Raw genomic sequence first — 120,585 nt, 5'->3', positions numbered from 1 at the left:
TGTGTGTTGCCAACAACAGAGGCGCCCCGATCCGCACCTCGTTACAGCCGCTAACGTCTGGACCGACTGCGGGGACATTGAGTGCCTCCAGCCCCTAGGCAAACGACTTCGGCACCGTGGAAAAATTAGTCCTTATTAGCAGCTACACATTTAAATCAATGGGATTTCTTTAGACTTCGATGGTAAGGCTTGACCTTGCATTAATAAAATGTAAAGAAGAGACAGTCAAATTTCTTGTACTAGTTTCTAATGCCATTGTACCAGAAAGCAACTTGTTCGGCAAGAACTTGAAATAAACGGCTTTCAGTGTTATTCAGCAAAGGTATCGGAATCTGTCCCTAAGGGAGAAAGAGTGAATTTTGTGTGTATGTTTGTTTGTTTGGGGAGGGGGTTAAGTGAAAGTTAATATATTTTTTTTATATATATCTTTTGAAAAGCATTTGTTTGTTTCTTCGAGTGCTGAAGCTTTCAAGATTAGCTGAAAACTGCCTACGTTTAAATGAGAAATTACAAAAATGCAGATTTTCTGCAATTTCCTCCTCCAGCATTGTTTTTCTCTGTACAGTGCAAATAAAGGTTGCTTTTTTTACATAACTATGGGAGATTTCTAAATAATAAAATGTGTTGTTTGTGCTGCATTTTCCTAACATTTCTTGTTATTTGACATAGAAACAAGAACTAATATATAAGGAATTTGTATACAAATATATAAGGAAGTTGCATACATAACAATTTTTTAACTATTGATATTAATATAGATCTTGTATGAATGAATCTCCAAGGTAGAATTGCTAAATAATAGTGGAATAATAAAATATTTTTCATGCCCTAACATAATGTTTGTATACAAACATGCACACAGTTCACATGATCAGCTTCCCAAAATTATACTAGAAAGGACATTCCCAAGGTTGTGAAATCAAGCTCAAACACTACTTTTTCCCAATATAGCATGAAGTCAGCTCAACTCTGCATGTGTTATTATAAGATCACTCCCTATTTTTTCCTCAGCACTTTTTTTTCTCAGTACATAGAGGCAGTGTTCACTTCTTTTATTATTCTGTGTCTTAACCCGATCTTATTTAGTCCTATTCAAATTGTGGTTAAGAAAGAATTAAGAACCTGATAGCTTTTTTATCGACACTCCATGCTGCACTGTCTGTATAATTCACTAATTACAAGTATTTTCTTTCTGCTCTTCTTGAGTGTGTATTCGTTTATTTGCACAGGGCATTATCTTCACTTTCTAAACTGAGAAAGGTGAAAATTCGTTAATACTGAGTGTCCAATTTAAGATAAATAGGGTCTGTTACTGTTCCATTTTTTTGTTTCTTTCAGCCTCCCACACACCAAGTATTCTCTGGTGCTGTCTCTGTGCTAAAAAAACACTGTCGCTTGATCTGAGTTTTGCCTGAGAGCTCAGCACATTTGTAAAGCAGCCCCCGGAGGCACAAACCCAGCTATAAGAAACTGAGGAACATGATATCAGTCCCAGTTGTGAAATATTTAGCTTTGAGTGACCTGTCCCTCTGAAACAATCTAATATTCCAGGATTGCTTTCAATAACCTGGACCAAGAGATACTCCTTTCTTTTACTGGCTCGTTCACTTTCCATCTTCCATATGCCACAGCAGGTAAATGAGATCTAGGGGCTCGACTTTAACCTTGACGGTATTTTTCTAAGCTGGGGATGCCTGTGTGCTATTCATGTATTAGGTATGGAAGTACCTAGATGAGATAAAATGGCTGAACCTCACAGGAGCTCCTGTGTTTACAAAGCCAAATTCTGCCCTCTATTATCCATCTCACATCTGTGCCAAAACAAATGGAGCGTAAAATGTCAGAACTCAGCTATAAAGCTCACTTGTTTGTTTGCTTGTGGTATCTCAGTATCATCACCCTTGCAAGGCTTGTACGAACTTCAGGCTTTACAGTCCAGCGATGGAGAGAGAAACCCAAGTCATTGCCTGTGCTGCTCTGCTGGCCATTCGATTGGTAAAAACCCCATTGGGAGAGCAGCAGGTCCTTATTAAATGTGAACTGTGACCAGATTTGGAAGAGGAAATCAGCACATTGTCCCACTCAGCCCCCTGTGGTACGGGACAGGAGGTATGGGAACTTGAGGCTGCATTAGGAAGCAGCACAGGCTGTTGAGAGCAGAGAGGCAGAGCACCAAGGGTGCTGCCCTGTGTCCGGATCCCTGTGAGGAGGATGGTGGATGGACAGAGCTCAGCTGGGGGTACCTCTGCCCCTTCCCCAGCAGGATGAAGCACTGTCCTTTTTTTCCAGCCCCGTGAAGCTGCCTTAAGGGCTGATGTTTTGTGGATCCCTTCTGCCAATACACCTATTGTACCCGATGCCCTTGCCTGCTGCACATCCTTCCACGGATGTCCATTTCATTGTCATGGTGCAAGTGAAGACTGCTGGAGGATGGGCTGACTGTAAAGAGCCTCTAGTCCTGGGGCAGAGGCTGGATCTGGATTCCTTTCACCCCCTGGTGACCAAACCCTTTGACAAGGCTCTGCCATGCCCTACCCAAGCTCTCTTTCCTTTCAGTTAGGTTAGATTAAGGAGGAAACACAGACCCAAGGTGGCCAGCGTGGGAAACAAAACCAGAAAGTGATGATGTCTGGTGAGCTGCCCGCACACGGCGATCACAGGACAGGCCACGCTGCAACTGAGATAAGTGGTGCCTCACTTTTTCCACTGGGGAGGAAACATCTTCATCCCAGCCACCCCTCACCGACGGGGCTATGGGTTGGGGTGTGGGGTGGCTGCTCCCGGGAGGGGGCCCCCCTGTCCGCCTGTCCGTCTGCGCAGCCTGTCCGTGCTCCTTGCCTTGCCTTGGGAAGCCGGAGCGGGCTGTGCGGTGGCTCAGGGAGCTTAGCACGGGTTAAACCGCACTGCACAACCCCCGGGAGGAGGGCAGGGAGGCTTCGCCGAGGCCGGGCTGGGTCGAGCCGAGCCGAGCTGAGCCCTCTGGCGTCTGTCCCCGGTGCTGAAGGCCGGCGGCCCGGGGCCCGCAGCTCAGCCCTGCCGGCAGCTCGCTCGGAGAGCCGCCGAGCCCCGTGCCCGAGGGGCTGCTCCGTGCCCGACAGTGCCCGACAGTGCCCGACAGTGCCCGACAGTGCTGCCACCACCCCTCCTGCTGCCGCAGCCCTCGGGCTAAAGCTGCCCCAGACCCGGCGGGATGCTCCAGCCAGTGTCAAGGACACTCCGTGCAGAGGAGGAGATCTCTGTAGGGGCTTTCCGCGTGCTACACCGTGACCCCAAAAGCCCACAAACCACTCTCAGACGGCCACGCTTTGTACAAAAGGTTTATTGCTGCGTACCCAGCCCCTTGGAAGCTCCGGGGGGGGGGGGGAGCGTGGCTGCCCGGCGGCTGGACGCCGGCCCGGAGGCTCGAGGATGCCGGTCCCGACTTCAGCTTCTCCTTCTCCTCCAGAAACCTGGAAAAAAAGGGGCGGAGAGCTGTGGGGGTGCCCCAGCGCCTGCCCCGGTCCCCTGGGCTGTGGCAGGCGGGGAAGAGCCGAGGGGCAGCGCCGGGGCCGAGCCGGGACCTACGGGCTTTGTAGTGGTTGCATCCCAGCCCCGTCTGAGCGCCGATCCTCTCCATCCTCGTCCCAAAGCAGCCGGAGAAATGCCTCCGTCGGGAGGAGGAGAGGAGGCTCCTCCAGCGGCCCTGCCCCTCCGCCGGCTCGGTTGGGCTGGGGGCCGGGAGAGGGGTCCCCGGCAGGTCCCACTCGGGGCCGCCGTCCTCGGCTCCAGCCTCCGGCTCCTCGTCCAGAGCCAGTTCCCCTTCCTCGTCCCGCAGCTGCCCCAGCGCCTCCAGGAGGTCCTGGGGGGGAAGGAGAAGGAGGGAAGGAGCCGTGGCAGAGGGACGGGGAGCCCCGCTCGTGCTCCCCGGTCCCCGGCCCGCCCCGGTCCCGGTCCCGGTACCTGCAGGGAGCGCAGCTCCGCGCCGTGCTCGCCGCCGGCTGCCGGAGCCCCGGCCCAGGGCAGGACAAGCAGCAGCAGCCAGGCCCTGCAGCACACAGCCGGCAGCTGCATCCTATCCTATCCTATCCTATCCTATCCTATCCTATCCTATCCTATCCTATCCTATCCTATCCTATCCTATCCTATCCTATCCTTATCCTTATCCTTATCCTTATCCTTATCCTTATCCTTATCCTATCCCACCCTACCCTACCCCAGCTCGCCCCGTGTTTTTGCTTTGCCTACGGATGCCTCCCCTTATATCCCCGCTCTCTGCCCGCAGGGAGCTCAGCTGCCTCCTGCCAGATCCCCGCAGGAGCCGGAGCCCTGTCCCCCGGCTCCGATAAGGGAACTGGTTACAACTGGCCCCGCAGGTGACCCTCCGGGAGAGGGGGGTTCCCTGGGTGCAGCACCTCCTCCAGAGGGAGAGAACAGCCCCGAGACATCTCTTCCCCTCCTGCAGCACTCATTTTTCCGGTGATTTCCTTCCCCCCCCCCCCCCCTCACCTCTCCATCACCGGTAGGTAGGAGGTGATGCAGTGGAAACACCTTGTGCTTTCTGCCGGTTTGCTCTGCCTGACATCTGCAGACACACAGGAGCCGTGAGCTGGCCCAAGCAGGGTGTTGTTTTCCCCTCCAAGAGGTGAGGGATGCATCATTTCTCCTCCGTGGGAGAAAGAAGAGGGGGGAGCTGTCTGTAGCAGTTCCCAACAGTTTTTTTCTTCTCTGTGTAAATATTTTTGTGCTCTGTGAATAGACCGAGGTCTGAGGCTGGCTCTTAAATTTTCCTTCCTTGCAAGTTCATGTGGTGATGCTCATTGCCTTCCTCTGGCATTTCCCCCAAAGCCACCCCTCTGTAGCTGAGCCACTAAATTTTTGGTGGCTTAAGTCTGCCTTGAGCAATGCTACAGCTGATCACTTTGCTGGACACGTTCCTAGCTCTCCAGCCATGCCTTGGCTGTAGCAGTCAATCAGTCACCAGCCTCTCCCCATACTCCACCATTTTACCCGTAAATGCTGGTGCGTTCTGTCCCTTCACAGATGGGGTTGGAGTGAGAAATCCCTATGGAAAAAGTGCTCCTTCCAGAAAGGTCGGTGACTTCACCCAAAGATAGATTTTTTAGGACTTTGGATTTAAGCTCCCCAGACAAAAGCGTTGCAATTACCAATTTGGCAACTGTAACAGACGGCCACTTTGTATGAAATTTTCTCTTATTTTGCCTCAGAGCTTTGCAAGCACTTTCTTATTAACTTTCAGCATCTCTCCTGTGTAAGTGGCAAATTTCAAATATAAATGAGTACAATTTCTACTGGTCCTGGGGTGCAAATCAAGATGACCCTGTTAGATCCTTAGAGAATTCAGTGAGCAGAGCAGCACACAGGGTCCTTTCAATCACCGCCTGGATGACATTCGAGCAATTGCAGTAAGTCTCTGCTTTCTGCACCCCTTGTTGGCTTAGGCAGACACTCATAAATCTCCCTGGTTTCAGTAGATATCCAGTGATTTCTGCTTGGGCTTTTAGCTCAGAGTCTGTCTTTAAGCTCAACAAAGCCAAAGCAAACCTTGCCTCTGACTTTAGAGAGTTTTGAACCAACCTTTTGTGGACTTTTACTGCCATGTGTTGCACAAGGAGCAACATATATTAAGTTTCTACATCTTCCTTCCCCTTTTGTGTGTGTGTGTGTGTCTTTCTGTTCCACAAACTTCCTTACAGCCGGCATAATTCATCTTAAATTGGAAGCAAACCAGCAACATCAGATGGTTATGGGACCATGATCTCTGCATCCAGCAGTCTTAACAGCTGGCAACTTATTTTTTTTTAAGGCATCACAGCAAAGAAGAATTCAAAGAAGAATCTGGCAGAGAGAAATGAAGCACTTATTTTGAAAGTATGGTGCCCAAATGAAGGAAGGAGCTGTTATGTTGATACAGAATGAGAGCAGATAACTAAGGTGAGGGCGTGGAACATCCTCCATTTTGCATAGGACAGGCAGGAGTAAGAAGGGGTAAAGCAGTGAGAGTGTACGTGACCAAGACAATTCAGCCCTCTGATGATAAACTAGACCAAATCTTGATTGCTGCCTAGCATCATTTATAAATAGATACACAAAAGGAGACACTTTTGGGAAAGATATCCGTGTGTTTCTTTCTGTGTGGCAGTCACTTCACTGTAGGATTTTCTCTTCAACTACTTCTGTAACCCCAGCTGGTAAATTCATGCTTAGCAGAGATGGAAATCACACAGCTAGAGGTGAGCTTCCCCTGTCTGACTGGCATGCTAACTTCAAAGCTTAGCCCTGATTATTTAAATGCTAATAAGACTAAGCAAATTACCTAAAGTACAAACACACCTGGCTTTGGTCCTAGGGATCTAATTAGGGAGCCTTTTATGTGAAATAAATTGTTCTTAGTTTCTGAAAAGTGGCTTTTTATAATATTCACAGAAAATGCCAGGTGAGAGAATGGCACATTACAAGTTCAGCCTCTGTGGGATTGGAGCTCTTGTCGGTCTCATCTTCTGTAGGACTCTGTTCATGAGTGGGCAGCTCAGTCTTCAACCTCTTCTGATCTCTGTTATTTTATTTGAAAATATTTGCAGTGCAGTGTAGCTGAGTTTAGAAACAGGATGAGGATGTTCAGGAAACAGACCCAGCAGCACTCACCCTTTATTAGGTTTTTAGTGTATTCAGTGTTGAAATTCCAACATCAAGAAGCTTTCATGCTTATGAGAATACACCTGCTCCTAGGGTTACTGAGGGGGAGATCTCACACCCAGCATTGTTAGGAAGAAGGCAGAAACCTTCCCATTGTCAAGGCAGCACAGAGTACAACAAGTGAATTACGTGGCCTATTCCACTGTTTGAGAGCTTGTGCTCAGAGGTGCCTGTGTAAGTGATGAGGCTATTCCTTGCCTGCAAGGGACTGTTTAGTGTGTTTTCACTGTTGCTGCTGATTTGTTATCAAATTTAGCTTAAATACACTAAGTAGCAATCAGCAGAAGACCTCACAAAGACTGATAACTAGAGAGGCTTCAGGATATGCTGTTGGATTTTCTGCTTAGGACTTGTGGCTCTGTCACATTGTTGATAACCTCGTGAATACTGGTCTGAGGAGGTAAAGATTCTGAAGGCTGAAATAGCCATAGACAGGTAGAATTAATGTTAATTTCTATATATGCAAGAGACTGAAAGGAGAAAAGCTTGCAAGAAAATATAGAGAAGAGCTGTTGGTAGCTTGGGAAAGGGGAGACCCTCCATTAACAAATGATTCTGTGCTTTCTTGTCTCTGGTAGTCAGCTCTTAAGTGTTGAATTCTACTTATGAGCTTGTACTATTGGTGTCCTTAATAGAGCAAGTCTGTGGCTAGAAGTGAAAGCTGTATATTGAAACACGAGCAAAGAAGCAAACTTTCCTAGTTTGGCTCTGAGTAGTACTCCAGCAGGTCCTGGATTGCCCTCGGTCCATGGGAATTGCAGTTGGAAGGAGCAGAACCAAAGCATAGAGTCTGAATGATTTGGACAAGTAGAAAGAGTTCTGGATGTTCTGTGTGAGCAGGTTTTCTTAATGAGAGCTGAACTGCCAAAAAATCATAACACATACAGCTAGGGGATTGTTGATAAGCTTGCTTTATGTATATGCTTGCGCTCCGTGTTTTTATCCAGGGGTCCTATTAGGACTAGGCTTATTACTAGAATATTTTCTTCCAGGAGCATCTGTCTTGTGGACAAGAAAATGGGAGGAGTACAGCTGTGTAGCCCATCTGTCTGGAAGTATACAGCTGTGCCTTCATTTGTGATTGTTGGTGTAGACATTCATGTGAGCAGCCTTATAGATTTCCATGGAGCTGTTTGCGGGGTTCAAGCTCTCACCAACACCAGGATAGCACAGTCATGATCTTGGCAGAGCAGCTTTCATACAGAATTCCTTTTTCTCAGGATGTTTGCCATGTATCTGTTCTCCAACTTGTTCATTGTTTGATTCAGTGAATACTTGGCTTGCTTTAAAAAAAAAAAAAAAAAGAGCAGATCAGATGTGTTTTTTATATAATCTTGACTTTGCAAATCATTTTTTTCTAACAGAAAAGTAATATTTGGATCTATCTGTGGAAGAGTAGGGTACCTTTGAACTTTTGTCTAAGGTTAGCATTTTTTAGGGAAAAGATGAGAGATACTAGTAAGAAACACATTTGTTTTCATAAAAATGTCTCATTCCTCTGTCAATCACAGATCCAAATGCAGAGTAAACTCTTTATAATGATGTCTGTTAATACAGCTAACCTTTTAGTTCACATTTAGTTCATTTGGTCAAAGACTTGGTGCTTTGTGTCCTGGATTCTGATTATTCTCTTGTGAAGAATGTTATACATATGTTTAGATAGTTATATCTTAACCTGAGTATAAAGGGCTTGTTTGGTTGTGTTTTGTTGCTGCTGTTTCTTTGCTTTTTAAAAAAAAAGCTGTTAAAAATACATTTTTACCAGAAAGCAGCTTTCAAAATATTTCTGACTTCTAGTGTATTGTGTTTAACTGCAAGCAGCAACACTGCTTCACTTTCAAAAATGATATGTGAAAGGGAATCACAACAAAAAACTGAAGCAAATCCACCCAGTTATGGGAAAGAGTTTATTATCCATGACATAATGGAACTTGTTCATTTATACATTTAGTACATAAGCAAAACAAATGTTTTGGTACTTAAATTTCAGATAGATGTTCACAAATCATTATTCTGGTACAAATACATGGCACAGCGATGGTGTATTGTATTCTCTCTCCCCTAAGAAACTCAAGGGAGAGGTGGAGTACAACTTGTTCAGTATATCATCTGTAGATGGATTGGTGGAGCCAGTGAGAATAAGGGCTGAATATATCACTCAGTGCCAACACGTCCTTTGAACCTTCAAAGACAGTCCTGTCAAGAAAGAGGAATAAGTAAAAGAAAGAGAAGTGAATGGGATTTCACACATGGAAATTAACTGATTTCTTACTGTTCTAGGGACAGGTTCATCTCCAATGTTCTGTTCAGAGGAGTTTCCTTGGATTGACACAAAAATCCCTAAGGAGCTGGTGAAAACCTCTCTGATTTGGTTTCTGTGGCGAGATGAAATGCATACATCTGACTTGGAGAAAGGAGTGAAAAGCAAGTAAAGCAAAGACATGGCTTTCACAGGTTCTAAGTGTGCATCTGAATTCTGAAGAGGGTGAAATTAGTAAACAGTGTTTGCAATAGGAGGGCAAAAGTTACTCTAAGGCACCCTTTCCTGAATTAAATCAGGTCTTCTACATATTTATGGAAGTTATAATCAAACATGCAGGCCATCAGCCTCTGGCTTTCTCTTACCATAGTAAGCAGTTAGCATCCCAGTCCACTCAGTGACCCAATTCTGTCCAGCTTGACACCAAAACAGCTCCTGGATAGGCCCTTTTTGCTTCTGTCTTGGTATGGCTGGGGTAAACCTAGGAGCTCACCAAGGAACCTCCGGACAGCACCGTCCCCAATGGAGGTGCCCCCGGGCTGGTCCCTGGTGTTTCGGGTCCACTGGAACTCAGCATCTTGCTGATCAAAGGCATCTGTTGAGATCCTGTCATCTTGTTCATGGTCCCTTTCTTCTGAAACCAGGGGACGGTCCAATTCCTCATCTAACAATTTGGACAGACTCTGAGAGGAGAGGGAAAAAAAAAAAAGGAAAGGTAGAGGGAGGAGAGGTGAAAATAGAGGGGTTTTGAGATCCTTCTTACTATTTTTGCATAGGTCATGCTTGGTGATAAGTTTGGAGAAACTTTTTTTGGTCTTGTATCAAAAGATGAAAGTACTGAAGTGATTTCTGAAGCCAGGGCTGGTCATTTTTAGCTGCTTCTGACCCACTAAGCTTCTCTGAGCTAACGCTATACTCTCACAAAATGCTATAAGGCTCTCTATATGCTGTTAATGTACTCTGTTAGTTCTGAGCTGACAAACTGCTGGTTAAGTCTTTCCTGGAGCTGGGAGTCTGAGGTGTGGGATGAACTGTGAAAGGCAATGAAAGAGGCTTGACCAAGAGTGAATATATTTATAAAAAAAAAAAAAAAAAAAAAGGTTTGGATACCTTGGAATGATATGAGTAGACAAAAGACATGCTGAAATTGGTGCTAGAAGGATTCTATGTGTTTTTTACAGGTTGGGAGGTTACTCCATATTTGGGAACACCAGATCACTAGTCAGATAGCTGAAATGTGTTTGTTTGTTTTCTTCAATGACTTGGAATTCCTACACACAAATACACCCCTGTGCACACTTTCTTCCTAATGCTCTTCCTCTGGGGCTGCATTGCTGCACTGCAGAGCCAAGGAGGCAGTCTTCCTCTTAGTCACACAGGCCCAATCCATTAATTCAATTTTCATTTTAAAGTAGGGCTTTGAAGGAAGACTGTGCAGTTGACTGCTCTAGAGCTATAGTTGGGAGTTCTTCAAGGCAAATTTCTTCCACTTGAGAAATCTGTTTTTTCACTCAGTCATATAATGACCCTAAATTTGCAATCCCCAAACTGACCCCACAGAAAAGTAAATTAATTAATTTCAATTCCATTAATTGGTCAGAAGTTTAAATCCATTAATTGATTACTTCAGTTTCCCTCCACTTAATAACTCTGTTTGCCCAACTCCTGCTTGTTTGCTCAATTCCTGCTGTCATGACCTCTTTGAATGTCTCCTACTGCCTTAGCTGGGGTTGGAAGAAAAATAGCTAATCTGAAGTGCCTAAATCCTAATAACATCAGTTTCTTTCAGTTCTATTGAGCAGCCAGTCACTTACCTGTAAGCTGGAAATAGTCTTGGTCTTTGCCTGGTTCTGACTGACAATAAGCAGCAGGAGGAATCCAGGGCAAAAAAGAAGTTTCAGGTTCATCTTTGTGTTTTGCTGTCTCTGTTTCCTCCTCCCCTTGAGTCACTCCACTTCAGTGCTGCTCTGTGTCTCCAGCCACCAGCTTTTATATCTTACTCCAACCCCTCCCAAGTCTACCTTTTGAGTTCCAGCCAGTGCAAGGATTGGTTTGAGGTTCTGATCTGTTTTCATCCTCCCAAGAGGAGGAGGAGGGAGGAAATAGGTTTTTTTTTGTTTTTTTGTTTTTTTTTCTGGCATGGAATAAAAGGAGCATTTTACACTTAGGCAATGCAGTATCATTCTCTTGCTGTGAAGCTGAAGGTCTCTGCAGCCTGTGATCTTCCTGCCACTAATGTATGTCAGTTTGCTCAGCTCAGTGCTCCTTGTGTTGATCACTAAACCTTTCCTTTGTCTCCAGGAAAAAAAAAAAAAATCCTTTCTGAGTCAGTACTTCTCTTACAATTATATTTGCTACTTATTCACCTGATTCCTTTGTCACTGTGAAGTATGAAATCAGAGGGACAGGGGTCTCAACATATGTTATTTAGGAACTAAATATTATTACCTAATATGGTAATATGGCATTAGTAACTCATGAGAGAAAAGTGTAATTTGGAGAAGGGAAATCCAAGTCCTAAAAATATGACAAGTGGTGTTACAGTGTAAAATCTTACTGGCCTGAGTGACAGGGAGCATGGCTGAAACCAGGCTGACATGCATAGAAAGATCCTCCGTGGCTTAAGGTGAGGTAGGAAGCAGTCTTCTCCCCTGGATACAGCTTAAATCATTTCCTCTGTGCTTTCTTTTTCTTAGGCAATTCATAATAAATCTGAAATTAGTCTGACAGGAAGCACAGCTCAAACATCTTTCTTACCATGTGTACAGTTACATTAAAAAGCTGTGTTTAGTGTATTCTCTCATTTTTATTCTTATTTTACTCTCTGTGTGTGTGTGTGAAGTGAACTGATGCACCAGCTTCACGTAAATGGATTTTGTGAAGTGTTAGGGGGAGCAGAAGAAATAGGATCAGTTCTTAGCCAGGGCCTCAAGGGTATTTAAATCATTGCTGTTGGCCAGACCTCTCTCTAGTGTAGAGGACCTGGTAGATGTGTGGGTGCCCTGATGAAGATATATGTAGCTAATTGATCCTCCAAACACCATCTCTTCTGATGAGCTTTTTACTAGGTTCCAAATCAAGAAATGACTATGGGCAATGGGGAAGAGCAGCAATGACATTTGTTATATGTTTTCTGGGTGCTAGAAATTTGGCCCCCACTGAAAAATGAGAATGTTCATGAGTACACAGCAATACATCTTGGTCTTTTACTGCATTTTTCCACACATGTGGTGCAGAAAGTTAAAGGCCATTAGTCTGGATCTGTATGGAGGAAATGGAAATGAAGGACCATCTGGCACTTTTCATCATATCTTTGAGGTTAAGATTCTTGTTGGTACTGAAATCTTGGAAAAAATAATTCTGTGATGTGCCAGCAGGTTTAACATTTTCAGCCTTTTTTCATCTGCAGATTACTTGAAGATGTAATAGTTACATGTCTCTAGAAGTAGGTATTCTAAGGAGACAACTTATAAACATTCCTCTATCACAGAAAAAGAGGCCTGATGTTATTACATTGTTGGGATTTTTTTGTTGTTAATGTTGATTAAAACCACATTTGATCTGAATCTTATTAGAAAATGAAATCATAGCACAACTTCATCAGTGGCACATGAGCATTCCTCCTGGAGAAAGTAACTTCTCATTTCAGAGGACTGAGGTATGTACTTTGCAGTGTAACAGGATATTAAGAGAAGGTCAGAGCAGTTTCAGGCTCTCCTTTCTTTAAAAATCATAAGGTTGTTTTGTTCATTTGATGGCTTGTTACAAGTCTCCATATATGTGGATAATTAATCTCCTTGGTCAACTTCTTCAAACTTTTTTTCCTGCTTGAGCTCAGAACTTGTAAGTGTTTTATGAGGCTCCTGAATGGTCTCTCTGCTAACTGTTGGAAGCTAGCACTTGCTAGCTCCACTAGCACAGTGGTGTCCTTATCCATTACCATGAAGGTAAAAATAATAGAATAACTAAGGTTGGAAAGGATTTCTGGAGGTCTTTGCTCCAAACCTGTACTAAAAGCAGAGCCAACTTGGATCAAATTGCTCAGTGCCTTGTCAAGATGAGTTTTGAAAGCCTTCAAGAAAAGAGATTCCTACAACCTCTTTGGGCTCTGTTTCAGCATTTGTCCGGCCTTGTGAACAAAATTATTTCCCAATATCTAGTTGGAATTTCCCTTGTGCAACTTGTCATTGCCTCTCATCCTAATGCTGGTCCATAAAGAGAACAAAAGGAATGTTCCATCTCTCAAATCAATGCTACTCAGTGTGACTGCATTTCACTGTGCTGCGTTACCTAGAGAAGGAAGATATCTTCAATCCATCTCGTCTGCAGCTGCCTTCAAATCAGACTTATTGCAATGGGCAGAAGTAGTTAGAAATAGAAAGCCATCCAGCAAAAATCTCTCCTTTACTGTCTGGGTCTCTTCAGGGTTCTGATTAGCATCAGAAGTCAGTGTCTGAATGTTCACAGCAATTTCAATAATTACCATTGGGATGGTGGAATTAAAAGGATTTTCAAAAATAAACATTCTATAAGAAAGGAGAAACTCCTGAGAGCAGCAGAAATTATTTAGGGGGGCAGGAAATAATAGCTTTGTGACCATTTCTGATGTAACTAAGTGTTCATTTGCTTGACAAGTCCTCCGTATAGGGTAGAAGGAGGTATGAAGAAGGCAGGTTGGCATGTGTTACTCATCTCCAATGGCATTTTTTTTCCTAGTTTACTGAGATGCTTCTGCTGCACCAGCAGAGATCTTATTAAAAAGAACAGGGTTAGGGCACACTGTTCCTATTAGGGATGTTTCTGCCCCATCTCTGCAGGCTGCTATGAGAAAGCCGGGTCCTAAATTTGATAGCATGTGGCATGCTTAGATAGTGTCATTAGAGCACTGGCACGGTAACTCATTATCCTCCTCTTTCCTAGCTCAGTGACCCCTTTCAGTCTCCCCATCCTTCTCAATTGCTCAGGCCAACATTTCCTGGCTTGCTGCAGCTAGCTTGAAAGGGCAGTGACGTGTTTGTAGTGCTTTCGTCAAAAGGGGATCACCAAATTCTTCATGGAAAATGGCACAACAGGGCCCCTCATTATAAGACATTAACATTTAGCTGTGGTATCCAAGCAATTCCCTGGTTGTTCCCTTCCTTTGCCCTGTCCTGAGTCTTTTAGTATCTGAGCTCGGCTGGTAATTACCCAGCCGCAGGTGCTCTGCTTGCTCTTCTGGCACTTTATTGCCTTCAGCTTAGATTTTGTGTTGACAGCAAGGCCCTGTTGCAGGAGGGGGTGTGGGGGGATCCGCAGCCATAGCTCTCCTCACAGAAAAGGCAGTGGGCACAGAAACTACTGAGCTCACTTAGCTGGTGCAAAGCTGAATGTGTCCCCTGGATCTGTATTAGCATAATCCAGAGCAGAATTTGGTCCCTTATCTGAAGGATGGCTAGGACTGTGTAGTGGAAGGAGCTCTGATTTCCCAATATTTGTGATAGTCTGCCTGTGGGGAATAACCCGAACCTGAACTTCCCTGGTGGGCAGGTCATCCTACAGCGGCCTACTGCATGCTTTTCCTCTCTCTGCTAATGGCCTGGTGGGGCACCTTGGCAGAGTTAAAGCCTGGACTAGTTGGACTCTGGCTTCAACCCATTCTTTTACCTCCGTTTGCCCTGTTCCTTCGCTGATCCAGCCAATGCTGCTGTTGCAGCCTTGAGGGCTCTCCTCAGGAACTCTCACGTGAGGGATGTCAGCACAGAGGCATCAGGCAGACAGAACTCCTCAGCCTGCTCTGCAAGTTGTTGCAGGTCCTGAACTCACCAATCCTACAGCAAGGGTGTTATGTTAGCAAATTGGCAGAGCAGACTCGTGTGTGACCAGGCTGGAAAATAGAGAGGGGATTTTTTTGTCTCTACATCTGTCTGAGAGGACACCTGGACAGAAAGCTGGTGGTATTGCCTCCAGTTTCACTCAGGTAGGGCAACTTCTCTCAAAAATGACTACCCAATGTTTCACCTTAGAAGAGTAAGAAAGGGGAGAATATTAATTCATCATAGGGAATAAAAATGACAGTATCCAAATATTGATGTTGAAGAACATCTCTGCATTAATATACTACCTTTCTGCCCAACAGCACTTTCTGAGGGACTGAAAAAGCCAGTAGGAGGGATTCTGTGCTGTCACTGCTCTTCTCTGGGGTCCCAGGAATGCATTTTGCCATTGCCTGATCTGACCTGCTCTCATTAATGCTCACTGATCTCCTTGATGAGGTGAGGCAGGGATATTTTCCTCTGTAACCCTCTGGGACAAGAAGGGGCCTGGGCCCCTTGAGGATAAGGAGGGCAACAGTCTGGCATTTCGCAGCAGGTCATAGGTGGTTCTGCAGCATTGGGTTTTGATGGCAAAATTTTAATATTAGGTTTGTCAGGCACATTTATCACATTCAGCTGATGCTAATGAAGCCTAGCAGGGAAAGAACAGTGAGGGAGGGGATGATATAGCTGCAGACTGTACTCAGTGTTAGTCAAATGGCTGTCTGTGCTGTGCTCACTGCTGCTTGCTGGGAGAGAAGGTGGGCCCAATTCTGATCTCTGTGACAGCAGGAGTGGAAACAAAGCAGCCACATGAGACTTCTGTATCTGGCCTGTTGCTGCCAAGATCCAATTCTGATTCCTCTCATTATCTGCCAGTGTTGGTGCTTGGATGACATTAGAGAGAGAAGTGCAACATCCAGTGATTCATTGCTGGGTGTTCCTGGCCCCCTTTCAATGATTCATCTCTCGAAGGAGCCTTTTCTTCGTGCATAAGGGCATTCTTAGGTTCAATGGTCATGCTGTGTGGCTTGGTGCTAAAGATCCCTGATTCTGCTCAGTGCTAGTGTTGCTGATGGTTATAACAATTTATCTGTAAACTCTTTTGACATCTAGAAGCCAGCTGCTTTTTCCAATGTACTTCAAACACACAGAGTCGTCGTCCCCCCCCCCCCGCTGGTGCAGCACTATTCAGCAGATGGAATCCTTAGTTCTCAAAGGAAAAAGTGGAGAAGGAATGGATTCGGTTGTAGATGTAAATAACAGTAGTAGAGCAGTGTAAAGTGGGTGAAGCGTGAAAATGGCTGGAGACCAAGTATGATAATCCCAGAAGTCTGTTATAGGCTGTAATACTGGAGAAGTTTCTCAGATTAATCATGTCAGGATGACAGGAAGAAGGGAGGGGTTTTGTATTAGATAAATGTGAGAAGTTAGAAGGGGTTGAAGGTTAAGCAAACATTGTAGGAACAGCTGAAACAAACCTTCCAGGTTTTGGAGACACTGGTAAAATCAAAAACAATTCGGAAATGAGCTGAGGTTATTGGAGCAATGGCACAAGGTTGGTGTGTGGTGAGCGGCAGACACATAGAGAAGTATTCATGTTCCATAAGTCCTCATCCCAAACTGTTACTTTAGGCTTAGCTTCATCTCCAGGGAGATGAACAGAATCTTACTGCATAGTTGTTTTGGAAAGGTGGGGATGACTACACAGGCAAGTTGTAAGTATTCACACTGCTTTCCTCCTCTTTGTTAGATACCTCTGGTATTTAAACTGAGATCTAATTGGTATATATATTATTCCTTACTGTGGGGAGATGGCACGTTGAATGGGAGCTACGTGAGATCTCTGTTGGTAAAATTCTTTGTGTGGCAAAGCATGCAGCTAAAACACAGCTGGAAGAAGAAAGGCTACTACATTAATCCCCAGTTCATGAGCTCTGACAGGAGGAAGAGAGGGAACCATTCCTGAACAGCATGGGCATTACATATCCCCAGTTATTTTGAGCACAGAGGGAGATTTCCCCAGCAAAACTGGGAGACCAGTCTGGTGAGATCCCACCTAACCTCCTTACTTTGGGTTGGCTGTTTCCGTCATTACTGAGGTGTGTGGTGACCTCTTCTGGTGAATGCCTCAAAGTTCGGTTAGAATAAGTTCAGGTTTAAAAAACTCAAACGAAACACACACAAACAAACCAAGCAAACAAATCCACCCCAGAAGATTAGAAACTTGAGAAGTTTGGATAAAATGACCACTTCAGCCTGATTCATGAACAAACTACAGACAGTACCAGAAGAGGATGAGTGGCTCTATCACAAGCTTTAGCCTCTAGTAACTATGTAAGAATGTGTGAGTGGTTCAGTCTAGGGAAGGCACGTGGTATGTGTATGATATATGAATGAGTATAAATGATGTATTAAAGTCCGTGTGGACAGCAGACTGTCAGGTGTTTTGGTGGGTGGCCAAGTGTAGATCCACCACTAGATACGCTGGTCTGGACTCATCATGGATTTTGCAGAATATCTCTTTCTGTAAGAAGAGGTGGCATTGAGAAGGACGTTTCTGAAGTCCTTTTGGCTGGGGTAACATTTTCCAGGTTTTTCTCTGCAACCTTGTGCATCCTGGAATATCTCTGGGCAGTGTCAACAGTGCCCATTGATTTAGAAGGCTTGCTAGCCAAGAAGCCAAATAAAGGGACAAGAGTTCACACTATCCCATTGTGCTATTTATTGCTGCGTGCCATTTGTCACTATTGAGCAAGCAGAATGAGAAGCCATTTCTAGAAATGGCTAAGCAGCTACAGGAATGAAATGGCACCTGTCCTAAAAGTTGCCTGGGTTGTTTACTTCCCCTTTCCCTTTCCTGAATGACTGGTGATGAACCCAAGAGTAACTAATTAAAAATGTTGCTGTTCCATAAAGCCACTCCTCCACTAATGGTCTGTAGAAGTTGTTCAGCCTGTAAGAGAGTGGCACAGTGCATAACGTGAATTTTGCATTCCCAGGGCAGGATCCCAGTTCCCTACTAGTTTTGACACATCTAAGACCTGTGGACTTTCCTTGATTGGAGACAGGTAAAAGGAGACAGCTGGATAGGTTTGGTCCTGCTCTTTGAGAAAAGGGAGGAATAACTAGGGAAACTGTCCACATTTCTGTTTATCAGAGAACTCGTGTATGCATTATTCTTCCTTCTGTTTCATTTACAGTCCTCTTCACCAATGCTTCTCAACAGTTCAGGCACAACTGGATACGTACATGTGCCAGTGCTTGCTCACTAAGATTAGAAAGCAAGTGCTTCATGTCACAGTGTGGCAGCAATTAGTTGTGCTAGCAAGACTGTCCTGGAGGTCCACAGTGGAGCGGGAAGAGAGCTCCTTGCTGCTTTGAGTGGGTGAGCAACAGTGAGAGGAATGCAGCTTCATGCAGCTCTTAGCTAAGCTACTCTTTATTAGTAACTCACTGTAGCTATGGTGATTCTTATCGCCCACTGTTCTTGATTTGACAACCCTTCTTTGTTTTCCCAGAAAATACTCAGTGTTCGCCAAGCCTCTGGAAATAGCTACATCCTTATGTGGTGGAGGACGGTGTGGCCACAGGCCAGAGGGGCAGGATATTTTAGCTGTTCCTTGTCAGCGCAGTGAGATGGGCGAGCACCATTTCAAAAACTAACACTTCTAAAGCCATGATAAGGTGCTCAGGCTACAGGGCTGGAGCCTGTGTTCATGCTTGAGATAAACTCCACTGTCAGCGCCACATTCACACCTCCCCTGTCACATTAGGCACCCCATGGTCCTGCCTTTCCCACTAGTCAGTTGCTACAAAGCCGCAGCAGGGGGGTATCAGGCCCTGTGACTTCGTCTGCAGAGTCCCCAGGGCTACATTGCTCCCTGTGTCTTTGTTGTGACATTGAGGTGGCTAAAGGAAATAATGTGCGTTGGAATAGATTTGTTACTTCTTCACCTTTCTTCTTCTTCCTTGAACCTTCATTGGACCCAGACACTCTCCTTTGGGAGCTACTATCTAGCCTTTACTGTTTTGACAAAAAAAGAGATGTGCAGACTAGCTCTATGTCAGGACTGCTTCCTCATGTGAATAGAAACATGAAATGTGCTGCCTGAAATGACAGGGATGGGGAGAAGGCAGCAACTTTTTAAATCCCACTGTTAAGCCTGTCTGTGGATACCGAGGAAAGTAATAATTTCACTCCAAGTTACTTATAATCCCTCTTTGTAAAAAAAAATAATATTTTGAGTCTAGTGTTTAATGGCTATGGATCAGACAGTTATTCAGGGATTAGAGGATTTCATGTAATTAATTTACAGAATCAAATGACACTTGTGTAATGCAGCTGAATGCTATTAGAAAGCTCAAAACATTTGCAACTGTGCCAATATGTGAAATCATTCTATTCAGGACTATTTGGGTTCAAGGGTTTCCTCCTACGTACATGGTGTCAGCTTCAGTTCACAAGAGTCCTTCTTGTAAAGAAAAGTAGTGTCACAACCACACTTCCAAAGGGCTTGTATGGATGAGGTTTTATTGCCAAACTGAGGAGGCAGAACTTAAGTCCTCTGTTCACTAAGTGATCAGACAGTTAAGGTTACTTCTTAAACTTATATAACTGTCAACCAGATTGAGAATTCATGATGCTGGACCCTGCTGATCAATTGGACAGATACAGCTTCAGTTTTCTCTCTGTATAGGTGTTTCAGTCCAGACTTTAAAGGACTTTCAACTTTTATGGGGCTAAATTCTTTATCCTTATAGATGATAAAGCTCAATTGTTGGACTAGAGAGGACTGCTGATTGTGCTAGAAAGCTACAGAAGATGCTGTACCCACTTTCCTGTTAGTGATTTGTCTCCATGTGCTATTAAAAAAGGGCCCTAGGTGACATTTGTAAGTCTGAGCTTTAACACCCTGGTTAGGGTACTCCAGTGCTTTTAGTGCTTCAGTGCTTTCTGAAACACAGGAGAACTCATCAAAGGGTCTTCAGCTGAGCACTGAAAACCCATCTTTGAAGAATATGCCCTCCTGAGAGCCCTTCTTAATGGCAGGGGGTCATGTCCCTAATAGCAGATATATCAGTTTATTGTATTTATTTGCATTTAATTACATCCACGTTATGAAAACTTGTGAACAGTTGTCTATGCTGTAAACCCTCAACTGTGTTAAATTAAAACCAGCATAAATACAGCTCCTCATTGCACAGCTGATAGATGCCACAAATCCAGCAAACCAGAGTTAGAAAACGTTCTTAGCTTCCCTCCCCACTGGAGATTCTTCACATAACCTCTGCATTGTTTGACCAAGAGGATTCATTTTACCATGTCACCTCCCTGAGGATAACAGCACATTTTCTGCTGAGTGTTGAAGTGTGAAGACCATTGTAAGCGATGACATCATATCTCAGGCCAGAGCAGATCAGGAAATGACCAAGAAGGCCTGAAATATTGGCCCTGGGAAGAATGAATGGAGGAGAGAAGGGATATGACACAACAGCATTCTTTAGCCTAGATAGGTCAGATGCACCTGACAAGTGTAATGAGACCAGGAGATCTTTGACACTTTAACACATGATATTTTTGTGCACAGAGATGTTTATGAGAGGTAGAGGTGAACTAGGGTGCAAATTCAGTAGCTGACATGCTATTAAATCATAGCTGCCCTTAGACAATAAAGAGTAAAGGGGAGACAGGCCTGAACTGCCTAATTGCTTCAAATCTAAACTTCCTTCAACAATATGAGGCTTTTAAAAAAAAAATCTTGGTCCCAGTCTTCCCACAACAAAAACATTAATTCCCTCCAGACACAACAAAACCACCAATGAGGATTGGTACGTGTAGTAAGGGATATGGCTGATTTGGGGGCTGAGAGGAGAGGAAGATAGTAATGGGACAAAGTGAGCTATGCTTGCTAGAAAATTTAATGGTATCTGCTATCTGCAAAAAGAAATCATTATAAGCATTGGTTCATAAACTAAATAGTTTCAACTATTTTTGAACTGATGTAAACCAGAAGAGGATTTGATGGTTTAAAAAAAAAAAAAAAAAAAAAAAAGTAAGGCAAACTGTTTTTTAAGGTCTTGCTTCATGTGTTACAAAGCTGAGGGCTTGTTTTGGTCCAAGGTTCCAACAGCCGTGGGGCTTAACACTGAAGTCAGAGTGAAGATGAATCTTCAGGCAGGACCATGTCAGTCTCATATTGCCCATAGCACAGGAGGCCTTCATTAAAGTCCAAACAGACCTGACTTAGAGACAGAACTTTTGTTGCCTTGGTGCTGGTATTGTAAATAATCTGTTCTTCAAATGGCTAGAGCGCATTTCTGTGTTGTTCTTTCTCCTTGTTTCCTAGTGTCAGGTTTTGAGAGGACAATTTGGTTGCCCAAGACTTCACTGCTTTTGAGTCTTTTATTCTATAATTTTATGGGACATGGGATTAGCCAGTAATTAAAGTATTGCTTTGTGAATTGGAAATGTGCATCTCTTCTGTGATCTTGTCCATGGTCTAAGCAACTGTTTTTTCAGTGTACCCCCTGCATGATGTGTATGATCCTCCCCTGTCTTACACAGGTGTTTTGAAACTAGGTTGTTGTCTGTGCAGCTTTGCAGGCATGGAGCCAGGAGAGAATAAGAGCTTTTGCAGATGCTCGGTAATTGCCTGATGACCAGAAAACTTCTACTGGAGGAGAGGGGCTACATTTAAAACTTCTATACCTCCTAACTGTAACACCGCACGGCTTTCCAGAGCTATTTTTTGCACATCCCTAATCATTATACTACTGTACTTTAAACCTCAAAACAGATCCCTACTTGTACAGGTCTGAGAGCTTGATTTGGTACCCCTTAACTTAGCTTCAAAGCAAGTACCTTCATTGAGACAACAAAATGTCCTGTCCTTCCAGGCTGAGATTCTCGGCCCAGTGCCCGCTGACTTGTTCCCTGATGATCCTGCCAGCTCGAGGCTGCTCAGCACAAGTGTTGGGGAGGCATGTGTGGAAGGCAGAAAGCTCAGAAAGCAGGAATTCCTGGAGCAGCAAGAGGAGGGGAGCATGACAGGAAGAAGGGGCTGCTATTTCACTGAAGGGCCCATCACGAATAGTGCAAGAATAACAGTTCTCTGTCACGGCTCCAGATTCCCTTATCCGGGAGCGTCAAGCGGCGGGGCCTGTCGACACCTCTGCCTCGCGCCCTGCTCTGCACTCAGCCGCCTGCAGATACAGAGTGGCTTGAACAAGTTCCAGTGCTCGCTCTTGGAGCTTCCCAAGACCCCTGGTTGCAGCAGGGCCCAGCGCCATCGGGCAGCCAGGTGACATCACTGCCAACAGCCATGGAGGCGCTTCCTGTGTCACATTCCTCACTGAAGAGCCTCTTGCCAAATCCTTGTCGTTCTGCACGGTCTTTTTAGGAACAGATGGGCTAATTTTAACCTGACCGCCACAAACACCTTCCTGAAATAGAGTCTGACTCTCTCCTGTCTCATGCATGTTCCTGAGAGTTTAAAAACAAATCCCTAGTCTTTAGGGTCCACAGCTAAGGCCTCTGTCAGCCTAAATTTGGCAGTAGGAATTACTGAGCAGTGCACTGGGGAAACTGCTGTCAGTGTCAGGCCCGTACTGAGCTGTATGGAATGTTCCAGCAAGGCAGAAGCTCAGGTGCTGGCATATCACAAAGTCATGTGGTCCAATATGAAGTTGTTCTGTATTTCAAGGACTTTGCAATAGAAAGAAAACTTCTTAGCTAGCTGCAGCCAGGTATGACATCTACAAGTGTAGTGAATGGACTTAGTATCCTCTGTGGTCTGCCTTGGACAATTGCTCTAATCATCATCCTTTCTTTCTGGGGCATGACTACATAAGCACTGCCCTGGGAGTTAATAATCCTGCTTCTGGTCCTGTAGCAAAGTCAGTTCATACCTGTCTGTGCTCTACTTGAAGGATGTATGTAGCACTGACCTGCTCTGAGAACAGCAAATGAAAGGCACTTAGAGAAGAATTAGAATCACTCAGATGAGGACAAGGAGCACAAACTCCACAAAATCACCAGGGTTTTTATGCTCCTGCCTTTTGCTGTTTCCATGAGCTTGAATCTGCAGGCTCTTGTGTTGAAGGATCAATGCAAGCCTGAGCTGCTGTTTCTAATTAGCAGAGTAAAAAGCCGTGTTGTTAAAGAGCTTTCTCTGGATAGGAAAGGAAAAAAAGGTTTTCAGGCAGCTGTTGCTTTTATATCACTCTTTGGAGTGACCCCCCCATCCCTTATGTTCCTTTAGACCTGCTAATGAAGCAATTCCTTGTACCTGCAGGTCAGTTGATCAGCTAATGGACTCCCCACAGCCTCTGATGCAGCATGTCCTGGAGGGTAAAGAGGAAAAGGCAAAAGGCCCTTGGAGATCCAACTGGGTCCTGGGCTGGCTTTGCCCATGGGGCTCTTCCTGAGCAGTACTGAAAGCAAGCACATGAAACAGAAAGAACAAAAGCACTGGAGGTTGTTACCTGGTATTTGCCAGGGTCCCTGGGTATATGGCTTAGCCTCCACAGGATGGGAGACTATTAGCCAGCCGAGCTGCCCAGCTTGCCATCATTCAGCTGAGACCTAAAAATACTGGTGTCTCACATAAGGTGAGCGCAAAGTGGCTGGAGTTGTTGAGTACTCTAAAGGCCAAACCCTTGGCACCAGGCTGCAGCTGGGCATTAATGGATGAGAACAAAAGTGACAAGAGGATTTCATTTGCTGACTGTGCCCCTAGGAGGTGGGAGTATGCCAGCATGTTAATGGAAGGACAGAAGGGACTTGAGGGACAGGACTTCTGCATTCTGGGTGAATGTAACTGAAACACCCCAACTATTGTACAGCCTAAAATAGCTTTTGCTCTGTTTTTCTAGTAGTATCATATAGGATTTTGGAAATGTCACTGGCAAGAATTTGGTCAAACTGATTAATTTACATAAATTGTTTTTGTTTCCAATTTCCCACCCCTCTCTCACTTTGACACATTTCTTCAATAGCAAACTTCTTAACACCCCAAAAAGAAGTTCAGAGCCCAAAGGTTAAGTAGCTTACAGGAGGTCACTGACCAAGCTGTTAGTGAAGTCAGCCTTGATTTTTTTTTTTTTTTTTTGCTTCCACTTCTGAGTCTGGGCTATAATAGACACCATCCTGACTGTTCTGGAAGTTGTAAAAGTAGGAAACAGTCACCACCAAAGCAGGCTTGGGAGTCAGGACTTGCTGCTTTACTAGAAGCCAGCAAGTACTCCAGGGTATATGCTCTTTTCTATCTCATCATATTCATTCGTCTCCCTTTTTACCTGCTCTCCAGTTTCAAGTGCATGTTTCCTTTTAATGCTTGTCTTAAAAGGCCTGTTTTGCCCTTCTTACTTCTCTGACCTTCTCCATCTCAAGAGAAAAATGCTGTGGCAGGTCAACAACATTCCCTTCTTCTCCTTTCACTGCTTTCAGAAGCTTTCCTTGTGACAAAGTTTGTGGTGCTCGAGTAGTCTGGCCTCTTAATGTCCCCAAAAGGATGCCTTAAGGACTGTGAATGCAGCATACATCAGGTAGGTCTGTAATGACATCTGGCGTTCAATCTATGAAAATGCTGATTATTGCCTCTCCCTGTTCTGGTGTTGTGAAAATCCAGATGTCAGCAGGCTGGCTGAAGGGGGAAGCAGAGATTCTTGTTTCTAGATGTTCTAGGAGGACCACAACAGCTTCTTATTCATACTCTGCATCTCATGTAACTTGGCAGGATGGCTAAAATAATCCGTTTGATCTTTATGGGAACGAGGTGTAGCCTGTGAGTGGTACTGGAGGAAAGTTATAGATAAACTGGCTTCATATAGCTGGCTGAAAGAGGGGAAACATAACCCCCATTTTCAAAAAGGGAAAAAAGGAAGACAAAGGGAACTACAGGCCAGTCAGTCTCGCCTCTGTGTCTGGCAAGATGATGGAGCAGATCCTCCTGGAAATTATGCTAAGGTGCATGGACATTAAGGAGGTGACTGGTGACAGCCAACACAGCTTCACTAAGGGCAGATCGTGCCATACAAATCTGGTGGCCTTCTATGATGGGGTTACAGAATTGCTGAATAGGAGAAGAGCTACTGATGTCATCTACCTGGACTTGTGCAAGGGATTTGACACTGTCCCCTCTTATATCCTTATCCCAAAATTGGAGAGACATGGATTTGACAGAAGGGCCACTCAGTGGGGAAGGAATTGGCTGGATGGTGACGCTCAGAGAGCTGCGGTCAATGGCTCAATGTCCAGGTGGAGATCAGTGACGAGTGGTGTTCCTCAGGGGTCAGTACTGGGACCAACACTGATTCAGGCTTCTCAGTCCAGAAAATGTTTCATCTTACCAATAGTGAGTCTCAGAGGTAAGCCAGCCAACCTTCCAAAATCTTTGGAAACCAAGGCACCATATCAAAGCATCAACAATATGCATATAAAGTAGCTCATCACTTCCCACTTCACCTCTGGAGGGGGATTGTTCAGCGTTGAACCAAAGCATGTTTCATTAATAACACTAATTGCCGTCTATCATCAAGAACACAGGGCCATTTTCTGCTATTTTCTAAATTAAAAATCCACACAGAAGCCTCTGAAGAGATGAAGATCAGAACAGGCTCAATTTTCCATGCAAATAATTTGCTTCTGATCTTGACCCAGAATTTTCATAACAATTGGAGCCAGTGTGGGGCTCCTGTGGCTCCGAGCTGCCCTGCGGTACCCAGCTGTCCCTCTCCTTCTCTTCTGGTGGGGTTCCTTTCATGCCTGCTTGGGAGGGCATATGTGCACCTGAGGCATTTTCCTTCGCTGACTTTGACGTTCATCTCTGTTCCCAGTCCCCATTTTATCCGTATTTGATCCCACTTGCTGAGTGCTGACAGGAAGCAGATGAAAGGATTCAAGTCTTTCAGTATCCATACTGGCCATCAACCTAGATAAGGTATTATAGTCTTTCTTATTAGCCAAGTGAGTGTCCAGATGAGCCCAGAGATGCCCAGACCAGCTTCCTCTGAAGCTCGTAAAACTACTTATATTTTAGGGAGTGAAAAAAAAAAAATAATGTAGCTTTGCAAGCTTGGCTTCCTTTTAAATACATACCTTTATTTTTGTTGCCTTTTGCAACCCTTAAGCACTGCCTTGCCCTCCACCAGGAAAGGTTTAATCTGCCAACATCTTTCTCTTAACACGGTAGTGCCCTACACAAGCCTGTCAGCTGGGAGAGGAGACAGGCCAAACCCTCTCCCGCACACTTCTGCTTCTGTTCCCTTCAGAATGATTCCCTCACTCGGGAAGCAAAGCAGGTGGATAACAGGATAGGGTTAATTATAACAAATACATGCAGCCCACTAAAAATTCAATTTAACTCTGTGTGGAGTTTACTGATTGTACTGATCAGGAAGTAATTCAATTTTCTTTGATTTTTCTGAGTCAAGTCATACATAGAAGAGGAATTTACTATGCACTGCTCATCACTGGAGAGGCATCTTTTCCTCCAAGAAGAAAAGCAAACTACAATTTGATAGGAGAAATAGCTTCTCCTATTGTCTTCCATACAGCCAGACTGCATCTTTGTCTCACCATTAAGTCCTCTGGTGACTGGGTAAGGGAAAAAATACTCCCTTATCCACGGATATTCCTCTGTAATAAAGAAGAGCTGGAAAAATAGAATGCCTCCGAGATGTAATAGAAGTTATTTAATATTGTTCTCACCTCTTTTGTTCTCTGAAGCAATCATCAAAAAGAGTAATTTACTGTCCTCTTCTCCATCAGGTTAATAGTACTCCCTCTTCTTCTACCTGCAGTTACACATGCCTTACAAGCGGTAGCTTACAAGAGAGATGTACAAGCCAGCTTGAAATAAGCTGGTTCAGGTTCTGGAAGTGTCCTCGCTATGTCTGAACTTTGATGGTTAGATTCTGTGACACCTACAAATACAAATCTGGAATAGCTGTACTGGAATGAAAGGAGTCACATTGCTTTTTGATGTTTTATCTACCATTTCTGCTCCTGTGCTTTTGAAGGCAATATCTTGCTATATTTCTACTGGTATCTTAGATTCTTAAGTAAACAATCTAGTTAAAAATGTGAATTATAGCTAAGAACAAAAGATAATATTTAAAACAAACTTGTCTGCCTGGGGCAGTTGATTTCCCCAGCATAAGTCATTTCTTACCCTGTCATGTCTCAGCTACAAAGCCTGGGAGAAAATCTTTTTTTCCTGTTGCTTTAATACTGTCGTCTCCAAGCTGTGTCCTTTGTTCTACCCTGGCACCTTTGCCACCTTCCCCCAAGATAGGAGAGCTCAATGAAGCAACATTCGCCTGTAGGTTCTGGTTGGAGTTTTGGTGAAAGCCGTTCCTCTGCTTCCAGCTTGTGCCATGGGTGGCACTCTCAGGGGTCCAGGCTGGTCTGGAACTCCCTTGAGGGTGACTGTCAGGGCTCTGCTCATCCCAGGACATTACAGGGCTGTGGTTGGACAGTACTGCTCCCACAGTGCCTGTACTAAGCTATAACAGAGAGAAACACATATTAGAGCTTGTATTTGCACACAGCAGATCCCTCTACTTACAGGACAAAGATGCAAGTTCTACGTATCTCAGCCATTAGTGAACGCTCAGCGTTCACCTCCTTACTTGTTGGACAGATCCACGGCTACTTTCCATCTTCTTTTTCTTGGAAATTGCTGGATTCCAGTGACACACCAGGCTGTCATTTTGGACACTATAGTTCTTGTTACCAAGAAGCCAGTAGGTTTTCATTTTCCCTTTGCCCTAGGACAAGAATAAGGAGAGAGCAGGGAGTGGCTTTTTTTGTGGGATGTGAGGCAGAGCAGAGAATCACTATGCCTGGGGCTCCTATTTGTACTGCATTGTACTGCATCTGTCTCCTGCTATCATGAGAGGCTGCTGCTTAGGAAAAGGACTGCAATTTGTATGCAGTTTGGGTGCTGGTAGTTCTTCCAGTGCAGAAAAAGGCCTTGCTGGTCACTGGTGATATTTCTAAGGGTTTAAAATCAGCCTTGTATCTATGTGTCTTTGTAACTGAATCCCAATGCTTTCACCCATATTCATGTGGTTCCATACAGGGGCAGGCACGCCAGCTGTATTTCAAATGACACAATACCATTTTTGCTTTGGTTAGGAGAAGTAACTTATAGCCATTTCCAGCTGAATTAGCAAGAGAACCTTGGTGCCATGGCTAAAAACCAGCTTGCAACACAGAGAAGAGCAATGGCCAAATCCATCCCGTTCTTTTAAACTCCTTTACTTTTGGGAAGTTACAGAAAAAAAAAAAAAACAGTTACCTTGACATCAATTTCTCCTCTCAGTTCAATTTCATATGCGTCATCTGTGAGAAGGGCATTGTACGTAGCAGAACTGATGTGGATCTTCTGTGCTAGGATTCAGAACAGAGCATTAGAAGGGAAGGATTCCCCTGTTTCTGGAGAGCACACACTACTCCTCCTACATTACCAGCCCAGCGTTTCTACTTCCTCTTTGGAAAATGTCAGGTTGAGGAAGAAGTACAAAGGGGGTGAAGATGCCCTAAATGGAGGATGACTGTTTTGTCTCCAGGACACTGCATGCAGATGTCGGTTAACAGAACCACTGACATGACTACACAGTGCTGTGTGGGGTATCTGTACAACAGCACAGTACACGTATGTGGTATTGGTAGCAAAGGTAGCCCAAAAAGCTGGTCCAAGAAAAATATGCTGTTCTCTTCTGTGTAGCCACAGTGTTTCTACCTAATGTCTTTGTTATTCAAGTCCTTAAAATGAAACTCAGCTTGCCTGACACTATTCAGCTTTTGTTGCCTTTTTACACTCTTTCTTATTTCCAAACTTCCAAGAAATAGCAAAAGAGAGAGAACTTTTTTTGCCACATGAATGCACAAGAGTTTCTCTTGCTTGTTTGATCAGTATATATACAGGATAGTGGGAGCTGCGGGTCACACATATGCTTCTTTAGATCCATGGGAATTGGTTCTCTAGCCTGGCATATTCTACAGACGTATTCCATGCTCCTCCTCCTGTATGAACCTTATTTCACAATTGCCCGTGGCCAGTGCAAAGGGGTGTTAGGGGGTTTCCTTTCACTGCGGTGCCTAAGAGACACAGAGTGCAGGTGGGAGCCTGGCTGGTGCATGAGAAATGTGTGGAGTGTGCCCAAGTCACTTACGCAAGCTGGTGGACTCCATGCGGGAGGCTGTGTTTACCGTGTCCCCAAACAGGCAATAGCGAGGCATTTTGTACCCCACAACTCCAGCTACACAGGGTCCTGAGAAAACATAAGGCGTAGAGATCCTAATAAGAAACAAGTGGAAAAAGTGCAGGGAGATGCCAAATGTAGACACCTTTGCTAGGCAAATTCTGGATCCTCAAAGAGCAATGGGAATTGGGAATTCTCCCTGCACCTAGCACCAGCTGCACACTATTTACTTAAGGACAGAAGGGATCATTTGATTAGCTGTAGATAATTGGCCCTGATGGCAGGGGAAGGTGCACTTTGCCACTGCTGAACTCTGCAACAGCTCTTTCCACACTAATGCAAGCAAAAATCATTTTGCCCAACTATTACTGCTGGAACCCGGAGATACTCATCTTGGGGTCCTGTAGGGAGTCAATGGCTACTACAGAAATGTATTTTTTTCTTCTCACATAATTAGTTTTTTTCAAGCCCCCACCTCAGCCCATGTACCTGTGTGTATCCCAGCCCGCAGCTGCAGCCTGCCAGTTGGCATATGAGGGATCACGACTTGACGAACTGCTGCCACCAGATCCAGAGACATTTTGGCAATCTCATCAGCGTGTTTAGTGCCATTCCTCTCTGGCAGGCCACTCACCACCATGTAGGCATCACCAATGGTTTCCACCTGGAGAGAAGGGACACCTGTCACCAAGTGGAAGGCACTAAGCTTTTCTTTCAAAATGAAATCAGAATAAAATGCATCTCAGCTGCCCAGCCCTTGCTAAGCTGTGATGTGGGCCCTGGGTGATGGGGGATCTTGGATTTCATGGCTTCTGGACAGCTGTATTTAACATTCACCAGGGAAAACAGTAAGTAGGATTTCAGCTACTTCTAGGTTCCTTGCCTGCAAGTTTGTACTCACCTTGTAAACATCGTAAGACTCAATCCTGCTGTCAAAGCAGACATAGAGATTGTTGAGCATCTCAACAACTTGCAAGGGGGTGCAGGAGGCAGCAATGCTTGTGAACCCCACGATGTCTGAGAAAAAGATAGTCACCTGTCACAGGGAGAAGGAAAGTGTGAAGTTAACATCTCCAGGCAGTAGAGACAGAGTCTCTGATGAGCTTCGGGATTTGTGAAATTCTGGGAAGAGCCTAAAGCACAGGCTGCATATAGAACCAGTTTTGCAAAACTGGATAGATACAAACCTAAATTAGCAAGCTCTGGCTCTGAATTGTTTCCATTACTTTGCTGCATAAAATATGTTTATTTCCTAGGTTTATCATATGCACTTCTTTGAATACTTTGCATGAGATGGGAGACTGAAAGTCAAATGCTTTGCACCTTGTAAGCAGTCATCAACAGACTTCTTACAGTAGAAGTAGAGCCTGATTTTTCTTTTAAAGTAATTTGAACTGTGCTGATCAAGACTGGGTATCTGAACAGACTGAGAAATTAAAACTCAATTGCTACCTGATTTCTTGTTGAATCAGGAAATATTCACTGGATTTTATTTCTCTTCAAATGATGTTTATCTTTGTCATGATCAAATAATTTACAGATAAATTTATTATGTATATATTTTTAATCAAGCTTATAAAACAAAGTACAATAGAAACCATAATTGAATTGAGGAAGGAAAATGTGCGATAGTTGGCAAAAAAAATAAGCGTTTCTTCTTTGTGCTGCCTGAACTGTGTGTTTAAACTAAAATTGTTCTTTGATTTGTCATTGGTAATACCAATTAATTTAGAAAAGCAACCTTTTCACTCCCTGCGTTGGCTTAGCTACTTTCAATGTCATAACTATTGTGAATTATAATTAACTGTGCAACTGCATGTCACTGTTTTAATAACGACATCTACAAATTAAATGCAAATAGTTATTGTATTTCAGAGCTGAAAGTAGCAGTGTCCAGGTGGAAAAGAGTGAAGAGAATTGCAATGGTTGTAGCATCAGGATTTTGGCTGGGGGCTATGTCGAGCATTGGTGACTGCAGGCGTGCTGTGTACACATGGTCTAATGATGCTGGCTGGCTCTCATGAGTAGTCTCTGAAACCCAAGTAAGACAACTTGCAAGTATAAGCCTTTGATATCTCAGCTATCACAGAATCACAGAACTGTAGGGGTTGGAAGGGACCTCGAAAGATCATCGGGTCCAACCCCTATATCGCACAGCTAATTCACACAGCTCTTTCAAAACCCCGTAGTGAATATTAGGATTTACATTCACTTTCAACTGTGGGTACGAAAGCAGGATCCTCAAAACAGAGGCAAGGTGAGTGCTCTTTTTAACAAATATTCTTCTACCCGAGGCAATTGCATCCTTTCCATTTGGTAACATACAGACTCTGGATTTACCTGATCATAGTTTTCTGCCTCAACTTTTTGCCTTTTCCTTAACTGCTTGGCCACAGATTTTGGCAGCATCTGGTGCAAGAGGTCCTCAGCTAGCTGCCTCTCCCGTTTCAAGTCCTGTGTCTTTTCCTTGAGGTTCCTGGTGTAATTGTGTATCCATTCGATCATTTGCTTGAAGGATATAAGGATTATGGGGTAAACAAGGCAGGCTATCGCTAGCAGACTGATCTTAAGGCTCATTGTGAACAGGATTTCTTTAGATTTCTTGACGAGCTTTTCCTGTCCCTTCTGCAGCAGGCAGCTCTGCATGTAATGAAGTCCATTTAACAAGTCTTCAGCAGAGACAAATTCGTCTAAGCGCAGGAATGGAATGGAAAAAGAGATCCCTTCGTAGTGAGTGAAATGAGATGAGAGATTGACGTTATCCATCCAGCACTTACATACATTCTCTGAAGAGAAAATAGCATAGTTCAGAATGGTGGAAAGTTGATGCCAGGTGGTTTGAAAACCTGTAGATACTGGCATTAAGTGAGCTTTAAGCAGGGCTTCTCTTATTAGAAGGATGAGTTTAAAAGCTACTATGTCTGCCCAGTCAGGATTGTTTCTCATAGCTTTGAGGTTTTCATGGGGACTACTAAAAAGCTCCAGCAGTTCAGAGATCACTCTGGATAGCACCTGGGTAGCCTCAGTATCACCTGTGCTATTGATTTTTTGTCTCATGTCAGTGATGTAAAACCTACAGATGGAGATTTTCTCCTTCTTGCATTGACAATTCTCACAGTACAGTTCTGCTTCGCTTGCCTTACAGAGGGAGTTTAAATTCTCCAGGAGCTGATCAGCATGAAATGGGGTGTTCCTCTTACTTGCTTCTGGGACCAGCCAACCGTGCCTTTCTTCCTGCAGGAGAGAGATGAAGCGAACAGCCCAAAGGTTTTCACAAGAGGCAAGTTCCTGAATGGCCTTTCCCGTGTCTCTCCATATTTCCAAGTTGTTGCTCAAATCAAAAGAAATGGCTCCGAGAAGGCTGCAGAGGGAGATCATGCATGCTGTCAAAATCCTTTGAACTGTTTTTCTACCACCAGCATTGGAGGAGTGAGAACATCTTAAAAAAAAAAAAAAAAAAAGAGTGAGAAAGAAAATAAAAGAAAATGGGTGGGATGGGGGTGGTGGTGAAGTCTGATCACTGAGGTATTTCTTGAAGCTCCTGAAAATATAGCTGGAGCAGGAAGTGATATTTAACAATGTGCATGCATCCTGAAACAAAGTACCGAAGTACCAGGGAGTTACCTGAAATTTATAGAAAGACATCTTTTGTTCTATTTTTCCATCTGACATTTTGTTTTAAAAGAAAAGGTGTAGTAAAGAGACAGTTCTCACGACAGTCTCAGAGCTGCAAAAACACAGGAATTAAATCAATTTTACTGCAAGTATTAAGACTGATGAAATAATTTGCCACAGGTTTTATTCCCTGTGTAACTTCTATGCAGACCATAAAAAATGGGCTCATGGTTTCAATAATCATGAATTGTAATTGTTGATGTTTTTTAATCAAAGGAGATACCAAAACTTGTAGAATTTGTTCTTAATAGGAATTTCCAGAAGATTAGTTTGTGCTGATATTTTAAAATTAAGCTTAGATATTTCCACTATGTTGTCTAAATATTTCAAAAGAAAAATTAATCAAATTTCAGTTTTGTTTTATTTTTTACAGAGGCATACGTATACCCAATTATCACTATTTGTGCTTCATGATTACCTTTTCTCCTTCTCTTTCATTCTGCACCTAACTGATATCCATCCTCTGCACAGCTAAGTAACCTCTAACGGTTTCAATTTTCAGGTCTATTATTCACTTATAATCTTTCATTAATCATAATCGTGAAAACAACTGATGTTATGATGAAGCTGGTGACTCCTGAGTACCCATGCAACCCTTTTTTCTCACTGAAAAGAACAAACCAAGAAACTGGGTTTCTGATCAATCTTCTTTTTATTTTCTTTTTCTCTTTCTCTGCATAGTAGTGGTGACTGAGGGTAGCCCTCCATATTTTCTCTTATCTATATTCAGTACAATTTATCCTGAATAAAACATAAATGTGTTTAATAATCCAAAGGTAAGAAAAACCAAATGTCTGATTGAAAGAAACCGCGAGCCTGGAAGAGTTTGTCTCTGGACTCAGATGCATTTCTAGCCTCAGAATCAACTTCCAATCTTTTCCTTATTCTTTCCACTGCTAACCTTTGATTCACTCACCCTCCTTTTATAATTGATAAAATCGATATAATTGATTTATACTTCTGAATCTGCCTAAAAATGTGCTGGGAGGCAGAAGAAAAGCAACAAAATCTGCCTTGTTTTTACACTGTCTAACTTTTATTGTGATCAGAGAAAGATAAAGAGGGGCTTTAATTTTGTCCCAGGTTAAAATGTGATTCTGCTTGCGCTTTGAAAAAACAAAAACAAAACTCATTTGTGTCCAACTGAATGTTGGCTGACAGCAAAAATTCAGAGGTCTTCACCTGGCATCTGAATTAATTGAAAAAGAGCAATGTGGACACAAGGGAGAGGGGTCTGCAGTGATGCTGCTGGGGCAGCTGCCAGCACTTGCTGCTGCATTTTAACATTCCTGTTGCTAAACCCCAAGATCCCAGGGTGTTAAAAACCTCTTTAAAAGCAGGCACTTTGCAGCACTCCCACACTCACCTGCATTGACCTGCTTGCGGCCGTGCTGCCTTCCTGCTGGGCATTGCCACTGCTTGTCCTGGTGAGTCCTGCTTGCAGGCTTGATGGTCCTGTCTCCTGCCTGCCCGCCTCCTCCTGCCCTGCTAGTTCCTTGCTTTCTCACCGCTCTACCCCTAGAGTTCACCCCATGGCTTTCTACTCTTCCTGGTGCCCATCTTCTTCACAGCAGGCTGGCATCTTCCCCCAGATGAGCATCAAGCTCTAGCCCAAGGCAGGGGAAAAGCTTTAAAAGGCCTCCAGCATTATCGCTAAAAACAGGCTCTGGTCTTGACAATACACAAGAAGAATTGACAGGGACACGTGTCTTTCTTTCATGTTGCAAAAATAGTGTTTATTACAGAGTTAAAAGAGTAATTTCCCAGCTATTTGTGATCAAAGGTGCCATGATTACGTCTTTATTCAAACTGTTCTCCTTCTTGGCACCGATCTGATGTGTCATCCAGTTCTCTGGCTTAGTTGCTTGCCATAACCTACAAAAATGTAAAACAAAGCAAAAATCAGATCACAATTTGTGAATTTGTGAATAGTGTATGTTGCTTCCAGGATGCAGGATTTGAACAACTGAAACAAGATTTTTGCTCCTCATTCACTCTTTAAATTAAGGTCTATAGTATATTAAAAAATTGTTGCTCCAGACTTGAGTAGCATGGTCTACCTTCTAGGGTGCAATTGTTACAATCATTATTATTCATAATACAAATGTAAGTAATCACTTCTGAAGTCACAACAATAAATCATTTACTAACTATAAATACATCTGTAGTCTAAAGGCAAAATGAATTCCTAAACATAGAGAATTGTTTAAAAGTGAAAATAATTTGGATAACTAATTTCAAAGAGGTTTATGTATTTTTGCTCAGGGAATTGCTTTTGTGTTGGTGAGGGCTTGCCTACAGAGACAGGATACTTGTATGTAAAGTATCATTTGAATTAAAATTGAAACAGTTCCCTGAGTAGGTGACAGAAACGTCAATCAGAGATTACTTGAATAATTTTTCTGGTGCTTTTACTCTAGAAGACACATCTTTTTAAAACATCTTTTTCTCCCCCCAAGGTCCTCCAATAATGACCTTAGCAATAGCTAAGAGTCTGTATTCCCCTGTAGAAATGCATAGAACCTTACTTGCTTGATCCAGCTGTTGTAAGCAGAGACCCGAGTGAAGACAGAAGGTTTCCGATAATAGTTGCAGCCAAGAGAAGAGCCAAAGCTGACAATACCGTGCACTTCCCATTTGCCATTAGCACCTCGACAGTTCAGTGGGCCACCAGAGTCCCCCTGAGAGGAAGGGGGATAATAGTTAATTGTAGTCATAGTGTGAGTAGTTCTTCCTTGTGTTTTAAGCTTTCCTTCCCATCAGGCCTGTTTGTGTCTAAAACCAGCCCCAAAGAATGACATTCTCTGGACTCACATTACAGCTGGAGGTGATTCCATCCCCACCAGCGCAAACCATGCTGGTTTTCACTGTGCTTCCCCACCAGGAAGGGCTGGAACAAGTTGCATAAGACACCACCAGCAAAAGACCTTGCTGCAGTTCATCTGGAAGAGCTCCGTTTGCTGTGAGGGGATAGAAACAAAGGAGTCACGATACCATGGCACTGAAGGAAGAACAAAAGTGCATCGTTAAGTTTCTCTCAGGATATGGACACTATTCCTCCAGGTAAAAACTCCATATGAGCTGTATAATCCATTCCTTATATGCATTCTTTCACCAAAAAAAATGCTGTAATTTACTAATGAGTTAAAAATACCTCTTTGATAGATAAATACAGGGCTGTTCTTTGGAAGTTTGCAATTTACTTCTCTTTCTAGGAATTGCCTCTTGAGTCGAGCTGACACTTCTGCTGAAGTCTCTGAGATTTTTCTTTATGTTCTTTCTGCTCATTTATTTGCCTTTTCAGTTATTCAGCAAGGCATATTAGGATTAGCAAAATCACGCTATTAATGTTTATTAGAGTAGTTTCTGAAAGCCGAGTATAGGGCCCTCTAGTGCATTACTACCTCAATTACAAGCAAAATAAATGCAGGGAAAAATCAGTGTGTGAGTGAAGTGGGGCCTGATCAACTTGGTGTCAAGGGGATGTTGAGCACCACTAACCCACCTTTTTCCAGTCAATTCCAAAGGAGATGGCAGTACAGAAAGATTTTGTTTCAGTTTTGCAAATCTCCAAGTACTTACTCTGCAGTCTTCCCCATCCTGTCACATAGCAGGCGGTGTTGGATGACAGGATGTTTCCTGCAGCAGGGAGGCAGGCCAGCTGAATTTGATCACTCAGGGTGACGTGTTTAGTGAGTTTGATCAAAGCAATGTCGTACCTGTGGTCATATGCACATATATGAGAATGGGGAAGGCAAGGGGTGAAGAGGATTACAAATAGTTAAGACATAGCAGCACAAATACGTAGCTGTTGTTCAACACTTCACCTATTTAAAAGAGATGCGAGGAGGCCACTGTGTGAACAGTTAAGATTCCTCCATCCTTAAAGTGGTAGGGAAATCCATACACTGGAAGACTTCCCTACAAAACTGTCCACGTTGCTGCTTGGCAGTTTTCTGAACTTTTATAGTTCTCTTCACCAAAAACAGACACATGTGTGAGGACTAACTCCAAGCACTCAGAAAGTGAGGCAGTTGCTTTGCTAATGCACTCATCCTGCAGGAATGCATAGGAGTCCTTCATCAACAAATGTATTAATTCCATTTATCAATATTTCTCTGTGTTTATGCTATTCATATGAGAACTTCAAAGTGTTTAAATTGATTGATCAATTCATTCCCTTTCACTGTATGAAAGAAATTATTGCATAGAACAACAGTATCTCAGCTAAATGTAAACATGCACAATGGCAGCCAAAAACTCAATTAGTCAATAATCAATTAATACTGCCAGTTCTTTCTCTTCTCTTGAGGGGGAATGGTACATAGTAGAGTCTCAGCTCTCCTCTATGAGAAAACATTTAGAAATACCATTGTAAGATGTAACAGGAGATTCTGAACATCCATTTGGCTGCTACAGCTCAGGGTAGGTGGGATTCAGTCAACTTGATTTTTGTCTTCCATCTAGTATGCGAAAAAATACTTTCCAGCAACTTACCCATTTGCAACATTGTATGAATTCCATTTCTCATGGACAACAAATTTTTGTGGAAAAGCTGTGACAGATCCTTTTTCCTCTTCTGCTAAGTTATATTTTCCAAGAAGTACCCGATATTGCAAGCTAGAACTGGACAAGAAAGGGACTAACAGTTATGCAGTTACCAGCTTGCTGCTTAGTCATCTGCATCTTAGCCACCTGAGATATCAGTAAGGTTATTATCAGTAAGACTGTTAAGACTGATTATCTTAAGACTGTAGTCTCACATCACACACATGATTTGGCTGGAGCTGAGCCAATGTCTGACTTATTTACTAAGGACAAGGCATTGTATGACGGGCTTAATACTCATTTAATCTCCAAGCCATCCTGTCGACTCCTGCTTTAGGATTCATTATCAAATGAATATGCTTCCAATTTTCACAGGATACAGATGGTATTCCCAATGTAATAAACAATTTGGACTGCCTTTTTGACAAAATGATAGTATTTGTTCATAAGCATCTTCACTGGTAAACAGCTGCAGGACACACATAATATACAAAATTAATGATAATAACATGCAGCCAGTCCTTATTTCATACGATGATGTTTTCTACAACCTAGTGTTACAATAACCAACATGTAATGTATTCGTTATTATATGTATTCAAGGACATATACTACCAAACCACAATGGAGTTGGCTCCATGGAGACAATTTTGATGATGAAGGGGCATATTTGTATCTGATCATTTATTTGTTTTACTCTCCCATAGTATGAAGAGCATTCTGAAAACAACTGGGAAATTCAAACCATTTGTGGTTACTTTTTCAGGGAGTGGATTGAGTCATTTCTCTGTAGCTCTCACTGCCATGTATATAGTAGAAATAGGCAACATAGCTGAATTTTAATAGCAACTTGAAAATGTAATGATTCTTTAGGTATCTACAGGAAATTAGGGATATATAATTCAGGTCATTGTATGAGATTTTTTCTTCCCCTCTACTTTTATTTTAAGAAAATTAAAAAATGTGCTCCTTCTTGTGGCCTATTAGTTATAATAAAGGATATTAAACTTGAAGTTCTTAATTGGGAAAGGAAGAACTGCCCTTAATACTATTTTGCTTCATCTGTCTCTGGTCATGCGCTACTTCTGAGTACAGACTAACTCAATGATTTACCTGATGCAGTGTGCAGCTGTCAATACCCAGTTGGTTGCAATGAGGGTTCCTCCACAAGTATGATACCATTTGCCGCTTGATTGATATTGAAGGGAGACCTAGGATCAACATATCAAGTAAGGTTTCAGTTTTTGCTTGCTCATTTTTTCTTGTTGCACTTTCTTCCTGCACCCATAACACAATTTACCAGTTGAAAATGGTGAGAGTTTTTAAACTACCATCCCTATCATCCAAAAATTTGATTTTTATAATGTGTTGTTTGTTTGTTTGTTTTGATTTGTTTTGTTTTTCCAAAGCCCTCACTAAGTCTGGTCCAAATAGAGCATTTTATTTGCTTCAAAAAACTATTTGTTAACCATGTACAACTACGTTCCAATAGGTATTGCACTTTCCACTGAATTTTAGTCTTCTTGCTTAAATATGGCAGAGTGCCCTAGCCTAACACAAGAACATGAAAGCCTTTCTAACCAGCAAGAGGTGGCACATTCAGAGCTTTCTTAAATAGACTGGAAATTCTGAGGTTGATTAGAAGGTAATATTCAAAACCTAAGACATGACAGATAAGATGCAATGATCAAATGAAACAAAAGACCTGGCTTTGTTCAGCCATGTTGTGTGAGGGCATCACAGCTCTAATTGTTCCAGGGAAGCACAAAATGACTAACCTGCCAGGGCCAGCTGTACGGTATTGCATTTTCCCCTCCAACAACTCTACTCACAGCAGGTGCGTAGGCAGGTACCCCACAGCCAAGGGCTAGAAGACATACAAAATAGGATGTGTGATTTATAAGTAGAAAGTTTAAAAAACAAAATCTGTAAGAGAGGTTGTTTTTGTTTTTAATAACTGTGTTTGCACAGAACATTGCATGGCACAAATATAGGCTATAATTTGTTATGATACTGGTCAAGATACAGCCATCAGTCAAAACTGACCAATGTTATATAAAGTCTGTGTTTTCTGACAGTAACCAAATCATGTTGGCTTAATCAAATTCTTGAGAGTCAATTGAGATGCAGCTCCTAACAAATGCAAAGCAATTTGATGTGAATTAACTGTATTTCAGTGTATTCAAGCTATGTAAATTAGCTTTTAATTTGTTGTCGTATGAGAGCAGTAATCCTAACTGAGTTCCTGCAATATGAAAAGAACAGCGTAGTGTAATACACAATAAATGTTTGTTCATTGTCTTTTGTATTATAAAACAAGGAGTTCCGTTTGAGGAGCAGGAGTTGCAAAAGCTTCCTGCTGAAGTAAGATGTATAATACTTGGCTAGACACTATGAAAATTCTTTTGCTTAATGTAACAAAAAAGAGAACCCCCTTCCCTTTTCTCCTTCTGCATCTCAGTTGCCTCTTTTGTTCAAAGACACTGCTGCAAAGTTCATGTAACCATCTCCTGATAAGTTGCTAAACTAGTGTATCAACATCCTGCATTCCTGTCTCACGCTGGGCCAACATGACCAAATAAAAAAAGAAGTTGAACCACAACGCTGAGGAAGACTACGGCCTTCATCTTCATGACCACCAGAGGGACAGAGACGACCCCCTAGCAACAGTGCGCGCAGTCGCAGAATATACCAGGATGTGCTGCGTAATCCCGGAATTACCAAGATATAAAAAGGGACCCTGGAGGGGGTGAGGTGCGCGCCGTTGGCGGAGCCGAGACTCCCTGGCCGCCCAGCGCTGTTTTGCTTGCTGTTGCTTACTCAATAAATTCCTTTCTATTATTAATGCAATGCTCTCTGAAAATTAATTAAGGGGGCAACTTATAACACGTAGCACCTAGTTGCTGTTTTCAGAAAACCTTTTAATTAAAACCTATACTACTTTGTTGCAGAATGTCTAGTATCCCGTCTCATCCCCCCACCAAGAAAGGGAAAGTTGCTATTAGATTTTAATTCATTATTCCCTTAGAACTAATACTGAAATTGAGTACAGACCTGCAGCTGCCAGAGTCAACACGGCAAAGAGAATTCCAAGCATGATGCAAGTTGGCTTTATGCTGCAGGCTTTGCTTTGCAAGCTATTTTATACATTACCATTTATCTCTAGCATATGACTTAAAATGCAGTGTTATGCTGATACTAATGGAAAACTTGTGTAACTGTGGGATAATTTTTTATATGCACAAATGCTTAAGAAAAAATCAAACAAAAGAAAAAACATGAACCATGTTTAGATGGACCTTGAATCCAGGCTAAACATACAACTTTGGTTTAAAAAAAACTTCAGCTAAATGGCATGTAATCTGTAGCAGCTGTTTGCTTTCCCATTGCCTTGAAATTTCATCACAAAGGTGTTTCTAGAAGGAAAATGTTAAATGAATTATTCTAACTCTTGATGCAATAACACTATCTGACATTTCAGGCAGTGATATATTCAGACACGTCAGTGGGGTTGTATTGAACGATCTCCTGAGGCCCCTTCCGGGCTTAATTATTGTATGATTATGTGATTACTTGAAATTTTATTTTATTCTGATTTATTTATTTTTTTTGGTGACTGAATAGCAACTACCACATTGTACTAACTGGAAAACCTGTGTTTTCTTTTCTAGTCCAAGTTGCATGTGTTTTAGCGTGTCATACTTCTTCAATGAAACAAACTGTAAGCACTTTGGAGGGGAAACTAGAGGGCACTGGGGACCATAGGAAGTCTCTAGAGTGCCCTGGAAAGGTTCTAATGGGTGCTAGACCACACTGGAGAGCTCTGAAAGGTCTTACAAGGGCCCTGGAAGTCCTCTAGTGTGCACTGGGAGGCCTCTAGCTCTCTCTAGGGTGCACTGGTGAGCACTGGGAGGTTTCTAGGGTGTACTTGGAGATACCTAGGGCACCAAAGATTTTACTGGGTGGCCCTGGGAGGCCTCTAGAGAGCTCTGGAAGGCTTCTAGGGGATGTGAGAGCACTGCAAGGTCTACAAAGGGTATTAGAATGCACTGGGGTGCCCTGGGCACCTTCCAGGAAATACTATACTACTACACTGGGAGGCCCTTGCAGATTCTAGTGTACACTTGAAAGCCTCTAATGCTCACTAGAGTGCAACTGGGAGCCCTGGAATTCCTCATGGGCATCCTAGAACTACATGTGGGGACTGGGAGGCCTTTGGGAAGTGGTAGAGTTCACTGGGAGGCCTCAGAAGGTATCCAGGGGCCACTGGAGTGCACTGGGAGGCTTGGGAGGCCTCTAGGGGGCCCTAGAGCATATCAGGGGGCACAGTGGGATGGCTGTAGATTACCCTAGAGAGCACTAAAGAGGCCTTCAGGGGGTGCTAGAGTATGCTACAAGACCTTGCAAGGCCTCCAAAAGGCCCTAGAGTGCTGGAGGGCCACAGGATGCCTCAAGGTTGCACTGGGGGGCTGCCAAGGCATCCTAGAGGACACTGGGGGTAACTGGGAGGCTTTCAGAGGGAGCTAAAGTGTCCTGAGGAGCCCTGATAGATATGCAGAAGCTCTAGGGCAGACTGGAGGGCCACTGGAGGCCTCTTGTGTGAACTGGGAGGCATTGATGGAACCCTAGAGGACAGTGGAGAGCCCTGCCAGGCCTTTAGGTGGCTCTAAACACATTGGGTGTCCCTAGGAGACTTCTAGCATGCTGTAGAGTATACTAGAGAGCACTGGGTAACGTCTAGGGTGCACTAGGAGACCTCTAGGGTGCCATAGAATGCACTGGGAGGGCTGGAATGCCTCTAGAGTGCCCTTGGAATCTTCTATGGAACTCCAGAGCACACTGACACACTGTAGAGCCCGACAAGTGCTCCAGGAGGCTCTAGAGCACACAAGGGTGGGGTGGAGGGAGTGGGGGTGCCTACAGCTTTCCAGGGGGCACTAGATAAAAAGGGATAGGACCTGCAAACCTCTAGGGTGCATAATAAAGCCTCTAGTGGTCTCTGGAGTGCAATGGAGAGCCCTTCGGGGTCTCCAGGGGATCTCAGTGCACACCCAGGGGCACTGGGAGGATTTCAGGGGGAGTTTGAGTACACTGGGGGGCTGTTGTAGACCTGCAAAGGCTCTAGAGCAGGCTGGAGGGCCATGGGAGGCCTGTAGTCTGCACTGGGAGCCTCCAAGGGGGTGCTAGAGCTCACTGGAGAGCCCTGTTTCTCCAGGGGGTGTTAGAGCATACTGGAGAGACCTACAAGGCTTCCAGAGGGACTTAGGGCACAACAGCAGAGACCTGGCTGTGATCCAGAGGGTTCTAGACTGCACTGGGAGTCCCTTGTAGGGTCTAGGGAGCACTGGGAGGCCTGTACTGTTCTCTAGAGTGCCAGGAGGGGCTGAGATTCCTATACGGCATCCTAGAGCAAACTGGGAGGCTTTTGGGAAGTGATAGAAGGCACTGGAAGGCCCTGGGAGGCCTCCAGGGGACACTAGAGTGTACTGCAGGGCCACAACAAGCCTCGAGGCTGCACTGGAAAGCCTCTAGGACATCCTGAAGGACACTAGGGACCACTGTGAGGCTTTCAGGGATAGCTAGAGCACATTGGGAGGCCCTGGTAGAGAAGCTCAGGCTTTTGAGTGGACTGGAAATTCATGAGGCGTTTAGTGAGCACTGGAAAGCCAATACAGCACCCTAGTGGACCCTGGAGAGCCTTGCAAGGCATCTAGCTGGCACTAGAGCACACTGTCGGGCCCTGAGAGGACTTGAGCGTGCCCTAGAGCATGCTAGAGAGCCCTGTGAGGCCTCCAGAGGGCAGTAGATTACAGTAAGTGTCCCTGGGATGCCTCTTAGGGTGCAGCAAGAGGCCCCTAGGGCACCTGAGAATGCACTGGAGGGCCCTGGGAGCCCTTTAGGGAGCACTGGGAGGCCTCTAGGTCTCTCTAGTGTGCTCTGTGTAGAGCCCCCTCCCTGGGCCCTCCATTGTATTCTCGGGTGCCCTAGGAGCCTCCTATTGCACCCCTGAGGCCTCCCAGAGACCCTTACTGTAATCTGCTGCCACCTGGAGGCCTCTCAGGGGTATCTAGGGCACACCAGGAAGGTATTACAAGGAACACAAAGAACCATCAGTCCATGATGACAGAGAAACACACCGGTGCATGGTAAGCCAGACATCATTTCTTTCCTATTTTCCTTTAACTGATAGATCGGTAGCACTTCCCTGGAAGAGGACAAGGATTCCATAGCATCACAAATGAGCATTTTCATATCCCCAATCAGCATGTTGACCTATGTTAGAATGCCATGTGAACTTGTCAATGAAAAGAGGGTAAACCACCTATTTTCACCAAAAGGACAAACTAGTAAGAGGAAGCATTTAGAGGAGCTGCCACAAAAGAAATACTTACTGTGTTGTAAATTCATTACCGGACTTTTGAGATCTATGACTTGACATCAACATTTATCACTCTTTCTTCCTTCTACAAGGAGAATTTTCCATTATCTGTCACAGTTACAACCAGCTACCCTTCACCTGAAAATATGTTACTGGTTAAAAACCAAACATCTCTATCCCATAAGCCTGTGTAAAGGGCAAACTTATTGGAAGAGAAACAAATACTTAATGTCAGTTCAATAACCACAGTTGGATTTTTTTCCTCTACATATAGACAAAACTAAAGGTTTCCAAAAAGCTGAAATGAACCTATTATTTAATGTTAATGTTAACAAACAGCAAAATGCATGATTTTCATAACTTCCATTCAGCAGTAGGTACTGATTTGGATGAAAGTTGCCTGGAGCACATATGGGGAAGGCAGAAATATACATGTATAATGCTTTGCTGTTTTGTCTGCCTCTCAGGAATGTATTATCCTACCCAAACAATAGTGCTTGAGAAAGCTGCATTCTGAATTTCAATGGAATCAACCAAACTCTGTTCTGGCATCTTGTATTTATTATGTGACAAAAATAAAAATCAGGATTGACAAGCATAGAAATGAGATTCTAAAAAAAAAAATAAAAAAATCAGGAATTAGTTGGTTATCTTCGTAACATCTGAACTTACCCATGAAACAATGTACTGTGCTTTCCAGTTTTAATTTCCATGTGGCTTTCTGTATCCTATATTTTCACTCTTTTCACTGAATACTAATTAAAAAGTATGAATTTTGGATGTTCAGTCGCTATCTCAATTTTCCTGTTTTGTGGGTATGGTCTTAAACATGGAGTTGTGTTAAGTAGTTTAAGCATTTCTGCAATCATTTCTTAAGTAACCTGCTATCTTACATATTAGAGAGAAAGGAAAACCCCATCTTGTCTTTCTGTTCCTTTTCGTCATTGTAAAGGTATTCCAAAACAGTTGTTTTATTACATGGTAGGGAGGTTAATAAGAATGATAGTAGTTTTAATGTAAAACCCCCTCAAACCTTTTTTGTTGTGGTTGTTCCATTACTGCTTTATGTAACAACTGCTTATCCATCTTTTGCAGGCCTAGTCTAAATAGGTTGAAGTATCTTTCTTGGACTCAGTGGACATCATACTGTTGGCAGCAGTACATCAGAAACCTCATCCTCCAGCTGATACCGTATGGCTTTGAAACAGCTCCCTAGAAGCTCTTATCTCCATGTCAGTTATTTCACAGAAATTCAGCAGTTACTGGGACTTCAGGAAGAGAGAGCCCAGGAACTTCTGGTATATTCTGTTAAAGCAAAATAGCTAATGTATGTGTTAAATATATACTTGATATACAATTACTTACGTACGCTGTTGCTTCACTTCTTTTAATCTGTTCCCTTGTAGGGTAGTAAACATGCTAGACCAATTAGTAATTGGAACAGTCTGCACACAACTAACAGATATAAAAATCTACTTTTCTGAGGGAGGTTTTTCATCTGAGACTAGACGGTAACCTATTTAAAAATCTGAAGTTAAATCCTGCCCCAGCTTTTCACTGGGAGCACCATATGTGCTATATCCGTTTCTCACTGGATGGCCATTAAGTCTGTTGCTTGGTTTTCTCTGGGTCTATTTTTGTGTGTTCTTAAAAGTTAAACTTGGCCTGCATGCTTCAAGATGTAACCATGTTACCTTCCAGCTTCTGACTTCAAAAATGTTTCCTGCTTAGCCATGTTTATATATTGGTTTTTACGCTGTACTTTTTTTTATATCCAAACACTTCTGTAGCTGACATTGGACAGAGGTGTTAACATAAGGCTCTGCTTGTTCTTACTGGGCTGAAAGAAAGGAAAAGAGATAACAAATCAAAACACAAACAAAAAACACACTTTAGTGATCAGGTAGACTAAAATGTATTTATTTAGAAACAACAGCTTTGGTATTTGAAAACCAAACAACCTTTAAATCACTAGAAAGTGAGATGTCTCCCCCCATAGCCAAAACAAATCAATGCACAAAGTCTCAATATGCTCAGAATAGGAAACCTGCAAATTAGCATTTCCAAGTGTAAGTCCAGAAAACAATTTCCTTAAACTGATTTTGCACTCTACAATCATAAAGGCTGAAAAATGTTACCTGCACTTAGATATCTACAGTTCAATTGACTGACTTGTTACTGAACTGGAGGCAAAATTATTAACATTCTCCCCCAACCCCCCCAAGCAATAAATTAAAAAACGTATACCAGAAAGGAAGTTACACTGAAGTTTTCTAGTTAAGTTAACTCTCTGATGGGAATCATCATTCTTTATTTTCCTGTGGGATTAAAAAAAAAATCAAAATATCAAAGGATTCGGTATATCTTCAAGTATTTTCACCAAATGGATTACTCTTAGGGAACACAACAGCTTACAAGGAAAAAGAAACATCTGTTATACAAGCTTCTGGGATAAACTCTTGAATAACCACATGTTCCAAGTTTCAGATTCCTTTCTTAACAAGGCACAAAAGGATTGTTGCTTTCAAAAAGTCCTTGTTCTCAGCTGCAAAATTGTCAGATGTGTTGTGCAAATGGAGGCTGAAAGCAGGACTAAGTTCACTCAGACACTGGGATATTCCCATTCAATTAATAAAACAAGGTGCTATTTCAACACCATTAATCTTGCTTACTGCTGTGGAGATTTTGAGCTTCAGCTGGCTTCCACTTCATCCCTGGTTTTGAAATTGAATTCTGCAACATCTTCATTTTAATTAAAACCAGGCAGCAGAATTGCTTGCTGTACACTGCAAGGCTTTTTGCAATTCCAAGAAGGAAGAGTAAAGAGTTAAGTCAGCCCTGGCATGCAGCTATGAAGTTTCTTACCATTTCAGAAAATAATGTCAGGGATGGTTACCTGTAGTCATGGTTAACAAGTTATTTTGTAAAAGGCAGAAGGCAAAACTTGTAAATGACAAAGGCAACCAGACAGCAGTGAAAAAAAGGACAAAATTTTATAATTTCAAGGGAACATTTCAGGATGCAGCTGTACACACAGTAATTCAAATTACTTCCTTACCACTTCCTTTTGCACTAAGGTTTCATCATCATAGACTTGCAACTTCAGTTGCCTTTGATATACATCTTTTCTACCTCTTCCTAGGTTAGTTTGTCTACCCACAAGCACCTTCGATCTCATTCTTTCAATGGATAACAGGTATTCAGACCTGCTGGGATCAGGCCTGGTTTGCGGTGCTCAACATTACAAAGCCAGTGAGCTGACAGGAAAATGGCCAGCTCATCCTAGACACCACTTAAGCACTGACTGTCACCCAGCACTTTTTGCCCAGCCTTAGGCAAAATTTTATTTGCTTTTTTGATTTGGATAAACAGAGCATTCCAAACCCTGAACTTTTCCTCTGACAGCTCTATTTAACTGTCTTAAAAAAAAAAAGCCAGAGTTAGCTGTCCAACCCTAAAGAAAGATCCCTCTGAACAAGATTGCCTGCTCACATTAACAAATCTAGTCTTGTTCTTCATTTCTGCTCTGTATCAACGCATGACCAGAAAGGACCAGTACTGAGAGCAGAAACTGCTTGTCTAGTGTCTGTTCTGTACTAAGTTTTTACTAGCAACCAAGTTTTCTAGGCTCCTCAAAACAAGCACTTTAAATCTTTTGCACCAAAGTGAGAGATGCGTGAAGTCAGAACCTCCAACTCGCAGTAAATGCACTCAGTGCTTTTCTCAAAGCCACACTAGCCACACTTTCCCAAAATGATGTTGGTGATGTGGCATGATGGAGGATTACAGTGTCTGCATAAACATTAACCAGTAGTCCCAACAGGTTTTTTATTCAGCACCGTGACCTAAGAACACTAGTTTGCATTTGTGTTCTCACGTGTCAGGACACACATTCAAACCAGGCAGACAATTGTGCACATCTCCCACACAGCAGTAAAAGAGATGCGTAGCAGTGCTCTCAAAAGCACTCCCATACAGCTTAAGAAACATTCTCGAGGGACACAGCTGCAACTGTTTGCTTAAACACAGGCTATGTCCTACACCAGTGTGTGGAAAAATGACAGAAAAGTTGCATCTGCCTTAATCTGCAGCCTTATGAATGTTTAAGGACTGACAATTAATTTATCTTTTTTAATATTTGTGAGCCCTACCGCTCCAATCCCTGCCCTAACCCTACTTCTTGCAAGAAGAGGTCACAGATCACTTGTTCTAAGAGAGACTGAAAAGCCTCGCAGAGAGAACCTCCCTAGGCACAGTTGACAAGAATAGACTGGTGACATTCAGAAGAGAGCAGCCAGAAGTAGCAGCCTTACACCTTACTCCTGAAGAGCGGCTTGGCTCCTGGCCCACAATATTCATTGTAGATGAGCTTGAACAGAAACAGGTGAAACAGTGTGATCAAGGAGGCCACGCTGAACCAGAACAGGAAGGGTAAGCCCGGGTATTGCTTGGCCATGTGTTCCTCATGAGCCAGAATAGCTTTTAGATGGAGTGTGTGTCTCAGGTCCTGCAAATGGACCAAATCTGTCGATATATAAAGCAGTGGTGTGATGGGTTGAGTCACCATGACAGGGAACGTATGACCTCGTGCCTCTGAGGTCAACTCCACCGGCTCATTCATACAGCCTGCCTCACACGCATAGAGTCTAACTGGCTTGTCTTGGAATTTCACAGACACATGCAAGAAAGGCTTTCCTTCAGCATCCAGCAGAACAGCGAGGTTAATCAGATCCTTGTTGTAATGGATCCCACGTAAGGAATAGCTGTTATGAAGTACATCTGGGTCAGCCTGAAACTGAAGATGGTTTTCAGTGAACTGCAGACCTCCAAAACTCAGCACCATGCCCTGCATAAGTCCATGGACCCCAGCTGCCACGAGACCCTTACATCCCCGTTTCTGGAGAGTTAGCTTCCACAGATCCGAGAGCTGCAGGATCTGGGGGACACTGGTCAGCTTTGCCGGCCACAGGTTCTCTGCGTGCATGGTCGCATGGCCACTGAAGCAATGGTCAGCATAGTTCAAGCTGGCTTCCATTTTTTCTCTGTCCTCACTGCTAATGACTGGATCTAGCAGAGGAGCTGGCATGCTGGACAGCATATAGTAGAGGGTCATGTTAACAGTCTCACTCGATGGTGTATGTGAATCTGTGATCTTTCTCATTTCAATGCCTGTAATAAATGACAACAACCAAGAGTCAGAGGACCACACATGAATGACATTAACTAGGAGAAATAAAGTTCAAATGTGCATGCTACATGATGTTGTTCAATATACAGATGTTCTTTATTAACATCAAAGAAAACTTCAGTGAAATGCACCCTTGTATTTTTTTGGCTGCTCTTTCTGCTTTGAGACTGAAAGCAAAGCTCACACTGAAGGCAAAGCTACTTTGATATATCTACAGATGCCCTGCAGAGCTGTTACCATGACTCTGCAAGAATTGTCTGTCAAAGGACCATCTATTTTTTTTTTTATTAGCTGTAAAATACAAAGCCCTACATCACTTGGGCAGCTACTCTTTTATGCAGGGCCATGAAAACTTTATCTCAAGAAAAAGCATCCCTGAAGTATCAGCAGGACAATCCCCAACTTCCATGGAGGAGTTTAAAGACAGTCCTTTATCCTGTAACTGGAGGCCAGCTCTATTCCCAACTTAGAGCTGGCTTGCTGGGCATGAAAGCCAGTGCATCCAGAACTGTGATTAGAAATGTCCTTCTATCATTTTATTTATTCAGTAAGGATGACTCTGCTTTTTAAGTACTCTATGTTCCAAAGTTGGAACACTGTTTTCTTATCCCACAGCATCTCTTCTGGCTCCTGAAAGAAACCTGTCAAAAAGAGTGGGGCCTCTAGCAACCTTACAGGAACCAGGTCACTGAGCTTTATGCTCTCACCCACTGTAATTGTTTGGAAGTCAAGCATCGCTTTCCTTACCTGAAATGAACAGGTCTGACCAGGTCTGCTGATGCTCCTGGAAAAGATCTTCCACCCCCATCTGCATCACCTCCAGCATCTCTTTCTTGGCCGACTCCCTCAACTTGCTGAAGGTCTCCTCCAGCCTGGAGACGTCGATGGGCTCCGAGGTGTACACCACAGAGAACACAGTTTCATCAAAGTGAGATTTGGGTGCCACCTGCACCCGGCTCACAAGCTTCTTGGCGGCCACCACCATGAGAACCACCTTGGAGCTCCCGGCCAGCAGCAGGCGACCAGAGGAGAGCAAGAACTGCCGCTCCTCCACCTTCTCCACGCTGGTAGCGAACCGGCTGCCCAAGGCGGGCGTGGAAGCCGGGCCTGACGCCTCGAAGCTGACCACCCTGTCGCTGGGGTTGGCGATGCGGATGCGCTGCAGGTAGAGGTGCGGCCGGCTGCGGTGGGCCACCACCTCCTCCCGCACCGTCACGCACTCCCCGGGGCCACCGCTCGGCCCGGGGCCCGTCTGCACGCAGCGCACCCTCCGCACGGCGCCGTCCCGCAGCGCCGCCTGCGCCGCCCGAGCTTCGCCTCGACCCCCGAGCGCTCGGAGCCTCACCAGCGCCGGGTACTCGGTGGGCAGCGCCGGGCCGCCGCCGTTACCCGCTGCCCACACCCAGAGGCGCCCGGCGGCCACGTCCAGCAGCAGGAAGCCGTTCCCGGCCAGCGCCAGGCCCGCTTTCGGCCCTCCGCCTTCCTCGTCGTCTTCCTCGTCCTCCTCCTCCTCCCCGCCGGCCGGCAGCGGCAGCGCATCGCCGCGCTCCGCCTGGCCCCTCCAGGCCCCCGTGGCCGCCTGCAGGCAGAGGGCGGCGGCTCCCCGGGGCTCGGCCCCTCGCCGCCCGCCGCGCCGCGCCCCCAGGTACCAGAAGGCGACGAGGAGGAGCAGCAGCAGCAGCAGCAGCCGCCTCGCCCAGCTGCTCGACAGCAGCCCCGGCAGCCCCTTCAGCCGCTGCTGCAGCCACATGGGCGGCGGGGCGGGGAGGGCCCGGCCCGGTGCGGACCCCTCCCCTCGCAGCGCTCCCCGTTCCCCGCCGCCTCGCAGCGCCCCTCAGGCCGCCATCGCCCGGAAGCTCCGCGCCGAGCGGCGCTTTGCGACAGCGGAGCCGCGCCTCCCGCCTCCACCCCCTCACGGGAGGCGCTTGGCCGCCACCCTGCCCCCCCCTCCCTATGTTCTGTGAAGGGAAAATGGCCCCGTCCTGCCCCAAAGATCCCCCCCCAAGTGGCTTTTCTGACAGGAAAAGCTTGGAGTTTTTCCTCGTTTCAGAGAATAATTGGTCGCGTTCCCGCAGCACGGCCTCATTTGGGAAAATCGGTCCCTCCGACGTGCGCCCCGCTGCGTAGTGAGCAGCAGGGCGAGCTTTGTGGCAGGGCCAGGGCGTGCGCGTCGCGCCAAGGAAAACTTTGCGCTGCGGGCCGCTCGCAAAAAACAGTAGCAAACCCCACGGAAAGCCTGTGGGTTAGGATGAAGTGTGAAATTCCTGCCCAGCCAGAGCCAGGGAGGCAGCTCAGGGAACAGGAGCAGACGAGGCTTTCCTGACTTCGTCCTGTTAAGGAGACGTTTGATTTTTTAAGGCTTTTTGATTGATTGATTGGTTTTGGAGGGGGACATTGGACTCAAAAGGGTGAGATCTTGCCTCTCGCACACTTCAGTGGTACCAGTGTTTTCCCCAGAAGGTGGGGTGTGTACCGAGGCTGCCTCACTGAGCTCTGCCCCGTTCAGTTTTTAGGAAGTTGCAGCCCTGCTCGGAGCACGTGTTGCACGTACTCACAGGCACATCTGCACTGGCAGCTGCCTCTGGTTAAAAAGACAGGCAGCCGACTCCAGCCAGAGCGCACAAAGCAGCATAAACAGGAAAAAAAATCTGCTCGCTGGGTTGGCATAGCTACAGAACGCAAACAGAGCTGTCACATAGGGACAGGCTGAGTGTGGCACTATGAACAATGATGCATTCATGATTTCTAGTGTGCAAAACTGCTCTCATTTTAGAGTGGAGAGATTTAACGCCCTTAAAATGAGAAACTTAACGTTTCTAAAACTCTAGACTGAGTCGCAGACCTTGGTCTGTGCCTTGAAGATGAGGGGATGCCTTTACTGAGGCTCCTAGCTCAAATTGTAGAGGCTGCTAAAGATGTAGCAAGGGCTTTTTCAGGGCTTCCAAAGTACAGAAGAAATCTAAAGTGAAAGTGTGTTCTTTTTTTTTTTTTTTTTTTTTTTTTTTTCATTTGGTGAAACTGGCAGCATTGAAAAAGGAAGTTTCCTGAAGTCACCATCTTAGGGACAACTAACATTTCCTTGGAGTGTTGCCTGCAGTATGTCATTTGAGCATGAGGACTGTTCTGTTTGCCTGGTAATTATGAGGGAATTCCTGCTTTGGAAGGAGGGAGTGGAAACAAGAATGCTTTGAAAAGAATCAAGAGTATTCTCAGAGAACAAATTAATAAGAAGGGTTGTTCTTTGGGAGGATGCTGTTATGAAACATGGAGAACATTAGCTACATTGTGGTCCTTCTAGCAGGTACTTATTTTTTTTTCCAGGATTCTACCTTCTTGTGCTTATTCTGAAATTTTGAATCCTAAAAGATGTGTGCTTTCTGTTCATTTTAGTTAGGGAAACTAGCATATTATCCCAATCCTCTTATGTTTCCATAGGTGTGTACCTGGCTGCATATTCCATAGCCCTAGGGCTATGTATTGCATTTATTTTCTATCTCAATTTGTTCACCAACTGTCAGCATGCATCCTTCACTTTTTATACCTCTGCTAAACCACCTACCACTGGTGCGTTCTCCCCAACACCTTACTTTTCTATTGTAACTTTTTTTTTTTTTTGATACATGGGACAACCTTGAGTATGGCTGAGTCAGTACATCTCCTGTCATGGCTTCGGTAATATACCGCAACCTATCACTTTCCATCTACTTAATATCAACTAAATATTATTGATCGCACACTACAAGATAGAAAATAAATAATCTCTTAATGTTTCTTTCAGTAATGGAAGCAAAATTGGTTTTATCTGAATACAGTGCCTAAAAACAGGGCTCTGTCATTTCTAGGCATTTGCTACAGTAGAAAAAATGTGTTGCTTGAGGCCTCATGTAACGTGTGTGTCAGTGGTAGCTCCATGTTAGTTGTTCTTCAGGCTCTAATGTTTCCCTGCATCTGAGTCATAAATTCATTGCAATATAAAAATGACCTTGAAACCAATTAAAAGACTGTAATTTTATAAACTATGTTTATTTCATCCTCAAAGTTAGGCAAAATAAGCTAGAAAAAGAATCGTCATGCTAGTGCAAGAAAACCCAGCACAAGAACAGAGTTAAATGTAAGGCAGTAAGACGCACATGTAGCTGGAAAAAAACAGCATAGGAAAGTACTGCAGATTTTGTATTCCAGAAGGAAAAGTATGAGATGAGAGGACAGGTGAAAAGACGGTATTTAGTAAGAGTATTTAGTATCCAGAGTAAGTTGTTTAGTATCCAAGTACGGTATTTAGTATCGGGAGCTGTGCATAATCCATTTCTCTTGTGCCTTTTTCCCACTTAATGACCGTGTCAAGCAGATGCAGCTTGGCACTAACTGAAGCTGGCCAGAAAGGAGGGAGTCAGCCCCGCTCCGACAGAGGCTCACGCTTTATTATCGTGTGCTGCTGCTTCTGCTGCATCCAGCGCCCTGCGCACCCCGCCTGCAGCAGGACTTGCCGGGCCCCGCAGCCCAGGTAAAGTTGCTGCAGCCACAGGATCCTCCCCTCTCTCAACGCCTGCAAAAAGCAGATGTTCCCTTGCTTTTTGCTCAAGCCCCGGCCCCAGCGCTTCCTGCTCCCTCTCCCGGCTCCGGGCCAGCTGCCTCCCCGCCTCTTGCGGGGGCCGGAGCCGGGGCGGCCCGGGAGGAGGAGCCGCCGCCTCCCCTCTTCCTCCGCCCGTCCCCGCCGGGCGGGTCTGGTGCGTGGCACAGGCTCCAGCAGCCCCGGAGCTTTCTAGAGCCGCTCTCTGCCGGCTCCTTGCGAAGCGGGGCAGCGCCCGGGGCCGTCCCGTAGGCAGCGTCCCCGGTCGGTGTCGGCTCCCGGACCGGGATCCAAGCGGGGAAGTCGCCTCCATGGTGCCCCCGGCGGTGCTGCTGCCCTGGGTGGTGCTGGCGCTGCTCGGGGTGGAGGGTGGCAGTGCTTCCAAGCAGGAAGGTAAGGACTGCTCCGGGACGCTGGGTAGGGGACCGATTTCATGGGGAGCTGGTGGCCGGGCTAATGGTGGGGCACCTCTGCAGTTGGTGCTCTTTCTGCTCTTAGTTCTCCAGTCAAGCTCAGAGGCATTGCCCGACCTGGGACCGGTGCCCACTGCAGAGTCTGAGCTGCTGGTTGGCATCCAGAGACTGCTGATGAGCTCGGAGGTGCACCCACAGGCTGGTGTGGGTGCTCTCTGCACATGCTTCTGGAGTGCCGCAGTTACCAGACAGGCACACGCCACTCAGTTGTGTGAGAAGAGCCTTGGACAACATTTTGTGCTGGTAAAGTCCCTTGGGCTGCATCCCACCAGGGACAGCCCTTCCTGCTTTTGAACTTAGGCAGTTCAAGAACTAGGTAAAAGAGAACTTTTGATCCGTAGCCTGGCCACGCTGTTACCTGAGATCCAAAATGCTCCTCAACCAACATCATTGTATCCTCACATGTACAGTTGGTACATGCTGCGAAGAGTAATTGGTAGAACAGTGGAGGATTAGGGAAGCTATTGAACATCAACCAAGCTGACAAAGAGGTTCACACACTGTCACTCTGCCAAGATGTTTGGATAATTATCTTTGTCTTCATTAGGGAAGTGGCAATGAAGAAGAAAGCTCATCTTGTTATCTAGAATATTTCCCTTGACACTGAGTGATTCTGTTTTAATTACTTTCACTATGTATATTATTTAATAAAGTTAACATGTATCCTAGGGGTGTTGGAAGGGGAGTTATTTAGCTATACTGGTGTTGCTAAAGCAGTGCTATTTCCACATTTAGGACTCCTATTAGATAAATACAAGTAAGAAATGAGTCTCAGTGTCATCCTGCCTTACACACCCCAAATCATCTATGCTTTCAGCAAATTTTTAGAGCACACTAGAGATATAAAATGGGGTGCTCGGATAGATAATCAGGTATGTTTAGGAAGAGGGTATTGGAATTAATTTTTCTGAACCTGTCACTTCTATCATGGCTCAGAAGAAATGCCCTGCCATATCTGTGCCTCTGCTTCCCTAGAGTAAGATGAAAATAATGATACCTGTCTTCTCCTTTATAAGTTCTTTTAAATTTCTTCAGAAGCTTTAAGCATAGTTACATGCAACTTTTAGTTGAGTTGTTACCTAAAAACTTGGGTAAATGTAAATTTAATTGCATTGAGTTGTGCGCTTGATTTTTTTATTTGATCCCAATAGTGGTATTTTCTTGGACACTAACTTAACAGGAAGCTACACAATAAGATTTCCCAAAGCATAGCCTGGGGATAAATTCATTCCATGTCCTAAAATGCAGCTGCAGCTGTGCTTTTCCTGTTGAGTCAGGACAGAAGTAAATAACTCTGAAATTTGTTGTTAGTGAACTCATCACTGATTTTTACTAACCTCCCTGTAAAAACTCAGAAGTCTACCCAATCATTCCACTGTGATGTTGATATCAAAGTTCCTGACCTAATACTTTGTCTCTACAGAATCCTTGTCATTGCTAGCGCTCAAAGAACTTCACAGAACTGTTAAATGCCCCTTGCTATCTTTTTACAGATGTCAGTGCAGAGGGATTGCAAGATTGGCTCCTTGTTGCAGAGCAGAGCTAACAGTACCGTTCAGCTTCTCTGGTTGCTAGTCCAGCACTTGCTTCATTGAGCCACGCCATGCTTGTGTTTTGCAGTCATACCATTATTAAATGTATTTCTAACATTTCTAATTGTCAGCATGGCCCAAGGAGTCTTTGAGTCCAGCTTAACAAAATAGGCTCCTGTTTCTAGATATGAAAAGTAAGTGTTATTTGGAAAATAGGAAAGGATAAATCTTCTTTTGGAGGTTTGAAAAACCTCCACGCCATCCATGTGATACTGAAATTAAAGGGGCTTACTGCTCCGTTTCTGGAAATACCTATCAGCTGCACCAGGAAAACCACTGAGAAAGAGAAAAAAGGGTTAAAGGAGTAGGAGCGGAGGCAGCATAGCTCAGCACAGCGCTTCAAATACTGGGCTGAAGGAATGTCTCTTGGGATGGAAAACTCTTGCTACTGCAGAGATTTCTCAGAACAGAAACTGAGCTTATGCGTCTTGGAGTCCTACCCCCGCAGACCAGTAAGGAGAAGGGAATCTGTAACTAGGAATTCAGCTGCGGAGGACAGAAGTCTGTGTGCTGGCAGTTCCTTGCTCCAGTGGGCTCACATGCTACACAGTCAAACCTTTTATGCCCTAGAAATCTGACACCGCTTCCTGTTCATCCACTGGAGCTTTTTGCTCTCTCATCTGGTCCAGCAAACTTTTGGCAATTGTATCAAAGGACGTATAAACAGATTGTTGCTTTCTTGGAGTGGTGGCACAAAAATGATTTATTGATTTATCTGATGAGAGATACCTGAGCATTCAGGCTGTAATAATTACATTGCAGTCAGGCTCTTTTCTTTTGTCCTCAGGATATGTTTTCTCTTCTTCTTTCAGGTACCAGAATTTAATGTTTATCTTTACGTTCCTTGCTGGCAAGCCTGCATTTGCCCCCCTCTTCATTGGCAGTATGATCTCCAGTTTCTCAGAAACCAACAGCTCAGAGCTATCTAGTAATGCTGCCATGGTTTTCTGCATGCCATCATATGGCTGGAAACATTAATGGCTTTAACATATTCCCCAAGGAAATGAATATTTTACTCATTTTTCTACACCCTTAGACTAGACAGGGCACAGGGAACTGAAGTGTGCTGAAGGAGCTGAATTAGGAATGCACCTCATAATTTAAAGGCATGATTCTGCCTTTAAAGGTTGCACTTATGCAGAATTCATATTCCTTTGTTTGTCACTCTCTTTGTCTGTCCATTTGCATAAATGTCTAACAAAATGCAATTAAAGCTGACCTTATATAGACTGTTGTCAGTGTCTCCAGTCTGTGTTCTGATGCAGATTTCCTTGGGAGCATCCTCCTTCTTCCTAACTTAACCTTGTTTTTTACTTCTGCTATCTTTGTGAGGTCTATCTAGGACCTCAGCTCTTAGATCCTTCCTCTCTAAGGTCAGACGATGTCAGCTTGGGTACACTGGGAAGATTCAATCTGGTATATCCATTGAAAAAAATCACTGTTCCAGGAGAAGTCTGCTCCAGCCAAGAAAGCATCCTTTCAGGTTTTCCTGGTATTTTCTGATGTTAAAATCAGATGGTCAGGATTCACATTTAAACACTGTTGCCAGAGCCTATACAAATTCCTATTTAAGTAAAAGTATTAAGATGAAGTATAGCATTTAACACTACAGTGAAGAAGCCAGGGCCTCCACATAAAAATCTTATTCCAGTGATAGTCTAGAGAAACTTTTGAAAGAGAACTTCAGGATTTAGCTTTGCCATTTCTAAGGGACTGAAAATGAAAAGCAGTTTAGGAGAATGTAAATGAAAGCGATGGTTTTCCCTACACCCAGTCAATGCCGAATGACAGAAAAGCAACTCTTTGGGGAACAGAACGCCAGTTGCATTAAATTGGCGACTTCCAAGTGGGCATTTTGTAGTAGTTCTATTTTTCATCTTCAAGTTTAATTTCCTTCAAACTGTCTGTGAGAGAAGAGAATGGTAGCTTTCAATAGGAGGGCAAGAAAAAAAACATTCAGTAAATTGTATTTTCTTTTTTCAGCTTATAACTCAGGCAATTCAATTGTATCTTTTTACAGTCTACCATTTTATACCCCGGACCAAGTTCTAATCTCAGCTGCACAAATGCAAAGGCAAAGGAACAGTTTTGCTTGCACTGCAGCTAGTTTGGGGTTGTTCAATCAAATGCTGACATTTCTGGGCACCTTTGCCATGTTCTGTCCCCTACCACAGTTTGTTCCTCCAGTAAAACAATAGCTATGTCCATGCTTTCTTTTTTTTTTTTTTTTTTTTTTCTCTCTATGAGTCTCTGAGGAGTTGCTGCCAAGAAAATCCAGGTAGAAAATAAGTAGGGTTTGAAGCTGGTTTTCTTTCTGACAAACACCTATAGTGCTTAACATCGTACAGGGTAGAGATAATTGGGTGAGGTGTAAGCAAACTGTGTGCTTCTCAGTGGGATATGGTAACTCCACAGCTAGACTACCTCCTGTGCCTGTTTTAAAATGAAACTGGACAGCTGTCCATTTTATATGCAGCAGTCATAACCTGTGTCCATCAACAGCAGTGACTGAGCGTAAATTGGAACTCCTGGATTCTATTGCTGGATTCATGACCAACTAAGAGCATGATACTGAGAAAGTCCAGGGGTTGGATTTTATTCCTAATGACTTTACTTTGTCAAATCTGTCAAATACTTTTAAGATGAATGATCCCTACCTTGGTTCAATGTCTTGAGAGTAAAGCCTCTTCATTAGTTGTGTAACAGCGGAGTTTGCAAGAAGGCAAGTTGATCGTGTGTCTCTTGTGTTTTCTCCTGTTTGCAGAAAACCTGCTGGTTCTTACTGTTGCCACCAAGCAGACTGAGGGATTCCGACGCTTTAGAAGATCAGCCCAATTCTTCAACTACAAAGTCCAGGTGACGACTAGCAGCCTCAGTGATGGTTGGTCAAAGGGAGTTTTGAAATGGGCGCTCCTAAGAGTACAGAATAAATAAGACTCGGCCACAGAATGATTAAACAGAATCTCAAGGGAGGACATGCCCATTCAGCCAGCTGAAAAATACTGTGACTGAGGGCATTTCTGCAGCAGTCTTTCTTATTCCATCCCAAGTGGTGGCTTGAGATGAGTTCCATAACTCCTGCTCAGGGGAGTCCCATGGCACTTTTCCGTTACTTTGCTGAAACATACAGTACAGATTAGGATGCTCCAGTCCCTGATGCTGAAAGTGCTTTGTTACTGTGCTAAGTGTTGCTCTGACTGTCCATCCCAGAGAGCAGCTCGAAGGCTGGCATACGTGTATATGCATAATTTTCCTGTCTAGATACTCTGATTTGCACTGGGAGTTAACAGGGATAGTGAGGCTGTGCATTCTGGTTCTTTCCTGTGAGACTTGCTGGGAAAACGATCTGTTCAGTAGACCCTCTGCCTGTCATCTTTTAGGTACTTGGACTTGATGAGGAATGGAAGGGTGGAGATGACAAGAAGCCAGCTGGAGGTGGGCAGAAGGTCCGTCTCTTGAAGAAAGCTTTGAAGCAATATGCAGATGATGCAGACTTGATCATCCTTTTCATAGAAAGGTAATGGATTGGAAAGGATTTGTCATGGACTGAATCAGAAAGTTGTTTGGACAGATTCTTATTAAGAAGAAATTAACTGTGAGGTGGATTCCTTCTGGGAGGTGTGTACAGACCTGTGTTTTTTGCCCCTGCATTCCTTGCAGTAACTTGAGAGTTGCTCAGAGCTGCATCCGTGGCAGTTGGGAAGCTCTGACCAGAATGGGCTAATTCCAGCTCTTATATAATACAAAAGTTGATAGCGTTGTACCTGTTTTTGCCAGGCTGGAATTTGGCTGCTCCTATCTCCAGAGAATGAGCAGGCAATTTCTGTGGACCCAGGCAGGCCTTCCTTAGTGGAATTATTTTTTCATAAGGTGAGGCAGGCAGCAACACAATCCTGAGAGCCAAGAAATAGTCTGCCAGAAATATATGGAGAGGGAGAAGGATGGTTCCGAGTCTCAATGTCTTTTCCTGTGCCCAGCAACAGGCAGGGCTGGGATACTGGTATTGTCTCTAGCTCTCATGGCAGGGAGATCTTCTTTTGCAGCTCTGAGTGTCTACGTGCATTTAGAGGTTGGGAATGATTCATCTCTGGAATGAACAACTTTTTACTCACCACAAGCGGGTCTGTAGTATGCAAATCCTCTTGGAAAAAATGCAAGTCTCATTCTGGGGGTGTTGCTTGGGAATTAGCTCCACCCAGTACTGAAGAGGTAGAGGCTGGTGTCCTGCATCCAGTGACTATTTTCTAGTATAGATCCCTCATGAAGATTTGCAGAGCTCTATGGAGAGTGGCAGGATGCCAGAACATTTGAACGGCATGACCTATGGGTTTGTTTAGTTTAGAAAGGAGCGTGGGTATAAAGGAATGGCAGAGTAAGTCTTAATGAGTGAGGACACCAGGGCTTCACAGCTGCAAAGCAGGGAAAAGAAGAAAAGATCAGCATGTTTTGCAGCTTGGAAGTTTTGGTTTTACTATCAGTGAAAACTTTGTAGAAGTGAGAATGGACATAAGTTACCCCAAGACATTGTAGAATCTTCTGCAGTGGAAAGTAACATCTTCCACTCCATGAATAAGACTTCACTTTAATTGGCTGTATTTAAGACAAAAAATACTGCAAATAATACTGTGAAGCAGAACTAAAAGAAGAAGATTCCTAATAAATGAGCTGTTTCTATAAGCTTTTTGTGCTGACACGTTTTTCTGACTCCATTCCTTCCTGTCCTGTTTTTGTTTGTCTTTTACTCTAGCTATGATGTACTCTTTGCTTCGGGCCCCACAGAACTGTTGAAGAAGTTCAAACAAGCCAAGAGCAAGGTGGTGTTCTCAGCAGAGAACTACATCTATCCTGACAGAAAGCTGGAAGCCAAGTACCCTCAGGTGCGAGATGGAAAGCGCTTCCTGGGTTCTGGAGGTAAGAAGCAGAACCTTCTTTCAGCTGAGAACCACTCTTAGCTTTGTCCTCGTATTATAAGGCCTTTGGGAGAAGTATCAAGGAATCAAGTGTGGAAAACATCTCTGTAGAATATGGTGAGAACTGAAACCCAGGGCAAAACTGTCCATAATGGAAAGAGTAACAGTACTGCTGTCTTTTACCTGAAGAAGGAGATATAGCTATGAATTACAGCTAAAGGATAGGAGCCCCCTCCCTATCCCTTCTTTTCTGTGAGTCCTGTTATTCAGGGAATGAATATCTGAACTTTTCTGTTCAATCTTGGTGTAATTCCACCTAAGAAGGGTGGTCTATACATGCTTTTACAGAAAGCTGGTGTATCTCTGCTGCACTATAGGGTGGAATGAAACTTTTTGTGTGACAAAAAGGGAGAGTATTGGTATATAGGAGTATTTAACGTTTTCTGTTTATCTGGGTTGAAATACCTCTTTGTCCTTATTCCTGCAGGCTTTATAGGTTATGCGCCAAACCTGAAAAAACTTGTAGAGGAGTGGAAAGGACGGGACGATGACAGTGACCAGCTCTTCTACACAAATGTCTTTTTGGATCCAGAAAAAAGAGTACGTGTAGCTAGATTTTGGGATTAGGAAGAGTTGTCTGAGAAGCATCACAGTTAAGCCTTTTCTGTGCAGTATCCCTGTTGACTATAAAAGAAGTTAATCAGATATATTTGGCCCCAGAATTACTGCTCTGGAATTCTTACATGGGTAATAGTGTGTTCTGTTATCTGTTTACCTTGTGAAAGTTTGCATTATAGCAACTACACCTTTGTTCTGTTATTAGCAGATTTTATCTTTCAGCTTACAATGTGACTGGGAAGATAGGTGTCTTAAAATAATTCTTACTGGTAACACATACCAATAGCTCTGTGTGCTGATATTTAAAGCTATTGAGTGTGGCAGAACTAACCAGCCTTCTCCCAGGGGATGTGAAACCCAAACTTTAAGCGTGTATCTTCCCTGTGCAGCTCTCACTTAGAGATATCCAACTTAGCACTAAAGTACATTGTAGGTACAAGTGCAGATAAGGCCTGAGCAGATCTGAGGGGATGAAAAGAACAAAGGTTCCCAGTCTTGCAGCCACTGCTAGAGCAAAGAGGCTACCTCTGCCTTCAGCAAACACCTCCAGATCCTGACTGACAAAATCTGCATTAGTCTATGCAGCATGCCACACAACATCACACAGAAGCTTGGAATGGGCCGTGGCTGTATCGCTGCCATTCCAAATTAGCCACGGCTATTTGCCATGGCCAAATCATCCACCCCGCAGGGTGACTCTGCTTCTGTTGTGCCTGCCCAGCTCTGCATTAGGCAGTGCAGTCTGTCCTTGAGGGACGTCACAAATGAATGGGGATTAAGAAGTGAAACTGTAACAGGAGAAGTCAGGAGGAATCATGAGAAACAGGAAAGTGCTTTCAGATCAATTAGAGGAGTTGTGCTTTTTTATATCCCCAAATCTGAGTATGGCTCATGACATTTTAACATAAACAGTTCCTTTAACGTTCTCATCTGCAGTTCTGGCCCTATGCCACACAAAGGCTGAGTAATTCTACTAACTTGGCATTCAGACAGTGGATGTTAGCACCCCGCTGTCCTTTCCAGTAATCAATCTTAATAGATGCCTGGAGGGTCACTGAAATCTGTTAAGTCAGAACTGGATTTTAGTCTGACAAAAATCTAGTCCAAGCGTGACTTGTAGCAGGAGATATAAGCAACAATTGCTCCAGCTGGCCTTACACCCTTACTATGTTCTGGTTTGATGCTGGTACCTGAGCCCTTACCTGGGGTGACACTAGCCCTGTGGACAGGGCTGTACTTCATTAATATGTTGCATATTATAATTGGTACACACAGATCAATATTTAAAACGTTCATTCATATGGTTTTGCCTAGTATAATATGTTGAAATTGTTTTAGAAAATGGTGACTTTTCCCAGAATCAGGTGAAAATGAGGAAGATCTAGGAGTGTTTCAGGCTTCAGAGCCTGGAGATTGTGTAAATGATTATAGGAATATGATATATCTTTATTCAGCATAGAGTCTTTCACATGCGAAGAATGGATGCTTGCTTGTATTCTAATTAAGATTATTTATTTCATTCTTTTAAAGGAAAATATCAACATCAGTCTAGATCATAGAAGCCGGATCTTCCAAAACCTAAATGGAGCATTAGGTGAGATGGCAGAAGGAAGCCAGTTTCTCCTTGGAATGCAACAGCATGCTCACACCAGAAATAAAGTTGTGCTGTGGCTGAAGGGATTAAATTTCAGAAATTCCTGTCCTTGTAGAACAAGCTCCAGCAAAAAGCCTCTGCCAGAGTTCTGAGATTTGTTTGCAATTCCACTGTGACCAACTAGGTTCACATTGCAATTCCCTTTTCACTTGGGGGAATGCAGGTCAGGTTTTCCATCTTACATCTCCTTGCCACTTTGATCTCCAAGCATGTCAGATTGTATTAGCCTTAGGGATTGAAACTGGGAGGCACTTCACTGCAAGTAATAACACATAACACTGCCTAGGGCTTGCCTTGTCTTTCCGCTTCAGAACAGTGTCTGGAATGCCATAGGAGGTGAGATGCAGCCAGACACTGCCTGGAGCACTCGCTGACCCATACCAGGCTTCTGACCAGCTGATTGATTGATTTTTCCAGTCCTTGCTAAATTGATTCACTTACTCCTGATATTAGTGCCTGATGTTTTCAGTCTTGCACCAGTCCGTCTTTATTTCAGTCAGGTAAAAATTGAAAATGGTGATGTAGCTTTTTTGTTCCTATGCTCTTTATAACAATGAAAGGCTGGAGTTTGGATCTGTACTACTCTGTTTTCCAAAGGATTATCCAGATCCATGCATTTGTCTTTCAACAATTGTTCAGTAGAAATGGGGCAATGTGCTGCTAATTTGTAGTAGTGGCCTTCCTCTGATAACATGATGGCAATGTCATTTCCAGATGAGGTGGTTCTGAAGTTTGAAAACGCACGAGTGAGAGCAAGGAACTTGTTATATGACACTCTGCCTGTGGTGATTCATGGAAATGGACCCACCAAGGTAAGAGGGCATCCTGAGAGAAACGGTTGATACACATTTGTTGCAAAGTAATCCTTTAGATTTGAACGTATCAGGTTATTGCCTTCCCTTATACTGACTTTCCTTGTCTACATTTACACTGAGACACAGTAAGTGGCCCAGGTCCATAGCAGCAAGGTGACTCTGGTTCAAAGATGAGTGTGTAGTTAGACCCTCGGACTGTAGGGCTTTACAGATTTATTAGTCCAAGGAGAACATAAATGAAGTACTGTTGAAATGTGATCTTACACTGGGGAGTGATAGAGGCAAAGATAGTCCTCTGCCCCGTAATGCATAACGTGGCAAGTTCCCTTTTGCAGCTGCAGCTGAACTACCTGGGAAACTACATTCCTCAAATATGGACATTTGAGACTGGCTGCACTGTGTGTGATGAAGGTCTGCGAAGCCTAACAGGTATTAAGGTAAGGCTGATGTCTATTCCAAGCTCTCAAAACAGGTGTTAAAGTTACCGTGGGATCTTAGGTGTCTGATGAGCTACTGCTTCTCTTCTCATTGAATATAGGATGAGGCACTGCCAATGATTCTGATTGGCATTTTCATTGAGCAGCCCACTCCGTTCCTCTCCCAGTTTTTCTCACGGCTTCGTAAACTTCATTACCCAAAGCAACGAATCCAACTCTTCATTCACAACCATGTAAGTAAAGTTGGCCTGGGATGATCTGCTGGGAAAATGTATACCTCCTCCTGTACTCTAATTGCCTTTGGCAGTCTCCTCAAAGGTTTCAGGCTTTATAATCCCAATACTCATCTGCAATGGGACCTATACAACAGCTGCATTCAGCTGTAAAGATGTGGAAGTGGCAAGAGCTGTTGCTTGTCTGGTTTTGGCATTCTCAAGAACAGGAGGCTGAGCGGCCTGGGATGAATTCAGCTCACCTGTTTCTCCTTATTTTTCCTCTGGCATAGGAGGAACATCACTCGATGCAGGTGGACTCTTTTGTTAAGGAGCATGGCAAAGAATATCTCGCCATCAAAGTGATCGGACCAGATGATGAGATGGAGAATGCTGAGGCGCGTAACTTGGGCATGTAAGTGAAGAGGCCAGACATGATAGCTAGCAGAGTCAGCCTGTGTCCAAGCTAAGGCAGTCTTTTTTTTTCTGATGATCATCACGGTCAAGCGGATTTTTTTTCCCTTCAGTCACTCTCAATTTTCCTAATGTTAATTCTCCATGCCCATTATACATTGGGGAAAAAATCAGTCCTATTCCTTCAATTTCAGAAACCAAATTCTCACTGATTGTTTGCTCCATTAGGATAATAGCCCTTTACCTCCCACCCTCAATAGTCTGTATGCCCAGTCCTATGTCACAAAGAATGTGCATCCATACTTCCAAAGAAAAAGAGTGTAGTAAAGCTGAGAGTTAGTGGCAGAACATCCTGTTATCTGTGATCAGAAGGTGTGAGTTTGAGCTCAGGTCTGGAATTGAGCCAACTGTAAGTGGGAACTTGCTCAGTCTGTGTCGGGGGAACAGTTTACTACATGTGATACACACATCTCAGCATGTGCTGTTGGCTTCTGAAACTGATGTGCTTTACTCAGCTCGCCCTGTGGATTGTTACAGTAAATTAACTTTTCTAACACTCAGCGGAAGACTCTTAGACTACTAGGTGAGAGAATTCAACCTTGTGTAGTGAAAGATGACCTTGTCCATAGCAGGCTGGTTGGAATTAGATGATCTAAGGTCCCTTCCAATCCAAACAATTCTATGATTCTATGAATTCCTGCCGTTCTGTCCCTTGTCTAACTGTTCTAGGAGGATTTTGATGTGACTTTTCTTGTTCTCTGGCTATAGGGATTTGTGCAGAAAGGATCCTGACTGTGACTATTATTTTAGCCTGGATGCTGAAATAGTTCTGAAGAACACAGAGACTCTAAGGATCCTCATTGAACAGAATAAGTAAGTTCTCGGGGCTGAGCAGTCATTACTGGCCATCTTTCACACAGGGAATATAGTGAGCTCTTTTATCAATGAGATGAGTAAGGCAGTAGCTGGATTTTGTTGGGGGTGGAATGTTACATGAATGCCTCTTATTTGGTCCCATTTTACTGTAGTTGGAATCCCTGAATTTTAGGCAATGGATGTAAATCATCATTTTGCCTTTATATAGTCACTAGAACAAACTGGATTCTAAGAGACCTGCTTCTGGATGCAGTTAGGGATGAGATTGTAACCACATTTGCCCTTGCATATGTGGAATTTTATTTCAACATAGTTAACGGAAGCAGCAAGGGATAGAGAATCTGCCTCTTATGATTGCCTGGTTTGTAAATCTTTCCCTTTACTTCCTGTGGTAACATCCCTTTTCTTTTGTGCTCACAGACTGGTGATTGCCCCACTGGTAAGTCGACATGAGAAGTTGTGGTCAAATTTCTGGGGAGCGCTGAGCCCTGATGGATACTATGCCCGCTCAGAAGATTATGTGGATATTGTTCAAAGGCGGAGGGTGTGAGTATACAGGAGAGTTTCTTATTGATGCAATCCCTCAAATACAAAGCTGCACATTATCATCAAAGCAACTAATGTCTAAGAACCAGAGCATGCAGTTGTCTTTGGGTATAGAAAAGGCAAACAAGTCTGTTCTCATAGTTGGAAGTTGCTCTATGTTCTTCCCTGAGCAGAGACCATAATGCACTTCAGGCACTTTATTGTGATCAGAGTAAGGTGTTGAGAGTCCCGACTATGCTGAAATCACTTCATCTTAGTTGTGTCAGGTTTTCCCATGAATTATAGTTGGTGTGATCCATAAAATCCCATAAGGAGCTGTGTAATCTTTATCTGATAGTCTTCATAAAACACCAGGTGACCATGGAATGGAATACTCACAAAATATGGTTGGTTGGTTTATTCATATTCTTGAGTGGCCTTTCTGGGGGGCAGTAAATGCTGGAAATCAGCTTATGCCCTTTTGGCTGGTTCATTTTTTTAAAATCAGTAGAAAAAAAAAAAAAGCTGATCTCGCTGGAAAGAGATTCAAGCCATTAACTGTGTCCCTAGCAGAAGTACACAGTATCAATTAATTGCTTTCACAGTGCCCTGGCATTTGTATTCCTTCTCTGGGCAATATAAATGATTTTTCCTGGAATGACAATTCCTGCTGGTATGGTTTCTCCTTACTGTTCTGAGTTGGCTCATTTAAGACAAGCCTGGCTGATAGAGCAGTGCTGCCTGCCATCCCACCAAGTCTAGCATTTTCTGTACTACTGCTATTTCAAGTCTTACTCTTCTACCCCTGTGTTTCAGTGGCCTTTGGAATGTTCCCTACATCAGCAGTGTTTACATGGTTAAAGCTAGCACTCTGCGATCAGAGCTTGACCAGGGAGATCTCTTCCACAGTGGCAAGCTGGATGCTGACATGGCTTTCTGCCACAACGTCCGGAATCAGGTCAGTTGAGCAGAGAGAGGCTGGCAGGGGAGAACTGCATGCCAGCGTGGAGGTGACAAGATTAAGTGGTTTCAAGGCATTCAGCTCTGTTGGAGTATCAGGCAGGATGAATTGGCATCACTCAATCCTGTGCAGGCTTGGAACAGTGTAGGATTTCTGTCTTGCTGTGAAACCACCCAGAGCCAGGGACCGATAAATGGAGATAACATATTTGTTCTTGGGCCTATTCAGGACTGTTCTAAAAGGGTACAACTGGGTAAGAAGGAAGAACCTAATCTTACAGCAGCTGTTCTGTTCTGTTTCCAACCTCAGCTGATGATGGGCACAGAATTACTGGCTCTTGCTATAACTTCAAAATTTCTGATATCCAGGGTAGAAATTAAAGTAAAAGTCCACAGGAGAAAGAATGAATAGATGAACCATTTGGGAAGGGCCATCATCACTGGAAAGCTGTCTAGTGCTTTTATTTCACAGTTGCTCACAGAAATATGAGGCCTGGAAACAAAGTTTGATCATTTCTTTCTGTCCTGCAGGGAGTCTTTATGTACTTGACAAATCGACATCAGTTCGGACACATACTGTCCTTGGAGAATTATCAAACAGATCACCTCCACAATGACCTCTGGCAAATATTCAGCAACCCTGAGGTGAGATAACCTACATGCTCTGCAGGCTTAGCAGGCTATGTGGGATGTGAAGGCTTGATGACCAATTTCACCAATAAGGAAGGTCCAGGCTCTGTTATACAATATCTCAGCTGGGATCAGGAATTTAGTCACAGAATATAAAGAGAGGCTGTTTGATTCATAGCATTTGGATTTTCAAAACGTGTGAAATACTGCAGTACCCTTGCTTTTCATTGCATCTCTAACAAGACCCTGCAGAAATGACTGGTTTGCTTATCTTTTAATTGCAGGACTGGAGAGAAAAGTACATCCATGAAAACTATACAGCAGCTCTGAAAGGGAAATTGGTAGAAATGGTAAGAAAACATTGCTTTTATCCATCAAAATGGGATATTAGCATCAGGATAACACTTGTATTACCACTGTTGTAATTCTCAGGAACGAGCAGTTCAGCAAGACCTTGCAGTCTTTCAAATGACACATGACCTTGAAAGTATTTTTAGAGCAAAATTGTTATTCTAGAAGTACATCTCTAGCTCTCCTAACTGGAAGTAGGGCACACAAATCAGAAGACAAACTTCTATCCTTGATATTTTAGTTACTTTCCACTTAATCTGACCCTATCTACAGTCAGTTTAGTCTCATTCCTTTTGCCTAAAGCACCTGCCCTTGTTTTTCTGCTGTTCTCACCTGTCCACGTTCTGCAGCCCTGCCCAGATGTTTACTGGTTCCCTATATTCACTGACACTGCCTGTGATGAGCTGGTGGAAGAAATGGAACATTATGGCAAGTGGTCCACAGGTGACAATACGGTAAGAAAAAGCAAGAACTCTTTGGTTTCTAGGTGACACTATTTTCCATGTATACTTGGTGACAATAGTGCCTCCTTTAGAAAGACATTAGGACCTACAGTTAAGGCAGGAAACTGGATGCAACACTCTTATTTTCCTCCTGATTTACTCCATGATTTTGTCCATGTTCTTAAATGTAAATTAATTTTTCTGAGTCCTTTACTATCTGCTGAAGCTATCTGCCCTTTTGATGGTAAAGCTGATTACCTTGTGGTTTAATTGTTGTTTGACATAAGGTTTCCATCCTGAAAATCCTGATAAATAAACCTCGTATGTAATTACCCGAAACAAGTGCTTTTCATTCTTGGAAGTCCAAGGTGCCCATCCTCATGGGTATTTTCATGATTCATTTTCAGGACAGTAGAATACAAGGAGGCTATGAAAATGTCCCAACTATTGATATCCACATGAATCAAATAGGCTTTGAAAGAGAATGGTATAAGTTCCTTCTGGACTATATTGCACCCATCACGGAGAAACTGTACCCAGGATACTATACCAAGGTAGGTATACCTTGGCATGGAAACACAGTCGGCTCAGCATCTGCTACAGTCATAACTGTGTGAAAAGACTACTAGAATCCTTTGGCAATATGGATACTGTTTCCCAGTATGGAGAACTGATCCTGGACTGTGACTTGAGTATATGTATCAGGAAATACACAATTTCCCAAGAACTTTCTCCTGCCTTATTGTTGTCTTTCTCTCGTAGCAGTGAGATGGAATTTAAAAATGACACCCGGTCCTGCAGCTCCGTAGCTATGGACTGCTATAGCCCTGTACCTGATGTGCACTGTGTTCTTCTCTCTTGCAGACTCAGTTTGAGCTAGCCTTTGTAGTCCGCTACAAACCCGATGAGCAGCCCTCCCTAATGCCCCATCACGACGCTTCCACCTTTACCATTAACATTGCTCTGAACCGAGTTGGAATAGACTATGAGGTAAGTGTTGGCCAGTATGGCAGGAATGAAGTACAGGCTCTCAGGCAATCCAGGCGGCTGAAAACCCTTTCCTTATCCATATCTGGCTTCTCCACACTAAAAATTGCAATTAATGACTAGGTTAGGTTAGAAGATTTTTGAGAACATTACAACCATTAGATTCCCCAACCACTTTTTCACACTTTTAGAAGCGTTGGCAAGAGAAGGCAATAGACCCATTCCCTGAGGTGTTTGTACCAAGCTGACGTGTTTCTTGGTCTGTGTCTCTCAGGGAGGAGGCTGTCGGTTCCTGCGCTACAACTGCTCAATTCGAGCTCCACGGAAAGGGTGGACCCTTATGCATCCAGGACGCCTGACCCACTATCATGAAGGTCTTCCAACCACCAAAGGAACCCGTTATATCGCAGTGTCCTTTCTTGACCCCTAGAGCCGTGCTTCCAAGGAAGGACCCTTCCCTGGCCCCGCTCACTGCTGACTTTGAGTGGAAACAGGGAACGCTGCTGAGAGTCTCTAAGGCATTGATCAAAGCTATGTGGATATTGATTTTTAATGATATTTTAAGACTCCACTACTGGAAGATCTTCCTCTCTGATACTGCAGGCAATATCTAGGAATGTTGCTGTAGAATTGGAAGGAGGTTTTGTGCCTTCATTTCTGATTCTGGTCCTCATCCGCTGTTTCTTGGAAATGCGATTTACTTGAACCTTCACTGCTTGGTTAGTTTTACAGAAATACTTTCTTGGACTGGAAATCCAGCTTTTTGGAGGCAAGTCACAAGCTCTCTCTCTCCAAGTAGTTGGAAGCCCTTTTCTATCTACAGCATATACAGGACTGGACATTGGAATAGCATCCAGAAATGATTTTCTAAACACAAACAATCAGGGAGCTGGCTCCAAGAGTCAAAACAGTTAAATGTCATACCAGATGAAACTCAGTAGTAAGAGCCTGAAGATCATCTGATTCCTTACCTCTTTGCAGTCTTGGGAAACGTATCACAAAGTTCAAAGCAGCAGCAGTGGCAATATAGGTGCTTCCTGTTAGCTAAAGGAAGGTCCGCTAATGATTCTTTACCTCTGGGATTAGTCTGAAGACATAAAAAATAGCCTCCTTATCTTGTATTACTGCAGTTTAAAGGGAGCGTGTATATCCAGACAAATTCAGAACATGTCAATATGTGCAGATTAAATATAAGAAAGGGAAGGCTGGCAACAACTAGATCAGCGAGGAGGGCTTCATTGCTGAATTAGCTAAGCTCTATCCCATGTTAAGATTTTCAAGAGCTCTTAATCATGGGGTAACAATCCTGAGGCCTCACTGGTCTTTGATGGCCTCAGTGATTATTTGGATAATTTTCTTTGCATCTAGCTAGAATGGGCCATCACTATAAAAGAACTATTTTCTGGTACGTAGAGGAAATCATTATTCAGTATTCCTATTAATTTGAGATTCCAAACCAAAGTACTTCACTGCTGACACTTCTCCAGTGGGGCTGAGACTGAAAGAAATGAGTGGTTGGAAAGTGCTAAGATAGTGTGGTGAACCAACAGGAGTAAAAATCTGCCTAGGATAGGTTGTAGGAGCAAATAGGGAGAAACCTTTCTGCTGTTACCCGTGAGATACCTGCTCTGCTTTTTAGACACCTTTATTCTCTCAGTCTGCCAGACTAGAATGTTTCACAAGCAGTAAATTCACATCAGAATTGTCCTTAGAAAAATACTAATCTTCTGTATGTCCCCAGCCTCTGCTATCTAATTTTCAGGTGTAGAGCCATGTCATCTAGGACGGGACCTACAGATGCAGGCAGGATAGCTTTAGTCACGTACATTTTGGCAGAGAACTCACTCTCTACAGTTTGAGTGGACCTGCAGAAGGTACAAGAGGCCCTTTCCCACAGTTTCCATGGGCTGTTGATGTCTGTTTCAGTGCTACACACTCACACAAGTGGAAGGGAGAAAACACCAGACAATCACCTTGAAGAGTAAAATGGTCACAATGTGCTAACTGAAATCCGTAACAAATGACCCAATGTTGCCAAATAAAGGGACTTTACAGGCCAATCATTGAGATGTTGAGTAGGTGTATGTATTTATTTAGCAGGGTTGTTTTTTTCCCCCCACTTATTTTGTCGCGTTTTCCTCTGCCCGGTGCTGTGATTGGAACGAATTAGGAGCTTGCGCGCTCTGGTGTTTCACACAGGATGTACAATTTCAACCAGGGGAACTCGCATTAAACCATTACAACACGCTGGCGTCTCCCCGTGCTTTTCATTCCCTCAGGGGACGCAGAGCGAGCCCGCCCGCCTGCACCTCAGGCGAGGCCCGTGAGGGGAGCAGCGCCTCCAGCCTACACCTCCCGTCACGACCCGGGCCAGGGCCCGCCCGTCGCGGCCATGACGCGCGGGGCGCGCCCGGCGGCTGAGGCTGCGCGGGCAAGATGGCGGCCCCGGCCGAGCGGCGGTGAAGGTGAGAGGCGGGGCGGGGCTGCGGGGGGCGCCTCCTGTCAGGGTCCGCTTCCCGCCCGCTGCCGCGGCAGCGCTGAGGGGAGGCCGGTGGCGGTCGCCTCAGGGAGCGGAGCCGGGTTGCTCAGGGCTGAACTCCTCGTCCGCTGCCGCAGGGACGGGCTGGGCTCCGCGTCGCCGGAGGAGCTGCGGGATCGAGGCCGGCCAGGGCGAGGGGAAGGCGGGAGAGCTGCGCTCGTTCGTGTTCCAGGAGGGCTGGAGCTGACCATGCCTGGCGTGTGAGGCGGGACCCTCATCCGGAAAGTAAGCGGGGCCAGGAGGAGCGGTGCTCTGCAGGGGGGGCTGGGGCCTCTCTGCTAGAAGGGAGGAAAGGTGACTCCTTTTGTTCCCGATATTTGAATAATTTATAATTGTGGAAAACTGAAAAAATCCTTCTTTAAAAGAAGATTTAGTCCTTAAAACGTTTAGCTGTCAAGTTCTTGTCAGGTGTCTACTCCCTGAATGTTGGACACTTGCATAGCTGTCAGTTGTGGGTGAGTTACCTTTATTTTTTGCATTTTTTTTCCCTGTAGCGCAATGTCACTATTGTTTAGTCGTTCCAAGTCAATAGTTGCAGTGAAGAAGGATAAAAGACACATGGCTGAGGTAAATGCTTCTCCGCTTAAACATTTTGTCACTGCAAAGAAGAAAATCAATGGTATTTTTGAACAGCTGGCTGCATACATCAATGAGAGCTCCTTGTTCCTGGAAGGTAAGCTGAACTCTTCCACTATGAGTCTGTAATGGTCTTTTGCCCACACATAATTCCCCCAAGCACTCACCAAAAAACCTTTATTGGTTAAATGGCTCTGTTAGACCTGTTTTTGTTCATATTTGTTAAGGCCTATCTCTTTATTTGTCAATATTAATCTGAAGGACAAAAAGAAATATTTTACTGACTGTGGATGAAGTATTCAGGGTTCATATTTTACACCTGACATAAGTAGTTCATACCTGTTATGAAACTGAGCTAGATAGCAAGCTGCTTTTTTGTTGTTGTTTGGGAGGGTTGTTTTTTTGTTTGTTTGTTTTAATGAACTTTGCAAGGCTCGTTTGGTTTTGTGCCTATAATCTTTACAGTGTTCTAGCCTGGACATGTCATTGCTAGTCATGTGGAACTTATGCCAATAGTTGGCTCTACCAGCTTCACATGCGGAAGATTTTTTAAGAGTGCTGGGGTGTTTGAAGTGTTGGATGTGTTCTGTTCAAGGCAGTCCTAAGGATAAGAATGGTTATTAGATACGTAAAAGAGACCAGCTGATGCAAAATTGCCTCCGGGTGTAATTGTATGGTTTAAGATTACCCATGTGGTCTTTGGGACACATTAATATTTGGTTGTGTGTGTTACATTATGAGGAGATGTTTCATCCTATACTTAGATGACTTCTGGAATTCAGAGGCATGATATATTTTGATTTTAGAAACGCACAAGAATGTCGAGCTTGATCCTGTCACCACAGAAGAGCAGGTACTGGAAGTCAAAGGCTATCTGTCAAAAGTCAGTGGCATTAGTGAAGTGCTGGCAAGGAGACACATGAAAGTGGCTTTTTTTGGAAGGTGAGTCACGTGCTTACATTGCCTACGCTCCCTACTTGGTAATGCAATTCGCATTTTTGGGATCGAAGCCAGTAAAAAATATTTATAGAAGCACTAGCGCTTCTGCATGCAACGTGTAGCAGATGTCCCTGGTGCTAGTACTTTGTGAATTGGACACCAATATTGTGGAACGTAATCTATTAGGAAGAATTTTTAAAATAAATAATAGAAAAGTTTTTCTGTAAGTTGCCTATGGCACCTAAATTGTTATTTCTGGAACTGCTTTGGTTTAGAAAGATTGGTTTTTGTTACATCAAAATGAGTATACCTGAATCTTAGAAGCCAGCTACACCATCCTGTGATCTCTCTCCAGGACAAGCAATGGAAAAAGCACGGTGATAAATGCTATGCTGTGGGACAAAGTCCTTCCTTCAGGAATTGGACACACCACTAATTGTTTCCTGCGTGTAGAAGGGACAGATGGACATGAGGCTTTCCTGCTTACTGAAGGCTCAGAGGAAAAGAAGAATGTTAAGGTACGCTTCCCTTAAGCATAAAATAAAGGAGAAGAGCGCTGTCCCTATTTTAAGAAGTGCCAGAAAAGGGAAAGAACAAGAAAATTAAATCACACTGAATACATTTTTCACAGTTAAGGAATTTAATTATTGAAGTAGCAGAGATTAGGAGCAGGATTTTTGATTTAGGAAGGGAGGAATGAAGGAAGCTATAAGACAGGGCTTGTACATTTTATGTGATAGATGACGTGCTGTAATTGTGAGTGATAACAGGGAGCTGAAATGATTCAGGAAGTTCTTCTGAGCTCGGTATAACTGACCAAGGTTACAGCCTTCCTGATAGTTCCTCAGCCGTTCTTAACAGGAAACTTTCTCATAAACTCTTATTAGATGGTTGTTTTTTGACTGGGGAGACTCAAACAAGTTGTATGTGGAAAAAATCCCAGGGAGAAAAAAGATACAAAGTTGGGTTTTATTGTTTTATCTTGAATTGTGAACAACCCTGAAGGAAGATAATTGTGTTAAAAAGTTTTAGCATCCGTTTTTTTTTTCCTGTTTTGAGTAGACAGTGAATCAGCTGGCTCACGCCCTTCATCAAGATGAGCTTCTGAATGCTGGCAGTCTAGTCAGCGTAATGTGGCCCAATTCCAAATGTTCTCTCTTAAAGGATGACCTGGTGCTCATGGACAGGTGAGAATGTCTTTCTTTCCTTTCCTCTTTATCATAGATTTATTACATAGATGTATTCAAATATAAATTTAGCAAACATCAATGGAAGTGACCCTGTTCTCCTCTGTGACAGTGACCAAAGTCCTTTCCTGTAATTAACAGCCACAATTTCTCTTGATTAGTCTGCATCACCTCTGGACACTGTAGCTCAGACATGGGAAATGAATGCCCTGAATAGCTGGAGCACATTTCTTATGAACTTCTTAAATTATATGTTTAGTGTTTCTACGGCATAGTAACATCTCTTCTCTTTTTACTGCTAGCCCTGGCATTGATGTAACCACAGAGCTGGACAGCTGGATTGACAAGTTCTGTCTAGATGCTGATGTGTTTGTCCTGGTGGCAAATTCAGAATCAACGTTGATGCAAACTGTATGTTCAAGTCCACTTGCTAGTTTTAAGTGAATTTGTCTAAAAGTTTAAAAGCTTAGACATATTAATTCAAGTGTTTTTGTTCCTTTTTGCATAGGAGAAACAATTCTTTCACAAGGTGAACGAACGTCTGTCTCGACCCAATATATTTATTTTAAATAACCGCTGGGATGCATCTGCCTCTGAACCAGAATACATGGAAGAGGTTTGTGGTGTATTTAAATTCCTCCTAGCTGCATGGACATTATAGGGTCTGCAGTTTGGGTTTTTACTACCATAGCTTGCAGACTAGAGGGAGTATAGCACAGCAGTCTGAACAAGACTCCTGAGATTTGTAAGAAGGAAATAAAGAACTTTCACTGGGGCGTTTTGATGTTAGATGACGTGGATAACTTCTGGAGGATTTTATAAACAGCAAGGGTTATTATTATTACTGTTTTACATTGGTAGCTTAGACCAGCAGAGGGCATCTGTGTACCTGATCTAACTTTGGAGAAGGAGTATAAAGTGGGTTTAACTGCATGAAGAGTTTTTCCTGTTTATCCCTCAGGTACGTCGACAACACATGGAGCGGTGTACCAGTTTCCTGGTAGATGAGCTGGGTGTGGTGGATCGAGCACAGGCAGGGGATCGAATTTTCTTTGTGTCTGCAAAAGAAGTGCTGAATGCCAGGATTCAAAAGGCTCAAGGGATGCCAGAAGGAGGTAAAAATAGCTAACAGAGACTTTCAGTTTTCTTATAGGGAAGAAATGTAGAATTCCTTGTCCCAAAACAAGACAAAACTGGGGTGGGTCAAATTATTAAAAGAGCAGCCAAAACCAAAGAGATGACTTAGCAACTCTTTTGCGTTGGCTCCAAGGTTAGGCTGGAATGTTTACTGATGTCAAACATCTTACTGCTTTCTCAAAATGTAAGTGGTTGTTTTGTACTTTTCTTCTCTCAGGTGGAGCACTGGCAGATGGGTTTCAAGTGAGAATGTTTGAGTTTCAGAACTTTGAGAGAAGATTTGAGGTGAGTGTTACATGTGCTAACTTTCTGTTTAGGCTTTTTTTCTGAAAGGCTGGGGACTAGAGGTTATAAACATGAGAAGGAGAAATGTCTTTTTCTGCTTGATGCTAATCTCGGCTACTTCTTACGTGCAGGAATGTATCTCCCAATCAGCAGTAAAGACAAAATTTGAGCAGCATACAGTGAGAGCAAAGCAGATTGCCGAAGATGTTCGTCTCATCATGGATTCTGTGCATATCGCTGCCCAGGAACAGCGGTGAGGAGATGCTGATGCTTGATACATGACTGAAGCTTGCATTCTGGGAGAGATTTAAGGGAACGTGAGCATTTAAAATACAAAGTGGGATACAGAGGATTTGGGAGCAGGAAGGATGTGAACTAGTAGTCTTGCTTCTAGTGAATAGTGAAAGTATGGAGAGAGGAAAATCCTTTTTGGCCTGTATGCCATGTGTGTCTAATGTGTTATAGATACTGGCATACTTTGTTCTTGGGCAGGAGAATGTCTTTTGTCTCTGGAATTCGAAAGGTATCTACAGATAAGAAATGCACTTAACTGGCTTTTTGATGTGTCCTTCTTGCCATCAGAGTTTACTGTCTGGAAATGCGAGAGGAGCGACAGGAACGTTTAGGTTTTATTGACAAACAGCTGGAGCTCCTTACTCAAGACTACAAGCGGAAAATAAAACAGATCACAGAAGAAGTGGAGAGGCAGGTAAGGATGAGTGACTGCTGAAGAGAAAAGATGGTCTGAACCAGCCACCAGCATGGTTGTAGATACGCTCAGTGCTGACAAAGGTTTGAAATAATATGGAAGTGAGAGTTACAGATGGGAAGAGAGAGAATACTTTCAGAAGAAGGGGATTTTTTTTGTTTATTGTTTTGCTTTTTTTTCTTTGAGATAATAAAAGGAAAAGTATAATACGTGGGGACAACTTTCAGAGAGACTCATAAGATGCTTTAAACAAACAGTGAGATTAATGTTTGAATTATTGCTACTACATTTTGGCATTGAATGCTTTCTAAAATGATAAAACGTTCCAGACAAGTTTCCTTATTTCAGTCTTGAATAACAAGGTCAATTTTCTTGCTGTCAATAATAACACACCATTTTAGCTCAATTATGAATATATAGAAAAAGCCTATTCATTTTTCACACATCATATTTTGACTTTTTTTTTCTGAATTGTTACACAAAGCATATTCTACACCATCTTCTTTGCTAGTCATTGGTATTGCAGTTGGCAAACAATGGCAATGTGGTGCTGCAAAATCATAGTGTCTAGTGTTCAAGAGTGCTTTCTTGGAAATGTGTGATTCAGCGGTGGTTTTCAGACTCTCCTTGGGGCACAACATCCCATATGGCTGTTTCTGCAGGTATCAAATGCAATGGCAGAAGAAATCAGACGGCTTTCCGTGTTGGTAGATGAATACCAAGCAGATTTCCATCCATCTCAAGTAGTTCTGAAAGTTTACAAGAACGTAAGTGGTGGTTGGCTTAAGCAACCTTTAAGAAGCAGGCCTTTTTTTTTCTTTTTTTTTTTTTACTCATCAGGCTCTGAGTCAGTACTTAGGCCAGCTCTTTGAAATGCTTAACATTCTTCCAACTGAGAAGAACTGAGCTTTTCATATTGTAAAATGTCATTTGTTCACATTTCTTCTGCACTTGAACAGTTTTCTGTTTTTTTTTAAGTTTAAAGAAGGAAATCTTTTGGTGTTTTTCTGTTTTTTGTTGTTGTTGTTGTTTTTGTTGTTGTTTGTTTTTTAAGCTAACTTAAGTGATAAGTGAACACATGTATGATGTATTGCATTGTATACATCAAACAGAACCTTTCCTAGTCTGCAGAGTATGTGAGCTTTCATGGTTTGGTTTTTTTCTCCTTCACTAAAGAAAGAGGGGAAAAAAAACCCTGATGCTAGAAGACTGGGCAGACAGAATGCATGCTCCTCTTTTGGGAGTTTTGTTGGGTTTTGTTTTGTTTTGTGTTTTTTTTTAACTGGTAAGCTCTAGCGCCTCTAACTTGCATCTTACCTATGTTTATTTAATCTCAATAACCTTTGTAACCCTTTTTTGTTTGTCAGGAGCTACATAAACACATTGAGGAAGGTCTGGGCCGTAACATGTCAGATCGTTGCTCCAATGCAATCACAGCTTCTCTGCAGACAATGCAGCAAGAAATGATAGGTCAGTTCTGCAGGAAATGTTTCCCTTTCTTTAACTGTAATACACAATAATTAGGTAGATGTTCGGGTTTTCTTTTTACTTTGATGGCTGATGTGCAGCAGCATTGTCTTAGTTTCCAATGTGATTAGTAACAGTTATATTTAGAGGACTAGGTATTCCTGCTTTTCCCACAGTGTGCCTGAACTTGTTTGATGATTATATTAATTACTAAAGCAATCAGCTTAATCCATTGTGGCTGAGAGAGCAACACTTTAGGAACTGGCCTTCAGATTCTGTTTTCCAAGCTATTGCTAAACTGTAAACTGCAGTTACTTGTAAGGATTTGGGAGCATCCATGGAAGGACTTCTGAGTTGATCTGAAGAACTAAGAATTGAATGATATTTTGTGATGTGGCTCTTGCTTTGCAACACGTTTGGCTTCCGGAAATTTAAATACTAACAAAAATAACTGCAGAGGATTGAATAACCAATAAGCACTCTGATTATGGAATGCAAGTCCTTTTAATTACTGTGAACTCAATCACCCATTTATTGTATGTGTTTATATTCTGTTCTTGCAGATGGCTTAAAACCCCTTCTCCCAGTGTCTTTGCGAGGCCAGATAGACATGTTAATTCCTCGACAGTGCTTCACGCTCAGCTACGATCTGAACTGTGATAAACTTTGTGCTGACTTCCAAGAAGACATAGAATTCCATTTCTCTCTTGGGTGGACGATGCTGGTGAACAGATTTTTGGGACCAAAGAATGGTCGTCGGGCCTTGATGGGCTATAATGACCAGGTGAGATACCTTGCTGGGTGGTCAGAGGTAGCTGTGATATTCATAACTCCAGTGGTTGGTTGTTGCTGCCTTTCTAGTGGGAAGGGCAGTGTCTTGCATTCTTTTTTCCTGTACTTTGCTTTTATTTTTTAATTTTGTTTTTGTCCTTGCTTTTCAAATTAGGTTCAGCGCCCTTTGACACCAGCAAATCCTAGCCTGCCTCCTTTGCCTCAGGGTTCTATGACCCAGGAAGAGCTCATGGTGTCAATGGTCACTGGACTGGCCTCGTTAACTTCCCGAACTTCCATGGGGATCATCGTGGTTGGTGGAGTGGTGGGTTGACAGTCTGAGAAGCGTTTATATAAATAACCTTGGCACTGACTTGAAAAGTAGTTGCACTGCTGAATCTTGTAGATATTCCCAGTTCACAGATAATGAAATATGTTATCTTCCGTTTGAGTGCAAATATTGAGCTTTTTTGCATATTAGTTCTGTTGGGAGTCATAGTTGTGAAGATAAAAAGCTTTCAAATTATGTTATAAAAACATTAAATAGTCTTTGATATTCCTGTGAGAATAAAGGAAGAATTAGTATTTTTCCCATTGACAGAGGAATGGGAACAGGGGTTAAAGTTGAGGGGGAGGGAGAATGTTTTGAATCCAGAGTGTCTAGGGATGAACAATTCCTAAAAGGGAAAATGGTTTCCTAAAAATGTCTTTTTCTTCAGAAACAAGGATCTGTGAAATAGGCAAAGATCATTTGCATGTGTAATTGCAATTTAAATGTCCTGGAAAAGTTAACCCATTGGTATTCTTACGTTGTAGATAGGAAATCAGTAGTAAGCTATCTGACCAATGAAACTACTTGCGAGTCAGAGTTGTCTCTGGAGATTTCTGGCTTATTTTCATGTGCCTAAAATACAAGTGCAGTATTCTGTGCACCATTGTTAGGAGGCAGCACCATTCCTAGATGATGATTGTGTTACTTGCTTTTCCCTGCGCTTGTTTTAGGTCTGGAAGGCTGTGGGTTGGAGACTGATTGCTCTCTCTTTTGGCCTTTATGGGCTTCTTTATGTATATGAGCGTCTCACCTGGACTACAAAAGCAAAGGAGAGAGCTTTCAAACGGCAGTTTGTGGAGTATGCTGGAGAGAAATTGCAGCTCATTGTCAGCTATACAGGTTCTAACTGCAGCCACCAAGTCCAACAGTGAGTTCCCTATATTCACCTAACTAAATTCTGTTGCATTTTTGTTGGTTTGTTTGTTTGTTTTTGTAGGATTATATTCCTTCTTAAAGTAAGATAAGTCTGCATATTGAACTCAATCTAAAAACGTATGATGTGTTCTAAAAGAACATTATGGGGTGTGGTTTTTTTTTTTGAATAACCTGATGTATTATGTGGGTGCTATATTAACCTTTAGTCTTAATGTACTTCAGTCTCTCAAATGTTAGGGTTCTGACTAATGTATTCTTGTGCAAAAGCGGAAAGATGTTTTCATCTGAGTCAGTGTCATTACTGTCCATCAGAGGGGCTTATTCCTTGAATTCAATGCTTGATCTTACTTTTCACTGTCCAACTATTTCTGTTTCACAGAGAGCTTGCTGGAACATTTGCTCATTTATGTCAGCAAGTGGATGTCACACGGGAGAATCTTGAGCAGGAAATTTCTGCTCTGAATAAAAAAATTGAAGTTTTGGATTCACTGCAGAGCAAAGCAAAACTGCTCAGGTGAGATATTCTTATTACATGTATACAGACATCTGCATACAGCTGATTTTCCCGTGATTGTCCCATGATGTTCAGATTAGGACGTGTCTCTGAGCGTAGTTCTTCTTCTGTCATAGGTTTTGATGTGCAGACATCAACATCTTTCCATAACAAGTTGTTCCCTTTTAGTATTATATTAACAAAAAATTGCTACAATATATTAAAATGTCTGGCAGAGATATCAAAACAGTATTCTGCAGCCTCTAAATAGAAAGTCACTTAGATTCTTTGGTGAGAGAGGATATTCTTGAGGTATTGGTGAGCAGTGCTTTTTGTTTTGCCTGATAGAAGAAGGAAAGATGCTAAGCTCAGGTACTGTCAACAGTCATTTAAATCTTTTATCTCAAAAACACCTTCTCCTTTCGTCTGGTTTGTATGGAATTAAAATTCCTTTCTGTTTACCAGACCATACAGCCCTCTACTTCTACAAACTCTTCAGGTTATGAAAATCATGTAAAGTCTCTCCCTCACCATTGTACACAATTGAATCTGACTTCAATTGAATTTGACTTCACCCTGCAAAAGCTGTTGGGAAGAATTTTTCAACCATACCATACCTACACAAATATTAAGATCAATTTGAAGTTGTGGCCAAGATCTCACTATGAACCTCAAAACTGGGGATTATTAGCTGGCTAGCGTTCCTGACCTGAAGGAGATGAGCAATGCTAGTAGCATTTTGGAATGGACCTTCTTGGCACTCCTCTCCACCCCTTGCTGTTGACTAATCTTAGTCATGCTTCTTTCAGATTGGCTTGAGAAGAACTTTACTTGCCTAATAGAGATTTTTTGTCTTCACAGGAATAAAGCGGGTTGGCTTGACAGTGAACTTAACATGTTCACACATCAGTACTTGCAGCAAAGCAGATAGTGTGGGAAGAAGAGGAAAAACAACACCATTTCTTCCCTTCAGTGCTCTTTCAGTTACTGCAGAGAACGTGGTGGGTGATGGAATCCCTAAAGGGAGTGAGCAGAAGTCTGTCGCTATGTTTCCAGTTGCTGTGTGAACAGTAGGATTCTGCATCCTTGTTTTGTGTCCCACCTCTAAACACTAGCTGTTTATAACTCCCTTTTCCTGCTTGGGAGACCAGGCTACTTCAGAAGCAATGTGTGCTTCATACATTTACAGGGGGCTGCTAAAATCAAAATGAGGTACAGTAACAGTCAAGTTTAAAAGCAAATGTTTATCAGGTTAAATGTTATTCTAACACATCTTTCTTTATGGAGTCATTCGTTTTATTACACTAAGAGCTTTTGACTTCAAAGCCCCAAGTTTATGTATGTGACAAGCAGCTGTTTTTCTAAACAGTGATCTCATGCACACAAGTAATCGCAATTTCACAATACTTTTATAGCCCCTGGAAGCCTATCTCCTAGGTAAACCTTCCGTTATTGTAGAACATGGCAAAGAACCGCTGCACTGTTTCTCTTCATAGAAAGGTTTATTGCTGTCAGCATGTTTAAACCTGTGAACAAAACCTAGTTCTCTTCCAGAGCAAGACTGACCAAGATTTTGTTTTGGTACGTTTATTGTCTTTGGAGTTACTTTCTTCCTCTTCAAAGCTATTTAATAATGCAGTCTGACCCATTTCACATCATAGGTAAATAGTTTGCAACGTCATAACTAGCTCCTGGGAAGGAGTTAGTGTTGATAATTTGGCATCTTGTTGAGGAAGAAAATTAGGAATGAAAAAATGAGCCACTTGACAGAATGTAAATAACTGCTTTATGAAATAAGTTGATGAATGTGGGGTTTTTTTGGCATTGCACAGCTGTGTTTCTGGAAGCAGGCCTTTGGAATTCCATTACCATTATTTGGCCATGAGGGCAGCATGGGGATTACAAGCTGTAAGAGATTATACTTCATGTAGAGTTCCCATATGATGTTACAGTCCTTGCAGTAATATGATTCGTTGTTTCTCTTCTGTTAAAAGTCTGAAGGTGGGAGACCTGTCCTTCCTATTTAATGCCAGGGTAAGAATGGGTTAAGTTTTTTAAGACATTGTTTATTTGCAAACAGATCAAATTGATTATTGAGTTCTGCCCTGAAGCAAATTAATTTTGAGTATAAAATTTGAGAATTATAAGGACGTGATTCTCTTTGTGTTGAAATTGGTAGAGGAGACATTCCCACTGATTTCACTAGTACCAGGATCAGGCTCCTATGTTGCAAAGCTTCTTCTCCACTTGGTGGATCTGTATTTTACCATGTATTGGGTATGACCTGTATATTCCCCACAAAATGTCCCTCAGGAATCCAGAATCAGATCCTGTAATTAATTCTGAGGTTAGGGTCAACCAAAATCCGTTCAGTATCAAACATTAGAGAATATGAATTATCTGTGAGCAGGTCACAGCTCAATTCAGAACTATTAAAGTGTTTTTTGTTGTCATTGCTGTATTGAGAGTAAGACTATTCAATTGAAAATGGTATCAGCTAGCCTTAGGACTTCTCATTTGTGCTCAGGTGTGAATGTATGTGCCTGTGACAAGTTCACCACTTCGTGTGAAGGTCCAGAGAAGAAGCTGCCTGATACTAGAGGGAGAAAAAATAGCAGAGTGTCAGTAAGTACTTCAGGCTGTTTAAAGATTAGCAGTAAGACTTGAAGTATCTTGGTTATGTAGGAGCTGGCAGTGAGACTCTGCTTAGTTCCCTGGAATGCAGACGGCAAACAAACCTTTCACTTCCTGGGGACAGCTTTGAATGCAACCCAAACTGAAAAGCTGTTTTCATCAGAGGGCTCCTTATTGGCCTTGTTCAGTTTCCTCGGGCAGCTGCCAGTACACAAATATCAGAACTGAGAATGGGGAAGAGAAATTTGAGTCCTAGCCATTGGAAATGTGTTCTCTAGGCTTGAGGTGATGTATGCCAGAGTAAGTGGAATCATCCACTGTTATTCTGCTGTAGGTATTAGGTGAATAAATTCAGATCTTTAGTCTCCCAAGCTATTATATATGCATTTCTAATAGGCAATGTACCGTGCTTTTGAGTTAAAACATTAAGCAGATCTCTGATACAACAGGAAATTGTCAATTTGAGGTAGAGGGTAGAACTACTCAGCAGCTCTAGACTACCTGAAGTGCTGATCTTGCCTTTGAAGACGTGCTGCTACTATCTCTACAGCAGGCCTTTAGAGGAAATCTGATAAGTGATCTGATCTTCAAAGCCAGGGTCAGATTTGTAAACGGAAAGAGATTGATGGGTTCTTAGAATCTGGTGTCCTGCCCATGTGTGTGTTTCTGACACTGTTCGGATTTTGGTGATGTAGGCATTCTCACTGCAGGGGTGAAACCTAACCTATAGAACGGGGAAAGAACCACTTGAATTTTTTAAGAAGCAAAACTGCTAACAGGGGAGGGAAGTATTTTTTAAGTATGTGCATAACCCTTGACACTAGAAGCTGAATGATCAAGAATCAAACTTTTAACAGAAAGACGTATGAGTTAGTTTCCTCTTAAACAAAATACAGCTGTACTTCTTTAATTCAGGTTGGTGGATGAAAGAACACTATTAGCAAGGAGATTATCTTCTGCTTGTCGTAAGGAATGATAAACTAATTTTTAGAAGAGGTAATTCCAAAAGCACTCTTCCCCCAAGCTCTTATTAAAGAACATCAGCTAAATGCACTTTATCTTATTGCTGCTACTTATCTTCTGATTGTGTTATGTTGATGGAGCTCTTGGAAAATACTCTTACCAGTGAGTTTTCTCTTTGCTGTATTTAAGGTGATAAATTTGCATGAATTATTCCTGTATCAATGCTGTAAGCAATGGAAACCAAAATAAAAAATGAGTTGGAAAAATATTTCTTCTGCTGTGTTCTGCATAACTTGATACAAAGTCTTCAAGTGTAAGTATGATACGTTCTGATGATGATGTGCTACTGTGTTGTAGTAAATTGTGTGTTCGATAGCGGCCTTTTATTTGCATTCATACTGTGAGAAGTTGAGAGGGATGGTACTGAAAGAGCTGACAGAAAGCTTGTGAGATCCCTAAGTTATATAAAAACGTCAAAACTGAATCTTAAGTTCCTGAGAATATCGTAGGATGTAGTGGCCAGCAACTACTGCATGAATAGAGTGAAAGGGCGGTGCTGAGTGAGTACTCTCAGCTGCTAGGTTGTGCTAAGACTGAAAAAGCTGCTTCCAGCGCTAGGCTTTGCCTCCTATCTTCCCTGGGACTTGGAATAGTTGGGCTGCCCAGGCACCGAGCCGTGAATCCGAGAGGAGCAGGGCTGGGGCTGCCTCCCCGTGCGCAGGGAGCGCCCTCAGGGCCCTCTCCGGGGCCGGGGCGGGGCCGAGCTCCCCGCGCATGCCGGGAGCTGAGGCGCTGGGCCCGGCCCCGTGTGGCGGCCGAGGGGCTGCGGGAACGGCCGGGCCGGGGCTGCCTGGGGGAAGCCCGGCGGCGGCTGGAGCCGGGCCCGGGGATCCCCCGGCCGCGGGATCGCCCCCGAGAGGCGGCACAGGTGGGCCCCGAAACGCGGAGCTGGTTGTGGGGGGGGAGCAGGGAGAGGTGACCGGCCCTGCTTCGGTGCCCGCCTCGCCTCTGGGAGGCGGGAGGGGAGTTTGTAACGCCCGGGGCTGCCTCTGTCGCTCCTTGTGGGTCTGGGAGAGCCGAGCCTGCTCCGGAGCTGGCCTGGGAAGCTCTGCAGAGGTGTTGGACGTCTCCAAGATGCGGCTACTTAGTTTCCGAGGGATCTGTTGGTGTTTTACCTAGACAAACTGAGCTCCCTTTCGCAAAGGAATCTCGCTCAGGCAATTTCATAAGCTCGAGCCCTCGGGGTAGAGCATAAAAAGCGAACGAGAGCTTCTTGTCGATTATGCTAAGAGTGGATCTCATCTGGTAAAACCCTCCCAGAAAGTCCCTTGACTAATGTTAATTTCTGAGTATTCGATTTCTGGTGAGCAATGGTGAGAGGGTGCCGTTAGCTTTGCCCTGTCAGTGCTGTGAGAACTGTTCTGTTTAAATGCTCTCAAATAAATTCAGTGCCTCGAGACTGATATTTCTATTTTATGTCCAGTTGTGCACCTTTCTTGTAACTTAGAGTTGTGTTGTGGGTGGGTTTGTTTGGTAGCACTGCTCGGTACTCCTCCCAGCACTGTTGTATGGTAGATGCTTTTGATTCCTTATGCTCAGTTGCTAAGGAAGCAGATGCAAAAACAAATCAGACAAGCTTTTAGAGGACTTAGGGATCCTTTGGTCGTAGAGAAGGTCATAGAGAGACACGTGGTTCTAATTTAGAACATAATTGATTATGTTAGACAAAGACCCTGTCTCTTTTATTTTTTTAGTAAGAGACTTTCTGCAAATTTAGAGGACTTTATGACATTGTAAACATCTTGAACAGCATGACGGAACAACCAAAATAAGTTCTATTTGTTTTGTTTTAAAGTCATTTTTTTACCCCTCTTCCAATAAAAGGGCAATAACCCTTAGTGATTAGTGTGTGGGACTGGAATTGTAAGAGCCCCAGTACTGTGTCATCACTGAGCCTTTTGAAGTCTTCCTGCCTGAGGAGTGTGGAAAACACTTGATTTAATATTTCTTTTGGCTGTAGTAAATAAATTCATATTTGCTATTCACATGGTGAAGTTATTGTGATTGATACTAACTGCACATTCATATGAATTTTGATGCTTAAGAAGATGATGAAAGGAGATTTATATATGGTTGTCCTAAATATCCGCCTCTGAATCAGATATCTCTTATTTGGCTTTTTGAAGTGACTTTTTCATGTTTACTGTTTCCTCTGTAAGAATTTCCTGCCTCTATTCAGTCAGCTACTGGTTTCTGGGTAGAAAACACTTGACATTACACGCAAGGGTTGGAGAGGTATGCAGTGATGCTTGTTCCTAGCGTAAAGAGTTTTGAGACTTATCTTTGAACATTGGCTGATTTCTCAGGAGCAAACTCCTAGTATTCCAACACCTGTAGGGGATTTTTATGAAAAGTCTTCTGAAAGTACAATTACCTATTGTTTTTTTTTTTTTTTTCCTGTACCTGGTTCTTTGCTTAATGCTTCCATTCATGTGGTTCACTCTTCTCTGGCTTTACAGGAAAACACATCCATAGGATGGAGTTAGAGCACCTGAGTAGGCTGCGTCAGGCCAACAAAGACCTTCTACAAAAGCTAAGAATGAAGCAGGAAGAGATGAGAAAACATCTTCCCAGCAAGCCACTTATTCCAGCACCTCTTCATAACGTAGCAACTACAGAAGGATCTGTCCCCTTGCCCAAGAGAGGAGTATGTGCTGGGTCTGTGCTAAAAGTGCTGGGAAGCAAATGGGCCTTGTTTGGTAGGCAGTAGCTCTGCTTATAGAGCAGTGTGAACATGGAACAGCTGGTAGAACATGGAATATAGAGCTCGTTGGAAAAGTAGCTAGACTTCTGGGTTTTGTTTATCCTGTGGTCTCAAATATGTTCTTGTTGCAGTCTTCAAAGATCAGCTGCCGCCTAATAAATGTAGGTTTCTTAATGTAAGATAGGAAGGATTATCATGAGACATAATCCTTTAGTTTCTTCTAAGCATAAAGCCTGAAAGTTTAGTAGCTTCTCAGCTTGGGAAGAAGCTGCATTTAGCTGTAAGCCAGCTGTAAACAATCCTTTTATTTTCTTCTTCAAACACTTGATAGATGTCTCATGAATGATATTAAGACTTTATGTTTTTTCCCTTGGGTATTTAAAGGGATGAACAGGCTGGATTGAGAAGCTGATTTTTCTTGTTGAGTACACTGTGCTCATAAAAAAAGTGTGTGTAATCTGATGCCATGTGATGTTCATACAGAAGGAAAATCAAGTTGGTGCTGTGTCTACTCAACATGATCCTGCAACGTTGGTGTCTGCGGAACCCAGAGCTTATGCAGCCAGAGCAGCCCTCTGTTCTTCACTCAAACGCAGCAGCAATGACAGAGTGGTGCAGCAACAAATGAAGGTGCAGGAATTAGTAAGTTTGGATTCCAGCTTTCCTGATAAAGAGAAGAATGTTATGCCTGTGTCCACAATTACTGCATGTGGTAGAGAAACCTGCAGAGTGGATAGGTATGGCCACGATCAAGAAAGTGCAGAGAATGAAACTTCGCTTCTAGGACATGGAGAGAACAAAAACCAGTCCGCTCTTCCACATGGTCTCAATGAGAAAAAACAACTGAAGGCTCACTTGGACCTACCACTGAACAAAAAACAAAGTGAAGAGACCAGCAAGGGGCCCATAACCCCTAAATCAATCCTGCTGACATCTCAGTCCAAAGAGTGGAAGGTAAATGGTGAAACCAATGCTTGCTCCTTTTCATAAATCAGTAGAAGGATGTGGGGAAGGGTTGGGAGAATACTGCTTACTCTGAGCAGATTACTAGTAGAGCTATAGATCTAGCTGTAAACTAAACCACAGTTGTCCCATGTAAATACCTCCCAGTTATCTCCCAAGCTGTGCCTTTGAATGTCCTGCTAGATGTGTAAGAGGTCTTTACGAATTGTTTTTCTTCCCAGAAGGAAGCTGCTCATGTGACTTTTCAGTCTGAGCCTGAAGAATATGCCCTGCCTGTGAGTAGCTGGTCTGTGCGTCCATTCCTGGGCTATGACTGGATTGCAGGTGAATCTTAAACCTGAAGCAAAGCACTTGGCATGATGTGTAATATCAAGAGTTAAAACGCAGGTTATCCTTCCTTTAAGTTTTGGTGTGACATAGCTACAGACATAAAGCCCATGGAGCCAGTCTCAGCAGAGGAGCTGTGGTTTGGTCAGTAGCTGTTGCTGCACTGTGACAGACGTGATATCTGCTTGCCTAGAATGGTGAAGTGGCAATGGTATGAGAATCCAGGCAGCAAATGACAAAGCTCAGTGGGGTCAGAGGAGACAGCAAGTAACCAAAACGAGTGAACGTAACAAGGAACCCAAATCACACCAGAAATGTCTGACGTGACATGATGGGGTGCTCTTCTCATTATCCACTTCCATGCTCCAGACCTTTGGCTGACTTGATCATTTTGCTCAATGCTTGCTTTGGTGCTTTCTCAAAATCAGTAAAGCCTCGAACTTTTTTCTTTCCTTCACATTCTCAGGGCTCCTAGATACAGACTCTTCAGTAGCAGAAAAATCCGATCAATATTTTGCTGAGCTGCATGAGTTCCGACAGGCCAACAAAGAAGCATGTATCCATGAGCAGCCCCTGGAGTAAGTGGGTACAAGGGGAAGGGCTGAAGCAGCTATGAATCCCCTCAGAGTAATGAGAAGTATGGTCTAACTGCAGTGGGAAGTTGTAAGGGTGGCTCTGCAGGCCTCTAACTCCCAGTCATGAATGTATGCTTGGAAAGGATGGGGGCTGTTCAGAGGGCCTACACCCCTGTCACTAACTGATGTGTTTGTGTGTTTCTTTAGGCCCAAGGCTCTGGATTACATAATTCCTGAACAAGAACAAGATTTGATAACCAGTTCCCATAAGTGTAAGATCAGATTTCTCATAAGTGTAAGATCAGGTTTCTTCCTAATCCAATTTCTTTGAACAAACAACTAAGCATTCTTTACCTGTTACTCTGAGTAAGCCCCACATCATGTGAGACAAGGAAGAATGTGTTGTTTTTCACTGTAATTTCTAATCCAGACTTGACTTCCTCCTCTGAAGAGACTTCTAAGCATCCTCTCTCAATCAGTGTCATCTTACTTTGTCAGGGTTTATTGTAATTGACTACAGTTCTATTTTTTGTTTGAGGGGGTTGAGTTTTGGTTTTGCTTTTTAGGAACTTATTTGGGGGACAGGAAATGTAAATGGTATTTTAGGAAAAGCAGCTCTGTTTCTATAGCATGCACGTGTAGCACTGCGGTAAAACACCGCTTTATATTGTAAGTGTTGAGGAACCTTCTGACAAACTAGAAATGCTATGATGGTTTCATTATTCTGTGTGGCAGGTGTTTACTGTTATCGATTAAACCAGCGCCTCTTCACTGTCCCTGTGGATTCAGAATCTGCCTGTCCCGTGTGTAAGATGCCACGTGCCCACCAGCCCCCAGAGACACTGGAAGAGCCAGCCTATGTCAGGTAGATGAACATCATTTTTTTGTAACGTGCAGGACTCAAGGAGACAATGGGAAGAAAAAGCTGATCATGTGAGGGAGAAAAGAGCATCAAAATAGCTCCACAGAAGGATGCTGTTCTCGAGGCAGAGAAATCTCTTGCTTAAAAACTCCCTACAAGTCTTTTCCACAAGCAGAAATAGTTGTGAAGCTGGTGAGAAATGCATGTTTATGAAGCTGGTGAGAAATGCCTGAATCCAAAACTGCTTGCCTTTATTCTTCTTTTGATTAACTTTGGATTTTGAGTGGAGAAAGCATGCAGATTTCCTCTGCCTTGTGGAAGGTGTAGGCAATTACTTTGTGTATGTGGTTGCAGGGTCAGCATTCCCAGGTCTACTCTTCTGCCTGCCTACAAACACAAAGCTCATCGCAGGAAAAGCTTTGAACCAGCAGACAGTCTAGCATTACCCTCGGTAAGTCACTGTCATCTTTCTGGTACTGATTGCACAGCCCAGGTTGAGCATTGTTGCGATACAAAAGGAAAGAATTAAGGACTCTCTCCTCCCTCTCATAGTTTGTACTAAAATTTCTGAATTGAATGGTCACTGGACTGTGTGTGGTGGTGAGTAAAGTTCTGATCTGGGTTGCTGACGTACCAAGAAAAGCCATTTGCCCATGCTCCTGAGTTCATACCTTCATGTAACTGGTACAACTGTGAATGCTTTATGCTGAGGAAAAGAAAGTGCCATGTAAAGCTGTATACTGCTGGGACATAATTCAGCTGCTCAATTTCAGGTATCGACCTTTCAACTAGAAGAACCATACCTCAGAGCACCCATCTCTGTTAAAAGGCATTAAAGAGTCAAAAAGACAAGCTTATGTGAAGTATCCACATGGTGTAGAGCTCAGGAATAACCGATAGTGGCAAGGTTGGATCTAAAACTGTTTTTGCAGAGTTGGTCCTGTATACCAGCCACTAAATAATGCTGCAGGCAGTGTTACTTATCAGACCCAGCACTGCCCTGCAGAGCTACAGATAAGAAGTAGGAAAAAGCCTAGCTTGAGGTTTGAGGCACTGGATGAGTCAGTTGAGACAAGTTCAGAGAGGTCAGGTGTTTGAGTTCACAAAGCAGGAGATCGGTTTAGAAATAATTTAGCCAGCGGAAGATGGAAGAGGGGATAACTATGCAGTTTTGCGTAGAAGGTATTTCTTCTCTTTCTTTAGTGATACAAAACTCTTCAAAAATTAATTAATTAGCTTGACAGTGCCTCCCTGTGGAGTATTTATCTAAAAAGTACTGCCATATAACATTCCTCTCTCTTCTCACAGCATTGCCTGGTTGGCTGGGAAAACATCATCCCTTCCAGTAACTCCATGCTCAGCAATTTGGATCTGCGAGCTTCACTGGAAGAGAAGTCTTCTCACCATCCCCGTGTGGTAAGAATAGCTTTTAAACACTCCATGGAGACATTGTGAATCATACAGGTGGTGACTGCAGTTCCATCTCTCTCAGGAGTATGATAATCATTGATGGCTGAGCAAAAGAAAATGTCTGGAAGAAAAAAAAGAAAAAAAAAAGAAAACGGAACTGAGTAACAGCAGCACATAGGCAGAAACCTCTTCTGCTCCCCGGTCTTCAGCAAAATGGGAACACACTGGCATTCTTTGATTAATGACGTCTTCATTTGGATTCCAGAACTTGGTGTCCAGAGTGTCAGGAGGAACCAGAACTGACCAGCTTCTAAACCTGACCCGTTCAACACTCTTCAGATTTAGCAAGGCTTCTCAGCAGAGGGAGCAAAACAAATCTGGACACTACAGAGTGGCTCCAAATTTAAATACAACTACCTCAACTGTGAACCACTGACTTGTTTGCCTTGGAGAAGAGGTGGAGGTGGGGAGTGGACAACTTAATTTGGTTAAAAATAAATCTTGAGAGAGAGATTTTTTTTTTCTAATTTTCATAGTCCCGTGTCTCTGTGAGCATCCAATACATATATCTCAATGTACAAACCCTCATATATGTCTTTTCACTTTTCTTTTTGTGAATTTTGCAGCTACTTCTAAGCAGATGTGTGAGCTTTCCTCCCTGGGGCTGCATAGAGAGCTGAGAACAGGAAAACTAGGAGAGCAATAGCAACAGATATGTATAGAGTTCACCTGCCACCTCGATTAAGTAAACCAGAAATGTAAGTTTAGCTTTGAATGCAAGGAATTAGTCTATGAATGGCCTGGTTCAGTGGGATGCATACAAATATGCTTATTTCCAAACACTTGAAACATGGCACGCGATTTTCTAGTGCCTTAGACTTGAGTTACTCAACAATTTAGTTAAAATAAAAAATCCAGTCAATTTTCAGTTCAATCTCTATAGCTGTAGGAGGGTGTATCACATCAGTGAAATATACCTGAAAAATGACATGAAAATAAAAGATTTTATTACTCAGAAAGCCAGAAGATGCCTTAAGATGTTTGCAAATTCTGCTTACCTCTGTTTTTGCAAGTTTTTTGGAGATCAGCCAAAAAACTTTGTGGAGTTTTAAAAACTATACCAAAACAAAGTGTATGACGTGGTATGATTTGTTTGAACTTCACAAAATGATCTGACTTTCCTTATCTAAAAATGATTAGATGGGTGTCTTATTTTGTCTTCAATAAGCCTGAAACAGAAATTCCTGCCTTAAGAATTATGTGAGTTACTGTGAAAACTTTGCTAGTAATTGCATTCAGAAGCCTTGGTTTAAATTTATTTCTGGGAGCTAACATGACAGAAGTTCTTGGGTTTACACCAGTGATGTTTTTGGCTTCTTGCTATTCAGTGTTATTTACTTATACGTTCAATACTTTATTTATAAATTAAACGTGTGATTAGACTTTTTTAAGCAAGGAAGGAATTTTGCAAGTTTATGAAAACAATGTGAGACTGTTGGAATGGAACGTGAACAGTGTGACTGATCAGTTTAGCTTTGGGTTGTATGTGTAGGGCAAAACAAATAGAATTGGTCACATTCTTTTAGTTTTTAAAAAGTATTAATTTTAAAATAAAATGGAAATGTGCTATGAGTAGTTTGGGTGTGAATACATTAATGAATTATAGTGTAGTAAGAAGGTTTCATCCAGAGGCTTTGTCCTGCATTCCAAGATACTATACCCTTTCATGAAGGAGGGTGGCTGAGATGGCACCTGAGGGTGGTTGTAAAGGAGTACATCTATCTGCAGGCTGAAAATTTGTATTTATTTCATTCAGTGTTAAAGCAGCTTCTCTACTTGGATCATGGACTCTGCAGTAGCCTGAGCTGTGATGAAATCAGTGCTGGAATCTGCACTTCAGCAGGAGAGCAGAGGGTGGGAGTAGTGTGCTTGGGATGCTGGGATTTGGGGTTAGGAAAATGGGAGGTTGAGAGGCCAGGGATTTCTGGAGAGAAGGCTAAGCAGAGCCGAGACTGTGGGAATATATGGTAGGAAGCCAGAGTGGTAGGAAGGGTGGTAGGACGCAGAGGTTGTGAAATTCTGGCAGTGTGGAGATGGGGGCTGGATTGGGAAAGCAGGAATGTAAGATACGGGATGGGGGGAGACCTTTGCAGATCTGCAGATCAACATGATATGGTAAGCAATAGAGTTCACGATAGTGCACCAGTAGTTCCAGGATCATGTCCTTACGCACAAAATAATGCAAATACTAAACTGTTGTGCAGGCACAGGGTTCTGGGATAGCTTGTCTCCCATTCCTAGAGGCAATCTTGCTTATTGTGTGGCCTCTGGCCAAGATTTAAGGAGATTTGTCCTCATGTGGTAAACAAGAAAGGGGCAACCCCACATGTCGGAGGTGCACAGTAATTCACAAGGAGACAGAATTCTCCACCACGGTTGGTAAGGAAGGATCTGTAACTGATTTGAAGAGCTCAAATATGCCCATAGAAAGGTAGCAATCTATTCCTAAATGTCTCCTGCAACAGGCATAAAAGATCCATTAGGTAGAAGGCAGGGATCCTCCACTCTGTGTGATAGCAGTGGAAGAATTTGCTTGGAGAATAATGTAAGCACTTGGCAAAACTGGAAGCTACGGTGTTGCTCGCACTTCTAGAAGCTGGGATAGACACAGTGAGACCATTCTTGTCTTCATCTGATTTTTTATATATATATATATATTTTTTTTTTCATAGCACTTGGAACATGCTTGCTCAGTCTGTGCAGCATTGTCTTCTGTTAATGGCTGGCTCTGGTGTGCGTACCCACTTATATTGGTTCTCCTTTGGCATGAGTGATAACCACCAGTTGCTTTGATGGTAAAGCTGGAAGTTTAGTTCCTCTTTCTGACTGCATATAACCCTGATTCATAAGTTGAGAAATCCAGCTTTGCTTAATTAAATCTGGCACAGTAAATAATGCATCAGTTACTTGTTTTAACAGATAAGTGGAGTTCAGCCTTTAAAACGGAGCTCCATCTGCTTCTTGACAGCAGCATTAGACTGCCATCAGTGTTATTTTGTTTGTTTGCCTCCCCTTGGATTATTGCGAGGTAGTTTTAGTGATGTCTTAGGATCAGGTGTTTCTTGCTGTCAGTACATTTCAAGAATTAATACTGAATCTAGATTGAGTGTCGTGCTGATTTATCATTCTGTGTAGTTATCAGTAGGTCAAGGAATGACATCTCCAGATGTCTCCACAACCCCCAGGTGAAACGTTTGCATGTGGCCTGAGCTTGCTTTTTGAGTGATTCGTAAACTTTGATTTTGGGTCTTTCATCTTTCTAGAACTCGTGTTTTCACAGCCCAGTTTGTTCTCAGTGTGTGTCAAATCTGAAAACACAAGAGAAACTGTGCCCCTTCTTTTCTCTGTTAAAACCCTCGATTTCACAAATTTCCTGGGTAATGTCAGACCAAATGTAAGGACGTGGCTTTCCACTTTTGCTGGTGTATTGCATTGGTTTGTGCAGAACAAAACCATGCTGCTAAGAAGAAGAAAATAAGAGCCCAGAATTTCAGTGTTTAGATGCTTAATCTTTAAAACACTCTGGAAAAAAAAATTGATCCTGAAAATCTTCCTATTCATTTTTTCTTTCACAAAAAATTATCTAATATTTCCCTAATTTCTTTCCTTTGATTCAGCAGAGGAAAACTTTTTTTTTTTTCTCTGTTAATAGATAAACTTTTTCAGCTTTTAGATGAGGAGAACCAGATTACCAAGAAAAGAACTGTTACCCTGAAAGTCTGTGATGGAACTGGGAACTAATCACTCCCACTCCTGTGGTTTAACCACATGGCTAGTCTTTCCCAAGCAATTTTATTTTCGATTTTGAATTAGGATAAATACAATTGGAAGCTTTGCTTTTTCAGTTTCCCTGTTTTACTTCCTAGACATATGCAGAGTGCTTTTCAGTTGCAGCAATAACATTACAAATGCACGAGTGAACAAATGTAAAAGATTTGCACAAATAGCATTTAACAAGGAAAAGTTGGGCCTTGTCTTCTTATTATCTTGTACTGAGTAACATTCTTTTTTTTTCTAGTAGTATAGATCCAGAGTTACTCTGTTGGATTCCCTAGAGTTTGTCTGGATTTGTATTTGTGTAAATGTGAGCAGAGCTTCTTGTTATCAGAAGGAAGAAAGATGCTCATAATATCAGTAATCTTCTGAAAGGGTGTATTTATTCCCAAAGTAAAAAATCAGTTGATATTGGGAGCACAGTAAGATCATAAGTAATTTCCAGTAAATGGCAGAATAGTGCTTCATTCTGAAAGAGCTAGTTTATTTGGGAGCTGTTCACTGACTTACAGATGAGCTTCATGGGTTAAATGCTTTGCTGCAGTAAATGAACCTGGCTACAAAAGACCTGCCTGTCAGTTCACACATGCAAAATATCTGAAAGTAGAACTTTTGTGAAATGACAGGGCTCCGCAAAAACCTCTTTTACCTCTCACTTTGGTTCTGTCCTATGCTTGGATCTCTCGCTGTATTAAGTACTTTACACTGAAGTTTTTTTTAGCATCTTCTGCCAAAAGTTTACAGACTGGAAATTGTTGAGTGCCTTAGTATACTTGCTGTTTCAAGTCTGTTTTTGGTTGAGTAGCATCTTCCAAAAACGATGAAAACTGGATCTGATGGGTTTGTTTTAATGAACCAGAGAATTGAATAAAACACCTAGACTGCAGTACAAAGAACACCATTAAAATGTTAAATCTGGTGCTCAGAAGTTAATAAATCCTATTATTAAAATTTCTTTGCATATCCACTCCTTCTAACACAGTTTTTATTCACAGTATCCAGTCAGTCCAAGCTTCCCTCATCAGATGTCTTCCTCTCCAGTCCCAGTTGTGAGTTTCTTGTAGTCTTTTTTTTCATCCCTTCAATTGATTCTGTCTGAAAGCAAAGGAGACAGTCTTCATCTTAGTTTCAGTTCCTGATCATATCCTTGTGAGGAGAAATTACTATAACGTCCAGTTTTGCTTCCGAAACCCCAGATAGGAATACAATGTTAAGAAGATGTGCTACAGGTGACCTTGGGAGCAACGAGAGGCTTAAGAATGCTTAGAGAAGGAATTTGTTACGGATCTCCCTACTGAAAATCAAATACATTCACCAATATACCAACATGAGGCATAGGGTTTTTTCTGAGGCTTTTGGTTGATCAGTTTTTGGCAGGCTTTCATGGCTTCTCAAAAGGTACATTCCTGAAACAGGAGTTGCCTTGCAACAGGGGAAAACAAAAATTCAGATTAAGGCAAATGTCTGATTTGACAACGTTCTCTCACACTGCAGAATTTGACCAGCTCGTATGTAGCTGAAAAATGAGATCCTGTACCAGATGGAGCTCAATACCAGACTCGTGAAGAATAACCGTGCAATCAATATCAAGTAATGTAACCCTTGAGCATGCTTCTTGGACTATAATTGTAACTATTTCAAGTAGACTTTTTACAGGGATGAAATTGTTATGAAATAAGGTTATGAGTTTACTGCAGCCTGTCTGCTTCTCATTAGCTTTGTGGCTAGACATTCTATATGCTTAGAAACTTGCTAACTAAAGGCAAGCACATGCTTATTTTCTTGCTTTTTACCAGTCCTTTCATGTAGCTGATAGCTTTATTAGAAGCCTTCCTGCACTTTATGTGAGATGTATAGAACTTCAAAGATCTTGATATGAGGTAAGACAGCTAAAGTCAAAAGCTGATGCTTGTGGATTTATTTGTATCAATACCCTGGCTGGGGGTGGAAAGAGTGGCCCAAATCAACTACTGGTGGGTGTCATTTTGGTTAACAGCATGACCAACAAACAAGCAGCAGAGAAGACTTTTGCGTTAAAATAAAACAGTGCTAGGGAAGCGTGAAGAAAGGACATGAACAGATCTTTAAAAGGCTTCAGCATTCACATGATAGTACCTGCCCCATCCTTATTACCTGCCATTTTATTTAGAGCTGTAACAATCAAGTGGCTGTCCTGTGTGAATCACGGAAAATTCACTATTGAGCCTCTTTGCATCTAGCAAGGTATGGGAGGAAGGGCATAATTCAAATGATATTCAAATAACACCGTCTCTGTCAAGAGCTTTCTCTGTGGAGAATGACAACATACAAACCTACCGCTAGCTTTCAGTAGCTGTAGTCAGAATTACTGAAAGTACAGACATGATGTGATCTTTTTTCTAAGGTTGTCTCTCTCTCTCAGCCAGCCTGTGGGCATAGTAATTCTGTGATATGGTTTTGGTTTCTTTCATGGAAGCCAAGTCTTTCCTGAGAGCACTGAGTTCTCTGTCAGCTCTTCTCATGTTTCAGTCTGACTCAAAATGCACTTTAGTTTTGAAGCTACTATGCACCAGAAAGGAAGATAGACATTTTACATAGATTCTTTGTTTCTTATATTAGTTATTTTATCTCTGTATAAAGTAGTAGAATTAGTTGAGAGGACAAAAATGGGGTTAAAGTTTTTTTTTTGACCACTTTATATAAATGACATTTGTAAAAGAAATTTGGTTGAAAAGTAAGACATGGTACCATTATTCAGATGATCTGTGTGACACGTTTTTAGCTGCTTAATTTTTTGTTTCAATCAAAGTTCTGAATGAGTCAACTGAATCAAAAAGTAAATGCCCAGGTTGCCCAGAGAAGCTGTGGGTGCCCCATGCATCCCTGAAGTGCTCGAGGCCAGGTTGAGTGGGGCTTTGGGCAGCCTGGGCTAGTGGAAGGTGTCCCTGCCCATGGCAGGGGATTGGAACCAGGTGATCTTTAAGGTCCCTTCCAACCCAAACCATTTTACAATTCTATGAATAACCTTAGAGTTGTATGATATTTTTGTATGTAAACACTGAGGAGTCCAAATCTCTGTTAGCAGAAATGCAGAAAATTTGACAATTTAAGGATAACGATACTTAATGATGTAGTTTCTTGAAGGCTGGAGTGTAGCACAGCCATATATTGTACTATTTAAAATGAGGATATGTTCATATGGAAGTGACTGGAATGAAAACTAGGGAACATAAATGAAGTCAATGGGCTTTGCATGTGAGAGTTTATAGATCTTGGTCAATATGAGACCTCTTGCAGTAAAACTAACATCAGATGAGAAAACTAATTTTTCCCCCAGAACAGCTAGGTTCACTACTTTCTGGAGAACTCTTCCACCTGCTGTGTTGTAGCTCAGAGTCAGCAAAAACAATTACTGTCAACAGTACTTCTGACCTTTCCTCATCAGGAATTGGCCGTTTCACAAAGGTACTTTTTGACATTGTCTTCTGTAATTAAAAAAAAAAAAAAAAAAAAAAAAAAAAAAAAAAAAGTTACATTATTGCTTGAGAACAAAGACCAGGACGCATCTCCTTCCGTTGGTTGTACATGAATTGCCAAGGAATTTCCTGTGCTCTGTAAGAACGCAGCTGATTGGGACAAAAGTCCCCAGCTGCAAACAAACAAGAACTTGTGTGTTCTCCTTTTCTTTGAGGATGCTAGTTTGCATGTGTATGAAACTCTATATAAAGCAAGAACGTTAATTTCTTTTTCTGTTACTTTTACTAGAGAACAGAAATGCTGTGAGACTGTCCATCCACAATTACTGAAATGAGTTGGGATTTCCCCTATGCATTGGGAATTTATTATGACCCCACCTCATTACAACCATGTTTTTCCTGCTGGGAACTCTTGTTTTAAGTCACTGCTACATTTCAACAAGTACATGTATATAACAACAGCTCCATACCAACTTTGTTGATCAAAATAGACAAATATACCAAGGTAAATGACTAAATCCATGTAACTTTGCAGATCACGTTATCAGGAGCACCTGCAATGTATTTTTTACATATTGTAGGGAGGTTTGATTAATGAGACATAATTAAATGGACTGATGAATATTTAATACAAAACACAGGGGAAGTGTATGTGCAATAAAATAAGGATCAGTACCAGATCGGCATAGGGGGATAGAATTTTGCAAATGTGTAATGTACTCAACGTAAATGATTTTTTTTAACGCATTCAGACAAGTTCAAACGTCAGCTACAGCTAGCTTAAACTCCGATTGCTTGCTTACCAAGTGATTTTTCTCAATGAGATCACATTGTACCAGCATTGCCCTCCCCTCCATCTGTCCTCTTTGGGCTACTGAATGACTTCTGGGAAAGTTTAGGATGTTGGCTTCACTTAAAATGCCTAAAATTTTGGGGATCTTGAATGTTCGCACTGTGTTTTTACTACGGTGCCACTTTAAAACAAAGAAAGCTCTCCAATGGCTAAAATGCATGCATAGATCAAGAAAGGTGTGAAGAAAGTCATTCTTTGTGCATGGTTGCTTTCCTTCCTTTTGCCACGAGATTCTTTGTTTTTTGTTACTGTAAATACTTTTGTTTTTCTTTTATTTTTTACAGTATTAAGCATTTCACCCTTTACTTGTACCTGCTACAGTATGTAGCGTTCATCCAAATGAACACTCCCCGTGGCACTGCTGAGACTTTGGTTGAAATTTTAGGGTCTGATTTTGTTTCATCCTGCTAAGTAGCAAGACTTGAGTAATTTTCATCAGCACATTGTGTTGCTCTAAATAGCAACCCTGACAGACACTGAAGTACAGATTTTAGATGAGGTTATTTTGGTGTGTCCTTTTCAATTCAGTGGCCTCCTTTGTCTGCCTGTTTAGAAATGATACTTCTCGGTGTTTTTTCACAGCTAGATATATATATATAAAAGCACAGGGAATTATGCTAAAAGTACAGTGTAAGACTAAAATAAACCACTTCAAAATTAGAAAATATCAGTAGTACTATTGTTGGACGATGTGTGTGACAAAGCTATTTCTGTGTTATTCTATTACCACTTCCTTCACTAGGCTTTCTCTGTTAGCACAATGAACAGAACCTGCCAAAGGAGTGTCTTGGGCATGTGTTGGAGACTTTTTCCTTGTGGCTTGGCTGATTCTCTGCATTCTTTTGCTCCATGACATTTAAGTAACCGCTGACCTAGAGGACTTTCTCCGCTTCCTCCCACCTCATCTCCCCACAGCACATACGGATGACCGACACCAATCAGATACCTCGTGTGGAAATTAAACTAGCTAACAGAAAATGCCAACCAGCCTTGTCTTCAGCATTTCCACCTTGAACACCTAAAATAAGAGGAGATTCAGATGCTGAGGACAGATGCTTGTAGTCAACCATGCATTTTAAATAATAATGGCATGCTCAAGGGGCTTTTCCTTCTTTTTTTTTGTGATAGATGTTGTCCTCTGATAGAAGGACAGAAAAATGGGGCTTGTTTGTTTGCTTTGATTTGTTATTTCATTTTTTTTTTTTTGAATACCATAGAGGATTATTTTCTAGGAAATCCAGGCAACAGTTAGAGAATGATAGCGTGGGTTTGTTTTAAAGCAGAGGTGCTTCTTCCAGTTACTGATATGGCTCTGTTTGGAAAGCCCCTTTCATTGTGTTTGAGATCAAAACACATCAAGTCTGAAATGAATGCATTTAGATTAAAATACATGCAGGTTGGAACGTTGCTTTTAAACACAGCCTCTTCACCCTTTTCTTTGTTGTTGGTTTTATTACTTACTTGTAATTAAATTGTATGATATAATAGTCTTACTGAAAAGTCAGCAGCAACAGTGAGTACTTTTCACTCCCCATTTTGAGGATGGAAGCTGGGAAGCCTGGTTTCATTTTGGACGTGTGGGATGGGTTCTCTCTTGTCTGAGGTCACTGATTTCACACTGCAGCCTTTCCCTCAGTGAGGGCATCACCACAGTCTTCCCTCTTGTATCCAAGTCATCTGCTTCCACGAAACCTTGCAAAACTTGGTGCATCCTCAGCCAAATTTCATTGAAGTTATCCAGTGGATTAAAACAATACTGACCCGATTACAATGGAGATGACGTGAATGTTTTTAAAATGCTAGATACGCTCAAAAGTTGTACCTTTTTTTTTTTTCCTGGAAAACAGGCCAGAAACCCTTCTGTGTTCCCAGTTCTGGGAAAGTATTTCAGATGTGTTTTTTTTGTACTTGGATACTTTGTGTTTGGATCGGATGGACTGACTTCAGTAGTACAACTTTACAGAGGCTAAAGTCAAGTGTGTGAATGGGGCTTTCCAGGCGTTATCTTCCATCGGTTCCTGTCCTTTTGCTAGAAAAACTTATAAAGGAGCTGATCATGGAAAAATAAATAAATAAATAAAAACCCCACCAAAAATAAAGCATACAAACTGCCCTGATTACTGTGTCATTTGAAACAGCATTTTATAAATTGTGAAAATTGCCTAATGGCATAATATTGCACAAAATTAACATATTTTCTAGTCCATTATTTAATTAGGAAAAAGAAGAGTGTAATATATGGACTTTTAAATATTTAGTTGTCCCTAGACTGCAAAGGTGTATATACCACAATCAGCTTTTATAGATTAGAGAGCTTAGAAATTTAGAAGTAAGCTGATAAAATGATGAAAGGTGGGTAGATCTAAAAGTGTGTGTCACACAGCACTCTGAAAATGCCTGTTTTTTGTAGGATGCTATTTTTGAGACTGAAATAGAGGCAGATGTTTAAAAAGGGTTAGACTGTGAATTAAAGATATTTACATCATCCTAGGGGCCCTGTGGCATGCTCTCATCCTTAGTATTCTGTTGTGGTGGCATGGGGGCAGCTTTAAGAAAATCATCAATTATCCTACTTTCAGTCTTTTCTCATTTTTCTTTTTCTTTGTGGTGATAAGGGTGAGAAGAACCCAAAAGAAAACATGGGTGTGAGAATACAAATTTTCATTTTTTTCCCAGGCACCTCAGAAAGGTTTTCAAGGCAGGCTGCCCTTTTTTGAAGTGGCTGACTTTTACTTTTGACAAAACTTTTAGGGCAGATAAGAAACCTGCATGACACCTTAAACCAACTGAAATCTTTCCAGGCATCAGAGCCACAAAGCGTTTTCCAGAATAGCAAAGCAAGGAGCCAAAATGACAGGTATCAGTCCAAGGGTTGACTGTCAGTAGCAGGAATTGATCTCAAGTGGGACTGGATGCTCAAAGATGTATTCTCAAGAGGTAGCTCTGCAGTATGTTGGTGTTCAAATTGCAACATGCAAAGCCTAAACCTTCACTGAGTAACCCCAGGTGGTTGTGAGTTTTCACATGCTCATTCAAACAGGAACAAAATGACTGTACTGAACTACTGAGTGTGTTTCTTACTGAGAACTCTTTTGAGTCTTGGTTGCAGTTCTGAGAGCGTGGACAGGGCAGGGCTTGGACTCATGCCTGGCTCTGGGGAGGTGAAGTGCTCGCTGGGGGCAGCGTAGATGACTCAGGAGTCCGTGTTTCTGCGCAGCCAGCCACGTCCCCAGATAACAACCTTGATGCATGCAACTGACTCAGAAACCCGACGGCTCTGGGGCTAGTGATTGACGTGGTTTTGTTTTGTGTGTGCTTTTTTTTTTTTTTTTTTTTTAATTTTACTTTACTTTCTTGGGCAGCCCCTTTCTTCCAAATTGTTTTCTCGGTGTGATTGAGTCTCAAAGTCTGTTGCCTGCATGTCTTGAACAGCTGGAGTGATTCTGGACTGAGAAAGCAGACACTGAGCAAGGCTGGGCTGGACCCTGGGAAGACTGCAGACTTCAGGAGAAGCAACATGTCTGTCTGACCTGCGATGCTGGGAGCTCAGGAAAGCTAATGCCACTGCAGATGGCTTCTTGCAGCCTTGTACCGGGACTGTGGCTCCTGCTGCTTCTTCAGGATATCCAGGGAGCCCCACAGGTAAGGCAGGGTGCTATCAGGATCCTGCAGCCCTGGTGGACTAAATAGGACCTAGGAGAGATTTGGGGCAACCCTGGGATGCAGGGCAATTCTGCCCACTACCTGTATGCAGGGTAGTAGGTATGTGTAGAAACAGGCTATGTGCAACACAGGGTGATAAAGGTATAAAGCAGAGCTGTCCCAAAGCAGCCAGGAGAGTTTGCCCTCTCTGGGAACCCTGCAGGCAGAACCAGGGGATAGACAGCTGTGATTTGCACGTTTTCTTGGCATTGCTAGTGTCACTGCACCTCCAGGCATGTCACAGCTAGGAAATGAGAAAGATTTCATCTAGGGATGGAGGACTGCTCTCATTTGTTTTGGGTGAATCACTTTTACTTTTGCCCAGAGGGCCAGGTGCTCTCAGGCAGATTCCCTGCAGAACTTGGCTTGGCGGGCTTTTGCTTTGCTACTGTGAGTCAGGGCTGGCAAAGTGAAAGGTGTAGAGGCAAACAAAACAGCAAAATACCTTCCTCTTTACACCCACCCACCCCTCTGACACTGACTTCCCCATGAATGGGCTATCAAATTGAGATAAAATAGACATAGCCCACTAGTCACACTCAGCTGATGCTGTAGGTGCAAGATAGGTTCCTGCTCAGATCATATCGTCTCTTGTGCATTTGTTCCCCCATTCCGCCCTCCTTACCCCTCCTCTGCTTCCTCCCCAGTGGATCATATGGCAACGAGCCCTTGGTGCCTGGCATAAATCCAGGTGGTTTCCGTGGCTGACACTTATGCACGCATGAGAAAAAGAAAAAGGTCAGTCACAGAGGCTCTTTGCATAGGTAAAGTCAGTAGGTAGCTTATTGCCTGCTGGGTTGGATCCTGAAATTGGCCATTTCCCTGGCACTGGAAATATAAACCTATCCTAGCTTAAGACACTTGTCTGTGTATTGTAAATGAATGATATAGCACATCGCATGGGCTATATCACAGGAGATTTTTGGCAAGAAACTGACTCCAGTTAGATCTTTGAAAGTAACCAAGTCTGCATCCTTTTCATAGATGTTTGAAAAGGCTCCTCGTGACTCTTTTGGTAAGAGTAGGAGTTTGCCCTGGTGTCTTTAGCTGTAAATTCCCCTCCCACATGGCAAGCTTGCTCTACTTTGCTCTGGTTTATCTGCCCTGCCTCCATCTCCATCCTGAAGTACATCAATCCCTCTGTTCTACAGGATTATAGCCTGCAGTCTTTACTCATCTGACAAGTACCTAGGAGGACATTCAGATTAATTTGTCTAGTCTGCTGAATGCTAACTGCTTTAGGAGAAAGGTGCTAGAAAAAAAAATGGCATTTGTGCATTTGACATCACTTGTCAAAAGTGATGTCAAGAGTTTTGTTCACGAAATGAAAAGGGCAGAGAGAAAATTTGGTTTTCTAATACTCACTGTCAACTTTCAAACTCATAACAAAATCACCAGTTATCTGGAATAAATACGTAGATCTTGGTGGGATAAGCAGTTGGCTTCTCGCTATCTTTATTGCATCAATCACAGCAAACTTGGCTTTTGCTGCTAGTGGAGTACAAGTGATACTATGTAATGCAAGCAAGTCACAGCTTACTGGTTGTATTTTAAACCATATTCCACCTCAGATCAACCTGCAGTTTGGGATTTGGTTGTTTTAATTTTCAGTTAGCTCTCACTTGTTCATGTCTCTTCTGTTGAGCATAAAGCTTGACTACCTGAAGTCTTAGATTATCAGCTTCTTTCTTTCATACTATCAGAATTTGGTTAGAAGCTTGAAAGGGAGTCAACTGTTTTGCTACAGTATTACTCAGTTCTAGAACAGCCAATACTGATAACTTTTTTTTTTTTTTTACCGTAATATGCTTTCTTTCTGACTTACAGCTTATTTGTAGCAAGCTGATTTCTTGCTCTGCCTCACCATCACTTTTTCTCTATGAGCTCAAAAGACCATAAATAAATGAGTCAAACCTTACCCTGACTGAATTGTAGAGTAGCCCACTGAATTCAGCACTGTCTTTGCAATGGCCATTACTTAAATTGAAATAGCAAATGTGTTTGTAGTTTCAAGGATAGTGAGAAGACCCCCAAAAATTATATTTTCTAAAATAAGTTCTCAAAAACAAACACTGAAAAAGGAAAATGCTTTGTATCAAATATGTCTGTGGGTTTTTTATTATGGGGCATTAATTAGAAGCATTTTAAAGAAAGACAAAAAAAAGAAAAGCGGTGGTGAAGGGGGGTTGGCCTGATGGGTCAATGAAAGAACAAGGCCAAGGGATCCCTGGCCATCCCTTTGTAGAGCAATCCAAACTGTTATGAATTGTAGTCTTTTCTTTTGGAAAACATATTCCAGCTCATGCTAAATCAGGTACCTTTCTTTGACTGCAGTCATAGAAGGGTTCATGAAATTCAGTCTCTATCTCCCTCCAATTTAACCGGATGCTAAACTGAATTGAAGAGCTCCTGGTATTGGAGCAAAAGCAGGCACAAAGTACTAACCTGATAGAGACGTGTGGCTTGTTCAAGTTTGTTCCAAAAATGTGAATGGGTTAACATCATTATGGTAGGCTTTCTGCTACACCAGCACTTGTTTACTGTAACAGCTTACCTTCTTGTTCAAATATTTATCTGTTCTTCTACAACTGTCATAAAGACGCAGTAACTCTACACTGTGTCCTCAAGTCCAATCCAGATCAAAAGAATTCTGATATAGCAGATCCAGAAATTATATCCGCGAGGTTTCATGGTGTGTGTGTGCACAACAACAGTCACGCAAAGGGGAGGCCCTGCTCCTGGCTACACAATGCCACCGACTCTCCTGCCCTGAGTGAAATGAATGTGCAGCCACAGGGTGCATTGTTCCACTGCAGTAACCCTCTGAAAATCCAACTTCACCAATTCTAACAGCAGTTTTCATTCAAATCAGCTCCTACAACTGATTCACGCTCTGAAAACATAGTTGGCCTGCCTTAAACAGTCAAGGAGTTAGAGGGGAAGGAAAACGTGTGTAAAAAGCAAGAGAGGAAGTGGGATTGCATCCTGGGATGGCAAAGAGATTAACAGGATTAGCATAATTGCAGTAGACATGTATTTCCACGTTGCTGGCCCATTCTTAGCACAGATCCATTCATACAGTTTACTCAAGCAGCAGGAAGCACAAAGACCTGCTCTCCATCAATGTAGGATTCCTCACCCCCAGCCCCCAATACTGCTGTGATCTTTCTTGAATGTTAAAGTTTTAGTATTTTACATACATACTAAAAGAACTTTACAAGTAGAGATAGAGGTGTGGTGGTTGTTTGTTTTTTTTTCTCTCACTGGTTGATTTTACTCCCAGATTACAGGTACGGGCCAGGCAGGATATAAGGATTTGAAAGATTGCAATGGCATATTTATATACATGGCTTTTTGACTGTTGGACAATACTACATACCATTGGGATAAAACTTGGTGTTTCTTCTGAACTGTTTGCTTCCCTGTTTTTCAGGGAACACTAGAAGGTGTCACAGATGCTGCCTTAAAAAGTGAAATTGTGCTAGGATTTTGAATTTCTCTGGGTAAAGATGCTGAGTCCTGTTTCTGTCTGTCTTGCGAAATGTGATATTGCAGAATTCTGCCCTTGCAGAAATGAGGACAGTAACTTCTCTTTGTTCTGTAAAACTTAGTGGAGGTTTCCTTGATGAAGCAAAGCCACAACCTAGTTGCTGATGAATATGAATTATACCACATTCTTCGGGGTTTCTAGGCATTCCAGGAAAAGGTGGGAACTATCACATCCACATTCTTCCCACAAAATAAGCATTAAGAAACAAAAATGATTAAGTGAATCTCTTCTCACTGACTAATTGACTATTTCTAAAAGTGTTTTGGAGCCAGGGGAAATAGCACCAGAAATATACCAGAAATGTCTTAATGCTAAGGTTTCTGTTGGCAAGGAGAGCAGTGAATGTATAATGCACTTTTCTTTCCCATGTCACATTCTTGAGCTCTCGTATTATAAAGCACCACTTTTTACATGAGTTTTTCCCTTTTCTCCTCAGTGTCCTCATGATTCCTTCCCTTCTTTTAGGTGATGCCTGTTCTGATTAAGGCATGATAAGAGGGACATTTTCTTTAATGGCTACCATCAACTCAGTCACAATTCTGGAAACCCAGCAGAGCAGACTCTCACAGCTGCAGCTGTTGGTAACGCAGCTCAAAACAGGTCTAGCCTCAGTATGTATGCTGGGGAGATCAATGCTGCTGCCACTGGTGGGAATTTTCCTCAGAATTTCCCTCACCTAAAAAGAATCAGTATTTGCCGTCACCAGATTCCTTTATAGCTGCAGTGTAACAGGACAACTTCTGAGAAAATTGCTTACCCGCTTTGGACTGGACAGATGGTTTTCTGTTCCACTGGAAAAGCTTGAGAGAACACAAGGTATAAATTCTGCTGTAGTAAACTAACGTAGCCTAATAGGCGTTGGCTTCACCTTAGCAATTGAACTACTAGCAGGATAAGAAGTGTTTTCAGCGCTAATGGTGACTGGCATTATGCATTCTGTCCTGGAACAGTGAAAGAAACATGCAGTAAGTATTTTGCAGCCCTTACAAATTCGGATGGATTAGGTGGTTGAAGTCTAGATTTCTGCCATTAAGAAGCAGCCAACAGTTGAGGAACGAACCACCCCTTCTGCCCCCAAGAACCAAAAAAAAAACAAAACACAACAAAAAAACCCACCACCAACAAAAAAACCCTCCACCACCAAAAAAAAAAACAACAACACAACGCATTAGTCCTATCACTTTGAATCTTCCTGCAGAGTGATCTAAGGATTTAAGATACTGGTCAAATCAAGAACATGCAGCTTTCCAGAAGTACTGAATCATGAAGGGAGAGAGGCTGGTAAAGCTGCAATCCAGAATCTCCTGTGCTTCTTGTTGAATTGTTTCCAGCAATCTCTTCCTAATTTGAGCTCCTGAGCTCATCAAAATCTCAGAAGTCAAACAAGCTAACTTCCTACTGCAAACTTGCACCCTAACTGTAGAAGAGATATAAGACGTGGTATTTTGCATGTGGGAAGAGTAGTTACAGGTGGTGAAACTGAGGTAATTTACATATTCAGTCACTGAGTGGGTAACTTACCTCAGTTCTGGCCTTTTGCTACCCACTAATAATGCATATTTTTCTTCCCTTTCTACATATGTTTAGCTTGCTACCTTTCATTTTAGTTCACTTATTACTCTGACATTGATTACACACAGAAAAATAAAACTATTACATTATCTTTTTATGACTGACATTTCTTAACTTTTTCCCAAATGTAGCCTAATCAGTCAGATCTGTTTAGAAACTTAGATGGCATCATCATTTTATGGAAGACTGGCATCTTTTGAGACCTTGGCCATTCACCTCTGCCATTCCTTCAAGGCATGTTCTTTGGGCACTGATTTGTTTAATTCCTCCACAAACTCATGGGAGTTTAGGGTGGAGAGTGGTCTTATGGAAAGATTTTTTTATTCTATATGAGACATGAAAATTTCAAATTGAGTTTACAAAAGACATTTTGCAGGTAGCTGTGAATTAGAAGTGGTGGGCTCAGAAGGTGGTTTCTCAGACATAGAATTGTGCATGTTATGATTTGTTAAAATGACCTTTTACAGCAGAACACCTTGGGGTTGCCTTGTACAGGTGGCTGCAGAGCTGTGTTTTTAACTGGATGCTTCACAGCAGCATTTGTTGTGAAGCTACAGGTGTTATGGAGTACGTTACGGAGTATCTAGTAGGCTGTAGTATATAGCTGCCCTCTTGTGGAAGGAAAAAAATTGTTGAGGACTTTCATATGCATATTTACATAATTGTGCAGTAGTTACATGTAATTCAGGCAGTAATTTATCCCAGCGCTAGCATCAGGGGAAAATTCATAATCCCGGTTTGCACCACATTACCTATGAGCTGCGTCTTGTCCTCAGCTCAGGATTTCAGTATTTTAGTCAGGATCACTTTTTAAAAAGCAGCTCTTCGGTCACACTTGTAGGCAGAGATTATTCCTTTAGCCCCCTAAAGAGGCAATTACACGATCTGTAAGTTTATATGCTGTAGGTTTACATGTTTATATCATTCAAGAATTGTGTCCCCATTCTGATTTAAAGTTCAGCATCATTTGAAGCCAGAGTTGGTTTTCTAGTAGAGCAAGGAAGAGAAGATCAGTTTTTTGTGGTAGTGTTTTACAGATCTTAAAGAGAAACTAATCCGGGATAATTTACATATAGCAAGGATGCTGTTGTTTCTTAAGTTTTCTCTGTAAAACTAGTCAGTCCACTTCATACCCCTGAAATGACTCCTAAATAATCCTGTGTGTAAGTGTGACTGGTCTCACTGTGTCATTTCCTGTTATTTAATTTAGTCTTAGATGGCTGGCTAACCGGGGTGCTTCTACACGCCGATGAAAGGAGATTCCACTTCCTTTTCCTATAGTCTGAGGCTTCCTCTTAAGAAAAGACAAATACAGGGTACACATTTGTCAACTTGACCTGAGTCGGGCTGAGCAACCAGATCTCTGCTATTTCCCCCATACAGTAAGGTAGAAAAAAGCGCTTTGTAGGGAGGCTCTGTGGCCTCGTGGTTAGTGCACATATGTGAGGCAGGATTTCTCAGTTCTGTTATCAGAGCTCAACGAAATTTAATGGTTTCAGTGTGTTTCTATTTCTTGTACTTCTGTTAATTTCCTCCTCGACTGAAAGTTCCTGTTTTCTCATACAACTTGGGGCAAGTTATTTAACTGATTTATTTATTTATTTGCTTATGGTCCAGCCATGAAAAGAACAACATGTTAAACAGGAGACTGTGGTTTTGAGATCAGTTAGTAAGATTCTGCACGGCATACAAAGGCAGTAGGAGACACTAGGTATTCTTTTTGAGGCTGGTGGGAAATTCACCTTCAGAAGGTGGGATGTACATTTCTTAAAATATTTGTTAACTGTCCTACCAGTATCCTGTGGGAAAATCTCTGGAGAATCTGCTGATTCAGTCTTTACAGAAAAAAGGTTGCCGGTTATATCTTGCAGCAAATAATGAAAATGAAATTATCAGATATCAATATTTGTAGGGGATTATTAGGGGAGATGCCAAATTCAAAAATCAGACTTTCTCATCAGAAAACCTGTAGTGCTGTAATTTCCCACAGTCCATAGTCACCCTGCTGTATGCAAATGAAGCCTTATTCTCTGCTTTTTGGTACAGTTCAGAGCAGAGTGATTTTTTCTAAGCTAATATTAGAACTGTTGTGGCTTTTTTTATTTTTAATCTAAACAAGTATCAGTTATGTAATCAAATTGAGGGTTGCTCATGAAAACCTTCACTCACAAAAGAAGTGGGATTAATTATTTGAATAAGGGCTTCACTGTGTGAATAAATATTTGTAGCTTTATTACCAAGGCAAAACCCACCTGTTCTTAGTGTAGGATTTGTCCCCAGATGAAAAGTGAGACAATGTATTGGTTTACAGTAAACATATCTTTAGGTTGCTAAACTCAGATGTTATGAATGGATAAATAACTGAACAGAAAGATTTGTTTGCTGCATTGATAAATAGTGTGAGAGCAGCTAAGCACAGTAGGGGAAACAAACAGGAAGAAGTATGAAAACACAGATTCAAAGATGCCTAGAAGTACAGATGTGTAGGGTTAACAAACATGACAGGATATGAATAACCAATATACGAACAACTGCAAATATAAAGAATGAGCTTTGTGGGTTACAGCCAATTTAGCTAGCCTTAGGTGATGTTCACTATGGCACCACTTCTCATTTCTGTGCAGAGCTGGAAATCTATTACAGATATTTGGGGATTCTGTTTTTTATTTTCTAAAAAGTTTTTAAGTCAAGATGGGATCATTTTAAGGACAGTGATTTTTAGCCTTTTTTCATCTGTTAACTGCAACAAGGTTTTTAAAGGAGAGGTAGACTGCTACACAAACTTACCTTGGTAAGCTTTACTATCTTGTACCTAAGTTTCAAAGAGTGTCTAGAGCATTGGCTGAAAACCATTTTGATAGAGCAATGCCACTACACATTTTATTGCATGAAACAAGGAGTTAATTTCTCAGCTCTGAAATGCTTGATGAAAAGGTCAGGCCACAGTATTCATTCCGTATGTTTGAATCACTTTCAGAGAAAAGAGCCCGCTAAGTGAAGATACATACTGGATCATTGCTAAATACACTGAATATTACAATATTTGCTTAACTTTATGGACAGCAGTTATCTAGATGTTTTAGAGGATGGTTGAATTGTCAAAAATCTGTAGGCTTTTCCCTACCATTTGTAGTCACCATAATTCGAGACCAATGCTGGATCTGCCCTAATTATTTTCTAATTGTGTCTTTTCTGTTTAAATTTCTAGCCATCGCTCGCCTCATCTCGTTCCTGTGATACACACAAGAATTGGTTCTATGATGAAACTTTACAAAGGTGCTGTTACCGGTGCCCCTCAGGTCAGTATGTTTATGATGCAGTCAAATTAACATGGAGCCTTTCTCATAGACGTAGTATGAACTGGGTATACCTGCAGAATTGCGTTTTGACCCTGAAGTGCAATTTTGTGAACCATGATCTGGTGTGGATCCAGATGGGAATTTGTTCTCCACTTCCCTGCTCCTGTTCAGTCTGCATTCAAGCAGTCTAAATTGCAAACAAGATAACTTGCAATTATTATTTTTTTAGTTGATTGACACTCAGAAGTAGCTAGAAGTAGCAGGTGTAAGAATTAATTTCAGTTTGCCTCAGGGTATGAAGTAGCGTAATGATATTAGGCTGAAGATGTTTCTGATCAGAGACACAAAGTATAAAGTGATTGTGCAGAAAATCTGTCATTGTCCTAATATTCAAACCAGTTTAGAAAGCATCTCACATGGGGAATGGAACATTCGCTCATCAGGGGACAGAGTGAGCTTTGCCAGATGCTAGCTGTGAGTCGGAGGCATATGAGCTCAGAAGCAGGAAACATCTTAGAGAGACAAGGGTTCTGGAAATGTCTGAAACGCTGTGGGTGGGACATTTGGTGGTACTTCACCATCATCAGTCTCTTCTTTCAGAAATGTTTTCTCTTCTCTCTCTCTCTCTCTCTCTCTCTCTCTTCTCTCTTTCTTTTTTTGGAAAGGAAATTTTTGACATTTATATGTGCTCTAATAATACAGAGAGGTTTGGTGCTTGGTTGCTAGCATTTGCATGCTAGGGACATCCTGTATTGCTTCTGGGGACATCACTAGAATCATTCAGAAAATGTATGAGAAAGCAAGACCAAGGGATGGAGAAAACTGGTCCTGTAAGAGGAAAAGGGGCAAGGACTCTGAGCCAGTTCCAAGCAAAGAAGCTCTTTTCTCCTTTAAAACCATACTTTGCAAATCCTAATGTCTGTCTCAGACATCTTTTGCCATCCTCCAGGGTCTCCTTTACAACAAAAACTTATAAGAATCTTTTTTCATTTTAATCTTCCGCTACTCCTTCAGACAATAACACATTCATATCTGCTACTAACTCAACTTCTCGTTGCAAAGAGTAGCTTTTCTAAAATTCCATTTACTCCAAGTGGATGTATTAGAGTCTTGATGCAGTCTGGCTTTACTTTCCTTGGTGTTCCAACCTACAGATGTAGAGCTTTCCATCTGAGCACACTGGCTCAAGTGTAAGCCAAATCATCTGTTTCAAAGTTAATTTCAAGCTCAATTTCAATATAAACTTTAAACCAAACCTCATAAGATAATTCTAATTGATTTCTACAATTGCCACATTTCTTCTCAGGTGCTTAATTCTTCTTCAGGTAAAATGACACTTCATACCTTGGACACCAGAAGAACGTTGTCTTTCTGTTCATCACAGAACAGAAAAAAGCCCCCTCTCAAAGGGAGGAATAGAGACTTTCACATGAAATAATAATGTTGCACCTTTCTTCTGTTTATTTTGTTTATATTTTACCTTTTATCTTTTCTTGTTATTGTTGTTCTGGGGGCTGTTGTTGTTGTTTTTGCTTTTAGACTCTAAATCAGATATCTAACTCTATGAGATAGTATTGCATTCAACACTGAATATCATTTCCTCCTCACAGTTAACAGCAAATCCTCAGGAATGAATGAACACACGTATTCTAAAAAGGAAAACACTTGTTTCGTCTACTTACTTCCAGTACATTTTTCTGTACATACAATTGCAGCTGGTATTCCTTCTGCTTGGGCTTTGATCTGGTTGTTGAGCTATTAACACAGTGAAGGACAGTACCAGAAGATATGACTGGACAAGCTTCAGAGCTTGTCTACTTGGGGCACACATCCCCCAAGAGAGGGGGAAATTTGCTGTTTCATGTGTACAGGAAGTCTCAAATAACTATAGTTCAAGCTTTTGGGACATTGTGGGAGGAGGAAGGAAATAACACACACGTGGAGGTAACTTGCCTGCAGCTTGAGTGCTGAGATTCAGACCACTCCAGCAATCGTCCCCAACCTTCAAAAGGAAATCTCAGACAAGTAGTTTTGAGGAAGTATGAGTGATGTGTTTTAAGCTTGTCTGGTCATATTTGTAGGGCCAAATATAACATAGCTGGTTTTACTTATACTCCCACACCATGCTTGCCAAAGCAAATAGTAGGTGAGTTATTTTCCTGCCAGGTCTTCCATGCCTGTGGTTAATTAACCCTTTACAACTGAGTGATGCAGTCTGGTGCTGAAAGTGGGATATATTTCTCTCCTGTTTACTACCCATGAAACATTCAACTCTGCCTATCTTTATGTTGCTGTTTTAGCTTTTCCTTTTGCTTCTGCAGCTGTCACTTTTCCTTACCATTGTGGTTTAACCTTACAGGCAGCTAAGCACCACACAGCTATTCACTCACACACCCCTGCCCCAGTGAAATGGGCATGAAAACTGAGGAGGTTTCTGAACAGGTATCCTTCACATTTTGTTTTTCTTTCTCCAGGGTATGCTAAAAGGAAAGCCTGTCCCATGGACCCAGCTGAAGACTGCATGAGATGTGGACCTGAACAATATCTGAACGAAGAATCCCAAAAGCCACATTGTGATGCTTGTGTGTCATGTACAAAAGGTAGTTGATTTACTTTTTATCACACATACTTTACTATTAGAGCCACTCTAAATATTCTCTTTATTAGCATTTTATTAATTTAGAATTTCCAGCAGCAAAGTTATCTGTCCTTGGCTACTGCTCTAGAGAGCAGAATGCTACCTTGCACATAACGAGTACCACTTCTTGTTTGGCCTGGGACTGCCTGAAAATTCTGGCATCTAATGCCATCCAAGTCTGATTTCTGCTTTCCATCTTCTATTACAAACTGTTGTCTACAGCTTTGTCCAATTGTGCATGATTTAAATTGCCATCGCAAAGAGTGCCAGCAGTCCGTTCTGCTTCCCAAGCCTTTGAAATGGTGTTGCTCAGCTTTGCCTCCTGCTTTGCCTTTCCCTTGCAGGGTGATTGTTTGCTACTCCATCTGTTTCTTTCCTGCAGAATCTGACCTTGTGGAGAAAGTGCCCTGCTCCTTCAATTCTAGCCGTGTGTGTGAGTGCCGACCAGGTCTGTTCTGTCAGACTGCTGTTAAGTACACCTGCATGCGATGCCAGCAGCACACTGCTTGCAAGCCTGGTTTTGGAGTCAAAGTCAGAGGTAGGAATTCCTCCCTATCTAGTTTGTCTTTTCTGATCTTGGCCATAGTCCTGGACCTATGGCATTTTTGTTAGTCAGTCATCAGTCATTGTTTTCATTCAGGCACCTCAACAACTGATGTTGCTTGTGAAGAATGCCCCCCTGGGACCTTCTCTGACCAAACCTCCAGCACTGACATCTGCAAGCCCCATACTGAGTAAGTCCATAGCTTTTTGAAGTGTTTAACTGATTAGCTGAAGCTAATAAAAGACCCGAAGGGACTCCTGTCACTTCTTCTGGTGCAAAGTATACAAATTCATTTTAGAGGCAATGGGGTAGCTTTGAGCCTATGTGCAGAGTTTTGAAGGCCCCTCGTTATGCTTGTTGCACAGCTCGATACTGAAGGAAGGAAGGACTCTCCCTTGCCTCATTTTCTGCTCTCTGCATATGGTTAGTTTATATACGCAAGTGATTTTCAGGTTTGCATCCAGGTTAAGGATCAGTGCCACAGAGGTGAGATGGAAGTTAATGACTTCCTGACCAAAAGCAATAAATGTACATGGTACAAAAACGACCGAAAGTGATGTTTGCTGTATAGAACACCTTAATATATATCAGAGCATTTTCTGTCAGTGCTGATACACTGTTCTCTCTTTCATTCCCTAGCTGTGCCAAGTTAAACAAAGTAGCACAAAGCAAAGGAAATGCCACACATGATGAGGTTTGCCTGGACCAGTTGCCCACCTACCTCACCCCAGGCACTTTCTCCACCAGATTCAGCAATGAAACAAATAACTCTGACCTACTGAGGCTTGAGGCAAACTTGGTCACTATTTCTAGTGCTCTTTTAAGTGCTGCAACAACTGAAAACCCCAGTTCTACTCCCAAGGAGAATGCTCCGGCTGGTACTCTTCCCACCTCAGACAAGGGGGAGACAACAACAGGAGGTAACGAAGATTTACTCTTTCTAGCATATTTTACTTGTACGTATCTTTAGTAAAAACAATTTTTATGTGAGAGCTTCCTGCAAAACCCTTATGACTTTTAAAATTATATCCATCAAACACACAGATCTGCTGAAAGTAGGCAGTGCTGACAGAAAAGGCAGCACTCTGCCTCTTCTTGAAATCACTGTCCTCCTTTTCCCCTTCTGAGCAGTAGGTCTTGTTTGGGGAGTGGTTTTCTCTGTGATGCTGCTACTGGTGGGCATGCTGTTGTTTTGGAAATGGAAGATGTGCAAGAAACGAATCCTCATCCTCAAAGGAAAACGTGAGTTTTTAAAGCTGTAACACATAGCATGCTGTTTAACCTCCAAGGACACGCCACCTGGGAACTATAATATCCTAAAACTTTGCGGAGGCCAGTAGGGGAGATGATATTTACAAGCACCTGGTGAAGACAGGCCAAATGTTCTAGGCAATCTGTGCAATACGTTGGAGAACCTTAGAAAAAGACTGAAACAGCTGTTAGTTTATGGAGGAAGATGCGAAAAGCTGAGTGGGGAAATGGTAATGGGTGATTTTTTTCTCTCAGTGCAAACATATTAATATAAAAATCAATATTAAATGATGCCTGAAGTCTTTTGTGAGTATTTTCAGCTTCCTGGGAGTGGGCTGGACTTGGAACCTGTTTACTGATTGTGACTCTCTGTAGCTTTGCGTAGAGTTGCATGTGGGGTGTGCCTGCATAACTACATTCCCTCTTTAATAGAAAGCAGGATGTGCAATTTGTAGGTTGCTTGTAGGCCTTGTGGGTGTGGTAAACCTGTTATAGTCCCTGTGCTCCACGATGAGTTTTGTTAAATGAATGTTTTATTTTATCAGCACATCTCACTTCACACAAATCCAGGATCAGATCTGACGGTGAGTGACTGACTGACCAGAAATTGTAATACATATGATTAAAGAATAAATGGCTAGTCTTAATATGGAGTTTTAATTTATGAAACTTTAAAACATGGAACCAATTTAAGTCAAATGAATGTACCTGTAGACATGCAGAAGGCCAGTCCTGTGCAGGCAAATACTGCTGTGAATATGACAAGCCACTAGATGGCAATTTTTTCCCATTGCACCTGAGTGACTGGGTGATGCAGCAGTGTGGGGAGGCTTTGCTGGAAAAATGTCAGGTTCATTTCTGCGCACTCAAATATGGGAGATGTGTTCCCAAAAAAGTGGATGTTAGCCATAGCAATCTATACATATCTCCTGGATTACAGCCATTTTGCTTAATTAACTAATCCCCTCTTAGCATTTCCACTTCTCCCTTTTTCCCAGCTCTTTTCTTTCCCCAGTGTTCTCTTCCTCCACCCTTGCATAAAATCCCACCTTCTTTATATTACTGACCACACAATGACCTGATGCAACTTGTTAATCCAGTAGAAAGCTATTCACTTTTTATTTTTTGATTTATTTATTTTGATAAGACAGTCTTCTGCTTCTTTAGAAAGCTTAATCAGTTCATCATGGGATTAGGTGAACACCAGTTTTGGTGTGTGGAAAGTGATAGGACCTCACATGGTTGGCAGCAATGTGTCACTGCTTCACCTCACCCCTGCCATGGAAGTGTGTCCTCAGTGGTAAAGAAAGAAAGATACAGGTGAGTTAGGTTGTAGAGTAGTTTAGGACATGGGTGGGTGATATTTCAGAGAAAATATTAATGTTCTTGTGATTGCTGTGAATTCTCTTCTGATAATTTTTCTTCTTTCCATTGCAGGTTCTGATCTGGTGAATGGTATTCCGAAACAGATCCCTTTCTTTTCCAATGTAAATAACTAACAATATTTTTTAAATGTTCTGTTAAAAAGGTCTTTTTATTTGTCATTTTCTCTGTAACCTGTGATCCCCCAGGTGCAGAGATGAGACATACTAGGGATTGCTACTTTCATGTCTTGGGCTCCGTTTAATGTAGTGTTAAATAATGTATTTCTGCCAGTTTTGCTTCTGAAGGGAGTGTATAAATTTGGACAATATCTTCTTAAAGTTCTTCCTGAACCAAATCCCTTCAAATTCTTACTTCCAGAATCTACCGTTCTTACTGATGTTATATTCTTTGCTGAAAGGTGCCACTGAGCCTCAGTCTCCATAATGCAGCTGCTACTGTATTGCAGGGTAGCATGCTCTGCAACAGAGCATGCAGTATAAGACATGCAACAAAAAGTCAGAGTGACAAATAAGCAGATTTACAAAGGTTCATCAGAATCTAAATTGCAGACGAGGCAAGTTGAATTTCCCAAAGCATCCACTCAGGTTCAGGAAACTAGATTTCAGTGGAAGTAAGGTACATTCTTGCAAATCTCACAAAAAATAAAATAAAATCTGTGCATTTAGCTTAAGAATGCTATTTTTAAATATGGCCTTAAGTAATACAGGAACCTAATTCAAAGGAACTTAAGTTCCTCTGTCTGTTAGACACTTTGAAATTTTTTACTCCCTGTGACAGTGGTGCTGTTATGTTGTTCTGGCTGCTACAGAAGAATTCAATAGACCTGTTACAATGTTCTTTTTGCATTGACCCTATTTCTACTCGTCTCTTTGTATTTGCAGATCATGCTTACTACTGATCGAGGGCCAGAAGAGAAGGAGCTAATTGAAAGAAACCTTCCTTTGGAAACCAATAACAACTTGGTTTCCAGCACAGAAAAAGCTTATAGTCCTGATCTGAGTCTGACTGATGTGACACAGAGCAATGGAAATGCCCCAGATTGCCCTGTCGATTCTCGAGTGAGAGATCACACAAATAATCGAATTGGTAAGTCTTGCCTTTTTTTTTTCTTTTTTCTTTTTTTTTTTTTTCCAATTTTTAAGCCACAGGAACATAATATCATTCTGAAATTATTAGTAAGCTGGAAAATTATCTGAAGCTCTTAACAGAGCTGGTCCTGGACACTTGACGTTGTTTACCATATGCGGGTTGGGTTATTTCATGTGTGTGGGGTATGTATGTATGTATTTACTTATTTATTTATTGCTGTGAGTCAAATCCAAGGAGTTACAATGGCTAAGCTGATCCAGAACTGTTTTCTTAGGGTTGCTGGGATCCAGTCATGCTTTTCTAGAGAGCAAGAGGAGACAAAGCACAGAAAGAACAAGGAAAAGGAAAAGCAGAAAATGTATTTTCTGTTTTTAGTGCCACAGATCAGCAAAGATTTTTGTTATTATAAGCAGTTCAAAAAACAGGCTTTTGCAAAATGCCAGTTCCCTGAATTGGGAGAGAGAAGGCTGTCTGGGGAGGCAAGGTAGTCAAAGAAATGAAAACCAAAACTCCTTAGCATTCCCTACATTTCTGTACAGTGTTGAACTTTGCCCAAGGACTGCTTTTAATACAGTTATTTTTGTTTTTCAGAACAGCAGGAACATAAACATTGAACTATCCATAGCTATCTTCCCCAGATCCCAGTTAGTTGTTTCTTCTACAAGATTTTTGTGAATATCTTCCTGCCTTTTCTGATCTGTCTTTGTCCTGTAGTCCTTCAGCTTCATTACAGGAGGGCTAGAGCTACTTGATCTAGAATGGCCAGAGTCCCCATGGCAGTGATCCAAAACCACAGTGTGGCTTAAAATGAGCAGGCCATCTTTATCGCTCAGTATGTTCAATACTTTTATTATAAAGAGATAAAGAAATAGGCAAAATGTGTGAGTTACATAAGCTTTAGTGGGTTAGTGAATTCTGCGTTTTCACAGTGACAGACTTGATATGCATACCTCTGATTTTAAAAAAGAAGTAAATAAATGTTGCGTAACAAGTTAAAATTTTGCATGGAAAGGAACCATCTCTAGGGACAGCCATATTGTTACCTATGCTCAGCACTATTTTCTTTCTTCCTCAGAAAGCATATACATCATGAAGGCCGATACTGTTATTGTGGGGTCCATTTCAGAAGTGCCTGGTAGCAAGAACTGTGCTGCTAGAGGATGTGAAAGTGATGTTGATATCCAGGAAAACACGGAAGAGGAATTGGCGATGCACTATCCAGAGCAGGAGACAGAGTCTTTTCCAGGGAATGATGTCATGGTTCCTGTGGAAGAGGAGGGAAAGGAATTCCATCACCCCACCACTGCCACTGAAAAGTGATAGCCCACCAAGAAGGTGTGCAGCTACAAAAACACCCAGTGTGACACTAAGCCGAAATCTACAACAAGGGAGGCAAACACATAGTGTCTTAAATAATCTGAAAACTCATGTAAAACACCAAAAAACATTCAGACAAAGAGCACTATAACCTATTTCATCTAACTAATGAGAGGATTATCCAAACTGCTGGCCTTTGTAGATCATATCAAATATTTTCTCTTTCCCTTGCTCTCCCAGTATCATGCTGGAAACAAAGTTGAATCAAAGCTACAAAATTCAGAGGACTTCTGGATGCTAACTCAAATTTCACAGCTTGTTTTCTCTGTGTGAAGGACTGGATCAAAACCTACATTTGATTACTTCTATTAGCTATTAAAATTCTGGCCATAATTCCAAGTTAATCTTGACAACCAGCCACATTTCACGTATTGTTTCTGTTCTTTTACCAACACTTCCAATTTTGACGCAGATTTTGTAACATCCAGTATTTTTTTAAGGTCTCCGCTCTTGAATGAAAGTGATGATAATTTCAGTTTTCACTAACAAATAGGACTCTTGCCTTGTGGACTTCATAAGGAAACAGGATCAACAAGCTTGGAAAACAGAATGCAAATAAAACTAGTTGAAGTCCATTGTACTTTAGGCCAATCCTTCTATTTTTGTCACATCTGATTCATGTTTCTAGACTATTTCAAATCGTTAGTAAGCACAGAAAATGGACTCTTCTAATGGAAGCCAAACTAGCTGAACATTTGGATGTTGAATGAACTATGGGTTTAGGCCAACGTGAAATCTATAAAAGGGGAAATAAGAAAAACTTTTTCTATAAAAAATGAAGGACTGAAAAATAGGCTAGCAATTACTTCTTGTCACATTGTCAGTATCTGCTTGCTTTAGAAAAATTGCTCATAATCATCAGAGTGACACTGAATTGTATATGTTCTTTAAAATAATTCTGTTTGGTTTTGTGGTCAACTGCCTTGTGTTACGCAGTTTCTCAAAGTTCATGCTGCTTGTTTGATAACTGTAAATGTAATAGTGCTGACTATGTTTTTGCACAGGACAGTG

At 42.5% G+C, this 120,585-nt stretch overlaps 6 protein-coding genes across 8 annotated transcripts; 4 read left to right on the top strand and 2 right to left on the bottom strand.

Annotated features, from left to right (window-relative positions):
• Positions 1-3,423: 3,423 nt before the first annotated feature.
• Positions 3,424-4,050, bottom strand: LOC311217930 (natriuretic peptides A-like; the record flags this gene model as incomplete). Its single annotated transcript, XM_084300326.1, has 3 exons — positions 3,424-3,449; positions 3,565-3,838; positions 3,940-4,050. The coding sequence occupies 3 exons, from the start codon at positions 4,048-4,050 to the stop codon at positions 3,424-3,426; spliced, it is 411 nt and encodes a 136-aa protein (XP_084156452.1).
• A 41,425-nt stretch (positions 4,051-45,475) lies between these two features.
• On the bottom strand, positions 45,476-50,593 carry KIAA2013. The gene is made up of 2 exons (XM_084300442.1): positions 49,497-50,593; positions 45,476-48,730 (listed from the first exon to the last, which is right to left on the bottom strand). Exons 1-2 carry the CDS (start codon positions 50,497-50,499, stop codon positions 47,871-47,873), a joined length of 1,863 nt encoding a protein of 620 aa, XP_084156568.1. The 5' UTR covers positions 50,500-50,593; the 3' UTR covers positions 45,476-47,870.
• Positions 50,594-53,602: 3,009 nt separating this feature from the next.
• PLOD1 (procollagen-lysine,2-oxoglutarate 5-dioxygenase 1) lies at positions 53,603-71,464 on the top strand. Its single transcript, XM_084299996.1, has 19 exons — positions 53,603-53,712; positions 58,149-58,240; positions 58,765-58,901; positions 60,132-60,295; positions 60,782-60,894; positions 62,443-62,506; positions 63,281-63,378; positions 63,717-63,818; positions 63,920-64,051; positions 64,324-64,445; positions 65,213-65,317; positions 65,741-65,866; positions 66,662-66,803; positions 67,337-67,450; positions 67,720-67,785; positions 68,137-68,241; positions 68,637-68,783; positions 69,094-69,219; positions 69,491-71,464. The coding sequence occupies exons 1-19, from the start codon at positions 53,631-53,633 to the stop codon at positions 69,644-69,646; spliced, it is 2,193 nt and encodes a 730-aa protein (XP_084156122.1). The 5' UTR covers positions 53,603-53,630; the 3' UTR covers positions 69,647-71,464.
• Positions 71,465-71,634: 170 nt separating this feature from the next.
• On the top strand, positions 71,635-84,378 carry MFN2 (mitofusin 2). The gene is made up of 19 exons (XM_084300290.1): positions 71,635-71,681; positions 71,833-71,980; positions 72,250-72,428; positions 73,138-73,273; positions 73,626-73,788; positions 74,333-74,457; positions 74,760-74,868; positions 74,966-75,073; positions 75,419-75,572; positions 75,812-75,879; positions 76,011-76,132; positions 76,462-76,588; positions 77,251-77,355; positions 77,956-78,058; positions 78,619-78,839; positions 79,002-79,151; positions 79,829-80,025; positions 80,413-80,547; positions 81,388-84,378. The coding sequence occupies exons 3-19, from the start codon at positions 72,254-72,256 to the stop codon at positions 81,455-81,457; spliced, it is 2,268 nt and encodes a 755-aa protein (XP_084156416.1). The 5' UTR covers positions 71,635-71,681; positions 71,833-71,980; positions 72,250-72,253; the 3' UTR covers positions 81,458-84,378.
• A 550-nt stretch (positions 84,379-84,928) lies between these two features.
• MIIP (migration and invasion inhibitory protein) lies at positions 84,929-91,265 on the top strand. Of its 3 annotated transcripts, XM_084300162.1 has the most exons (10): positions 84,929-85,051; positions 86,643-86,830; positions 87,371-87,841; positions 88,072-88,174; positions 88,644-88,755; positions 88,960-89,024; positions 89,488-89,617; positions 89,969-90,065; positions 90,923-91,030; positions 91,107-91,265. In XM_084300162.1, the coding sequence occupies exons 2-10, from the start codon at positions 86,660-86,662 to the stop codon at positions 91,122-91,124; spliced, it is 1,275 nt and encodes a 424-aa protein (XP_084156288.1). In that variant the 5' UTR covers positions 84,929-85,051; positions 86,643-86,659; the 3' UTR covers positions 91,125-91,265. The 3 variants fall into 3 exon arrangements, 2 of the variants coding, with proteins under 2 accessions (XP_084156288.1, XP_084156287.1); XR_014619065.1 differs by lacking the exon at positions 91,107-91,265 and having other exon boundaries at positions 89,488-89,806; positions 90,923-90,961; XM_084300161.1 differs by having other exon boundaries at positions 90,923-91,132.
• Positions 91,266-102,618: 11,353 nt separating this feature from the next.
• Positions 102,619-119,517, top strand: TNFRSF8 (TNF receptor superfamily member 8; the record flags this gene model as incomplete). The annotated part of the gene is made up of 11 exons (XM_084300142.1): positions 102,619-102,808; positions 111,199-111,289; positions 113,764-113,889; positions 114,310-114,465; positions 114,568-114,661; positions 115,111-115,391; positions 115,603-115,713; positions 116,268-116,306; positions 117,160-117,188; positions 117,990-118,194; positions 119,273-119,517. The coding sequence occupies exons 1-11, from the start codon at positions 102,725-102,727 to the stop codon at positions 119,515-119,517; spliced, it is 1,461 nt and encodes a 486-aa protein (XP_084156268.1). The 5' UTR covers positions 102,619-102,724.
• Between the last annotated feature and the right edge of the window lie 1,068 nt (positions 119,518-120,585).

Source organism: Netta rufina, assembly GCF_964035555.1.
Source record: "Netta rufina genome assembly, chromosome: 22".
NCBI classification, from domain to species: Eukaryota; Metazoa; Chordata; class Aves; order Anseriformes; family Anatidae; genus Netta; species Netta rufina.
This window is presented reverse-complemented; position numbering and strand designations above follow the sequence as displayed.

Excerpts from the sequence above, each read along its gene's own strand:
- KIAA2013 (XM_084300442.1), bottom strand. The coding sequence starts at position 50,499 with ATGTGGCTGCAGCAGCGGCTGAAGGGGCTGCCGGGGCTGCTGTCGAGC. Across the intron at positions 48,731-49,496 it reads GTCAGACCTGTTCATTTCAG|GCATTGAAATGAGAAAGATC; the intron begins GTAAGGAAAGCG and ends CATTTATTACAG.
- PLOD1 (XM_084299996.1), top strand. The coding sequence starts at position 53,631 with ATGGTGCCCCCGGCGGTGCTGCTGCCCTGGGTGGTGCTGGCGCTGCTC. Across the intron at positions 60,895-62,442 it reads TTTTGGATCCAGAAAAAAGA|GAAAATATCAACATCAGTCT; the intron begins GTACGTGTAGCT and ends ATTCTTTTAAAG. Across the intron at positions 64,052-64,323 it reads AACTCTTCATTCACAACCAT|GAGGAACATCACTCGATGCA; the intron begins GTAAGTAAAGTT and ends CCTCTGGCATAG.
- MFN2 (XM_084300290.1), top strand. The coding sequence starts at position 72,254 with ATGTCACTATTGTTTAGTCGTTCCAAGTCAATAGTTGCAGTGAAGAAG. Across the intron at positions 72,429-73,137 it reads GAGCTCCTTGTTCCTGGAAG|AAACGCACAAGAATGTCGAG; the intron begins GTAAGCTGAACT and ends TTTTGATTTTAG. Across the intron at positions 73,274-73,625 it reads AAAGTGGCTTTTTTTGGAAG|GACAAGCAATGGAAAAAGCA; the intron begins GTGAGTCACGTG and ends ATCTCTCTCCAG.
- MIIP (XM_084300161.1), top strand. The coding sequence starts at position 86,660 with ATGGAGTTAGAGCACCTGAGTAGGCTGCGTCAGGCCAACAAAGACCTT. Across the intron at positions 88,175-88,643 it reads GGGCTATGACTGGATTGCAG|GGCTCCTAGATACAGACTCT; the intron begins GTGAATCTTAAA and ends TCACATTCTCAG. Across the intron at positions 90,066-90,922 it reads ACAGTCTAGCATTACCCTCG|CATTGCCTGGTTGGCTGGGA; the intron begins GTAAGTCACTGT and ends CTCTTCTCACAG.